Source organism: Atractosteus spatula, chromosome 15 (genome assembly GCF_055471065.1).
Source record: "Atractosteus spatula isolate fAtrSpa1 chromosome 15, fAtrSpa1.hap1, whole genome shotgun sequence".
Taxonomy (NCBI): Eukaryota; Metazoa; Chordata; class Actinopteri; order Semionotiformes; family Lepisosteidae; genus Atractosteus; species Atractosteus spatula.
Window position 1 is genome coordinate 16,207,464 of NC_142720.1, and position 144,179 is coordinate 16,351,642.

At 39.7% G+C, this 144,179-nt stretch overlaps 5 protein-coding genes across 5 annotated transcripts; 3 read left to right on the top strand and 2 right to left on the bottom strand.

The window, feature by feature from the left end:
• The first annotated feature begins 6,779 nt into the window (after positions 1 to 6,779).
• Positions 6,780 to 28,235, top strand: kcnk12 (potassium channel, subfamily K, member 12). The gene is made up of 2 exons (XM_088934266.1): positions 6,780 to 7,122; positions 27,340 to 28,235. The coding sequence occupies exons 1-2, from the start codon at positions 6,780 to 6,782 to the stop codon at positions 28,233 to 28,235; spliced, it is 1,239 nt and encodes a 412-aa protein (XP_088790392.1).
• A 10,870-nt stretch (positions 28,236 to 39,105) lies between these two features.
• msh2 (mutS homolog 2 (E. coli)) lies at positions 39,106 to 82,482 on the bottom strand. Its single transcript, XM_088933529.1, has 16 exons — positions 82,275 to 82,482; positions 81,369 to 81,523; positions 79,622 to 79,900; positions 79,099 to 79,245; positions 78,369 to 78,518; positions 77,363 to 77,496; positions 66,360 to 66,559; positions 56,735 to 56,844; positions 54,621 to 54,744; positions 53,818 to 53,968; positions 48,828 to 48,925; positions 45,723 to 45,968; positions 45,000 to 45,204; positions 43,152 to 43,399; positions 40,708 to 40,880; positions 39,106 to 39,759 (listed from the first exon to the last, which is right to left on the bottom strand). The coding sequence occupies exons 1-16, from the start codon at positions 82,480 to 82,482 to the stop codon at positions 39,589 to 39,591; spliced, it is 2,799 nt and encodes a 932-aa protein (XP_088789655.1). The 3' UTR covers positions 39,106 to 39,588.
• A 2,788-nt stretch (positions 82,483 to 85,270) lies between these two features.
• epcam (epithelial cell adhesion molecule) lies at positions 85,271 to 89,286 on the bottom strand. The gene is made up of 9 exons (XM_088933530.1): positions 89,200 to 89,286; positions 88,499 to 88,606; positions 87,589 to 87,850; positions 87,216 to 87,281; positions 87,073 to 87,136; positions 86,739 to 86,834; positions 86,357 to 86,554; positions 85,964 to 86,008; positions 85,271 to 85,750 (listed from the first exon to the last, which is right to left on the bottom strand). The coding sequence occupies exons 1-9, from the start codon at positions 89,255 to 89,257 to the stop codon at positions 85,712 to 85,714; spliced, it is 936 nt and encodes a 311-aa protein (XP_088789656.1). The 5' UTR covers positions 89,258 to 89,286; the 3' UTR covers positions 85,271 to 85,711.
• Positions 89,287 to 90,848: 1,562 nt separating this feature from the next.
• On the top strand, positions 90,849 to 119,965 carry LOC148820122 (uncharacterized). The gene is made up of 25 exons (XM_088934197.1): positions 90,849 to 90,899; positions 91,704 to 91,752; positions 93,006 to 93,017; positions 98,869 to 100,950; positions 101,605 to 101,727; positions 101,865 to 103,583; positions 104,601 to 104,734; positions 105,082 to 105,249; positions 105,699 to 105,878; positions 107,317 to 107,911; positions 108,459 to 108,569; positions 109,628 to 109,842; positions 110,104 to 110,179; positions 110,627 to 110,914; positions 112,518 to 112,748; positions 112,874 to 113,020; positions 113,156 to 113,334; positions 114,077 to 114,269; positions 114,496 to 114,615; positions 114,879 to 114,998; positions 115,267 to 115,292; positions 116,510 to 116,702; positions 117,990 to 118,115; positions 118,512 to 118,680; positions 119,842 to 119,965. Exons 1-25 carry the CDS (start codon positions 90,849 to 90,851, stop codon positions 119,963 to 119,965), a joined length of 7,431 nt encoding a protein of 2,476 aa, XP_088790323.1.
• A 15,380-nt stretch (positions 119,966 to 135,345) lies between these two features.
• On the top strand, positions 135,346 to 141,449 carry LOC148820123 (calmodulin-1). Its single transcript, XM_088933531.1, has 6 exons — positions 135,346 to 135,438; positions 136,919 to 136,949; positions 139,488 to 139,631; positions 139,714 to 139,820; positions 140,071 to 140,206; positions 140,811 to 141,449. The coding sequence occupies exons 1-6, from the start codon at positions 135,436 to 135,438 to the stop codon at positions 140,837 to 140,839; spliced, it is 450 nt and encodes a 149-aa protein (XP_088789657.1). The 5' UTR covers positions 135,346 to 135,435; the 3' UTR covers positions 140,840 to 141,449.
• Positions 141,450 to 144,179: the final 2,730 nt, after the last annotated feature.

Sequence of the window (144,179 nt, forward strand, 5' to 3'; positions counted from 1 at the left end):
CATCTCATTCTGCTTGAACTCTGATGATCCTATGGCACCAAAAAATATAATTTTAACAATGTGGACAATGAGTTGCAAAAATGATATTTATTGCCAGTGACAACATAAGTACGTCTTCTCCTGAGGTCTGTGTTGAGGCTGTTCTCCTCACTCGTTGTCACTTCTGTGAGCCTGCAGAATGAGCCGAGACGGAAGAGTTTGCTTGATTATAGCAGGCAGCGTACCTACCTGTTAGTAGATGCTTGAGTCAGTGCGAATTACGATAAATTGTGTCAGCAATGAAAGGCTAAATTGTGGGTCATATCCTGTTTGTCGAAACAAGCCTGAATGGGAAGTGAGAAAGGATAAATATATTGTGAAGGGCTAAAAGGGATTAGTCATATGGAAAAGGTGTTGCGATGAACATTTACTATTTGAAATTATTTGGGAATTTTTCTTGGCATGTTTAATTGATTTTTCAAACCTGACATGGATTTAAAATTGTAATTCATAGAATGGAATGCAGAGAGGTTTCCCAGTTATTAAAAAATCTGCATAAATACAGACAGGCTCATTTTGAAAAGTACTTATGAAAATTTCAGAAAGTGTCAAATGTCATCTAGACAGGCATAAAGATAGGTGAATTGCAAAACGAACTTCACAAAGGGTACAAGAGAAGGAATTCTACATGCATATGAAAATTAAATATTGTCACTGGACATTCTACTCACCCCCAGGGTTCATTTACAGTACAAAAGGCTCATATTAAGAGAAGGATCAGCTGTAATCTTACACTTGATGTACATCACTGTCCTCAACAGATCTAATGCAGCTTATTCAATCACATATATAATTAGTATACTGAGATGTACACACAGCAAATTCTAAAGTGTTGTTGCTTAATTGCAATGTAATTCCTGCAGTGTACCCTGTGCCCCAGCTTTGATAGCTGACAAGCCAATTATATCCTGTGAAATTAGGCATTGATGTTTTCAAAGAGCTGTGCTCTTACAGAGAAAGGCTCTTTAAAGGTTCTGTTGATTAATTAGGAAGCACTGTGGAGATAAGTTCGTCATTGGGCCCAGCAGTCTGGCTAATCATCAGGGGACATCCCACTATTGTGCACTGTTTTATCACATGCTACATAATTAGCTCATTGTCTTTTAAGGTCAGACCTCTGCCACATACAGATGTTGGCAGGCATGTTCACCAGAAGCAGCAATCATTGCTGTGTTAAGCCCATGGCTCGGCTATGGAGATACCTTTGTTCTTTGCTGGAACAAAGACCTGCTGTTTGTTTACAAGGCTGGGGATTAAATATTAAGTTTTTTTGTCTTCCCAGAAAGAGAAATCACTGGGTGAAATTATTAATGCTGTGAAAGAAGTTTATTCTCCATCTCTTCCTTGCTACTATCTCCACTTTCCATATACCGGAGGCAACAGGTTTTTAAATTATTGCATGTAACAGTACATAATATATTATCTGAAGGTAACTTGTAAAACAAATTCATAAATACGTAAATTGAATAAATTAGGAATATTGTGCAAAAAGGAGAAACTTGTAGAAGAACCATAAAGATAATAGATGAATGGGACATTTATCATTTCAGTGGGCTTATTAAATAAGAATATTTAATAAGGGAAGAAGAAAGCAAAAACAAAGCCTGAGACTGAGTCTGAATTCAATAGGAAAGTGATAGATGAAGCCAAACTCTGTGTGCCGAGGGAGTGCTGTCTCAGCAGCAGATGAGCACTTGGGGAGTGTGGCACTAAGGGCTTTGCTCTGTTCCTGCTGGATTACCTGCGACTGGGGCTCCTGGCTGGGAACAGAGCCAGGGCTCTCACATTAGTACTGGTGCAGTGTGTGTGTGGTACAGTCATGCAGCAGACAGTGAAAGTATTTTAGAACAAATACTGCATGCATGCTTCTAATTACAAGTCTGGATTAAACTAAGTGTATGTCTGGAAGAGTTTTGTTTTATTAATGAATTATTGATTGATCGGGTTATGGATGAATTGATTTCTGCACGTTTACTGCATCCAGGTATGCATGCAGCTTTGCTAACAGGTTGGCACATCCGTTCACATAGCGATTTCCTAGCAAGGCAGCTGTTAACATAGCAATCAAATTCACTATACTTTGGGGTTGTTGTAAGTTAAAGAGGGTAGGGCAGGGTGAATGGTACAGTACAAAAGCTGGGCTCATGCAGGTATGTCTGCAGAAAAGCACACTGCAGACACACCTGAGAAGTCTGTCCTGGAGGGGTCTCCTAGCTTTCTTGTGAGAAGTGGCTTGTCAGCAAAACTAGAAGATACAGTGATGGATGAAAGTTGTATCCAGGCTTATCAGAATCCAAGCTTCTTAGGTTTTTCTTATTCATCACTTGTTTTCAGCCATGTGGAAATGTTTTACAAGTAATGTCTCAAACACACTTGAACAGACGATAAAAAAACAGCTCCTCTCTTCTGACCAAGCTCATAAGTGTAAAGTTTGAGATTTGCAAAAAAGTTTATATTCTGTTGAGCACCACATACACTCCTTTTAATTAATAAAAATACTGAAATTGATATCACCTCTCAAAATTACTCAGTATCTACGACTAGTAGACCTATCCTTATTTGTAGACCATAACATTTGGTAACAAATACAAGTTTAATTTAAATTTAAATGCTTGATACTTATAAGTAATTCTTATTTCACAGATCTTCAAAAGGTTCATGACTTGTTATACAACTATATCACTGTTGTGTCAACTGTGACAACAACATTGATTTAGTGAATTTGATATGAGATAAAGACATAAGCAGAACAGGCTTAAAAAATGTGGTGGCTGTCGGTATATGTGATTGTGAGTACAAGGAACAGAATTATACTTTATTCATGTACAAAACAATCCCACACCCACAGTTTGGAATCTTAGATGCAACCCAACATGTAATGATACTACAAGGCACACATCTCTATTGTGTACTGAAGGAAGTTGGTATTTTCCATTATCTTGATTGTACTTTTCACACTGTTTCTGTGACATATCCTTGAAATTGGTGGTTTCTAACCCATCAATTCTAATTTTTTTAAATATTTTTACCATGCCAAAATCTTATCCCTTTTCATGACTGTAGATAAAACATAATTCAAAATTCCTTCATGATGTGAAATGTTCTTCATTTGATTACCAGCAGCGGTTACGAGTGATTCAGAAAATGAAGGACCATGAGCCTTTCACTATCATTAATTTTATACATGTGTACATAAAGTCATGAACAGCTCTTTTAACAGAAACAACACAATCAAAAAGACAGCCGATGCAAGGGACTAGGTATTCAATTTGATAAAGTTAATTAGGTTTGTTGAAAGGTATAGGAAAACAACTTATTTTTGGATGTCTCTGGAATTTATGAATTACTATGCAAAATTACACACAAAACTCACAAAAGAATAGTAGAGCAAAGAGACTCAAACTGTAAGAAAATCCAGTGTTATTATTCTCTTGATCATTGTAAAGGCCAGGTGTGTGAACACGAAGACATTCTCTTTTGGTTCTGCTATAAAGTCAGGAAAGGTTAAGGAATAGTGGAAAGGCAGCCTTTCTTCATTTCTTTATTACGGTTTTCTAGTGATGGAAATGTTTTCAAGACACAATAAAACCTGTTAGACTATTTGAAGCCCTCAGGTTTGCAGGAAAATTACTTGAACCATTTCAAATGAAGTCACCTCATCCTCTGAATATCCATATTCCATCGGAGTCTCACAATTCGCTTATCGATATATTCTATAAAGTTGCTTGGTTTTCACTTTTCTATCACACTTCTAAATCTACAAAATCAGCAAAATCTAGGAATGTCAATATATTTGGTGCCACGGTTACTTTGAACTTGTTTTGAACATTTAATGCTTTCACTGTTCTATGTTTTAAAAAGTGAAATATTTTACGGAGGTACAGTAGTAAGTTTGCGGTGAAGGCCTTGAAAATTATGATAGCTCCTGTGAGAAGTCTCAAAGACAAGGTTTTTCTTTTAGCAAATGAGGTTTCTCAGACATTAAAATGAAGCTTGGCAAACTTAAAATTGTCATGTGTGTTAAAGAACTTTCAGAACCATGTTTTAAACTGTTGCAATCAACGTCTTCTGAATATTTGCATAATAACTGGAAACACCTGTTTCTGAATGTGTAGGTGTGATTCAAACATAAGTACACACGTTACTGCCAGGTATCAACAGTTCGTTCATGACTCCTGTTGTCAAGAAAGTCTCATTTTTAATCAGATGAATGCAGAGAAATGTGGAGTGTAACAAATCATTAAAAACTGAGATTTTCCCTCCTTTCCTCTACCACCAGTGCCAGTTTGAGTCTTGGATAACTCTGGGTTGTGCTTAACGACTCACAGGCTGTGAGTTGTGTAGTAGACAGCACACATCCGTCTATCTACTGCAGTGTATTAGGAAGGCTGTTGTAAAGCTTACACTATACTGCAATCACCTGCTGGCGTGTCGAGACAGGTATTTTTCTGTTTGCACATAGAGCTCAAACTTTACTTTGTGAATGCACATTTGCAGTGCGCTTGTGCTTTGATAGATTTTCTTAGTACATCACATCCTAAAATTGGAAAGCGAATGTTTTTTGATGGCAGCCCTCACACTTTTAGGCAGTCCGTGAGTCTGTATTAATTAGGGCTGAAGCGTTCCTAAGGTCGTGAAAAGATTGTCATTAATTTGAAAGGGCGAATGCTGGATATTGATTTATTTGAAGAGGATTTTCTGTTATAGGTATCAGCGTTTTTATATCCTCCAGAATACCCTGGACAAAATCGCTTGTCAAGCTTGTTTTTAATCCCTTCATTCTTGACTTTGGATATATAACTGCATGAGAAAACATTTATAATTTGTTTATTATTAATGTATGCGTTAATAATGGGCATATACTGTATACTGTATATATATATATTTAGACGTTATAGAAAGGATTAATCTAATGCGGGTTTTTTCAAGTGCAAAATATTCTCAGTCTTACTGTTGGCATTACTGCTGTTACTCACTTTCTTACAGCCGTGCTTGAAAATTCTGTGAGCTGACTGTGCGTAAATCAGTCCGTACGATATTCTGCATCGCATCTCACTTGGCGCAGCTGGGAACGCTTGGTGGAAGAGCTCGCCGCTTTATTCGAAATTACTGCACTGCATTTTAAGTGAGGTTGGACTAGTGCTGACACGGGAAATTGCACTGAGCTGGGCCGAGAAGAGAAAGCTTCGAAATTAACCTTTTTGCGAGGTTACATTTCTTACTCATATACCGGACGCTCTCCTTAACTTGTGCACTTCCAAAATCCACAGATTTGTTTTTTTCCCCCATTAATTATCTAGGTTTTATTAGTTTTACAGAAAAATCGGTGTTAAATTAAAATATAGGTAAAAAAACTGAAAAGCAAAAAACGGCGCATGAGGCTGCATGGATGCACTGTCGCTAAAGGTGTGATATTACTAGACAGGGTAGATGTTTAATTCAAGTAAGTGTTCAGTTTGTTAAAATTTGGAAACGGCGTTGGAAGAACCTCTTGTTTCTAGGCGTTTTATGAAGCAAAACATAGAGTGATCAAATTAAATTGTTCAAAATACAGTTGGGAGTTAAATACTGAATGTCCTATTTGTTTATTCGTTGGTGAGAGTCAAGGTTTGGGATTTTTTCGATGTGTTCGAAGCATTAAGATAATTTGTGAACTTCAGCGATGGTTTAAATCCAGTTATCTAAGTAATAAGGACTCGTGTCCCCACCACCTCCCTCTTCTGTTTCCATTTTCCAGGGGAGCTGAAATGCTGTCAGCACAAACCTTAGAGAAATCGTCGGCTGAGCTAGATATTCAAGCCTTGATAGTGCAGTATTAAACTAGGAACTGTTTAAGAGTTGTAGACCTAGTAATAGCTGTAACATTGACACGTTATGGATAGGCAAGTTAAGAAGTGAATAATTAGAGAAAGGCGCCTGGAGCAGCGAAATGAAACATGATTTTCTTTCTTTATGCTCGACTGTGAATAATGATGGTGAGACAAGTTGAAACAAACCCGAGGAAAAGCGATATGGTGCAGCAACCAAAGGGATGATACAGTACATCCTCTTCAAAGGCAGATGAAGCTGAAATGCACATTGGATATTATGGGGAATGGACACTGTTACAGAAATAGCAACCAAAAAAGAGCGCAGCTGCGTAATAGTGGTATGGATCCAAACCGTAACGTTCGGTACAACGTCTAAGACAGGTTTCACTACTGTCTTAAACAGTCTCGTTCATTATGAAGGGAGTTAATCTATTAAATAATAGTAATATGTTGATAATTAAATATGCCAGGTAAGAGTGGAATAAGTGTTAATGAAGGATGACACTAGTTTATTTTTGTTCTGTGATTTAAAAGGCGGGGTGTGTGGCAAGTGTCACCGGGCATCGGTTTTCAGAACAGACTCAATTTGTTTGGTTAACACAACAAGAAACACTGTTAGAACTCGCGGTGGCCCGCTGCCCGTGGCATACGCTAGGCAGTTTGGTGTACCAATGCCCGCTTGGACGTCAAATCCACAAGTGTGGCGAGGACATCTTTGAGCCGTGGGAATAATCAAATAAATGCATGCAGGGATAAAACTTGCTACGACCTATGTGCCTGACAGAAAAAAAAAAATACAGTAAAACCGAATGGTCACAGAATACAAAGTGAGTTTGTAGTAGAGTCCCCCTTGAGCGTCAACTAAGCGAATGCCGCTTCCTCCAATGCGGAGCTGGTCGCTGTCCGTAGCGCTGGTGGTGCTGAATTTGGATGATGCCTAGCCAGCGAATGCAAGGCTGCCGCTCCCTGCTACACATCAATGAAGACAATGGTCGGTTTCTCCTACTAGCGCTCCTGATTTCCCTGTATTTGTTGTGTGGCGCCGCAGTTTTCTCTGCCATCGAAAGACCCTCTGAGCTGGAAGCCCAGAGCCTCTGGAACAGGACGTTTTTCAACTTCAGCGACACGTTCAACATCAGTCTACAGGATCTGAGCTCTTTTCTCCGGGATTATGAAGCAGCGATCGCCGCAGGGATCAGAGCGGATTCTTTAAGACCACGATGGGATTTCACCGGGGCATTCTACTTTGTTGGGACTGTGGTATCAACTATAGGTAAGAGATTCAGTTACGATGAATATTTTTCTTAAAACTGATGATACGTCGTCTGCCGATCTTACATTTTTATCGCTTATTTTAGAGGTCACCTTTGCTCTACCTTTCAAAACAATGAAACCCCCTAAATACTATATAAAATATATAAAAGGGTTACATCAATGTTCTGGATGGGAGTCATTTTTAACACACTTCCTGGCAAACTAAAACTAAACAACAAAGCTAATTGATTGAATATTAATTTAACAACAGTCTTAAATTCCTTTAGCGCTCTTTTCTTTAATGTGTGAATTCACAGCAATTTTTTTTTATACTGATACTGGTGCAAAGACGCTTAGATGTTGTGTTTTGACCCGAATTTTATTTTACTTCAAAGTACATTAGTTCAGGATGGTACTTAATCAGTGGTTAATTGCAATGAATTTTACATTGCCTATTGCGCCATTACCCTACAGACTGGATTCAAGTTTAAATATTTCTAAAGTTCTAAAACACTTCAATGCAGTCTTTATTATTGCTGTTGTCTAGAATAGAGTGTTTCTTAAAAATACCATGGGCACACAAATAATCCAATCAATATTCCACGAGACAGAGAAACCCACATGCATCTGCAATCATTGCTGAAAGCAGGTGATCTTTTGTTTAAGGCAGTATTATTAGAGTTGCCTTAATGGATTTTTTATTATGCTCTAGATTAGTTTTAAGTGAAACCTGGTTGCAGGGCAACACTTACATGTGGTACATATAATGTTCTTTACTTAACATTTCTTAAAATATTCAAATCAATCATTTAATTCATTTAAAAGAAAAATGGTTTAAACTTTGGTGAATACTAGCGAAGACAGTTCTTGCATATCTATTGTGTCAGTAGTTTCCTTGATCCACTTCATATCATCTCTGTTCTTTAATGATGCTAGTTTTCAACACATTTCACTGTACTATTGCAATATGAAAATTGCTTACGTTTATGTTATTAGAAATCGTATGTGTGCTGAGTAACTGAGATGCCTCGTGATGAAAAACAATAAATAAAACCAAAAATGAAATTTTTATACAGGTGTATTAGTTTAGAGATTTGTTAGTAATCAATTTATTGTGTGAGCATGAGTAAAATGCCCAATTCCAAATGACTTTAGACTTTATTACTTACAATCTTTCATTCCAGAATATCCTATTATTCTTTTAATAAACTCTTTATTTTCCAATATCTTCAATGACGTTGCTAATTAAAAACAACAACAAAAACACCCTTCAGTTAAATTTATGCATTATAAGTTCAGCTTTATTGACAGTGTGTGAGGAAATCTTCTACCTGAGCTAATTATTAATGGCATAGATAACATGTAATGTATCTTATTTATAGCAAACAGAGCTACCGGTTTACATAACCAGTTCAGGGAGAATTTACACTGATCAAGACCTGAAACCCAGTTTTCAAACAAAAATCTTTGAGAAAGCCAGTAACAGTTATGTAAGTTAAAAGAAAAGTGATTAAAGTGTCCTAAATTATAAAGTTTGTTTAAATAGAATGTATTGTATGTATCTGAATGGGAGTAAAGTATTTAATATGGCCCACATGTAGATATTTGCACACAAACACACTCTTAACTACAGATACTGTACTGTTAGTCACTGACTGGAGAAATTGTCATTTGTGTTTATTACTTCATTTGTAAATATCACGCATATTCTTACTGTATATCCAATTGAACATTGTTGCACCATTTCTCTAATTCTGATGGGAGAGAATATTGTAAGCTATTTGCATGATCAAGTGAGGCACTCACAGTGCTTGGTAGTCTAACTTTGTTCTAGTTAAGCACGTGTTCTTGCTATAAACAATATTTAGGACATATCCATTTCATCCTTAGAATAACTTTTATTCACAATATGCATGTGCATTTATTTCTCTCATTGTTTAATTTGCTTGTGTAATGGCGTGGATGAAAAGAGTAGAAAAAAAACAAAATCTCAGGATCTGAAAGAGAAGGGGAAATTGGATAGCAATCTGAACTTTTCTATGTGGAAATGTAAAGAGTGTGCTGCAGAATCCTGTAAATTATTCTGCTTCTCTAATTTATTGTATACACATACTGCATTAAGTGTAATTACTAGAGATAAACACAGCAAGACGTAATGAACAAATTTCATTGAACAACATTTCTGTGATGGGTTGAAAGTGAGATGCAGTGGCGCAGTGGTTAGCATTGCTATGTCGCAGCACTGTGGCCCTGGGTTCAATTCCAGACCTAAGCTGCTACCTGCATGGAGTTTTTGTATGTTCTTGTAGGTTTCTTCCGTGTTCTCTGGTCTCCTCCCACAGTCCAAAGTTACATCAAACCTGTAAACAAATACCAGTAGGTCAGTTGGCTTCTAGGAAAATTGGCCCTGGTGTCAGTGTCCATGTTTGTGTCCGTGACCTGTGATGGGCAGGTGTCCCATCCAGGGTGTATCCTGTCTTGTATCTGTCGCTTGCTGGGATCAGCTCAAAACAGTTGAAAATAGATAGACGGATGGAAAGTTGGATAAGAACGGAACAATAATAACAATTCCACTATCTTTCATAAAATCTATAGTTTCTTTTTCCTTAACCATCCTGGAATATATCTTTGTTACTAAACAATGGCTTTATCAGTGAAAGGAGTGTGCTCATTTTATTTTGTTAGTTGTGTACAGAAATATGAACCCGGTAGCTACATTGATCTTTTCCAGCACTTTTTGTTCTCTTCATACAGTATGTTACGTGGAGGCAGCAGATGCTGGCATAATGGCTCCTCATGACTTTACTTGGAATTTGAAAAGATGCACTTGGAGTATCAGTCTAATTTAGGGGATTTTATAATTGAATCCAGATTGTAGTTGTGTTGCTGCATCTGGGTAGCTGGCTAACCAATACAAACACAAAATTCAAACTCATTAATGACAATTTTCTCCTCAGTCTCAGCTGGAGTGAGTTGTGCCAATCAGCTTGTGCAGCATCCTAGTCCTGTCTTTAATTCTTGTGTTATGCAGTATATTAGTATCACCCACAGGGAATATTATGGTTTCTTGATCCAAGTAATAGATAATCTGGCATTCTGAAATTTGTTTCAGGCAAGTGGCAGATGGATTAAGGTTTTAATGCTGTGTCCTGCAGCTCCAGGAATATCACCTGCAATAGGTCACAAAAGAGCAATGTCTCTCTTGTGGGCAGCATTTTCTATGTGCACCCCATACTGATCTGTGGCTACACTGCATTCTAAACACTGCAGCTCCTTTTCTTGTGTGTGTACATGATCAATACAAGAAACCTGAAAAACAGACAGGCTGGTGTATCAGTTAGCAAAGGCAAGGCTGACAGCATGCCTTCCACGCACCCAAAAGGCTGCTTTTAGATCCCTGACCTTCAGTGCTTTGTTTAAAAAACACTCAGTATGCATGAGAAGCTGGGAAGAAAAGGTGCAGTACTAAAGCATGCATGCCAAATTCTAATGTGTATTCATAGCTGTGTTGGGATTTTGGGATGTTCAGAATTGAGTTCTGTTGCTCTGACCAGTGGTAACTTCACAGATGTCCGTTTCCTTTAATCTCCTGCACTCTGCCCAGAATTGATACAATACTCCAGAAAGAAGAAAAAGGGAGGCTTATTGTCCTCCTGTAACTGGCAAACTAAACCAAATTTAAAAAATATCCTTGGCTTTCCTTATGTGCCTGTTTTCTAAAGTCAGATTTTCTGTATTCCGTTTTTTACTTATCTTTTCAGTGTGTCTGTTGTTCGCTGTGTTTTTGTTGTAGCACAGCATGGTCCACATTTGAGTTCTGTGAGAGCGGTAGTTGCTCTGCTTATTAAAAAGCCCTGCTTTAGGTTACCCACGCATTGTCGTGACACTCTGGAGTAATCTCACTGCTAAGTGAGATGTTTTTTCTCTTCAATCCAGCTTGTGTTATGTTGCAAAAACCTTTGAGACAGAAAACCCTTTTTAAGACTTCCCCATCTTGCTATTTCTGTAATTCAGAATCACAGTTTTGATTGATAGGCATTTGAAAAATATCATCTAAATCTATTAAAAAGTCCTTAAAGAACTGATGTGCACTATATAAGAAGGTAATGCTCTATATCAAGCTTCTAGTACCGACTTCTCAGTAATGTTTGCTTGGACTTACTATGCTAAAGTCTGCAAAATGTGTAAACAAAGCAAATACTAGCTAGTAATTGACTTACTATGAGCAGAGTTGCATGGACATATGTGACATAAGTTCATATCGTAACACTGTACATAGATTTCATGGTTTAATCAGCTGAATTTATACCAGAATCTGCTTCCAGTATAATCAGAAATGTGTTAAACACTCACTCAAGAGGAATGTTTTCTTGCTTATTTAAAGAATGTATAACTTCAGTTTGAGGGATCTTTACACAGGAAGCAAAGTATTTGTGCTTTACTATACATTAAATCCAGTGGCCATGCACAGCCTGAGCTATTCAGTCTCCCAAAGTGAGGAGGTTAGGCAGTGTGAATAAAACACTTCTCCGCTCATTAAGGAGCCTCTCACACCTCCTCCAGTACCGGCCTCTTCAGACCCCACACTCTAGTGTGGCTGTGATAATCACAGCTGTGTGAAAACAGCTTTGTACATGCATTATGCAGTATTCTCCACAGACAATCCCTGATTGTTCTCTTCCTGATGTTTTCTGAAAATGGGAATTTCTATATATTAGCTTTCCTGGGCTTCCATAAAGCGCATCAAATACACTTTAATACCTCTAGGTGTGGTTTTCCCATTTGTCTTTTACTTGCCTTGCATATGCTGAAAGGCCTTCTAAAAGCAGGTTCTGACACGTACCAATTGTTACATTATGCATGTTTTGAATACAAAAGAAAATACAAATGCAGGTCATGCAAATTGTTCAGTCAAGAAAACGGCAAATTACTTCACTTATTATGTAGGTTCGTTTAAGTAAGTCTCAATTATAACAATGACAAACTAATTGAAAGTCTGACAAAGGGAACCACGCCAGAGACAGGTGTAAATTTTTATTTTTATTTATATATTTTTCTTCACCAACAAGGAACGGGTATAAGTGTAGCAACGTATACTGTGCATACACAACAAGTTTTTGTTTGTGGTTGAAAGTGAGAAGTATTTGTGGTTTTTGAAGAGGATATCTCTCCATATCCTCAACAAAGAAATCATTGATTGTCACAAAAACTTAATCCAAGAGCCTTTGTCATAGAGTGAAAAAAGAAAAACACTGTGTGTATTATAGTGAAAGGCATTTTACCCAAGAATTGAAAACCCGTATTCTCTCAGAACCTATATTCAATCTCAGCCATTAACCTCAACAGGCAGAAACTTGCTAGGCATTCCTTCTTTCTCGTTGTTCTTCTCCTACCTCTGTAGCGTCTTTCTTCTTGAGTGACTCTTGATGGTCTTCTGCCTTTGTGACCAGGGGGCATTCTGGGAAGGACAGTCCTCAAAGTTCAGGATCCTCAGATGACCATCGTCTGTGTCTCAAGAATATACAGTATACTGTACTTCATCGGTTGTTTTGTTTTCTGGTTGCTTACTTTTGAAACTTGTATGAATAACATAGCGTATGACTAAATGGAGAAGCCCAATTCAACAGATTTTAGAAATATTCATTTTTTGCTTAGTGTTAGAACAGTTGCAAGCAAGCATGGGCATTACCAAAGCAAAGACAGTATATTATCTTCCCACAAATTCTCTTTGTCCATATTTTATGGGTAATATTTACTCTGGCAATTTTTTAAAGGCACTCTCAGAGTTTTAGCAATGTGAAAATAATAGAGATAGCACTAAGCTTTGTTCTATGAGAAAAAACAACTTTAAAATATGTATAATTGGCAACTTATTTGCCAATAGGCAAAATAGTCATTTTCAGTGTGGTGCTTTAGAAGTACTGTAGGTCCTATTTTCAAAGAAGTTATTTTGGTAGATTCAGCACAATGAATAATTTCCTTACTGACAGGCTTGATGATTCTTTAGATGCTGCAAAATCAAGAATTGAGTTATTAATTAAAAGAGCAAATTTTAAAGATCAGGAGGAAATGCCAGCTTTACAAATGGCAGTCACTTTCGTTCACATCAAAGGCTGAAGACTTTTTTTTTCCTGTAGAATTTTATCTGCATTCACTGGAACTGTGAATATTAGCTGAGCAGTCCATGAGTGCCCATGTCTCCTACCTTTAAAAGAACCAGGAATAAAGCAGGAAATGCTATGATTAAATGATTAAATCCTTTTAAGATCACTTATAATGACAAATTTGTTCTGTGTAAATGTTATCCTAATACAGAATAGTGAAACATTTGCACCTATATACAATATAGATTTATATACTAATATAATTTGTATACTGTATATAATTTGTATACTGTATTTACTGTATATACAACATAATTATATTCACAGTAACATATCCATTAATGAAATGAAATGGAGCATTTGTTCTAGAAAATAATGTGCAAAAGATAACAGATAATAAGATAATGTAGCCATTTGTCTGACTTCCACCTGAACCGAATATAGCACATGTTATTAAGTGCATGTTCCTTTCATTTCTCTAGTTACATTCCACATCAAAAGTTTGGAAGCAAAAACTATTCTTATGGGGGTTGGGCAGAGCAAGAGGAAAGTATTGTTAATTTTCTCCGCAATATTTTGAATTACTAGTATTTTTTGTAAAAGCCATTGAAGAAGAAGTTATTTAATATGTTGTATGAGTGCTCAAAGTGCTAAAATATCACTATCACTATCACTATCACTCTGCATATACATTATTATATATGGAGTCCCTGTATGTTATGGCATAGAAAAGTCAAAACAGTTTATTTGCTTTACAATAAAGCCATTTATATTTATAATTATGAGATTAACATGACTGATAAGTGCAGTATATTTACATTTTATGTGTGGATAATTCCATGCATATATTTGATCATATTAGAACAAAAGCATAGTTTGTTTTCAACCCATTAATTTCACTTGCTTTTAAATATTGGAACACATTCACATAAAGTCAATTTTGGACTGTCAAAGTCAGTACTGTATTTGGTTACAGGTCCCTTTGAGGCAACATCTGCATGAAGTCTGTAATCTTCTGAGCTCCCCAAACTCTTTGTGTAATTAATTGAGATGCTCTGCTACATCTAGTTTAAGTTCTTACCTGTTTGGGGGCCTTCTGACTGGATTTTAATTTTGTGAGTCTAACTTTTTTCTCCTGATGAACTATTTGTTTGCATTGGCTGGGTTTTAGGTTATGGACATGTTGCATAGTGAAATGCCAACCAATTAGTATGGATATTTCCATTGATTTTCTTACTGCTTCATCCAGTAAGGGTCACAGGGAAGCCGGAGTCCATCCTGGCATCCAAGGCAGAGTACACCCTGGATGGAACGCCAGTCCATTTTGGGCCACACACAGACACAAACACACACTCACTCATACCAGGTCCAGTTTTCCCAGAAGCCAGTTCACCTACCAGCACGTCTTTGGACTGTGAGAGTAAACTGGAGAGACTGGAGGAAACACACACAAACATGGGGAGAACATACAAACTCCACGCAGATAGCACCTCAAGGAGTGAACCCAGGGCCCCAGTGCTGTGAGGCAGCAATGCTAACTACTGCACCACCAAATATTTTCTTCTATATAAACAAACAAAATGTTTGTGTAAATCTCAGAATTCATTCTGCTGCTGCCATCATTAGTTGCATTAACAATAAAGCTGAGTGAGTCAGTGGCCAACACAATGCAGTGCTTGTCTCTCATTTCCTCCTAAGATTCTCAAGCCATTGTCTATGTGCAGCCATGGATGAGTTGGCTTTATATGATTTGTCTATAAATCTTTTTTTTGTAAGTGCTTTCATCTCTAAACAATTACGATGATGCTACACCTTCACATACCTACAGACAGACCATAAATCTTGGGAGCAGAATATAGCTACATAACCTCAGATTTACACACCTAGAAGAGGGATGGTTTCTTCATCGAGGACAAATGATGTGCTCTGCCAAAACAGTAGCTCCCTAATTTGTTCTTCCCTTGCAAGATTAAATTAACACAAACATCCTACTTGACCATCAGGAATTTTTGAGCCATTTTCAACAGGTGTTCTCGGGGTCCAGAGTCAGCTGTGTTGGAGTGTTTAGAATGTAGGTTACAAAAGATAATTTGGTACAGTTTGTGTGCTTAGAGGGACATAGACTCTCCAACAATGAGAAATTGAATGAAAATTAATCATCCCTTGGAAATTTCTAAGGAGTCCAGCCATCTGGTTTCCACTTAGAATGGCGCTGTTATCTAGTACCTATATCCTACTGCAGCAGTGCAAAACCTCAAAACCCCTTTATCTGTCTATTTCTTCCATACTGGTGTCTGGGGTGGACAAAGTCCCTTTCTAAGATAAGGCTCTCAAATTAATATAGACATTTTTAAGACCTCCATCACAAAATGATATATTTCCGCCATTACAACATCATTCTCATTATTCTTGTGTACATTGAGGAATAGATCCAGTGGGAGAGCAATGGTTATTGCTTCTGTTTTTTCACATGCAGTAGTTGATATAAAATCTCTGTCTTGCTGCGAAGGTTATTTCAAAGACTGGGAATGGGTCCCTGCACCAGCAGTTTGTAATATAGATAGCTTTAATTTAATTGTCACTATTAGAATATTGCCAAGTGCTTTCATTTAAGCTGCTGGATCTAGCCCCATGTATTTTCCTTGCATACAAGATCATTATTAAAACTATCTGTGCTGTTCTAGAATCTTTAAAGGATTAGTTTCCATGGCACAACCACTTTTAATTAGCACTTTGGCAGATAACTTGGAGCCAAAATAAATTTTTACAGGCACAATTCTGCGTTTCTAAGTGTAGCCCTTCGCTCTCCCATGCTATGGTGCCACCGTGAATTATATTCCTTGCACGACAGGGCTATATGCAACATAAGCACATTTCAGCTTCACTGCAATAATGTGCTTGAATAATCTGGAGTTATTGTTTAAGCTGACAGAGCGCTTCTGGGAAACAATGCTAGTGTTTCCCTGTCAGATCAAATAGCTATGGAGTGACTGCATGTTACACATTAAATTCTAAATTGTCTGCTGTAGTCCAGTTCGGTCCTAAAAATTTCGAGCTGTACAGGGAAGCCCTTTCATACTTAATGCTTTAAGCCCCTGTGAGATTTTGCAGTTGGAACCTTTTTGTCCTCTATCACACACTGAGGGTTATGCTACCTCAGAAGAAAACAAAACTAGTTAGCTAGAATCCAGTTAGTTCCCTTTAACTTTCTATAAATGAGGTTACATTTTTTATGTTGATATCTTCCCGATTCTTACATAAACCTTTGTGAACAAGGAAAAAATGATGTAGACTTAAAGGAGGTCAGGTATTGTCATGGTTTGTAACTTAGTGAAGAAGGGACAAGCTGCTGAAAAGCAGAAAATTATGAGAAGAAAGCCACAAGCAATAAAGGAAGGTGTTCGTATTGAGCATTAGGTAAAAATGCACACATTACATAAAAATACATACATGTATGCAAGAATCCAGTATGTGTTCACATTCCAGTTGATTGTGATCTGAACACTTTTTATTATCTTCCTGCTAACCTTGGTATTGAATCAACTTGCTAAGCCCCAGGTGGACTTCAGTAAGGTATATGCCTACAGGGCTGAGACTCTTCTTCCATCCATCCATCCTGAGAAAGCTAATTGTTCCTGGTGAGGGTCACAGTGACCTGAAGCCAGTTCTGGAAGTGCAGAACAGAAGGCAGATCTACACGGAATGCCAGTCCATCACAGGGTGTATACACTCCCACAGGGACTGTTTAAAATGCATATGAGTGTAGCACAGGGAGAACATGTAGATTCTACATTGTTGGCACCCTGGTCTGAAATTGAATCCAGGACTGGCAGCAGAAACCAAAACATGTCCACACCACCCTCTTGTTCAATTAAAACAAATCTCAGTGATACTCGTATTTAGGAAAACTGAAGCAACCTTTAGAAGACGTGATATAAAATGTGCTCTTGATAAAACTGTGTCTTCCACCATTATATGCAATTGTTCTGAATATATTCTATTACTTTGTGTCAGAATTTAATTTCCATTTCTAAATCACATTTCACATTGAGGATCAGACACCTTTTTCACTTTCCCTCTTTTTAAGTTAATAAACAATTGCTGGCTTGACAATGGCTCCGTGTTGTTTTCCCACTTCTGCCCCACATCTATTCTAGTTAAACCACAAAGAAAATGCTTTGTTTGATCGGTTTCGAAATGCCTGCCTAGAGGTGTGGGATCTGCAATTAAACATATTTTGCTTGAAGGAAATGATAAATACTCAAATCATGAAATCTTCCATTGTGTGTGGTTCTGCTGCTTCAGACGGGTGTGTACATTTCAAAGCCTGTGTGTCCTGACATTAAACAGAGCCAGGCGCCAAACCCTCCCTCCTGTGGAACAAATTGCTGCCCTCTGGACAGGCTTAGTCTGCAGGCAGCACACTCAAAAAAATGACTGCTGTTTTCAACATTTTTCTCTTAATTCACATCACATCACTTCCAATAATCGCATATCCATTTCAGGATCATAGTGGCCCAGAGCCAATCCTGACAAGCACTGGTCACAGGGACACCAGCCCATTGCAGGGCAGGCGCACAGACACACACACTCTCACACCAGGGCCAACTTTACTGACTCCAACTAACCTGGCAGCATGTGTGTGGATTGTGGGAGGAAACCTCCACACGGATATGGGGAGAACATACAAACTCCATGCAGATAGTGCTCGAGTTCTAGAATTGAATCCAGGGACCCGGAGCTGCGAGGCAGCAATGCTAACCACTGTACAACTGTGCTGTCCTTTTTCTCTTAATTAGATCATATTTACATTGTTATATAAATGTCCCCGGGAACATTTCTTTGAGCTATCTTACCATGAATGATGCAGATCGACAAGAACGTTGAGAATTCAAAGTATCATAAAAACTGGTGTATTATGGTTTTGTTATAGTGAACTTTCTTTAGTGTAGTAATGTAATGTCTTTACTTTCTGTACTCATAAAGCCTTATGTTATTAAGTGTACATGTTAGAGAAAGATTGTGAAACTTTCACTAAATCACTAAATGTTTCCGTGAACCCAAGAACAGTACAAATCGAAGTACTTGCCAAGATAATAGATGATTAATAAAAGACAATGTTAAAGGAAGCCTAAGCAAGCTACATTAATATTTCATTTATACTTTTGCAATAGAAAACATCAATAGCATTGCTAGTGTATGTTACAGAAACATCTCCATCAGGATTTGAGACTTTTAGTGTAATTGATTCTGAGATTGTACATACTGTATGCTAGGGTTGCATGGAATATTGCACTCATATTTTCCCAATCGCACATAAGCAAGTGAGGAATATTATTCATATAGCTGCAAATCTAATACCAATTCATAGAAGACAAAACTTAACCCTAAAATTCTATCAAATCACTCACTTCCACTAACTGTAAAGATAGCTGATGTGGATTTTGACATACAGTAGAAGGTCTTGTTTAACTTATTTGAAATCTTTGAATAAATAAAAGGACACTTGATCACAATTTAATGTCAAGCCATATCATAGGATGTATTTAAATTTCAAGCATGCATTTGGTGAGGTACCTCATAAATTGATGTACATGGATCATAAATTGAATCATGAATGGGAAACAACATGTTGTCTTAGGTCCATAACGTGTAAGCAGCTGTAAGATGTAACCAGTGGTTTGAAGCAGTAGGTAGTCAACTAGTTACTACACAAAAAGACAGCTAAAATCAGACACTTGGCAAATGATAAGGCTGATAATTGCCAAGTTCTGCACAGGAGGTGGGAACATATACTACACATATTGCATGGATGATCCTGAGCTGCAGGAAACTTTGTATGAAATACAGTAGATCTCGGTGTTTATGCAGATTGCTCTGTATTGGCACCAAGACGATGTGTAGAAACAAGAAGAAAACAAACATTCCTTGGATATAGTGTATAAATCAAGTGAAGTTAAGCTCATGCTGTACAATAACTGATGCGTACATGGGTTTCCCAGCTAGGTGAGAAATGCCCAAACTCTAGGTTTCTTTAACAAATGGCAGAATGAAATTTAATATCCACTTAGCTACTAAACAACCAAAAGAGCAAAATGCTCTTCATCTGGTTTGCACCATTTTCTATGCTCTGATGAAGTCCCTGGTCAATGGTGTGGAGATTTCATAAGTAGTTTAATATTCTTTTGTCTTGTAAGGCATAAAACAGCAGACAAATGGTTACTGTAGTTAGGGATTCTTTTATTGCTTTTTAGTTTTTAGTTAAGGCTAGATTCTTAGCTCTCTTCTGTGAGCATTCTCATAATAAAGTCCATTTACTGTGACTTTGACCCCAGCATCTGAATGCAGTGTTCTGCGCAGTGGTATATGATAGAGAAGAGCTCTCACTAGGATAGGCACCCGTAGTGATGGATTTATACAGACTACAAAAACTACTGCCAAAATCAGCATGGTGGCTTTATCAAATGGCACTACACAGGCAGTCAAGCTGGTGTTTGGATGTCAGTTTATCTGTGGGAGCTGTAGCAGAGGTGTGGATGAAAAGCATGGATCAACACAACAACACAACATTGCTCTTTAATTTTTCTGAATCTCCCTGTTTCATTTATGTGAAACAGAAAAAGGTCTTCTATGCCCAATAAGCTGGTAATTCTGTATACAGAGAAAACTCCTACCATAGCACAATGGCCTTCCCATTATTATCCTTCATGGCACTATTTAATAAGGTTTATTTCTCTAGATACAGACTCATACAGGGTACTATAAATCATGTTTGAAAGGTACTAATTGCTGTTAGGTTTGATTTCTTTTGTGCAGTAAGGTAGTGGTAGCAGTAGCAGGGTTCATGTTCAATTAATTGCTTTTCTAACATAATGAAAGTGCATGAGAAACACACGAAGATCTGAGGGGAGCGTTACTCAGACTTTTCTAAAAGGCTTTGTGGTGTTTCTTCTGGGCAAACAATTCTGCCTTTGCTTTGGAGACAGAAGGAAGCCCCTCTGAAACCTACTGTGGCCAGAGCACCCACAGTGAACGTCTCTGTGGCCCCAACCCTCAGAGGGTATGGGCTGTAATGGAGATTCTTCACACTGTGAAGAACAAGGTGTCAGTAATCTGTGATTTGGAAATGAAAGCTTTCAAACTGGAGAACAGTCATGGCCAGGTCTATATTATCTACTATTCAATGTGTCAATATTACATAACATTTTGCTTCTATGTTGAGGAAACCATGTCTGGCTATAGACATTTCGTAACAGGACAAAGAGAGTTCAGGGGTTTATGGTGATGTCTCATCCCTGGGCTCTGAAGAGATGACATATAGTATTCCTAACATCAGAACAGTTCTTTTGGCATGGAGGGTTTGTCATTCAGTTGTTCTCTTGAATGTTACGTGGGCCACACAATACATAATCCAAATATGCCCACTGAGCAGGGATCATTTAATTAATACTTTTCACAGGTTTTGATATTTCAACTACAACTCACATTTTGTTACTTAATTGACTACTTCTGTTCTGTCAAACAAATGTGAAATTTCAAAAGGTGGATACTGTATTTTATGTGCCTTTTAAACAACACTCTGTAAAGGTGCATAAAGGTTCACTAAGGTTAATTTAAGTTGTACACTAAAGATTTGCCATTTGTTTGCAACTTGGAAGTCAAGTCTGAAATCTTTTAAAGGCAAGTATGAAGTCTTTTAAAAATGTATTGCATATTTTCCAAACATAGTGCAGCAGGCCCACAACCATGATATAGTATAGAGCAATAAGATCCCACAGTCCAGTTTTGCTTATTGACCAGTTATTCTGTGTAGTTATTAGTGTTTGCTGCTCTTTGATGTTTCATCGGGAAATGGTGTAGTTTAAGATAGGAGTGGCTGACAGTAATCCTTGATTTAAATGATTAGTAAGTGGTGTAAATGCTAAAGGCTGTTTTAGCAGAACAGTGGAACAAAGAGTAAAGAGAATTGCCCTTTACTCTAGCTGAATCCTTGATAACTCTCTGCTTAACTGTGGCTAAGATATAATCTCACAGCTGTGTTGTGTAGAACCCGCCTTATCTTCTTGTGAATTATTCAGAGCCTTCCATATCAAATCAATTGAAAATTAAAAAAATAAAGAAATCAGAATAGAAATAGAGGGAAGTGCTGTGTATTTCGTGAGAATAAATCAATGATTGAGCAGAAGCATTGATTCTTTATACTGCTGACAGACATCTTCATGAGTGAATTAAGTGCTGTCAGAAAACTGATAGGATTGAACACCACATATGATATATGGCTGGAATTTACTGACCAAAGCAACAGAAAAACAGAATGAATTAAAGACAAAACATAGCTGCTAGTGTTTCAGATTGCATTACATGACTGGTAGTTGTGCATGGATCTGCAAGAATATTTACTAGACATAAGAACAATTTGATGTCTTTTTTCAATATTTGTGTTTTTTTGTAAATGGACTAAATGAAAACAGGTACAGTAAATGATAATGTCACAAACATGATGTTAATTTTGAGAATGAAAAATTACATAGATATGTTGGGGATCTGATTTCATAATCGTGTATTGGTATTTTATGTTTTTCCTATCAAATACATTGAAGAAAATATTTCTGTAATTTCAAGTTCAGAAGGCAATATGATATGAATCGTTTACTTTTTTTAATGTTTAGTTTGACCACTTGGAGGTTAAAACATCTCATTTGACAGCTTCCTAAGTTGTACTTGCTTACATGGGCAATTGGGGTAAAAATGAGTCCTTGACAGGCATGTAGTGTGAGGGAGAGAAATGACAGGCACTCCAGTCCAAGCCTCAGTTAAAAGATAAAAGTGAATGTTATTAGCAAGATTTAACTGATAGTGTTTCAGCTTCAAAAAGTGACAATTACTGAAATCTCCTGGGAGACATTAAGAATGGAACAAATGAGTATTTGAAAACGATAGCTTTTGTTGTACTTTAATGCCTCTCAGCCTACATTCCTGTAGTTTTTAATTGGTTAATTTACTAATCAATAACAGCTGTTCCTTTTTAAAACTACCTTCATTCAAATCAAAACTGTCTGTCCATGTTTTTTCTTCCTGGTGATAAAACGGAACAATCCAGATGAAATGTTCCTTGGCAGTTATACACACCATGAAAAAAAAAAGCAGAGACTCCTGGGTGCAGACACCGCAGTTACTTCTCCTCCCAGCATGTTTATAGTCACTGGTCCAGCAGATGGTTCAGCCAACCTCGGGACCCGTAATTTGCTACAGACCTCCGTGTGGCCAAATCAATTCTTATGAAGCCATTTGGTGACCATTAATTTTCTCTTAATCAGAGAAAACTGCTCTGGCTTGTTTTCATCAAATTATCACAAATTGGCTCAATTTCTGTTTCTCTTGGCAATAAAAAAACAAACACTAAATGTTTTATAATTAGGATTTATTATCATCATTTCACATCAAGTATGTTGCCTTTTAAAACTGTTGCCTTCTTTTTAAATGGATAGAACAAAGAGTCTAAAATATTCACAGCAGTTTCTGTCAGGGTTGAGGAGAGCCCTGGATGACTTCAGCTACAGGTCAGAATGAGCCATCTGCTGCAGACAGACAGGTACAGCCAAACCTTACCTCTCACTGTGAGCATGAAGACATTTCCTTTTTTTGTCCTTCTGCATTTGTACAGCAAGTCATATGTGATATTTAAAAAATCATCTTAGGAAAGTTCAAGTTATAAAATGTGAATAGTTGGGCACAGTGATACACTTTGTTCAAAACTACCTGCAGCTGGTCTGTTTAAAAGCATCCTGACAGAAGAGATACATTTAAAAAAGGTACATTAAAAGTGGTACATTTTTGTATCGACTAGGCTGAAAGCTACCAATCCTGTGAAATTAATGAAAGTGAAATTGTCTTTGGTGGCCTGTTAACTCTAAAGTTACCATAAGTCAACTTTGGTCAAACAAAGCATACTTATCACTTTTTGAGATTTTGTGTATATTTTTAGTCCACCACTTTCTGATTGGACCTGAACTACCAATTAACTTAATTCTTCTATTCAAACATAAATATACATATTTAGAAGAAGAAACTAACATGGATGTAGTTATAATTTATTTCGTACTGTACATACAGTTATATATTCACATCTGTATCCTGAAACCAAAAAGGATGAAGGTGATATTTCTACTCCACACTTTTAATGAGATTGATGTTAAAGAAAGTGATTCTGTATAAAAGCACACTCTTTTTTTAATACAGATGCAAATCACTGGTGGATGAAGCAAATTACTGACCTTCTTTTTATGTATAACTATTTCATATAGAAGTTAAACAATAATAATTTAACAAATTTGTGAAGGATGTATTCAGTCCCACATTTTTTAAACTCAAAAAACATCTGATTTAGTTTTAATCTTAAATTTTACTAACTACTTATCCCTCTGTCTAACTCATCTTTTTATAATGTAGGAAAACCAAATCAGTTTAAACATAGAAACAATGAAAATAAAACAATGAAAAAAGTTGTTGATGGCAAAATAATTAGAGAGCAGGTTGAATGAGTATTGATGTGTAACAGTATTGATGTGTTAAACAAGTAGATCAAAGAAAAATGAATAGTTAAATCTATATTTTGGTGCTTCCCTCTACGAATGTTCTAAATGGCTTTTTGTGTTTGTTCTTTTACCAGCTTGAAGTGGTATATTATGTTAATTCCATAAAATCGTAAAAAGGATACATGTAAAGAAAATATATGAATTCTTAAGCCGTCTACTTACTCTGAATTTTCATTTTTGTACTTTTGTCTAGGTTTATGCCTAGTATGGAAAACATGGTTTTGGGGAGACTGACTAAGGCACTGACTAAGTGTTCGGATTTCTAATATCCCTGCTAAAAGCCACTCAATTATTATAACGTGGTAGACATGTACAGTATTCCACTTTAAGGCTTTTAGGTACACAGTCTACAATACCCTCTTAGTGATTAACAGCACAAGCAATGCAAAACAACATACACAATTAGAATTTAAAAGTAGCAATTAATCATAATGTGCAATACACAGGCATTTTTTTTCCTTCTTCAGTCATAGCATAGTCTTATGGCCACCTGATCACAAGTATTCAATACCATTACTTACTATTGAGTTTTCCTGTTTTATTTTAATCTCCAGTGTCAGTTTTGCAAAATGGTTTGTTCTGGGGTGCAGTTTTAATAATGTAGAAATATGAGAGTTATATTTGAGTAACACCCCTATAAAGAGACAGCAGCATAACTCTAAAAAGCTGTGGTTCTCAGCCCTCGTCCTGAGGGACTGCTGTGTCTGCTGGCTTTCCATTCCAACTGGTCCCTTAATCACCCGTGCAAATTGATGCATGTAATTGATCTGCTTGCTTGTTTAAACTTTTTTCTGCACCCATTTCATAGTGTGAAAAATACCTTGATTCCAGGAAGGGTCGGAATGACATTTACTCATCAGTCTCAAATGCTGGTCTCCAGTGTCCTCGCTGACGTACCTGTGCTTGATCCCAGAGGAGAATCAGAGTCAGTTAGATCTGCTGCTTCAGACATGGCCATCACTTCATAGTGATGTTAGTTAATCAGGAAGTCTGTGTCACAGATAGCAGTGAGGCTTCTTACTCCGATCTTCCTCCTGGACATGAAGACATGATGTAACATATTGGTGTAGAGTTATTTTCTTTCATGAGACTGTTTGCATCTTATTGGTAACCTGCCGACCGAAACAAGAATGGCGTGAAGCGCCTGTTTGGTACACCTTCACATCTTCTGTTGTATGACTTCTCTTCCCATGGCGGCCATTAATCCACTAATCAACTGTGAATATCTGCTCACTGGCGCACTTGGAGGAACACAAACTAAAACTACCTAGTAGTTTTTAAAATGATCTGTGGACCGAGTAGTAGGAGATGAATGTAGTAGTATAACAATAATATCATTAAAGTTTAAGATACAAAACTCAACTACTACTGAAACAATTCGATCTAACTCAGAAACCGCCCAGCGATCTACAGTATGATTAATCACTCTTAATATGTTCTTCTTTCCGTGAAGTACTGCACCTGCAAAATCATCAACAGGATTGTCTATGAAGTGATGGACACTGTGCATCCATCACTTACTTTTTCAGTTGTACTGATAATTCTACGGTTATTACGGATGTTGAAAGTGCATTTCATACCATGCCCTAAGAAGAATGATGAGGAACTGGATGATTTATTGTACTTCACAACCACCCAAACTTATCTGCCTTGACTGTGAAATGAAATTACTTTTTATCAGGAAATCAACTGTGTTCAATTAGGCATAAGCCTACCTCATGGTAATGGCAATACTAAGTCCTACCAGTGGAACAGTGCTATTACCATTGTAATTAACTTTTTTTTTATCATTACACATTGGCCTGTGAGATCCCTGGAGGGACTAAAAAACAAGTTCAGAGCTTTCTCTTCATTTAGGTAATCTTAGTCTTGCTTTGTCAAATAGCAGTTGTTACATTCTGAAGTTAAAACTGGGAAAACATATTATGAATTAAAAATACAGTACGGAAAGTAAAGTGAATTAATAATTATTTAATTTGCATTATACAAGATGCCAAGCTGTGTACAGAAAGGTTTTCCTGTTCACCTGACACATAGAAAACCTAACACACTGTCCTGGCAGCGCTGTATGTTACTGCACTAAATCAGCTCAACATTTATACCCAGCTTGCCTCTTTACCTGCAAACATCTGCCGATGAGTGGTTAGTAGCCTGATAATCTGCTAGTGGAAATTGATCTTGACAACAAGACTGGTAGGTGCTTTTATTTTCAGAGGTCTGTCTCCATTGCTTCTCACTGTTTATCCCAATGAATGGGTCAATATAGGGGATCATAGGAGCAGTGTATGACACTGGGCAAATGAAATCAATTCTGCTAAACAGTACTCATCGAGTCAAACTCCCTGCACAAAACAGGGCGATAAGGTACGGAAGGCTTTTGGTTTCTCAATTTGATCCAGTCTTGCAGCTTCTTTATTTTCTGTTGTCAGCTAGATGAACATTAAAATATAGGGAGATGAACTTAACAGCAGATAAGCAAAAATCTAACATATGCTACCTTTAGACTTTTCTTCTTCTGATTAAGCCTTTACTAAAATAATGTTCTGTGGAATGCAATGCCGAATTCTAAAGAAGCTGAACTTTTCTTCGGATGTTATGGGGGGTTATACGGTTTGGGCTGTGGTTTCTTGCCGATATATCATGTTGACCGGGTTCAGGCTGACAAAAAAAAGCCTGTTTCGTTCCATAAATATTCCAGCAGGACTCTACAGCAATAACTAGTGCCGCAGATCTGAAGAGATAAATTTATTACCATTCAGCAGCTAGGGCTTGTGGGAGAGAAATGAAGATGAAAAGCTCACACCCTGACATTAGTTCGCAAAGGCCAAGCTTATTACGAGAAGCAGGAGAGAAGCAATCAAATCAATGTTTAGTGTCTGGGATTCTGTGTACTTTGGCATCTTGCAGGGATTTATTTACTATCTTGTGGTCTAACCCCATAAATCCGTTTCACAAATGGGGAGATAGAAGCCCAGCTGTGGTGAATGTTTTCCCAAATATTATTTCTAGATCTGGAACAAAATTCCAAATATTTTGAAAGATCACTAGACAATATTTACTTTCATTTTGCTTATTGTGTGATGTTAACCTGTTCAGTTCAAGACAGGCGAATTTCCTTTGATGATGAAAAATTTCCTGTTAGGAAAAGATAATGGGAAGTCTTGTCCAGGTCTGTAATTTCTGAATTTGCATCTGTAATTCTTAGTCCTAAGATAAATGACTAATTTCTCTCAAATCTGTCACTAAAATCTAACATACAGTACTAATCATTCAATATCTTCTAAAAGTTCTTGTTTTTGTGCTTAAAGGGAAAGCAAATGCTTTCTAATTACACTAATGTTTATCTTCCTCTTTGCAGTTCTGTAGGGTTCATAGTTGTTTGGTTTACGGAAAACCATTGTCTCCGTTAGCAAAATCTCAATGTATTATTTTTCACCTCCTAAGATTTTAAGTTAAGCAAACATAAATTTCCCCAAAATAAAACCAACATGTGCATCTTAATCATGATAATTTTGTACCTTCTCTTCCCAAACTTAGGATTTGGGATGACCACACCAGCAACAGTAGCCGGCAAGGTATTCCTGATCTTCTATGGACTGCTGGGCTGTGCTGGAACCATCCTTTTCTTTAACCTCTTCCTGGAGAGGATTATCACCCTGCTGGCTGTCATCATGAAAGCCTTCCACGAGCGCCAGCTGAGGAGGAGCGGCCTCCTGCCACCCACCATTCGCCGAGGCTCCGCCTTCTCGGATTCGGGAAGCCTGGCGGGCTGGAAGCCTTCCGTTTACTACGTCATGATGATCCTGGGTTTGTCAGCCATCATACTGTCTTGCTGCGCCTCTGCAATGTACACTCCAGTGGAGGGCTGGAACTACATTGACTCGCTCTACTATTGCTTTGTCACCTTCAGCACCATCGGCTTTGGGGATCTAGTGAGCAGCCAGAACGCTGCGTACGAGAACCAGGGTTTGTACCGCTTCGGGAATTTCGTCTTCATACTTATGGGGGTGTGTTGCATCTACTCCCTTTTCAACGTCATCTCCATCGTCATCAAGCAGGTGCTGAACTGGATGCTAAAGAAAATGGACTGCCTGTGCTGCCACCGCTGTCACAAGACCAACGCCTTCCTGGGCCGCCGCAACGCCATCACGCCGGGCTCGCGGCTGCGCCGGGGACACCTCCCCTCGGAAACGGAGGGGACGTGCGACAGCGACACCGAGGGCCGCCGGCTGTCTGGGGAGATGATCTCCATGAGGGACCTCACAGCCTCCAACAAGGTCTCCCTGGCGATCATGCAGAAGCAGCTCTCGGAGACGGCCAATGGCTTCCCGCGGACCGTATGCGGCAGCTCGCGGCACAATGGCTTCTCCGGCGGAGTGGGCGCCCTGGCCATCATGAACAACCGGCTGGCGGAGACCAGCGACACCCGGTAGAGCCTACAGCCAGGGCAGCCCCTGCTCTCATTGCTTGCTGCTTAGGCCGTGTCCTCCGTTAATGTTATTATTTACTATTTCTGTTTTCAGGACATGAGCCAGGTTTGCTGTTGTTGTGATTTTTTTATATGTTCTATCAAACCCACTCAAGCACATATGAGTTTTTGTTCTCCTAAATGTATGCACATTTTACAAGAAGTGCTAGAGACCCATATCACGAGGACACACCACAACTCTCATCAGCTGGAAATAAAACTAGTCTTCAGATGGATATCTATACTGTTAGAGAGCACAGTATTCCAATGCTTTCGGTCATTTTAATGCTGTACTGGAACACACTGCCATAAAATGAATATCATAATAAAATCACTTGCCAATATTGCTGCTTTAAGCTGAATTCTAAAAAGTTCATAGGAAGCTTATGTGATATGAAGCTGAAATTGAAATTATTTTTCAGAGAGAGAGATTACAGTAATGTTATTGGATCATGTTTAATGGTCCCCACTTAAGATTTGACATTTAAAGGTACTTACTCAAACGTAGTGTAATGACAGTGTAAATTAATATGCAACAGGTATAATAGCATTTGTATTAAAGATGTATGTAATTAGAGACAGCATGGAGTACAGAATGTGTATGAGACTTACAATAAATAATAAATGTTAATTGCATTGTAGTTACACCTTTAGTAGTCAATTACAATTAGGCACATTTTTTTAGTAACATCTTTAACCGACTGCCAGTATCTATCACTGATATAATTTTTCATAATTTTATGATCCCTGAAAAGTAACTGCTGTCAGTCATTAGGATATTCACTACTGGCTGCACTGCAGCTTTTTGTTTTCACTTCCAATATTTCACACAATTATTTGTGCAGCTGTGTGATAAGACAATGTACACCCATTGTCTTTTATCATAGCTATACACAAAGTGTACAAAAATCCATTAAGCACCCAATTGCTCCAAGTCCTGTGTTGTGATGAGTCAGAGCCTATTAATAAAGATCCAGTACCTGTATGCCCTATTACACAAGTAAAAAGATATTTGTGTATTTAACACGGTACGACAAGACTTTTTTTTCACAGCCTTGTCACTTTCAGTCTTTGGGTTCAGTCTGACTTTAAATCCAAGAGAGAAAGGAGAGAACTCCACTGCTAAGTAGGGTGAGGATGTGGTCCACCAATAATTGATAGAAAACTAAGACTGCAAGGATTTCGAAATTACCATTAAACTGAAACAAATAAAAAATAAGTGCATCTGTTCTAAATTAATTGTTCCAAGTTGAATCTCATTGCTTAATACCAATCAGCTGTTCAGTATTCCTTCCACTGATTAGAGTAAGTGGCCTCATGATTAGTGAAAGAAATGACACATTAGGGTGATTCGTTATTAAGACAAGACAAACACAGATTATAATATCTGGAAAACTTTAAAAAATTGTACTCTTGGTCTTTGTAATAATGAATGATAGCAGATTAGGGACAACAGGAAAGTAATTTTGTTCTATTAGAACAGTAGAATTTCAGGCACTCATTACTGCAAAGAATATATTTGCTTGGTAACTGGTGTGGTGATTTTAAAAGCATTACTTTTTCCCCAAGTACTTTTTTAATATGAAATCTTTATCCTCAAATCAGACACCAGAGTCATGAAATATACAGAATTCAAAATGTTTTTCAGCACTTCAGTGTTCTGTCATGGATTTTTTCGACTTTAGTTTATTGCATGCATATGTGTACTTCACAGCAGAGATTCAGGAAATCTGGACTGTATTCATACATTATTCAAACATCAGTTGCTTGGATTTTCCTCAAATCAGTTATGCCTCGCTCTTCAAAAAATTAAATTAATAAAAAACAGCAGGCACCGCTTACAAACTCCTTACCTGCCCAGATTATGCATTATAGGAATATGTAAACCCCATGGTTTTCTTAAATATTTGTGATATTCTTTCTGAAGTTTCTTAAATACTTCCTTGACCACCCAGATGTAGAAATCACAGCTCCTTTTGAATACTTGTATGATCCTCTTGCAGCTCTTGTGCTATTGTCTAAAGTGCTGAAATCAGGCAGAGATTTAACTAAGTTCCTTCCACAGGAACCAAAACCATTTTACTCATTGAAATAATACATTTCATGTTTGTATCTGTGCTTCTTCTCAACAGACAAGAGATTATTAATCTGTTTACACAGTTGGCTTTTAAGTGACAATACAAATATAAAATTAACAAGGCTTAATTTAACTGGTAAAGAATTGCATAACATTACTCTTCCTGTCGTTCTATATAAAGTGACCAAAAAATAATAACTTAAAGGAACTTTAGTCAGCTAATGAGCATAGTGCAAACTTGTGTGTTTTTAAACCATTTTAAGACCATATACTGTACATGCTTTCAATGTTAGTTCTGATTAGAATTATAAAATGCTTCCCACTACATGCAGGAATGTGTCTGGTTCTGTATCAAACCTGCAATCAAAGAGCAGTTGTACTCTTTCTGTGTTAACAGGAAAGTACGTTTAATCAGGGTTAGAATAGCAGACGGACTGTAGGCAGGCCATTGATACAGAATTAGAAGAAATGGAAGCTAATCAGGGCTTTGTCACTAGTTTCTTCAGTACAGCAGACTTATGGATATTTTAAATTGAGAATGACTCAGTGTGAAGTACTCTTACACAGTACCTTTGTCAATTTTCTTTCTCACCCCATTTTAAATTAAAAGCTATACACTAGTCTGTAGTGGAGATCCTGGCTGTATACTGTATAGTACTAGTATTTTTAATACTGTACCATAGTCTAACACAGTGCTTCTCAGTCCTTATCCTACAGTATCCAACACTAGTTTCAATCCGGCCCTTAAACCATCAGTCCTTATTGGTGACTTGTTTTGTGTTCCATTATGGGTTTGTGGACTACCATGAATACCCCAGTTAAAATTATTTCCAGTTTCACCACACACAACTTTATGTAGTCTCCTCCTTAACTTGCTTATTAAGAATTTGCTCCCTTATTTCTCACTAAAAGGTCTTAATGGTAGATCAGCTGATGATGAACAGACAGGTGGGAATGACACGGTGTCAGACACTCCCATGACAAGTCAGTGTTTTTCCTTCTGCTTCAGTCTAATTTATTTATATTTCTGTGTTCACATTAGAATGGGGGCAGTCATGAAACTGACTAATTGGCACAGAGTTCATACCAACTACAAATCCTATTCAGCTTTTAAGAACTGAAAGCAAATTTTAAAAAGGCCACACATAGGAAACTTGAAATACATTTGCCTCTGATTATGAAGACTGCTGTAGAAAAGAAAAATGTAAGAGACAGATGTCATCCAGGACTGAGAACAATTATACTAGAATATTTTAGAAACCAAGGCCCATGTGAAGAAAGATAAGCCCAAGCAAATAAATCAGTTGCTGGCAGCAGTTAAAACCAGTGATTAAGAGTACGGTTGGAACAAAAAACTGCAGACAGAGGAGTTACCGGGACCAGAACTGAGAACCACGTAATTTATAAGAACAGATCTTTTTTTCTTGATTGGTTACTGTAAGTACTTTCAAATCCTGTGCAGACTCAGGTAGCTGGAACTTCAGGCTTGACATATTGTAGATTTGCAATAGCTTGCATGCAGCTATTGTAAAGCCATATGAGATGTACATGTATATATAACTGAAACACCATATAGGTATACATTTTTTAAAAGTTCTAAAAATAAATACAAGTGAACAGCCCTCAACAAAGGGAAAAGATACCACTTAGTGTACAACAAAAGCTTATTTTCCCAATTTCTTCAAACAATGGCACAGTTCAAAAATCCCTGTAGGCCTCATCTACTCTGAAGCACCCATATGAACAAAGAAGAATAAGAATCACGCATACTGAAGTGAACACTGCAGTTTAAAAAGTTAAAACTCTATGCTGCTTTTGAATGCAGAACTGGTGTGTCTATATATCTACCACCTTCTGATTTCTTACATAGCTGTTTCCTTCATACAAGGAATTTATTTCTTGTTCAATTCAAATACATAGCATATTTAAAACATAATGTGTTTATTACATCCACCTTGTATTAAAGCTTTTTTTTATAATTGAAACTAAGTTGTATTTCAGAATGTATGTGATTACAGAATTAATACAGTGCGTGTAAAATTCAGATGTGAATGACAAATGTGTTTTTTTTAGCCTAGTGCTGAATATGTTTTAAAGAACAAGTCCTCTGCAAGACTAGGACCACTGAGGACTCTGAGCAGTTTCCTGTTGGTCTTCTCTGGCTAATTAAAATTTGCGGCCTTAACACAGACATAATAAGCATGTTTCACAACATTAAGCACAAAATCCAGCAGACACAGACACATTGGTATTGCATCATGAAAGGTCTAGTGCAGAAGATTAGTTTTCTATCCTAGGTGTGCCGAATTTGACGGATAACTGTCCCTCTGTGTGGGGGGATGCTCAGCTAAATATGCCAGAGATCTGAACTCTCGAGTTCCTCTCTGTCCACTTGATGACAGGGAACTTGCTAATGAAGAGAAAATAGGACAAGTGACTGACCCCCCTCTTCACCTACACAGTCAGTACAGGGATGTACAGCTCCAAAACCATAGAGCGTGAGGGGGTTCTGGATTTATTTTTCCATGATAATTATTAATTAAATGGTTATAAATTAATTTATTACTAAATCAAATTGAAAAATCTTTTAAAAAGTAGCATTATTTTTACGTGCCTTTTTTTTCCAGCTTATGAGTTAAAGACTTAATACAATCTGGTCTGCACCTTTGACCTCAGCAGTATGAGTGGTGTTGAGAGCATTGCAGTCAAGCCACACTAAAACATCCTCTGCAGTAAGCCTTGTGTACAATACCATCAATATTTATAGGCAGCACTCATTTTCCATTACATGTGTTGTAATCTAAACTACTCGGCTACTGAAAGAGTGTACAGATTTTACCCCTATCATAGCTCAAGGAGAAGTCCCATTCGTGGGTCTTTTTCTTGCTTGTTGACATGGTAGACTGTCAGAGATCCCAACAGCATTAAATTAAAATGATTGCACATTGTTTAGATAACAAGGCTTTCAATATCTGAATGCATGTCTTAATGACAGTGATAAGAGGTTGAATTATGCATATTAAGAAACGATTTATGCACCCCTATGTGTGCAGTTTTTCTGCAGTCCTACAGCAACAGAGTATACCCTTAGATTAAGAAAAATCAAAGTAAAAACAGTATTTTGTCAAAAAGCTGATCAGTGCTTTGAGCTTGCGCAGTGTTGAAAAAATGGTTTGTATACTTCAAGTGCATGGCTTGTTCTTTAATTGCCTTACATTTTCCTTGCATATAAGATGATCAAATAAGTGAATTATTATAAGAAAATGTGTATAGCTTGTTTCTTCTGTAATTTATAATACTTTTGCATTTAGCAAAATGTATCTCCATTGATTGCAATGGATTTTATGGTCATGATAGAATACCCTTTTCTCCATATGTTACTACAGTAAGGAGGTCTGGGGAAAACTGTTTTGTTTCAGTATCAGTGCTTCTGAAAGGTGGTAACTGGTTTTTCTAATGCCATATACAGTAGATTCGTAATCTATTTTTTCATACATATACAGCAATATTAAAGGCAAACATTAGTTTTAAAAGGTTACTAAACATGGAAACATTTGTAGGCTTCATTGTTTGTTCCACAGAATTTTGTGAAACAATATTGTGGTTGTGGTTTCTAACAAGCTAACCATTGAATGAAGAGCCTCCCCAGATACACAGTCTTTGGAATTTTTTTTAGCACAACAATGGCAAAAATCTGTCCTTTTTGCTTTGAAACTACTGTTACTACTGGGAAATCAGATTATGAGTATTATCATAGCTTATTCACTGTTCTGTAAAACACCTCTTAGTCTTAGCCAAACGTGAAGCTAGCACTGCCTGGCACTGTGTCCAGACATGTCGATTTGTCTGGGGAACCAGTACTACCAACAGCTGGGGTACAGGGTCAGGGAAGAAGTCTGTTATTCTCAAATTTGAGGCAGCCCAACTGGAAGACTGCAATGAGTCACAATTAACTCGCACACAGTGACACATCAGGTATGTTTTGCAGTTGGTACACTGAATGTTTAATGAGTCCTGTACATCTGACTAGGTTGGAGTCTGTACTGTTTAACCCCAGAGAGACCTTATTCTACTGCTGTGGCTGGTCTGGCAAGCACAAGTGACCTGGGGCTAGTTTGTCAAAACCCACAAAGAGCTCTACAGTGCAGGCACTTAGACTCCTATACGCATTGTAAGCCATGGTCAGGGCTTGTCTAAGGCTCCAGATTCATTGGTTGGATTGCTACCATATGGTTTCTTATCCACTGGAAAATGTTGCTAATTATTTTACATTCACATTGTCACCTATCAGTACTCCAATGATGTTCTGTCTCTGTCACCTGCATCGTGTTTCATCATTGATTTAATGTATGGAAATGAATTACGGTTGCAAGTTGCACATTTATACCAATGATTGTACTTTTATATTTCTGTACAAAGTTCAAATAAATTTATTCTGCAGATGTTTTCCCCAGGCCTGGGTTTCTCTTTGGCTTAATTGTGATTTGCACTCATTAATAGTTCTATATACAACATTGTAGAACAAGTTGTGTTAGAAGTTAAGCTATATGCTTCATATTTCAGCAGACAGTCCTGAATGCCTATATTTTACAAGCCTATGATACGTAGAAACGTAAAAGAACACTAATATATCTCATCAATTGCATTAAGTTTTTATTGCTTTTCATAATCATGCTAAATTTCCAAATAGGCACTACCAGGAACTCAACAGATGCAATTCCATGGACTTTAACTCAAGTTCAACTTCTCAAGATACAAATCCACCAGTATATTCCAGTAATCCTTACCGGTGACTTTAATTGTTAGTGAACATACTTATCTTCTCTGTTTCCTGTCAGCTATGAGCAATCTGTTTATTCATAGTCAATCCTGATCTCGCCAGTTTCGCTGCCCCGTCCTGGGCTGTTTGAGAGAGGCGAGAGCCTGTCGGAGTTCATCTGTTACCTGTCACTCATTCTCCCTTACACACATCTGCCAGCATCATACTTATGCCTCACATTTCTCTCTGCAGTGGAAATGTTGCATTATCGCAGCGCAGATGACACTTTCCTAGACCTATCCTTTAATTAGAGTGCAGTTAGCAACCTATCTGATCATTTCTTTAAAGTCTATGTTTAGTAAGGGGCTAACTGTATTTCAAGATTGCTTTTTTTCTTGTTACCATAGATTTCTGTAGTTCATCCTTTTTTTCTGTTTCATTAGGCATTGGAAGCAATCTTGAGTTTATAACCTTTTCCCTCTCTAAATGTCATATTTCCTCTTGCTGTTTTTTTCCTCTCCTGTTTGGTCTGTGCATGGCTCAGGCAGTTAGACATGGTAACTGGGAGTACGGTGTTGAAACACTTGTCCAACACTGAATTTTAAATAGCAACTCCATGATCCTCTGAGAGGCATCTGAATTTGAGTAATTCCTCAGACACGCGTTTCAAAAACTGGACATTTCTTGACTTAAGGCTTCAGTTTGTCAAGAGTACAAACCAGAAAGCTATCTGTCTGGTTTGGTCTACTCATCAAAATCTAGATGTTAATAGCACAGATTTTTTTTTAATCAGACATCTGAGAAATGCAAAGCCTACTTCTCAACCTCACTGTCAAAACGGAAACATTGCTGTACGGTGTTGCGGTACATCACTACGGTTGTTAGTAGCAGATTAACACAGACCCCAACTGTCGCCCTGCTTTGGATAACGCACAATTTAAAATAACACTCCTTGAAGAACATGCTGATCTGTAAAGGCTGGAGAAGTGTATAAAAAGCCTGCACAGTAAAAGTCATGCATTACTGCATTGCCCATTTAGGGCTGTCAGTCACATGCCATATGATGATAAAACAGCCTATAATAGCATAAGATAGATGTCATCTTGACACCATTCCTTGCTCTGATATAGAATGTGTTTTTTTTTTAATTATTTTTTAGCATCTGACACCAAAGCCACAGTCTTCTTTTATTCATAAGCAGGAGCAGAAAGAAAAGCTGCAATCCATTTTTTTTGCTCACTTTGCAGCAAACCAATTTTGTTCCTTTTAGTGCCTTTGAATGAACTGCCCGAGCAAAGGCAGGCTTACACTTCACTGATCCTAATCCAAGCCTTTCCAAACCCATGCACTGCCCCCACTGAACAGGCAGTGGTGTGGCTGGTTGTTCTGAGCTATGAAGCCTTTAATCATTCTAGTTTATTCCTGCAGCTTCGTTCAAGGGCCCCTAACTGGTGAACAAAGAGTGCTGCTATGTGCAGCTGAGATCTCAAAATACCTGTCAATGTCCTGACAAATTGAAATCAGAATGATTTGGAACAGTCCAATTTTTTATTTATTGGAGAAAAAAAAAGGCAGGAAAACAGTTGGGAGTACTAAACTCTAAATTGAAAAGGCAATCAAAACAGAAAATGTTCTTTGAAATTCCGATGTCCCCCTGCCTTGTTCTTATAATTGTCAGGTTAGAAACCTTGTTAGTTCTCTTAGCGAAGACAGGCTGAAGGCCATCAATGTTTATAAACCACGCCATAAAGAAGGGCAGAATAAATGCTCTCTTGGTTGTATATCAGAACCACTTTGTTTCCTACTTACTTTATCTCCAATACATTCTGACCACATTAAAAAGTCCTTACCTTTGCAGGATATTGATGATTCTGGGTTCTGCTCTTGGAGGCCCTTTTCTTCAGCAGGAGTGTTGTAGCCGAGCTGCAGGAGGTGCTAGGCTGTGCTTTTGAGTATTTCATTCATTTTTCCAAGAGAGTTCCACACTCACTGAAGAGCCATTGAGCAATAACCCAGTGTTTTTCCTCTGCTTCACAGGTTGCTAAGGGGTGCAAAGCAAATTCCCCTATAGCAGTGAGCACTGATAAACAATCTTAAGGTTAAGCAAAAAGGTCATCAGACAACACGTCATCGTGTACACAGTGTTAACCCTGAAAATGAGGCTGTTTCATCAAAGTGGATCTGACGTGTTGGAAGCTAACCCTGCTGTGCTGCCTCTGTACTGCTCCTTGGCATCTAGCAGGAGGTCTGACTTACCTTGGCAATAACTGTGTAGACAAGCCAAGCAGCAGAGTGACCAGCTTGTCTCCCTACGGGCAGATTAGTTTTCTTGTTTGCCTAGCTATAAAGTGCTAAGCTTCTACATCAAGGTGAAATTAATGACTAATTATTAATTGAGATTAATTAGGAGCACCACCATCTTCAGCTGCAATACTCTGATCTTTTACGGCTGACCTCATCTGACAATCTTGTCCTGGAAAAAAGCTCAGTGGCTGCTCAGTCTCTGCAGTTAGTAATTGCACACTGAACAACTTTCTTATACGTCTTTAGATGTCTAATCTTGGTGGTATATCGTTTATTTTAAAATCAAGTTTTCATCATCTCTCTACATACCTCTAGGGAAAAGAAAAAAAAACTCTTACAGGAGGAACCAGAAACATTTCCCATCAGACTTCAGATAACTGGCAGTTTGATGCCATCAGCCTTGCTCTCCACAGACCTGGGAAGCAGAGTCATTACTGCAGTACCGTTGTCCTGCCAAAGTGCATTTCATATGATTGTACTGTAGTTCATCTAATAGGGAGCAGGCTGCAGGTGGCCAGCAAAGTCAGCTCTGATAAATGACAAAAACATCCTGGCACAAAAGAAGCCCAATAAATCCCACAAATCGTTTCAACACAGCCTTGTAAAAAAATGGAGATTACGCAGGAAGAAGCAAAGCTGAACACAAGTGATAATCACCCCATAATCACAGTAGATCCTACAACACTTCTCATGTGCAAGGAAGCCCACCACCCTTTATCATTTATATAAAGAGGGGAAAAGGACTGGAAAAGGCACTTTGAGCCTTTGCGCTAGTGACTGGTTCTGGAGGAACAGGGATATTTCAGGACTGGAGCCAGTTTTTTTATTGGTGGTGGGGGGGCGCTGGGGGAGGCTGCTTCTCTCATCCCCTGGTTCATTTGCCTTGTTCCAGGGGGAGGGAGAAGACACAAGTATCAGATATGAGTTTTCCTTAACTTTGAAATCTGAAACTGAGAGGACACTAGATCTAAACAGGGCAGGTTAGACCCCCAACACCAGCTCCCTGAGAGCACTGGGCCTGGGATATTTCATAATTACTCCGCCGAAATTCAACAGCAGGAATGCTATCGCAGACAACAGATCGGAGACTCCCTGCTATGGCAGCGGAACTGGATTCCACACCATTTAGAAAGTTCCTAATAAAGAGGTCTTAACCTTCTTACTACATCTCTCTTCTCCAATCAAATCAACCTTCTCCACACACTCATTTTTTAAAAAAACCCTTATTCTTAAGAAAGAACAGCTGTTTAATGTTATCTACAGAACTGCTGTCAGCCATTATCTCTGAACTGGCCTCTATAGTCACCAGCATTTATGTCAAATTGCCATAAAAGCACTGGCAAAAAGCTAGCCGATGTTTTTAAGGGTGTCAGTGATTTGTGAGGCATTTATGGACGAATCAGGGACCTCCGAAAAATATTCCACTTGCAGTGCAGAACAATGGTGTCTATCAAACAATGTGAAGAGTCTTTTTTTAAATCACAATGGGTGAAAAAAAATCTTTTAATTTTCTGCAAGATTTTGAACCTGACATCTAGGCTATAAAAGCTGCCCATAGATCATTCTCAACTCTAATTAACAACAGTCAAGACAGCATACAATATATTTTCACTCTCTCTTGTCTCAAGAGGGCATCAAGGGTTCAAATTCAGTTCAGCATTTTAGTTGTTCAAATCCAGGTCATGAGGCAAGTGACCAAATAAACTTGTATTAAAAAAATTATATGATTTCATTACATCATTCCAAAATGTAGTCCTCAGAAATGTGACTGGTACATTTATTGAAAATGAGAATTTTTTCCCCAAGGTGTCTGAATCTCAGTCCTAAACGTCAAGACCATCTTATTTATACATCAAATCAATAATAAGCAGACGTCTGAATCCATCAATATTAAAATATGGAGGAAAAAATCGTTTAAAGGATTAGGACAAAATTATTGAAACCAATGTAGACAGAGGTAGAGACGTTCCAGAAACTAGAGATCTTTATTTAATAAATTTGGTCATAAGTAATGTTCACTAGTCTTCTAAGACTGAAGATATGAAGACAAACTTGAACAAAATAATTAACCAGAGCAAACAAGCTGTTCTAAAACTGAACAGGAATTATAGAATACCGATCCCGTCCCTGCTCCAGAAGTGGCGGAAGTAAGAGATGCAGAAAAGTGCTTAAGTGCTCTCATGGCGCGTTTTTAGAACGGGCAACAATTTCATTCACAAAACCGTTGTTCTTTGTCAAAATTTCTGCTTTCATTTTCTTCAGCTCTTCTTTTATTTCTTCTTCGGACATATCTGAGACTGGCAGTGCCTTGACTTTGGAAAGAAAGTCCTCAATCAGCTTTTCACCCTCCTGGAACATAGAAGAAAATGCATAAAACTGAGGTATGCATTCCAAGCTCAAAGATACAGTATGTACATTTCCTGCTTAGCTACAGTACAGCAAAGCTGCTGGTCCGTTTCGGAAGAACCGCAGTGAAGAGAAGGTAAATTGCAATTGATGAACTTGACAAAAAAACCTCACTTGCTTTTTGGATTTAGCTGCTACAGGCCATTATGCTTTCAAAAACCAGGTTAATCAACCAATCAAGAGAACTGCTATGCTCTGCAAGAGAAAACATCTGCCTGAGTAGCCCAAGCTGGCCTGATGTCCAGCATTCAGGGGAAGCACTTCCCGATAGATCTCTACTGGTGAGAGGTACTGTATACAGAGCCATGGGCACAGAGAGCCCTGTACATTGTTATACTCATTACCAGCGAACTACATATCAAAGTCCTTCATAAATTTGTTTTGTGTATTTTGCTGAACAGCATGCTCCAAGAGCTGGAAGTCGATAACCAAACCATTTTTATTTTCATATAAATTGATTTTTTTTCTGAGAATTGCAAAATACAAAAGTGGTCACATTCCACTGCTTTAGCCAAAATGGATATTAGATATAATTCAATTTTATGGCCAAGCTTATATCAGAAATCTATACATTTAGACGATAATTGTACAAACACAGCAAATATATCAGTTAAAGTTCAGTACTTGACCAAAAATTTGTCAAGACTATAAAAAATCGGAACAGCAGATTTTTTTTTTACTGTAAAGAATCTTAACACTACATTCTTAAACAGTATTGAAGTACAGAGTGTTCATATAGATATAGTAGGAGGCAAAGGAGTCACCAAGCTTTATCAGCAAGATTTGTCTTCAACAGAGGAACTTTGCACAGTATATAGTTACTATATTACTTTACAGTATTAGCACACGACTGCACGTTACTGCATTACTCGGGCTCGGAGAGAACAGTACCTGTCGGTCCAGAAGGCTCCTCTTGGCAGCAGGGCCCTCCTCGCCCTCGTCTGATCTTTCCACATGCTGGAACTCCTCCAGCTCCAGCGCCTTTTCCTTGGCGCTCTCAATCACGTGCTTCGGGAAGCTGGCCAGCTCTGCCACGTGGATTCCGAAACTCTGATCGCAAACGCCTGGAGGAGAGAGAGCACACGCCGTCACCTGTACCGACTCGAGACGCAGCTCAGGGGATGAAACCGCTCCCTGCCCCCTGCCCTGGGAGTTTGAATCTCAGCCCCACAAAACCTTCCTTATCCTTATCATTTAACCACTTTTACATTCTGACCGCCGAGTCCCTTTAGACGCAAAATGAGTGCACTTTAAGGAGACCAAAGGAAGGCTCTGTTTATTCCACTTACAATGCAAGTCAATAATAAAATAAACTTCAAATGCTTCAAAGTTAATAAAGGGAATACAGGAATAGCATCTAGTCAATTTAAGCACATGGTTTTCGACTGAAATGTGCAATCTCTCCAGACTTCATTTTGCTAAATTAAAATTACAAATTGCAGATTGCTTGGTTAAAGCTCCGCTTTGCTGTCTGAATTCTCTTTTACTTCTGGGATGCGGTTTTGTGGTGAGGCAGGTGCTTTAAGAACGCTTTCAAATGCATTATTAAATATTTTTTACACTGCCAGTCAACTCAATTCTCTTGAGTGGACACAGAAAGCAGCTAAAATGGGCATATTTTGAATCTCTACATGGAAATTACACCATTAAATGATCAGAGACAGCCTCTCACAGTGTTGGTTTGAAGTATTTCATGGATATCTGTTTCTTGAAGAAGCATTCAAGTGTGGAAATGAATGCTGTAAAACAGCCTGTTGGGTTTCATGTGTATTTTTCATTTACTATATATGACACTGTTCACATAGCTTGTTTTCTCTTTTACAGTTACATTCTAATGCAGACTCCTGGATCCACAATTCACCCGGTAATGTCTGAAAACAAAAATCTCTGGTAAAAACGAAAAAAAAAAGTCTAACTAGATAAACATTATAATTGATGTAGACATGGCTGGCAAAAATAGTGAAAGACATTTCTCTTCAAAAACATCAAGACTTACTTAATAATTCCTGACAATGATCCCCACAGGGCTTGACTGAGGCACAAGGCTAATTGACAGCAGTGCTGCATGAAACTTGTTTCTCTTGTCATCATTGATTCTGTTTCCTATGAAAAAGTCTGATGCATTTATCTCACTGCTCTATCAGCACAACTAGACATTGGGAATATCAGTTCAGAAATACTTTAGTTCAACACACTTCTTAAATTCCAAAAGACAGTCCATCAGCAGTGGCTGATGATGGCAGAGAGAGAGAAGAGGCAGACGGTTGCATTCACGGGCAGACAGAAACACATTGGTGAGCTGAGCCTGCAATGCTATAAGCAGGCCTCTGGCACCAGCTTGAAAACACAAAGATAAGGTAGGTGCCCATCCAGCCTTGAGAGATCTGGAGCCAGAGGCTGCTCCACTCCCTTAGGCTCTGCAGGCAGCCCGTCTCCATTCATCTTTGGAGACGAAGCCATAAATTAAGCCACCTTCCTCCAGCACATGAAGGCTGCCTCTTGTGCCAATTCACAATGGAGAAGCACCCATCCAGTAAACTGTAAAAGGACTGATAACCAAGCAGTGCAATCTCACACGGACCTCTTTTCAGGAGATCCAACAGAAGCAACACTCGAAGGGAATATTTATTTGTTAAATCGCAAAGGCAGATCAGTAATAAATGCAAACTGAATTCAAAAACACATACACACCAAAATGAATGCATAGTATAAAATGAACTACTGTATACCTAACAGTATATTGCATAATATTGCACTGCATTAAGGAATGAGAGTGTCTGACTGCAGATATGTTTCTCAATTCAGAATGCAAATTAATTCTCAGAGAAGGGCTTTACTAAAGTATGAGTGAGGCTCTATAAGAATTGCTACTTTTAAATTGATATAATGTATATAATATACAGCTCAAATAATGCTATCAATTTCTTTGTGCTGGCCACATAATATAATTAATGATCTCTTGAAAGTCAGACTGTCTCAGTTTTACTCCTTCACTGACAAGCAGATGTGACTGCTCAGTACTAGTGGAATTCATTGGACTGTAGTCCCTTTTTTAGAAGAGGTTCATACAGGAGAATCTGGTTCAATGGCGAAGGACTGTTCATAAACTGGTGAAATGACCAAATGAATGAATTGCTAATAAAGAAACTGGGGCTGCGTTGCAGTCCAGCCAAAATGCCAAAGAGAGTTCACAAAATACAAAAATCGAAACACACAAATACGACTGAACATCTCTATGCCATAGAAAGATAAGAAAAAATAAAACAGACTGTTAAAAGAGGAATTGGACATGACAAGACGGGTAGCAGTGATGTGTGCACGTCTCCGACACCTGCCTTTCTTGACACGGTAGAGCATGGTGAGCGTGTTGTCTGTGGTCAGCGCCGTGACATGCAGGTTGCTGACAGTGGAGACCTGCTCAGCAAGAGCTGTCAATTCATGGAAGTGCGTGGCGAAGAAGCAGAAGGCCTTGATACGTGTGGCGATGTACTCCGAGATCGCCCAGGCCAGCCCAAAGCCATCGTACGTGGAAGTGCCTCGGCCCAGCTCGTCAATGATGATCAGGGAGTCCTCCGTTGCTGACCTGCACATATGCAGAGGACAACGGCGTGAGCCGCAGGAGAAAACAAGCACACTCCAAATTTTTAACTAAAAATCTTAGTGGTCTTGAGATTGTGAAAATTGCACCTAGTTACATATATATTTTGAAAAAAACATCCAACAGATTCAAAAATTGGACCTATACAAAAGAGTGGAAGCTAAGTGAACAAAGATCTTAAGATGCACAAAAGCCTCCAACAGGTTTTTCACTAGCAAAATGAAACCATATCATATTTCCATTAAGAACAGCTTCTTCAACCAAGTGGAATTTATGCTCATCTGAGGAGATGTGAAAAGAACATTTAATAGTCAACTCTACCCCAATTTAGAACGTCTCTTCCCACACAAACTCAGCTCATCAGTATAACCGACACTAGCGAATGAATACAGCACAGTGTGCACATGTTCTCAGAAATCCTCACTTCGCTCATTCCCACAGTCAGTGCACAAAGCCAATGAGAGCTGGAGCATCACAGGGAGAACAGATGCATTTTACAACAATTAGCTCTGCAAGCTCACAGATGCCTTTCAGGCAAATGCTTATATGATTGGGAATGCAACAGTATTGTAAATCGAGAATACCCAAGGCTATAAACTTTTTCATCATACATTTATTCATAGAAGCTGTCTAGCACCTATACAACTAGGTTTTAAGGACTGTTCTTCTCCATTTTCAAGTAGTAAATCTCAACAGGGCACATTGTTGCATATGGTTCTCAGTCTTGGCAGATTGATTTACATGTAAGATGCATGTATCTGCCATCCTAGGAGATACTAGAGAATTTAATTTTCCTAATTCTAGACTTGATAACACTTTAGCTATGATTTCTGCCATTTATAATATTGAATATATAATATTGAAATGCACCCTGGAAGATCACATTAGATATATGAAGTAAATGCTCTAAATGTGAATGCTTAAACTGAACACTGCAAGGGGTTCAACTTCTTTCACTCAGGAAAGTGTATATCATTTGTAATTAAAAATGCACTGTTTTGAAAGTGGCCGAATACTTTAGCAAGGCAAAACATGGTTTTATGTAACATTTATCAAACCCCCTTAAAATCAAAATACACTGAGCACACAGTGATCAGTGTATTTTACTTACCGAAATAATAGATTTTTAGTCTCAATTAGAGCAAACAAACATTATTGTTCTCCATATTTTTTCTGCTGTAAAGTTCTGAGGCAAATGAAACATGCCCTGTGCACCAACAAAACTAATTAACAGAAATCACTTTGTGCAGGAAATGAACTAGCTGTGTTCTTTAAAAGTACCACTGAGCCCTGAAACATCTTTCAGAACAACATCTTTGCAAGCGAGACTCAGTCTTGCTTTTACCTCTCATTTAGCTGTTCCCCTGTCTTTCCTGTGGTCATGGCAACCACTCTTATTTCAGTTGGCAGGTTTTTTTTGTTTGGTGAGTCTAATAAGAAACTTGACAGCAAACAATGATTTCTTCATTTAGCAGTTTAAAAAGAAATCCAACAGAAAGTTTCACATTTATATTCCATGAGGGCTAACAGTATCAATGCTCGGTTTTCTTCGCTAGCTTTAAAAGTAGCCATTGATGAGGCCTACCGGAGGATCGAAGCGGTCTCCAGCATCTCAGCCATGAATGTAGACACGCCCTTCAGCGTGCTGTCGCCAGCGCCCACGCGTGCCAGCACACAGTCCACAATGCTGATCTCCGCCGAGTCGCATGGCACAAAGCAGCCAATCTGAGCCATCAGTACGATTACGCCCACCTGCCTGATGTATGTGGACTTGCCTCCCATGTTGGGACCTGTGAGGCAAGACAACCCACAGTCAGTGCTTTCAGATGACACACACTGGGCAAGGATGTAAAAGCTACTATTGAACAGTGACCCTCGTCCGTTCTAACTGTTATATCAAATACAATGGTTGGTCGAACTTTTGTGGTGAAATATTTCACTTCTACAAGTATTGCTAGTGAATAACTAGTTAATAAATGGGAAAAAAAAAAACATAAGTGGGTCAAGCCAGGAAGCTAAAATTAAAACTTATAAGGGCCACTTAAAACTGCTCCAGATGAGATGCAGCATACCGTCCTAAAATAAGTTAATTGCCTCCTCCCGAAAAAAAAATGAAACTTGTTCTGATTAATGACCGGCTTTGCTAGGATTGCTTTGAATGGCACTTGAGTCTGTTAAGAGCGGTCCTTCCTTTGCTTTATGGAGCTCACTTTATTAACTCTGCATTTCTCAAGGTAATGCAGGAATGCAACAGACAACGTCAAGGGCTTCCCGTATAGACAGGCGCTGGCTAGCGGCAGAGCCTCACCTGTGATGATGTGGAAGGTTTCCTGGCCGCGGATAAAGCTGACGTCATTGGGAATAAAGACGATGTCGTCCTGAGCCTCGATGCAGGGGTGACGCGCCCCCTGCAGGCTCAGCTTCCCTGATCCCTTCTCCAGCATCACGGGGCGCACATAGGGCACGGGCGCTGCGTTCGACACCTGGGCAAAGCTCACCACCGCATCCAGCTGGGCAATAACGTCATTCAGGATCTGGATGGGCTCCACGTAACCTGAGGCAACAGCACAGACACGCAGCATGGTGAGGGACCGGGCACGGCTCCGATGCTGTTCATTTCAGACAGCAGCGAGAGGACAGGCATATTAATGACCACAGAGCCCTACAAAATTAGTAGAACATCAGCACCCCTCACCCCAAAATAGCAATAGCAGAAATGTCTGGCTTTCCCAAAACATTACCACTCCCATGACACAAATCTGGACCTACCGATCTGCACCAGACCCACGAAGCCAAGCTAACGGTTTCATCTTGAGCTCCATTCCATATTATATCTGGTGCTGTATTGAAAACAGTGCATATCTTTATGTCAGACCTGCCCACTTCAAAAAGGTAGGGGTTTATACCCAAGTCCTATGAGCCAAAAGGTATCTGGGTAAAGAGAAATTTCTTCAGTAGCCCTTTAAACCAGCATTCTTTCCTGGATAACCCATGGAGTCAGAAACCTCACATTTTCACTGGCAGATAACACACTGGAGCAACTGTGGAGATAAGTCATTTGAAATGTTTTCAAATAAGAACATCCTTACATAAATTCTCCAAGGCTTTACTGTTTATTAAGACAGGAAGATGCTTTGCAATTTAATACGAGAGGTTTGACAACATGCATGAGTATATTAAAAAAAACACAAGAATGTGACAAAGCACAGAGTGAAGGGTCAGTTTAAATTCAATCTTTAATTAAGAAAAGAATATGAGTAAATCAGGAAACTGTACCAAGAAAAATGAGATGTTGTCTAGAATTAGGATTTTTAGCCTAAAATAAATATTAACAAAGTCCTGGATAACCTACAGAGGTGTCAGAAACATTGCAAATAAGCCACAAAGCAGCATGACACTAGAAAATGAAACAACAACTTAGCTGAACTGGAATTAAAGGAAACAACAACTTAATTAATACTCATTCTATAACTCCCAAGTGAAAAAACTAAATGCAACCTGAAGATGAAACCTTATTAGTATGCAGGGTAAAGTCATTAGAAAGAAAGCCATTTTCTAATCTACGGAGAAATATTTTATTTCAAATTAACAAACATGAGCCATCAGCAAAATATTTAGTGGCCTTTTGAAAACCAGTTTTTAGATTCTTTATCAGAATGCATCAATTACTGTTCTGCTTAAAGCCTTTTGACATGGTACACAATTGTTGTAAGTTCAAGGCATTAAAATACAAGATCTGAGGAGAATACAGAAACATTCTGAAGTGTTCCAGAAAAGGACTTAGAATATTATTTTCTCTTGCTGAAACCTCAGCAGTAATCTGTCATTACCTACCAAACTGGGGCTGTATAAAGTCATTTTATCGTAGGAACTGCACACAGCCCTTAAATTGGGTCTGTTATGCAGCATACGGATAGAATTTAATTTGCTTTATTTACATAATTGCTTTAATGAAACTTCCTTGAGGAAGCTTGCCAACTGTGTGAGGGAAAATGATTCTCATGATGGACTTTTTAGACACAGGAATAAACATTTTGGGGAAAAAAAGAATGTGCTTCTTTATTAAACTTATTGCTGGAAAACAATTCCAGCATACACTGTCCTCAATACCACACAAAGTCTGAATTGTATTCTGATGCTATTACATTGCAATATCAAGAAACTACAGATAATTTGGTAGCAATGAAAGCAGTACAACTATTTTATAATTGTACTGCTTTGAGCACAGATACAGAGGAGCAGACATGTTTACAGTGAAAAACATGAGACAACCGAGGATTCTTGCCTACATTTTTGAAAATTGCTTTCTATACCCCTATGCAAGAATTGAAGATTTTTTAATCAGCTTGGCTCCCTGCTACGACCCTCATACTTGTGGAGGAGGCACATGCTGTCTTCCTGCAATGTACTCTCGTCAGAATCATTTTTCATGCTGTCAGTCCCACAATGCCTGTGCAGGAGATTTAGTATCAACGGGAAGAGCTATCTGCAATAACAAACAATCAGCCAACACATATTTACAATAGCCTCCCTTTCATACATAACCTTTCTGAAGCTCTTATGATGCGAGTCCCAGCAAAACCACCCTTTGCTTACAGGTGGATGTCAAGGCCAGGGGTCTGTCTCACACAGCAGGCAGCTGGAGCCCATGTTTCAATAGTGGTGCCTCGCTTGTTCTTCTTCACGTTGACTCACTATATAGTCCACTGTCTCACAGAGCGATTTCTAGCTTTCATGAACTAACATGCACTGCTAGCACAGAACATTTACTATTATTTCAGCACCTTTCCTTCCTATTAAGGTATTCTGCCTTCTGAACAGTAATGAGTTGTAACTATATAAATATTAATGATTATTACAATAATATAATAATAAATAAAAACATCTAATTCTGTTTTATTAATTCTTATTACTTTGTTATTTCTAAACATGTCAGAAAAATGCAAGACAAAAACAAGCCCAGGAATTAATTGCTGTTAAGATTGTCTCCATATATAACTAAGAATCTAGAACTAAAATTCCCTAAAACTATTTGCCATGAACTATTTGCCTCAGTCGCTGTTTCCCTCTGCTTGGTGCAGCACATACCTCTCGCAGGCTGATTACTGGACAGAGGAAGATTGCTTAATTTTCTGAAAACCGCCCCATAATTTACACTTACAAAGCAGCCTTATGTAAAGCCCTGAAACCTTAACTTTTTGTGCAAACTTCTTCGTACAAACCCTACAGCAGAGATTAGCTTCAGATTATACTAGTAAAGTTATTATACCATAGTCTTAGAAATCTTCTTCCATCTAAAAAAATCATTAACCTTTAGTCAATAAAAAACACCTTAGTGATAATTTCAAACATGGCTACCTGAGGGGTGCAGGAACAGGAACACTAGCACACGTGGCAAACATCCAGCCCTCACCTGTGGAGATGCTGATGATTTCCTTCACAATGGCATTCTGGGCCTCCTCGTACTCCTCCCTGCTCCTGGTATATTCCTCATTCAGAGAGCTGAGTTTGCTGTAATTACAGTGACAACGAAAACGTGAGCGTTAACACATCTCCACCATTGACTCCTTGTGCTGCTGGCTTCACCCCAGCTCTAGCTGTCTGCATTGGGACACTGAGTTTCAGACCCAGCATCTAAGAAACACATCTCAACCACTTATGCTCCTCCCAGGACCTAAGGATCTGGGGTCTGCCTTTTGCTTCCTCGCGTATTTAACATGTATGTTTTGATCTTATGCACCGCTTCTATACTTCAGCTCAGATTTATGACGTTGGGTAAATAAAAGTACTTAATCACTAACAAAGCACAATCAATCCTGATTCTTTGATGTACAAAATTGTGATTTCTGAAAATAGCACACTACCTTTGTAAATGCTTAGACTACAAGAAAATCCCATACAAACAGCCTGCCTATGTTAATAATAAGGTTGTCACTTGTTTTTGACTGATGTTTCACTTATTCTGTAGAGCAGCAGGGCAGGCACCTGGGAGGGAGGGAGAGCCGAGGGCAGGATGAACTTTTCCACAGTCAGTTTTATTTTAGACGTGTGGGGGTGGTAAACTTCATTAAAAGCTAATGGCCCATTTCAAATCTGATTTGATCATCTCGGGTCAGTACGCATCCTGTCCAGTTGCCTCCAGTGCCGACTTGCCTTGACTGCAGCTGTAACTCTCGCAGCAAGCGGTGCTTTCAGCATAAGCACTTGAGACTGAATGTTCACATGAGGGACACACAAACAGGACGCGATTGCACGTGTATGACAAGAGGTTGGAAAAACAACAGAGCAAGCCTTAACAAAAACCCATCCAGCGTGAAACGGCGTTCTATGGCCTTAAAAACAGGGGCCTGGTGTAAGGAAACTTAGCTTTGATCCCAGCTACAGTCCAACTAGCACATCACTCTTGATTCTGTTAGAAGGGCAATGTGCTGTACATAAAAAAAAAAATCAGCAAATTTGTAAGTCAAGGAAAATCTACTTACAAAGCCCATTCTTTCAGTCAGTTTACTGATACCCAATGCATCTGTGGAGGGCTCAGTAAGAACTGCTATGATAAACAAGACCTCTGTGCTTAGAATCCTGCCAGTGAGGTGACAGCTGACACTAAGGCTGATGCACACAGCACAGACAGCACCAGACCCACACTGCTGACTTCGACAGCAATCGCCCTCATAGTGGTTCTACACAGCAACATCTGAAGTAGCAGTACACTGGGAAGTGGCCTTTTCCTGCGTGAGATGGGAAGCCAAGATAAAAGAAAAATCTTACGAGCTGCAAAGCTTACAAGTGAGCAAACCTACATCAGCCTGGCTGGCTTACTGTGAAGAGCTGACAGACTGACGGGCAGTTTGTGTCAGCCAGGATGCATTAACCCTGCTGTTGTATTTTAACCCCACACGCTGCACCAGCTGTAATACAGCTTTCACTTCTGACAGAGCTCAAAGCTCTTATACCGCTTTCCAACTATTCCTAGGGTGAGCTTTTTTAAACTGAATATTTATTTTTGGTTTTCAAAGAGCCAGGAGCTGGACCACTCTCACCCCAGTCACACAGGCCCCTTGCAGGGAGAGATTACTTAGAGTGCCCAATGCTCTGTTCAGCAACACCTCAGAGGTACAGTGGATCACTGTAATGGAGATGTACTTTCTGTACTGATTTAAAAATATTTCAAAAACATGCATGATAGCACAGGCAGAGTTAAAAAAATACAATCAGGTCAGGCTTGAAAGCTGTAGCTATTAGCATCTCAAAAGCAAGATGAAAAAATACAAAAACCCTCTAGTTCTTCTGACTCCAGTCCATTAAATCAGGAAAGAAGAAACACTGCTGAGTATGAAGCAAACAACACCTCAATCTACCTCACAATATTCACACTTTAATAGCACAAAAAACATTCCTGACTGTGAAAGTACAGCTGACCAAGTCCCTGGCAGGCTGGTACCCAGTGTTGCCTTGGTTAGAGGCTACACTGGCAAGTACAAAGACACACTGCTCTCTTTACTGACAGGGACAGAAATACAAGACAGACAAAACACTTGACGCTGTTGTGTTAAAAATCCATCCAAGGGTTAAAAATGAAAAATGCTGTAGGTCAGAATTCCTACCAAAACTGATCAAACTCAAACGAGTAAACAAATAGTGTTTGTAAGATTATTTGGCTCTATCCTGAACTCATTTTAATTGTACATAACTGTATTTAAACATTACTATTACAAGACCAAGCATTGACTTAAAAGCAGCAAACAGTATTCAGTAGCTCTTCAGTTCACCTAGGACCACCTAGGAACCATTTGTGGAACAAACGCTGTGGGTTTTGTTTCTGCAATAACTAACAACTAAACAGGCAGGATACAAAGCATTTAAAATAATTCAAAAGGAAAAAAATACTGCTGCAAACTACTAAAGCATGCAGTCTCCAGACTAATTGATTTTTCAGATGCAGCCAATTAGGTTTACCAATAAGGCGGCCTTAATGACTGTTTTGCTCTGGAGAAACGGTAGGAAACTCAGGGCAGGTTTCCTCCTTTTGAAGGGAGGCAGAACATTAAAGGGCAGCAGGTTAAAAATAACCAAAGAGCCGCACAGCTTCTCCTGACACCAAGGCACAAGCTCTGACAAACAGGCAAACATTTTCTTTTTTTCTCCAGGTCCCCAGCTGCACAAAGGTTTTTTACGATTCTAAAATCTGAAACATGCACTTTTCATACAAATGTGCTGTTTTTCATGTTGCAATTTCCATCATTACTGCAATTATGATTGCACCAGTGCAATTACTGGTGCAGAATCAGGGAGCTCTGCAAGTGTATTGTAATACATGTGAGATACTATGATAATGCTTCTCCAGGCTATGGTTCTTAAATCATAATCACTAACAAACTCTCATTGTTCAACAGATTTCAGCTTTTATGGGCTGCAAGAGCTCCTAGAAGCCAGTGCCTGGTGATGGCTTTTTCAAGCTTGTAACCATATTTTCAGTGAACCTGCGGCAAGAGAAAGGAGTGTCAAGTTTTAAATGCTTTTCTGCTTCATCAGCACAACTCGTGCTGATCCCTGCAGCTCGTAAAAACCTAAAGGAGATCAAAGTGTTGTGCAGCATTTCTGCAGCCCTTCCCAGCTTCCTACTCTAAGCACAGGAAAGCTCCTCACACACTGTGGGGACACGCATCTTCCATAGAGATACACCAGGAACTAGTATCCATGATATGGGGAATTCTTTTATGTAAAATATTCTCAGACCCCCTCCAACACCTCAAACAACTTAGGTGGCAAGAAGAACGGCTGGCTGCTTTCCGTGGCCTGTAAACTGTCTTTAGACACAAAGGGAATACAACAGGAAGTAAAGTGGGCAGACTGGCATGGTGGCTTTATTACCTCAATGGGTACGAAGCCACACCACTACAGAGGCTTTCACTGGTTCTTTTGATAAACTGACCAGCAGTGCCCTGTCAGCGGGGGGAGGGGAACTCTGTCAGCTGTAGTTCTCTGCTTCCCTCAGCTCCTCCAGGCAGCTCCTCCCCTCAGTGTCATGCTTATTTATATCTCCCTGTTAATTTCACAGAATTTCTAGGCCCCTGGCTGATTTCTCATCATAAATGGGTCAAACTGCAGTGCAGAAGATCTAGGTAGCTGCCTGCTGATAAGTGAACGTTAGTGGTGCCACTGCTTTGAACACCTCTTTGCCAAAGTGACACTGCTGTACTTTTTGAGATGCACTTCAAAGGGAAGCAATTGTTCAGAAAAGATGAGCAAACCATATAAAACATGATAAATCTCTTGGAGTTAGTAAAAGAGAAGACCCCGTGTTATGAAGCAGGCGAACCAAAGAGGTAACAGTCATTTTGAGAATGGCTTGCTCAACACCGGGTTAAAATCTATGATTTAAAACTTCTGGGTACTGAAGACACTGAGTGATTACTTTCTTTCCGGATGCACTGATTTATACCTTTTTAATGACAGATATAGTAGGCCAATTAAGTGAGAGACCTAATGGGCAGGAAACCCCACGGGATCTTGAATGAGATTGAATCCAATGTAATTCCACAAAAAAAACTATAAATTAAAATTGAGTAATTAATTTTAAATAGATTGGCTTCTTCAATAATAACTATTTTGTTCCTGTTAAACCTACATTGATGTCTGGCAAGGCTCTACTGTGTGTCTGTTTATTGAGCTAACCCAAGAGTACTTACGCTCGCTCCACTCACATTCACATACTGAAAGCTGTGCACAATAAAAAAACACTTCCTGGCACGATGACACAATTGTTTTTATCCCACATTTTATCTATCCCTTGACAGACATAAAACAGAAAGGAAAAAAGACACGTAATGCAAAGGTTTGCGTATGGGAGGCTGATGGCATGCTAATGAGATGGTTTATGATATAACAACATATTAACTCAGCTGGATACATACACAAGCAAGGGATCAACGAAGAAATAACAATGCCTTTTTCAAATACCTCTCCTCTGTAGCCAAGGAGACTCAGAGGAAAGAGAGCTGTGACCCCCAAACTCTACTGCCACAAAACCACACAAGATCTGTAAAATCTCCTGGAAGGCAACACTGTTTCACTAGGCCATTGGCAGACAGTGAGAAAATATGGACCGATCTATGGTGTTTTTATGATGGATAAAATAGAGGAATAAAAATGTAACCTTTCTATGAAATCTTTTGAGATTCTGACACAGCAGTCTTTATTTCCCATGTCAGTAAGCCAAATTAAACAAAATGCATTTTGTTTTTTTTCTGTGACTGGAGATAGTTGTTCGGAGGAGCTTTTGACTCTAAACATAATTATACTTCAAAATGTTACTTATTTTCACCTCAAGTTATACATAAACATTTTATTATGTTAAATGAACATATTCACAAACCGTACCAGAAGGCTACAACTCTGCCCACCTGTTGGTGAAACGCACTCCATTCTTCTGCACGTCAAGGGTCGTGAACTTCCTGTTGTTCCGTAGGCTTTTCTCCTCCTTGCAGGTCACTCTGAAATAATAACCCAGTTGCGCATTTGACTCCAGCTTCACGGTCTTGCCCGCATCCAAACCTGAAACAAAGACACTTTCAGCCAAATTAGCAGATTCAGTCAAGCAGGGACCGAAAACTCCAAACTACTCCTAACTGTCTAGGTCTGACCCTGTTTAGTGAAGAATTTGCTCCAAGATTCAAAGACAGGAGCTTCTCAAAGGACAGAACTAGGTGGAACACCTGCCTGTTTAAGAAAATAAATTCACACAAGCAATTGTACTGTGCAGCAACATCCTTTTCACTAGAGCAGTGAATGGGAGAGCTATCAGCTGTCAGAGAGCATGTCCATTAGGAGCTCAGCAGGTGAGAGATGATGATATCTGGCAACTGCATAAGATCTATATCTGACATAGATCTGTGTAACTTAAAAGTATTTTAGCTTCACATGCAATCTTGAGTAACAGCTGCAGTGCAAGAGGAGAACATTTCCTCACTGGAGAAATGCAGTATACACAAGCTTTTTTATATGCATTTTAACAATCGCCTGTAAATAATGCCAATAGCAGGTGGATGGGTTAGTGGTACACATCCTTAATTAACACTGAGGCAAAGTACTTTCTCCAAAGTAAATTAATTAGGTGGGAAAATCAGCACTGATTCAGCTTGGCAGCAGGCTAAAATGAGAGTTACAGTACATCAGGTCGCTGACTGCACAGTAACAGAGGTCTCACCTAGCTCCCTGGCAGCACTGTTCAGAGCCGACTGCATGCTGCTCTCCAACTGGTCCATCTTCTCCCTCAGCTCACTCAGGTTGGGGTCAAAAGATGGCTTCACAAGGAACTCGTGGTGCTCCACCTGGTGAGAAGGACCGAAGTCAAACACAGACAAGCGCACAATCTATATTAGTAGCACAAGGCATCTCCATAACAGGGCTGTGCAGTGGCTCTGTGGCTAAGGGTCTGCGCCTGTGGCTGGCAGGTTGCCGGTTCGTATCCCACGCCCGGCAGAGGAATCCTACTCCGTTGGGCCCCTGAACAAGGCCCTTAACCCCAACTGCTCCAGGGGCGCCGTATAAACGGCTGACCCTGCGCTCTGACCCCGAGCTTCTCTTCCTGTCTGTGTGTCTCATGGAGAGCAAGCTGGGGTATGCGAAAAGACAAATTCCTAATACAAGAAATTGTATATGGCCAATAAAAGTGATCTTATCTTATATCTTATTCAAATGCAGCACTATAGGGGTTATATTTATAGTGGGTTTGGGTTTATAGGGGTTTTAGCCATACAGAGGCCCTGAAGTCTGTTACCTGTTCAGGGCTTCCAGCTATTAACCCTTAATTCTGCTGAAGTGAAGGCTGAGGACAGGATTTGGTTTCAGCGGGTGTTAAGGCTCACAAATAAAGAGATTCTAAAGGTATTTCTGAAGACTTCACGCACACATTAATAGAACTATCCCTGTGCAGACAGAAAAATAAACCCACCAAACCCCATACAGACACTCACTGATATGGAAGTGAGAGTCACAGAGGGCAGAAGGCAGCAACAGGACAGTCTAGCGACAGCTTTGAAAATGCAGCCTTTGATGGGCTAAGATGCAGGACCGCTGTGTAATTAACAGCTGATAGTATTAAGAAACCAGAACAGTAATAAGGTGTTATTGCTGATAAGGCCCTCCTCTGAAGCCAAAGATTGTGCCTCAGCAAGCAGAAAATGTCAGTCTGTCTCCTCCTAATCTAATGTGGCAGCAGGTTAAAAGAAAGGAAGATTAGCATGGTTAACAAGTAAAAAATGTCTTTCACATTTTACAGGGAATTAACAGCCCTTAAATGTCATCTGAGATTCTGCAGTGCAGTGATCTCTAATGACAGTTCTTCCTTGTCATCACCTTTTACAGTTCTATTCCCAAATGTGGTTTAACGATCCCAGCCCCTTTTAAGAGCCAAGAGCAAAAGCAGTGGTGGGACTTCTCAGATACATTTTTCTTAAAATAAGTAGTACAGAAATACAACCTTTGTTCCTGACACCATTGAAGAAGTAAACTAATCACTAAATTTGAAACAGATTTTCCCAAAGAGCCTTTTAGTGGGCTCAGTAAAGAAATCTAAATAATGTGGGATATATTTAATTTTATTCAAACTGGAATAAAATAAAATTAGGAAACAACATGTGCATGATTCCATTGTAATTGGGAACCTATTCAAGGCCAGGTTATGTACCAGGCAATACAAAGTCAGTTTATATCTATTAACTTCTTATGCAACAATATGATTTGTAGGTCCACAGGTATGTGGAACACTGCCCTCTTCTGTCAAGATTATTAAAAAAGATTTCCGTAAGTGCATCGGGCTACTTTATGTGTTCTTTCACTCCTTTACACTGCAGGTTATTCTGTTTCAGGTGTCTAGTTTTTAAACAGTGTTTTGCAGTGCAGTGTATACTGCAGGCTGAAAAAACACGGCCCATTGATGAGCTACAACACACTGTGCAGGCTTGAGAGGACACATCTCCATTGCTGCTCTCAGCTTTGAGCTTCTTATTCACTTTAAAGCCTGTGCAGAAAGTGTAATATGCCATAAACCATCATAACACGTTTCAAATGTAAGATGCATGAAAGCTGAAAATAAGCAACTGTATTTGATATAATTTAAAGCACCAGGCATAATGGACTTCCATAATAATACTGACACATTTTGTGACTTTAACTCCATTTGTCAGTTTCAGTGTTTCAGTGGAGCTACACGATGTTCATTAGTAAATTACTTTTGAGGTAAAAGGACATTTTAGGAAGCATTCTAAGAAAGTATTCTGACGCCTAGGAGAATGATTTCCTTCTACAGTACTGGTATACCTGGTTCATGTCCAATGTGGTTTCTATCATCTCCTGATACTTGGAGAAATCACTGGTAAGATCATTGAGAGAAGTGATGAAAACAGCATTTAGAAGTATCTGGTGCTTTCCTGCAAGACAAACAGGGTTAAAAAGTAAAAAGCAATTAGCAACAAAAACACTGAATGCTGTGAATTAAAAATGTAATTGAATATAAGGTATTTTAACAGAGAAAGAAATTGTGACCAGTAACAAACACTAAAGGTAGGCCTAAACCACAGATAAGAAGTCAAAGGGCCCAATATGAGCTTAGACCTTTTCTTGGATTTCTATATTTCTAATTCATCTCCCTTTTTACCCGCAACCCAGGTGATAAACATCCCAGCATACAAGGAAACAAACACTCTTACTATACAAAACGCTCTGACTCTTAAACAAAGACCACAGATAACTGCAATGTAAATTAAGCTGTGATGTTCGCAAGTTCATTGGCGTGCCAGAAGTAATAAAAAGAACAACGGTACACACATATTGAACATTATACATCTTCGGTTGCTCAATAGAATGTGAAGATTTTTTTCCTTCAGAATCAAATTGCATTTCGTTTTCATCTTCTAAAACTGAAACTGAAAATGTGCAATATGTGCCAATCAGGGCTGGTCAGATGTTCTTGTCAGCTGGTTTTATCTTGATTGCTCTTGGCCTGCCACTCCTGGATTTGTTTTCCTCTTGACAGCCTTATTAGCAGCTCACTTACTCTGTAGCCAGCTGTTCCCTTCTCTGCCCTTCAGCAGTTATTCCAAGTCATAGTTATTTAAAAATAACGTTTACAGAACATACACAGACAATGGGCAATTTGTAAAAACAACATTTAGCTTTTTACATTTTCAAGATCATCATCATATAAATGCAGACGCTCCCATAATACCTGACCCCCAGAAAAAAACAGCAATCCACTGACAAAATGTTTTAATGGGAAGTGTGGGAGTTGAGTGCATCACCATTTGCTGCTGTGATAACAGGTTTTACAGCCCTGATCAATACATACTCAGCTACTGCCATGAAATACTATTGAATCACCCAGGAATCTCACTCTAGATTGCAAATGCGAGCTGAAGATGTATTGCTGTACTTGGCCCACATTCAGGGAGGCTAAATACACACTATCACTGATACTTTGTAACCAGTACAGCTGAAAAATACATGCAGCGGTAGAATTAAGCTTTTTTTGCTATATTGCTTTTTTTAGTGAAGCAAAACAGTTTCGATTTCTGCTTCTTTAACAAAATACATTGTAGATTATTAGATTTAACTACCAGCAACCAAGGCGATAGATAAACCAGAAGGCCTCCTCTCAGTTCTAACCTTTCTGGTTCCTGATCAAACTGTAAGGCACTATGTGTCATATTGTCCATGTCAGGTCAAACAGTAATGAAAAAGATGTTTGCAGTAGCAGATCTGCATCTAGACTTCCACAGAGACCAGCGGACTGGACAATAACCATTAACAAGCCAAGGTTGCAGGCAAAGAGACTACCAGACAGACAGCAAGTGTGTAGAAAAAGCACTCAGTTTTAAACTGCACATCCTCAGGAATGACCTTCTCAGTCTGGCGGCCATTGTACCAGGGCCCTGTTCCACTCAGGTTCTCAACTCATGGTCTGTGATGTTATACACGGGGTCCACAAAAGAAATAGCACCAGCCACTTGATTAAGCCACTTAGCACACATACACACATACATGCACTGCTATATATTTGTAGAGGTAATGAATAAGAATGTCACAATTTAAGATGCGCACCTTAGAAATGTTTACTTACTACAGATTATTTCTTTATTAAATCAGTTTTTCTTGTATGATGCAGTATAGAAAAAACAGCAACATGTGGTGCTCAGCAAAATGTCCGGAAAAAACCAACCCTCGCACTCTGTGATATTCATTTCCCAAATGAGAAATTATTTGCAATCTGTAACAATTAGGTTGTAAACGCAAGCAAAGGAGAAAGTCAGGCTTTTTTGTCCAGAACTATTCTTCCCTAAGCCAGAAGAGCAGATGGACACTGCTTCCCCATTCTTTCTCTTAAATCTTTCTCAGTCCCTGAATTCAGCTGCTTAATGACCAGATCACACGTAGGAAAAAAGGATTTGAAACCGTTAAGTCCTGAAAGATATTATAACAACAAAGCAATCCCCACCAAGCTCCAAAGACTAAATATCTGATTTATTATCCTTATTCTTTCTGCCTCAATCAATACTTTTGCTGCTGGCCACAATTTATGACTTGTGTGGCTGAACAGAAAGCACAGGATTAGGGCAATGATAGCACGTACCTTGGGTGTCCTTCCAAAGGTCATGACCCTCCTCACTGTGGCATTCAGGCCCACAAAGCCAGCTATGGTCTTCACGTCTCCCAGATAATTAACTTAAAAATGGAGCTTGTCATAGTGACACAGAGGATTTAAAGATCGTCTTCAAGAGCAAAAAAAGAAAGTTAACTCTCCTTGCACTTGCTAACTGTGTGATTGGCCTTCACAATCATAAAACCCCAAATTACCTATAAATTGTCAAAACTTCAACATTGCTGGACCTAAACTTTTTTTAGACCCAAGTCTATAAAATAAACTAAGAAATACGTAAAAGGCTGCATACACCACAACCACCTTATCAAGATTGCTAAATAGGTTTATGACACATTTCCCCACATTTATATCTTTTGAGTATGAAATCCATTTCAATTGGTGATTTTACTATGACATTTTGCTCATTGCTTGCTCACATTCATGAAATAGACTGTGAGACTACGTGAAGGCTAGACGTTGACCACTCCACATCTGGCACCCCTGCACCCTAGTTGAGATAAATGTCCCGTATTAATGAAATTAAATGAGCTCCTTCCCTAGAGCAGAAGAGCACACAAAGAAGGTCTGCATCAGGGTTCCACTGCAAATGAGAACAACAACAAATTGGCGACACACATAAATCACCACATTATATCAGAGACAAGCCAGGAAAATCAACAAACATTTTGCCATTAATCCACATTCTCTCTCTAATCAAAGTGGACACAAGGAACCTCAGAGACAAATACTCTTCAAAGTCAGGTTCTCCTACGTAAGATTCTGACATTATAAAGTCTACTCTACATCAGAGTTGATAATAGTCTTGCCTGACTTTTGCAGTTTTTAATTATTCTCTGTTCTCCTTATTTTGAAGCAGCTGGTCACCTTCTCAGCTTTTTTTGTTTTTTTTTTTTTACAAGTGCTGGTACTCCTCGGTCACCCAAGACAAGTCTGAGCTCCTCTGAGGACCGGCAAATTGAAGGGTAGTTTTGTGTGATGATCACACGCACACTGAGCTACAGTTCAGCTCACAACACATTCCAGGAGGCTCCCATTGCGCTTGTAGCCTCTTTCTCATTCAAACTCCATGTTCTGACATTTACAGTATGACTCACCCTGAAAAACTGAGACAAAACTCTCTAACCTACACGAAGAAATTTGCACCAGCAGGATCACCTGGTGTACTTGATCAAATGACTAACATGTAATAAGGCGCCACAGAATGCACAGTTATCACCATACTTACAGGATACTGGTTTAATGGGATTAAAAACTCAAGTCCATCAGAATACTTTTGGAGTATTAAAGGAAAGGTTAAGAGAGGCATCGATTTGAGGTTAGAGGACAGGTTCCAGAGGCTGTAAACCAGCAATGACCACTTACTTTGCCCTTGAGAGATCCTGACTTCTGCATTTTTAATACACAAAGTAATACAACAGAAATTATTTGCAGCAGGCTGGAGTAATGACTGTAAAGCTGTGCCTTTCAAGAGGCACTTTAATATGGGCAATGCCTCGTGTCTTTATGAGCCATCTTTTATATGCTATAATCATAGCTATATAATGGTTTACTCTACAATATCAATCTAATAAAACAACCAAGCAGGTTCAAGTTTTAAGCTTAACGAGACTCATTCTCTTTTTGGTGTGCACTTTTCATAATCAACTTGATTTCCATTTGTCGTATCATATTTTATTCAGTAAATGACATAAAATTCCTAAAAAACTACACCCGTCTCCCACACCACTATTTTACCAGGATCAGATAGAGGAGCCAATAAGATATGCATACAAAAGCTTATGAATGAAATATGTTCATTATCTGTAATCCCCATTAGGTGGTCTTCTTGAAAAGAAACAAACCCCAGATACTTTAAATCTGGCTAGGGCTTATGTGGGCATAAAAACTGTGTGTGCATATGTTTTGACGGTTGTTACATCGGCTGTTTACATTCCCTTGCTTTTCAAACTCCTCTCTGACATTTTAAAACTGGAAGCAATGCTCACAAAAAACTAAGACAGCTGTTAAGTGCACATTTGTTGCTATACGCCGGTAAAACTAAAAGACTAAGTACACTCTAAACCTCAACAAAATTCAGGTCACTAAAACTACGCTAAGACTCCTGACCAAGGGACTCAATAAGCTGACTGACTAACAAACGCCAGACTGACACGGTGACTAATTTGCTCAAACACATGGAATGGGAGGCTGACAGCCTGGTGTTAATGGCAAACTTTACCCCTAATCTCAAGCCTTGAATTACACCCAGGGTCTAGAATAGAGCTTAAGGAAGGAAAGCACATAACCTTGTCCAGTGATGGCTAGCATTTTCAAACATTTCAAACTTATTGCTCTGGATTTGTGACAGAAGTGATTTCCTCTGGACATACACACACTTCTTGTGTGTCCATGACTAGAGCTTAATCCAGTTCACAGCTGCAGATCCACAGATACTGAATAAGGAAACAAGATTAACTGATCTGAACATAATGTTTTAAAAATATAAATCAGCTTTTATCTTTTATTTATTTTATTGCTGTTTAATGCCTTTTAAGTGCACAAAAGCAATGAATAGCATTAAAGTAACATGAGGGCTCTCCTTGAAGCCGAACAAATCACTTTTTAAATATGTATGTAAAAGAAAGGCAACATTAACATAAACGTGTCCTTTGAGTTGTGATGTTGAAGTCTCAGGGGCATTCTTTGATATTTTGTCTTTAACTGAATCTGAGGCAAGCCTTGAAATCAGTAAGGCCTGTACCTTAGAAATGACTGACAGGGAAACAATGACCTCATCAATCTTGGTTCACCTAACAATTTTTCAGCACTGCAGTGTACTCCACAAGAAGTGAACATGTTTCTTTATAATTTAGATAAAGTTGCGAGTGTTTTCCAAATACTTTGATCAAGAATGTTTCTGAACTCTAGCCCAAGATCACCCAGAATCTGGTGTAAAATGACACAAATGAGGAAGGTACACTCCAAACGTCAAAACTTATCTCTCTCCTTCAGTCATCAGCTATCACTTTTGGAAATACCAATATACCTGAGTAAGAGACTATGCACAAGATCCTGATAGATACTCTAACCATCACAGAAAAAAGATCTCAAGGATGTTGGCTGCTGTCTACTGCCAGAATTCCTCAAATTCAGTCCACAAATTTATGAGATTTCATTTGGTTAGTTGATCTAATTATTTACTTGAGTAAACTATTCACCTCTCTGGTCTACAGTTTGAAATGATTTTAACAGACCTGCATACCTTAATGGAATGTGGCTCATTCGTCTATGCATTGCATGTTGATGGACCAGAACTTAGGTGGAGATACCTTAAGCTCACAGATAACACCAAAAGATTCTTTGCACATACATAGCCCTGTCTGCAAACAAAATGCACAGGGTTTCTTATAAAAAGATCTTGCAGAAACTCAAAGCTGTGCACTGCACCAGCCTTCAGCTAGACAAATGCTTGTTAGAATAAATCTGCATTTTTATATAAAACATTCAAAAGCATTTGTATTTAAGGGATGCAGCAAAATCGAAAGCAAAGAGGGCAATAATCAAATACGCTCTTCTTTGCAGAAATAAACACTAACGAAGGCTGGTTCATGCAGTACACAATGAGAATAGGAAATGCTGTTTTGGGTTTCCTGGGTGTATAACTGCTTTGGTTGAAGCTTTGCTCTTTCTTGCTGTCTGGGATTACAAAGAAGTCCCTGTGTAATGATTTATGGAATTTGTAAGTACTCTTGACAGCTATACATAGCGGATCATATCATATAGGGATTGACATCATATTTATATGCAGTGCACAAACGCACATAATATGAATATTAAAATTCACAAGGGCGGCATGCTGGTGTAAAATAAATGTCGATCACTTTAATGATTTCAGTAAAATACAATATCAGGAAAGATCAGGTTGCCTGCAGCAGCTACACTTGTGACGATGCTTATTTGAACCTATACATGCACGGCAAACCCTTAACTAACAACTTCATTCACTTGCCATTCACTTGCTGAGCTCAGCATTTAGGTTGTTAATTGGTTACCAGTAAGGAGAGAGACCTATGCTGACAGAAAGGAGGAAAAACAATGATGAATAAGTTCAGAACATTGTCAGAGGGAGCTTGATTAATGAGACACATTCTCAGAGTCAAATCGATTCAAGAGTTATCTCACAAGTTTAGATCTACAGCTACATCTGGGTTCCTGCTTGGACACTGCTGTCACACTTTATGCTATTCACACATTATGCGGCACATCATAAAAACCACAAGGCAACACAATCTGCTAAACTTCTTAATTAAACCACCTGCTGCATTCTGTGCTGAGCTTAAACCAACTAATGATAAACTGACTTCCACACAGTACACCTGACAGAATTTTTCCAAAGGAATTGGTAATAGGAACCTAGAACATTCATATTGCTAAAGCTGAGCAATCATATTAAAGAACTATTCCAAATAAGCTTGAGGTCACAGTGATTTATCAACTGACGTGAAAAGCACTCAGGGTGGCACAGTTGTACAGTGGTTAGCATTGCTACCTTTCAGCACTGGGGTCCTGGGTTCAATTCCAGATTTGGGGGTGCTATCTGTGGGGTGTTTGTATGTTCTCTCTGCATTTGCATGAGCTTCCTCCAGGTGCTCCAGTTTCCTCCCACAGTCACACTGGGTAGGTCAATTGGGTAGTGGAAAAACCCTGGTGCGAGTGTGTGCCCTGCAATGTGGGTGCATACTGCCTTGCGCCCACTGCTTGTTGAGATGGGCTCCGGCTTCCCCATGACCCTGCACTGGAAACGCAGTTAGAAAAGTGATGAATGGATTAAATACCTTCACTTCCAGTGAATTATCATCTTCATTCCTAAGGAATTGCTGTAGAGTAATTACGTTTTATTTCCCACAGGGTGTGACTGAAAAAAGGGCTGCCCTACATCTATAAGATTATATTATGCTATATTGTACTTATATAAGCTAGGTTGCATAGCCAATAAGGAAAAGTAACTGATCCCTTATAAACACGTAGACTCTCTGAGTAACATTCCACAATATTAACACTAATGCAAAGCTCTACATTTAACCCTGAACATGCATAGCATTAACACTCCTGAAAAATGCTTTAATGTAGATGCATTACTTCTAATTTTAGACAGGAAGTTTACTACAATATTGTAATCCAAAGAAAACCTACCATTGCATATATCTTTATATCACAAGATTTCCCACTCCAAACCAAACAACAATAACTTGAAATAAAAAAATGAGAACTTTCTATGGCCTGAATTAAGAGTCTTCTTCGCAGAAAAGGTTTTTTGACAGCCTTCCTGTCATTTCATGCAACAGTCTTTCCGGACCTGCAGGACTGGACAGACTTTCATTATCCTGCACAGAAACTGAAACAACACGTCTGGATGAGCAAGAGGCAGCAAATGGACAGTTTTTATCATGATGCATTATTTCCACAATGAACAGTAGGATTGTCAGTCCGCTCATTGCTTATTTTTGCTTTCTGTGTGGAGGAACAGCATGTTCCAAAGAGACAAAACAGGTCCTAGAGCTATTCGCACCCTGTCTGCATTCCTCTCTCAGTCTCATTTTCATGGTACCTTTTGAGGGGAGGCAGTCCCAAAGCTCATCAGTATTTATTGGTTCAGAATGTGTAAATGTCAAAGGATATTGGCTTTTTGACTTTTAAATCACTGGAAAATCCAATAAGAAGTGCTACATGTGCATTCTCATCATAACTCTATGTGACACTTAAATAATGAATTCCATAAGACTCTCCCGCAGCCCAGAGCTTGCAATCCTATTTGCAGCCTGGCTCCGCACCCCTGCACTGACATCACTGACATCACTGAACCCTCTGCAGCAACACGCACTTTCATCTGATGTCATTTGCCATTTCAGACACTGCAGCAGCCCCGTGACTCTCGACCACAATACCCGCGAGTTCACCAAAAAGGAATCTGGCTAAGGTTTAGCACAGGAAAACAGACAACAAAAATGAAAAGGAAACCTACACTCACCGACAACTATGAGTTGTTTTTAATTCTATAAAAGAAGTCACTACAGAGATTGAATCAAATACCACATCCAACATCACCAGTGCATGTTGCATACCCTTCCCATTGACTAATGTATCCTCACATTCCCTAGCTATCCGGCAGACTAACTCCTACAGAATTTATTGCTTGTTTCTGGGCTTTGAGGAGGAGAATGAAGAGATGACACCCTGTAATCCTTCTTGCTCTTCTTTCATGATAGCTACAGGACATAATATGAAGCAGATGACCGGACATACTGAACAACAGTGCAAGGAGCTGCAGGGAGTCTTAAGCATATTACCCCTCTAGATAACAACACTCTCTCATGAATAGGAATATCATCTTGCAAGCTCAGCTCCTCTCAGTTTTAGACTAACCGTGCTCTTTGAAGCAAAGCATCGGCACTTTGTTGTGACATGAAAAAATGTACTTGTGCGTTTCCAAATTTAAAAAATGATTTAAAGCGTAAAGAAAACTTAACAGGATACGAAGCCTTCTGGTTTGCTGCTATGATGCTCTGTGCACATTGCCACTGTAGACTACAGCACTCCTACAATGGCTCTGTAAGAGTAGAAGCAGTCATGTGCATAAAAAACTTTTAAATGCATTTAACTTTTTTAAAAAGAAGCCTTACGAAGTTGTCTTTGTTTAGTAAAAGCACCAGAACAATTTTTGATGAATCTGAACCCATGTTGAAACTAATTAGAAACACAGACAGCCCCAAGCTGCAAGCACCTGTGAGTCGTGCTCCTGAAGTGGTAACGAATAAAGATTAGGAGAGGGGTATGCCAGATGATTCAGTGAAGTAAATAGGTCATGAATGTGAGGAACAAAACAAACGCACTGAACAATTTGAATTTAATCAAGCCAACGCCCTATGGCTAATAACGGACAAAACTATTCTCGGCTGCACGACACGTAGAATGGTATGCTGCCTGCGTCAAGAGAAAACGTCAGGCATGAAACTGGCTAAAGAGTGGGTAACGTGCACTTTGACCTCCTCTGCTCCAGATGTGAAAGGCCAGAGAAGAGCACTGATGAAAAGGCTCGTGCAACATGTTGGAACCAGGGCTCCCTTGGCCATATCTGATATTGTGGAGAAAGCTAAAGGGGACACTTAGTGCAGATCACTGTGCAGCTCAACAAATATCCACCAAAGCCAGCTTCCTGCACAGCTAACAAAGAGGCTAAATGTCACAAACCCACTCATGGTTTTGAAGGGAAAACAGAAGATGGCTGACCCCAGGTGCTCCAGGCCTTACCGCTGTATCTCTGCAGTGCGAGCACCAGGTTGGGCAGCTGGCTCACAGCCTGGTACACACGGTAGCAGTCCTGCAGGGTGGCGGTCTGGCGCTGGAATTTCTTGGCCAGGCGGTTGAGGTCTGGGAAGCGGCGGAGCAGGTCCTCCTGACAGCTCTGTCGCAGCTCCACATCCTGAAAGAAAGACTCCACCAGGTCCAGCCTGCAGGGTAGAGAGCACACACACACACACAATGAGGGCACCATCATTTCAGACCCTGACCGTACAGGAGTGAGCACTCCCCTCCACCCCAAAGCACAGTGCAACCGTCTACATCACCCACATTTACTAATGGAAATATTAGGCTCCAACAGCAGGACTGCACAAGGCCAAGCTGACAGGTGCTGCTGTGATTGGTTCTGTTCTACTTTGCACTTCATGATTGCTTCTTTAATATATTATCTCTTCATGAAGGTTTCATATTTTTATGTGCCAGGGATATGTATAATTTACATTAATAAGCTAGATTTAATACCAATATAATTAATGACACAATAATTTGACGTCTTTATCCAAGACTACAGGGAAGGGCAGTAAGAATACTCAAGTGTCAGTGAAGTGAGCGCATCTCACACCAACAGGGTTAAAAACTCAAAAGATCCATCTTTGAAACCAGACTGTTATTCCTGTCATGTCCACCAAACAGGCAATAGATATGACAAAAATAAAGTGACAAACAAGATAAGGCAGCTAACTCTGTGGCTGAGATCACTATTAGAGATAAATGCAGACAAACAACTGTGAAGATGATGAACCTAACCATGTTTCTGAGTGAGGATAAGCAGAGACTCAGGTAGATATCTGCTTCTCCTGCTGACATCCCGCGGTACACTGCAAAAGTTACTTCCTGTTCAGGTCTGGAGCACAACAGACTTCAGGCATTTGGTTGTACACATTACCCCTATCACAAATTTGTAAGGACAAGAGCTACTATTCTATAATATTATAACTATCCATGACGTTATAAAATATACTTTTAAATTATCATCTTTTAGCTTGGAAATATTTATCAGACCTGTGCTGTTTGAAAAGAAACTGGAATATTCCAACTGAGAAGCTATACTAAACCACTTTGATTTGGAAGGGGAAAAAAAAATCTAGATTTTTCACACCATGCAAAATTCAACTGAAAATTCAAATATTCAAAGTTTCACAGAAGTGTGAGGACTAAAAAAAAAAATCAACAATTCCTGCAGCTGGCAATAGTAACAGAAGGATGGTTTCACCATGGCAATCCACCAGAGGGCCCACTTGCTCCCAGCCTTTTAGACAGCCACTGCAGAAGCATCCACTAGTAAGAGGGAAAAGTAAATATACGAAACGCTGTTAAACAGGATTTTAAATCCTATTTCTAAAATTGTGTACAACTGCCTATAAACTTACCTAAACCCATGAACTTCATTGCTCTGCAAGAAAAAAAAACTTTTGGACTTGATTTTAACATAAAAGCGACCTGCTCGTATTCCAGTTTTTAAAGCACGGGCTGTCTTCCTAGGGAATGAAATGAGAGCCATAGAGAGGCTGGACAAAGAATTTACTATGACAGAAAACCTGACCTGAAAATACTTTATTCACATGGAGAGCAGAGGAAGGAGGAACATGCTTACTGCTCTGTGCTCACAAAGATGAGCTCATCAACCTTTCTGGAATGGATCATCTTCAAGTCCCTGTTTCGAAGAGTCCACTGAGACTGATTCCCCGAGTGCTGGCCTTAGGGGCAATCTGCTAGGACGCTGCTCCACAGAGTGGAGAGCGGTAAAGAGCAGCGAGAGAGCAGGAAACTGAAAGCTCTGTTGCAGCCACGGCTGACAGACATGTATCACTCGAGCGATTCTGGAAAAATCCAGAACAATTATGCAGCCATACTGCAGTGTGGATACATGTAAATCCACACATAAGAACACAAAACAGATCTGGTAACAGTTTACCAATAAGCAATTGTTCATGATTAATTCATCAGAATGGGAGGAGTCATATGAATAGACCATGAGATCACTGTGACTTAAAGTGTACACTAAAGCCATTTGAAATTATCATCATATGTAATAACATTAAAAATACAAATACTGGAAAGTGTCACTGAAGAAGGGTTACAAATGAAAGATCCCGCATGGTTTGGTTGATCCAAAAATGCCATTTTCAAGGAGATATTTCATTGTTTTAGGCACCTCCCAGAAACAATTCTCTGAGGTACACCCGAACCCAGGATTAAGGATACCGCCATTAACCAGGTAGACATCCACACTCATTCAGTATAAATTCACCCTGATTTACTTCACTTTATAGAAAATTGAATGGTTCAAATAGCAGGGTGACATTGCACACAGGTTATGTTACTCATTTCCTCCTCTGACTCCTATATTGAGGTTATCTGTCTAAATCAGGGTCTGTTAACAAGGAAAGAACATAGCTTTGTCATTCTCTGGGGATGTGAGCTGTTCCCAATACTGGCAATCAGAGGCCGGATGTGGAAATCAGTGCATTGTAATGGGGAGATAGGGCCTCTGGGGCCAGCAATCAGAGTTAGTGGGTGGTTTTTGAATGTGTGACTTATCCACATCGCAGGACTACAGGGGGCAGAGCACCCTGTTAATAATAACACTCCTTAAATACCTGACAGTTCCAGTGTTCCACGTTTGCAAGGTTGTAATGTATAGAACAGCCACAAGGTGGCCTGCTAACCAACTAGTGACCTTGGTCAACACCCATGCTGTGTAGCTAGTGTGAAGCAGGAGAGTGCCAGGGAATGAGGTGCACATCGGATTGTGGTTCCCAGTCTAGAACCACCCATGTCAGGTACAGTACCTCTCTGTAAACCCAGGCCATCGTGGGATAACAGGGCATTCTCCCTCACTGTACTGTGTCTTGAAAACACTGCTTTGAGGAATAAGATCCTTAATGCAGCCATTGTTCACTCAGACACAATGAAGTTTAACTGTCTCAGATTCCAGTGGGAGGAGAAAGCACAGGTGACTGAGACAGCGATACATTTAAAGACGGTGATTCTGCATAGCACTTAAGAAGGAAGCTGGACAACATTCACCCCACTCATTCCTACACTCGTGCATCAGTCCATAACCCCTGAAATACTGTATGTTACTGTATACTTAGTATACTTAGATTGTGTCTAATTTCACACAAGCCTTAAGTCCAAAGAGAAATAACTGGAACCAAACCGGTTGTATTCAGTGATATTAATTTCTGCTTGAAAATGCTAGGTTGCAGCATTGGGATGTATTGTATAAAGTTACTTTTCCCCACTTAGAAGGATAAGCATTCTTTTTTTTTTCTTGGTTTCTTTTAACATTTTTTTTTATTCAATTAACCTCTCATTGCAACAACACAACACACAAGGTAGGTTTCTTTTTACCACACCAAAATGGCAATTCAGGGTGCTGACCAGACAGGTGCTGGGGTATTCCACTTCTTTAGACAATGGCACAGACAACAGACAGGATGAGCACATTGCTGTCATTGCATAAACTACTGTCATCCCTTCAGTACTCAACCAGCTAACCCACAAATCTGCTAACACCTAACCCAATAAAAACAACTCAGTTTTCAAAACCAGGGCTGCATTTATTAACCAAGTCACATGACAAATTAGTGAATAACAAACTGGTTATACCACTTCCTTGGCACCTGTTGCCATGGGGGTGTTACTGTTTAACATGTTACAACACACACATCTACTAGAAAATATCAGGCTTGCAAAGTATGTCACTTCACACGATCCACATACTTCCAAGGAAACACTAGGAACTAAAATTTGAAGATAATTTTTTTTTTGGCTTCTTGCTAAGAGAGGTACTATATATTGTGCAAGAAAAATACAAGTACTCTGTATGTCACACCACTAGGTGGCGTTTTTAGACACATTTTAGAGTGCTATTCTAGGTGTGTATTTTTCAACTTCCCCTCCCTTCCACTCTTATTTAAAAAATGTGAAAACTGTAGATGAACAGAAAATGTTGGTTTGACCTAAAACAGTCCAAACTTCAGTTTGTTCCAAGGGAAAGAACTATAATGTACACTAAGGTATACGTAATGTATACTAATATAATGTATAACTATATATATATGTACACAAGGCTATGCAATTCCTAAAGAAGGACTGAAGACACTAACCTTCAGTCCTAAACTATGTGGAATTAACAAATAATAAAACTCATTTTTATCTCTTCTTTAAAAAACTTTTCCCTCTTCAAATTTTTAAAATCTGCCATAGATCCATACTGACAAAATAGAGATAAACATTTTTTGAACAGACTGGATCAAGGTTGTCAACTTGTGCTTGACATTCTGCATTTCTAATATGCGTTTTCTTTTTTCATTGGCTTCACATTGATAGTTTGCATCAAGCTGGAACACCACTGAGTCTTTATACAACATGTAAACATAAGAAAGGAATGGCCATGCACGATATATTATCCAAGCTCTTTTACAAAAGTGCTGTAGACTGGTTTTAGACCAATAGTGACAGTACAGAAGTGTGGCATTTAAAGTTATTTATAAGAGCCTGTGAACATTTATAATCATTCTGGCTAACCTGTACCTCTCACCCCACATTGCTTGCTGACCTTGACTGGACAACAGAAGATCTCAACAAGAGAGCATTATACTGTCGTGTGGCATTTACCTAAAGAACCTGAAATTCTCATTCATGACAAAAGATCCGTCTTACTTTGAATCACATCTTTAGCAGGTGACCTCTTCATATCCTGGCTGTTTTGGTTGATACCGCATCGCAACCTGACTCATCCCTGTTCTGAACCTGGATATGTTTGTGGATGGGAAATGTGTTTTCATTAATACGCACACAAAGAGAATTTCACACCCCGGGGGAGTTTCAGGAAGGCAGATGTAACCAACATGGAACCAAAGATAACAGTCATCCGCTTTAGTGGAGTGAATAAGCAACAGACAACTGCAGAAAACATAAGCGCCAAAAGTGTTAACAGAAAACACTGAAATGGTAGTCATATGCCAATCTGGATTTTAGCATTCTGCAGGAGACCGTGGAACTCAGTTTCAGGGGTACTAGATCCCTTGTTTTAAATTCATGGGAGGTCACACACAGACCCCTGGCCCACGTTCACAATCAGCATTGTTGGAGTCCAAGAGTCAGGGCGTTATGGATATTTGCCATAGTAAAATAAAAAAATGTCTAGCTCACCCACCCAGGAAGACAGATTTATACGTATAGCTACATTCTGGAAGCATAAGCGCAACAACCTATATCACAATTCAGTTTTCACCACTGCAGCATGACTGCCAGGTCTTTTTACACTTTACAACAAGACTAGGATTAGCTCTATATTTCTCACAACTTAAACACTTAAAATATTAGCACTACAGGAGTAATAGCAGTAAGACGGCTTAGCAAGAAAAAACATCTTTGGAAATGAAAACGAGCTACATTGCTAAAAAAACTGGCTAATCATATGAATCCTGTGAGTACATCTGCTACAAGACCTACTTCATGAGCAAATATTCTTAAAGAAAGTTTGTTCTTGGTTCAATCTTCACAAGTTTGACTTATGACTAATTAATCATGAATTTATGAGCGAAAAACATTACAGCTCATCACATTTGTACTAATTTTGGTCTGTGGGTGTAAGGTAAACTGACAGGTTTGACCAAAAATTATGTCTAACAGCATGCCAAGGAATTATTATTTTTAGAACACCTCAATTAATTCAGACTACAGACCTCTCTTAATCCACTGCCTCACTATGTATTTTTCACAACCCTGTTCCTATTATTCCTATGACGGTAAAATGTTTCTAATTCCAATTCAGTTATGAGAAACCTATCTCTTGAAAGAATTTAAGACAAATGAAAAAAAAACCCTTCTGTTGTGCTGAAAGGAAAAAATGGAGTAGTTGGTAACCAGACTGAACCGCACCTGAATGTACTACTGCCACAAATTTACATCATTCCCTGCATTCCTGTCAGAGATGGCTTATTTCAACAGGATAGGAATCATTTGCTTTCCAGACCACATGAGGCATTTTCTCTAAACAATCCATGAGGTCTGCCTGTGTGTCACTTAATCACACTGACTCAATGGAAGATGTTCTGGTGTGGTAGAAGACACCACATTCTTATACCTTGGTGTTTCTAAATTTCTAAATAACTGCAAATGCAAGAAGAATATACCACGCCACACACGTGCCATGACCTAATTAACAGAGAGCGTAAAAGCTGACTGAAAGTCTAACTGCAGGTCTTCTGGAAAGGACATTAATCATCAATGAAATTCATACACAGGAATGCAAACTCATAGCTGAGACAAAATGCTGCTTACCAGAGGCCTGTAGAAATTCAACTAGAGCTACAGGCCTGGCTAGCCCTGCAATGTGCCATACAGATGACCTCACAGTGGAAAAGGCCTCTCATACAAGCCCAGTCACTGCACTGTTAAAATGGCTGCTCCTGAGGGGAGGGAAAGCTGACTCACAGCGACTTCTGATCCTTCTCACCTGAGCTAACATGGAACATGGAAGACAATGAACAGTCATTCAACACTGCCAAGTCATCTCAACTGCAAGGTTACATTCCCCTCCATTTTTTGCCGATTTGAAATTGTTTTCGTTCTTTCATTGCAAACGTTGAGTGAGAAGAAAAGCATCTTCCGACAATCTGAAACTTATTCAATCACAAGGAAGACCAACATTTTCACGAAACGTGCCAGATAGCTGTGCCCTTTGGTGCTGTAGCTACTGCAGCAGAATTTTCATATAAATAGACGCTTTGCTTTTACTTTTCTGTGCAACACATTGAATGAAATACCACACAGACACAGGGGATAGACATGAACCTGCAAAAATGGACTGTGAAGCTGTCTGTCTGAAGACACAATCCGGCTATCCAGTTCAGTTATTTTGACCTGAGTGGCACTTAAACAGTGACTCAAAATAAAGCAAAAGGCAGGAAATGTAAACTAAATTACATTCCCTTAACAGAATTTTCTGTGTTTGAATAGCTGCAGCCTTTCTCTTGCCAGCATCAACTGACAAATGAGAGTACAAATGACCTCACTTTCATTGAAATGTGACAATGGTGAAACGGCACTAAAATTAGGAAGTACCACAAAAAACTGTAGTTTTCTTAGTTGTGTAAACAAGGATAATTTAAACTTTTATTCTATTACTTGTAGAGGTATAAAGAAAGAAAAGAAAGCAAGTGGAGGTGTATTTACTGGATAATGACATTTTTCCCTTGCTTTTATCTATTCATACAGAGAAGGTACTCCACTAAGACTCTGAAATCCTCATTCCAATGGCTTGTATATTTTGAAGAAAAATACAGACAAAGCCACCACACGTTTTGGATTATTACGTCATATAAAGAAATTTCCAAGTGCTTTAAAAACAAGTTTATCCACACCCCAAAAAATCAATCACTGGAAGGGAACAATGTGAATAAAAACCAAACACACGAAGCAGAAATATTTTGATACTGCCATCTTATTTCCCTAATGTTCACTGCTACAGGCACCCAAACAGAACAAAAACAAAACAAGTTTTTTAGTGCATACTCTCTCCCTCACAGATACTGCCAGCTCAGGTTTCATCTCTATTCAAAAAAACTAGTCGCTAGTGGAACAGAAACTGACACACCCTCATTCCGCGGGGAGTCTCGGGAGGTATCAACAACTTGTCATGACTGGTTACAGCAGGAACTGTTGTCATGGAGCACTTTAAAACCCCAGGGTTCATCTCTTCTTTGAGAGAAAACCATCACAGCCCACAGGGAACTTCCTTTCTCTTCGCTTACGAGAACTCAGGATCCCCAGTCTGCCCCTGCACAGACGAAGACACCGGCCACTGGATCACCAACATTCAACATTTTTCTACTCACCCCTCCCCCATCTCTCAATCTTCTCTCCCTGTGTCGGGATTCTCCCCTGGGAGTGAGAACCAGCACTTTACCAGTAAATAATCAAACACACTGGGTGAAAAGGTTTCGAAGGCACTTTAGAGGACATGCAGATCTCAGACTAACAATTCCAAGACCCGTAGAAAACAATACTAAATATTTTGTGGCTGTCTTAAATATCAGCATCTCTTTATGTCCAAATTGTGAAATCTCACAGAAAAATAAATAATAAGTAAAGGTTTAATTCCAGTCTGAGAAGCCAGTTTTGTCTGTTGAACTCTCTCAACATACCAGGAGGAAGCTCACCAGCCAAAAAGCTGTGTATTTTCTTTCTATGCTTCAGTTTGCAGTTAACCTTTTCTTGTTTCTTTGTAGGCAACACAGTCTGACACGGCTTCCTACTCAAACATGATTCTACTTCATAGTAAAAAAAATAGTTTTTTTTACCATGCATTGGCTCTGCAGATTAGAGCAGAAAATAGAAAAACTTTTCTTTCGAGTCTAAAATTTACTTTGGCTTTGCCAAAGGTATTTGGTATTTTTCTTGTTTTCTTCAAACAGCTTTAAAGTATTTGTCCTATGACAGTAAATCAATTCTGGATTGTTCATGTTCTTTTCTTGAAAAATGAAAGTGTCACATTTAAACCAGCTGTTTCTTGCATTTTCATAAACACCTGGAAACTTAGTTCCTCGGACAATTTTCTTTATGAGCCAATTAATAAACATTAATAAAACAACATTACCACAACTTCCCCCAAATTCCCCCCATTCCTCCACCCCCTATACACCCCTGTTATTCCAAGCTGCTATGAAATACGATAGCTCTATAGGAGTACTTTCCCAAGCCAGAGGAGGAAGCTCCAGCATGTTCAATCCTGGGAGCATACCAACTCTACAAAGCTGAAACATACACAAGCACTAACATGTTCATTATTGTAGAGCTTCAGAGATTACAGGTACTTTGTAGTTTTCCAGAGCCTGAAACTCTCTCTACCGTTCATAATGAGAAATGCCACAAAAACACAAAATTATAAGGTGTTTCTCCACTAGAAAAACACCTTACAACTTTACAGCAGCAAAACAAATCATTGCTAGCATAACTAATTTAAAGATAGAGCAGAACACAAAAGTGTGGAAAGGAAGAGGATTTGTGGATTCTTTTCAAGTAATTTGAAACAGCCACATTCTTTATAGATAAGAGTAGCTATGTGTAGAGATCACAGCATGGCATAAAATACGACACTCACCACCATCTGCTTTCTTGCCAAAACTCAAGACTCATGCTGCATGTCTAGATCTTTAAGGCATTTAAAACAAAGTTTCAGGTTGTGAAATTGGGTAAATGGTCTAGAAAATTCTGCTCTGCACCTCCAAACCTTTCAGATCTCCACACAGCAGTAACACTACATCCAGTGGGCCCAGAATGGAAATCTTGATCAACACAGCTCTAGCACAAAAAAAATCATTTACAGACGGAATTATGCCTCTTGGAAGAAGCAGATTTACGAGCTACAGTATATTATTTTCCAGTAATAACCTCCAAAAAGTACAGCCTCCTGAACGATACTTTATGGCACTTTGTGTATAGATGCATTAGGTGAGGTCTTGAAACAATAATACCACTTTAGTGATAACCTCTGTTGTAACTACATTGGGGACAGTTGGAAGATGCACTGGGCATGTAATCCAGGATTAAACTGGCAGTTGTGCTTATGGAAATTGCACTGCAGTGCAGCAAATAATTGGGCAGTCCAATCCAGTTGCATTTTCACCTAAGTCAGTTCTGACTTAATATTCAGACAAGTCAATTCAACACTGTGCAAAGGGATTCCTTTAAATCAGCCTTACAGCTTTGTCTCTTCTCAGGGAGATGGCTACCCATGAAACATTCTACAAGATAGTGGCAGAATGAATGCAAGGGACTGCATGACACACAGCATTACTGTAATTACAAAAGGACACAAGTGGACATTTCAAGGAAGTGCACTATGGGCTGAGAACAGGAAACAAAAAAACATGAATATGATAAAAAAAATACAAATCACACTGCTGAAGTGGATTTACTGGGATTCTTTGAAAAATTCTTGATCAAAATGTTTTAATGAGCAAGATGGTTGGAATGACTTTCACTAATCAGCAGCCTGTGTTAAAATCGAAATCAACTCCCTTTGGGAACAGACAAGCATGTCACTGTACAGGGCACAGATCTGCAACACCTTCCTCAGTTGTATTCTAAACTCCTTATTAATGGCACAAAAATGAGCCAACACTACCAACAGTTTTCATTCACATTCCATTAAGCGTATCCCTTCATCAACTTTCAGCTCATGGAAATGAGGTAAAATTTCTCACCCCAGAAAACAGGATTTAACTGAAAGCCTTTTTTGTATTTCACAGAAACAACACAAAAAACAAGAAAAAATAAATTGGTTTGTAAGAGCAACAAATTGCTTACAAGCCCTCATGGAGGCTGCTCCAGATCGGAGACTGGCAGCTGGGAAGGTCTCTCAGCGCCCTGTTCTGACCAGGGAAGCCATTTCCTCTTGCCGTTACTCAATAACAGTGCACTGAGCCAGCGTGAGGGAGAAGCTGGCAGTGCAATGGCTCAGCGCAGGCCTGCTGAGTGGGCGTTCTTCCCAGTGCCCTGGGGGCCTGAGAACCATCACAAAAGGCAGAACTAAACCCGATTAACAAATACCCACTTATCAGAGCTAGACGCCTGGGGAAGCCAACAGTGTGTTTGCAACAGTACTGTAAAAAATTCCATGCATTCTATTTTATGTAGAACAAATAAAGACCTCTTCCAACTTGAATGATTTATATTATGTGGTGCTTTCGAAACTTTGGACTGATAGGAAAATATACACTTGCACATACAAAGGAACTGTTTGCCTTATACTCATTGCCTTTTATGTCTTTTCTTGCGTTTGTTACTTTTGGTCTACAAACATCGGCCTTTTATTTAGGCTTTAGGCTTGTTTTATTTACAAACTGGGGAGTCAGGCAGCTGTACTGAAGATGAAGTGGCAGTTAATGTGGTCTTTGTGAACAAAAGCATTATTGTGCAGGCGATACACTCACCTCTCCTCTATCTTGTTCTTGTCCATGAGGGGCTGTTTGATCCACTGGTTGACAAGCCTCTGCCCCTGGGGAGTCTTGCACTTGTTCAGCAAGCCAGCAAGGGAGTGGGACCCGCTGGTGTCATCTGGAGAGGCCTGCAGTCACACTGCTTTATTAAATGGCTGTCTGGATGCAGTCGCAGAGAAACAGAGGAGCTGGGGCAGCTCAGTGCTGAGGAGCGGGAGGTGTCAGGAACCAGCACAGCAGAAGTGGACAGGACTTCAGACCCCCATGTGCTCTCAAATCACATTTTCAACCTTCGCAGTCTTGTCACTGTCTGCTGCTCTGCAACTTGATTTCTAAGAGCAGCAGGGTGATGCTTTTTGAAAAGGTAGAACCTAAAGAACATTTCCTATTCTGTCCAACCTCAAAACACAAGTTCCGTTATGGACTAATACCCGTTAATTAAGTACAGGGGCAAAATAAAGTTATGTTCCTCAATAGAAAGAATCAAAGAGAGCCTCCAGACTTAAAATTCCCGCGAGAAAAAGGTATTTCTACAACGTGTCAGACTGAAATTGTCTACCTCGCTAAGGCAGAAAAGACCCTCTCTTTTTTAAACCTTTCCAGTCATTATTGCAGATTTATTAGTATAAACCCATCTTACAACACACTCTGCACTGCTCTTCCAAGAAGTTTGCTTCATTGGCTGAAATAGAGTGATGTTGTTGTTATAAGGTATACGAGAATATTTTCATATTCAAATACACAACAAAACTCCCATTGCCATCTCTCTTACAATGAACATTGATTCAGTCAAACCCCTCAGGTTACATTCAGACACAGCCCTTGAAAAGTCCTAGTTTATAGTCTGAACAACACTGGTTTCAGTTTCAAAGTTTTTAATGTTCCCGGATAAATGAAATCTTTACAAACACGATCTAAGCCAAGTGTAGAATGAGGAGAGAAACAGGGGTTCCCCCTCACCCTGAAGAAAGGGTGCAGTACGTGACATCTTGACTCTTACCTGAAAAAGGTTAAGGGCTCGCACTGCCGCGTTGTCCAGTCTCATATACTGACTCAAGTCTAAGGTTGTCATTTCAAAGGAGTTGAAGTTGGACTCATCAGACAGGAGCTCCAGGTATTTAATGACAGCTGCCACTGATGACATGGCGATCTGAAGAACAACAGCACATGACAGTCTTAGTGAAGGAACATCATCAGTCCAACACCAACATAGGTCTATAGGAAGACAACTCAAACAAAGCACTTTAGTGCAGAACATAACAGAACAGAAGTAAAGAAAACATTTCAAGCATAACATGCAAGTCATGTTATCCTACGCAGGACGAAGTATCTTTTTTTAATACTGTAGGCACCTAGGATTTTTTAGGATAATTTACATGATTTGTGAACTGTTACCCTCTATATGTTAACTTGTGTTAACATATTCCACCCTCTTCTTATTCAAACACTATACAAGACGAGTTCCTTGAATGGTAAATCAGTAACAGGATTGTGGTACTTGCAAACATACACTAAAATGTACTCTACTTAATTTCTTAAGGGGCTAGAAGAGAAATAAGTTACAGTGTTTAAAATGGGTGCAGTGTCCTGTGTTGATTTGCTTGCAGTGGGGATGGGGAGCACAGAGTTTTTAAAATGGGTGCAGTGTCCTGTGCTGATTTGCTTGCAGTGGGGATGGGGAGCACAGAGTTTGCAAGCTGCTGGGAGCCTCTTATTTGCGACTCCCTTACCTGCTTCTCCATCTCAGGCAGCGCGGCGCTGGACGCCTGCTCGCCCTTCTTGGTCCGGAGGAGGCGGTTCAGATCCTGGACAATGTCCTTGGTGCTGAACTCAGCTCTCTTCCTGTCCGACACCAGCATCCCCCCTTGCTGCACCACCTGAAACACACAGCCAATGAAACCTCTGCCACGCTCAAACACACCCACATGCAAAACAGCCACGCAGCCACATGCACATAACGCAGCCTGACCGGACGTCACACCTGCCTGCGCCGAACCACACTGAAACACAAGACCGGCATGCAAAACGTCAACAACAGGAAAGTACAGCAAATAAGAAAAGGGGAAAGGGAGACAATCTGACTCACTCGAGCGAAAACGAGAAGAGAGGACAGGCTGGAAGTCCTGTCGATTTTTATTTGAACTTTACAGTTGTGAAAACTTGAGAATGTCCAAAATCTGAGCTGAATAGTTTTAGGTGCACACAAGAGAAACTTGTAAGCAACGCAACTGTTTGCCGGTTTCAGAAACGTACCTGTCTGAGCCTGGCCATGTCCCCCTGAGTCTCCCCACTGGGCAGCACACACTCCTTCGGCCCGATCTGCACCAGCAGGGCCTCCAGGTTGGAGAACTGGTCGTTGTCAGGGAATTCGAGGACTCCCAGCCTCCGCAGCGTGGAGTCCACATATCCCACGCCCACCGTGCGCTGCCCGTCCCCTGAGCCCAGCCGAATGCCCACCACCCCTGCAGCCCCTTCGGGGGAGCTACTGCCGAACAGGATCTCCTCAAACTGCGTCAGGTTCCCTGGAGATGCCTGGGGCAGGACAGAAGAACAGGAGATGAGAGGTTTGATTCGTGTTCTAAAGCAGATTATAAGGGGAATAAAAATCAAAATTAATGTGTTTGTTGTAAATATAAAAAAAACACTTTCACATAAGAAACTTAATAAGTCATATTGTGCAATAAGTACACCCACTGGAAACTTTCTAAACATTGCATGCCACCATACTAAGGATCAGGTATTTGAGACCGTATTTGAAAACTCTTCTAAAAAGGTAATATAGCTTTTTACACATTCACCAGTTGTATTTATACAAAACCCTGATGTTCCTGATGTCCCCTCCTATACACAAAAAGCATTTTGGGATGAAAAGCTATATAACCTCTAGGAATTAATAGTAACACTCCACATACTAGACTTCTCCTTGCAATAGTGCTGTTTTCATCAAATGAAAAAAAATTGCTGCAGACACACACATTTCCTGTGTTTCAGCAGATTGCTTACCTTATGCACATGCAAATCAGTCCTGCTGTGAATGCAAAGGACTGAGCAAGCCTTCTGGCTTCACCCTGACCATAATACATCCGAGTCATGCAACTTTCCAATTTTTTTTTTGCTTTAGGTTTAATGTGATTGACAACAAGTAGTGTAAGTATACACAGGATACTGAAATCAACTTACTGACCTCATTTACTGATACCATTTGAGATGGAAACAATCTGAATTTTAAACAATTTGAGAACTGGCTTTCTTGTTTAAAAACTTTTACAATAAAGGACGGCTGAAATGCCTTGACATTTGGGTTTAATACTAAGAAAACAAGACTATGGCATGATATAAAAAAAAACCAAATGCATACGTAGGTGAATTACTACAAAGGACAAAGAGAACTGCTTTTCAGAACAGCAGCTGTGCTCTATTCACAGACAGCCACTCGCACTCTCCCAATCCCTTCCCAATTAGACGTAATGGCGCAATACTTCTAACTGCATCACTACACTGGCAACACCAGGCAGGTAAAACACTACTGAAGCATCTTAAACAGCTACTGTGGCTTCAGGTTATACAATGTATCCTAAAAGCTAGTTAGATAAATTACTAATCCCCCCTGTTGACTGGAAAGTGTTTTTTGCAGATGCAAATATGAAATAAATGACAGGGTATGGAACACTATTGTATCCTATTGAGCTCCCCAACAGCATTCTGTGCAATTACCATCCATTATAATAACTCATCTGAGCAGCACCTACATCTTCCACCCAGCAAGGGAAATGTGGCTGGCAGAGAATGAGGCCACTGCACATTTTGTAAAAGTGATGGTAAAATGCTGTGCTTGCTTTGCACTTAAAGCCTTTTCTTAAAATAAAAAAGCTATGCAGCAATCAGTATTTTTATATTATGCCCAAACTCTCAGATCAGGAGCCAGTGTTCCTGGACTTTGGGCTGCAGTCAGACCTCTCCTCTGCCCCCACTCTTCCTAGTTCCCCAGGCCCAAGCTTACCTTGCATGCCAGCTGCCAGTCATGGTCCTTGCCACTCTTGCTGCTGGCCTTGTTCCTGTACACTTCCACTCTGTACTGCCTCACCAACAGAAGGTCCCTCATGAACGACTCAAAGTTCATCTTACTGAGAACAACGCTCTCCAGTTTCCGGCTTCCTGAAATAAAAATTGAGCTCTCCGTGAATCATGACACTTCAGGATACTGACTAAAATAAATAAGAAAAAAAAACAGAGAGAAAGTGAAGTCTTGGGTCATTTTTGTCCCCATGTCCTGGTTGCACGTCTTGTTTTCCCCGTCACTGAGATGCTGTGTGAACAGGCAAGGACAAGGACACACTTCCACACTTAGCCAAGCCTGGGCGGCTTGATAGGATGGCTAAATATTATCCAAACAGAACTACAAGACAGGACCTTTAAAGTCTGAAACATTGCAGCTGCCGATCAAAACAAAAATTTGTGTTTGTGAATTGAATTAATGAGTACATCTCTGGAGTCTACTGAAAAGTGCACATAATTCAGTATTGGTGTATGTGTTGGGTTGATTTTTGCCTTAATGCAAATGTGAAAATCCACAGTATTTCACCATATTGATATATCCTACAGATTAGTATTGTGCACATTTGTCGCAACATAAAAAATATACAGTAAAAAGACAACACACAGCAGAAATGTAGAATGGACTGACTTAGAATTGCAGTTTTCTCTCGATAGTTCCTAGTCTAAACGACTGCGATATAGTACTGCTTCGATGCCAACAACATTCCGAAAAATACCAAAAGGCTCACACCACAGAACCTGCAATTGTTCATACAATGACTACACAAGCATAACAATCATCATCCCGGTGGAATCAAATTGATGCAAATAATGATAAGATCTACATCACTCACAGCCCACAGCCTCCTACCTGAGCCAAGATTTTTAATAACCCCATTTGTTTTGAAGACTTCTTTTGCTGCAAAAAGCGCATCTTTCCCATGCACAGTATAATATTCGTTGCGATCAAAGACTCGCACAGTAGTGTCTGGCTTTTCTGGCATGGAATAATAAAAATGGACAAATCCATTTTCTGCTGCACTATCCATAGACAGATTCTGTTTAGGTTGCACCGCCATGCTGGAATCTCCCGCCAGATGCAGCAGACGGGGTCAAAGGGTAAGGGGCTGTTACCAGGGAAACGGCGAAAAGAACGTAAGGTGTTACGTCATTACGTTCTCGGCGTAAAAGCCGTAAACCGAGCGGTTAGAATTACGATAGTTGGGTGATTTGGTATGTGCTATAAGCTCATACGGAAAGATTTTAATTGCGAAAAAAACAATCTAAGGCGTATTTCATTATTGACTTTTCAAGCATGTAATCTAAAAGTCAGGGTACTGTAATGAGAAGTAAAAAATGAGTGACCGAAGTTTAACAGGTACATAAAACTGACAAAAGTATTTTTTTGCTTGTATATATAGTAAAAATAATGAGGTTTAAGATAGATGTTTCCACTAACAGATAATTAAATTAAAAGCAGTTAACACTAAATTTATTTAGGTATTTTTGCGCTTTTAAGAAACCCTGGCGAAAAGCTACACATTTTGTATTTACATGTATCTACTGTGGTGGCGTAGTGGTTAGCATTTCTGAGTTTGTATTGTCTCCCCATGTTCACATGTTTTTTCTCTCGCAGTCCATGGTGCGAGCGTGTGTCTCTGTGTGTGCCTCGCTACAGCAGTCCTGTCCATAGAATTCCCTACCTTGCACCTATTGCTTGCCGAGATAGACCCCAGATACCCCACTACCCTAAATTGGGAGAAAGTGGTTATGAAATGGATTAATAAAATGATTCAAAACAATTTTAACACGTTTTTTTTTAATAAAGTTATGGAATTTGAACGTTGATAATATTTTCATGGGTGTCACAGAGGCACAGTGGGACCCTGGTTTCAATTCCATACCTGAGATGCTATCTGTACGGAGTCTGTATGTTCTTCTTCTGTTTGTGTGGGTTTCCACCAGGTGCTCCGGTTTCCTCTCATGGTCCAAAAACAGTGGTAGGTTAATGGGCTTCTGGGGAAATTGGCCCTGGTATGACTGTGTGTGTGTTTGTGTGTACCCTGTGCTGGGCCCTGTGCCCATTGCTTGCTAGGATAGGCTCCAGCTCTCCTGTGACCCTGATAAGTTATAAAATGGATGGATAAAATGTTTCTGGTGTCACTATGATTCATTGATCACTCAAGACTGTGATACATTTAAGTGACTGTTGCGTAAGTACTGTAGTGCTCTCGGGTTCACGCGGGTATGCACCCCCACCGCTGTGGACTCGAACCCAGGCCTCCGGTGTCACTCAACAGGGACCCAGCCAGTTGAGCTAAAGGGAAATCTCCCGTCAGCCCGACAGCTGCGGTCCCTGCTGTTCGCAGGGAAGGGTGGTGACGTCACCATGCTGGTAAGCCGGCTCGAACAACCTGTGATGTTGATTGATGCGTTACAGTACTAAATCATCTCAGTATGAGACTAGATTGGGTACAGGTGATTTAACTTGTCAAATGACAAGTCTGGTGAAAAGTAATAAAGAAATAAATATGCCATACTTATGAACATGCCACCTTTGTGCTATAGGCATGTTGAAGGCAGAGCTTAATCAATTCAGATGGACATGTCCACAGTGGGCCCAAGTTCTCTTTCGTAATAAATCAAGGTTTTGTGTAGACCATCCTGATGGACATCAGTGATTGTGGCAGAACAATATGCTAATTGTATACTTTTGTTTTAATATGATCCAATTCATACATGGAATTGCCCCAGAATAAAATATTAAACTTTTCCATGTCAGTGTAAAGCTACAGTAATCAGCTCTGTAGTAGTATTAATTGCAACATGGGCATTTACTGTGGAGTGAGCAGTTTCTAACTCCCTGCAGCTTAATTGCGTTCAATGAATATGCAGAAATTAAATTTCACGTTTGTGGTGGAAGTTGCCACTTCTTTCCATGCAAGTGGAACATAGAATATTCTGTGGGGCAGGGAATTTCCTGCTGCACACAATTTAAACAGATGGAAGAAAATATTTCACTGTTGAATAGAATGGTTTAAAAATGTAAATTTGGGTTAGTTTTTTAAACTGAACTACTGCATAAAGAGAAGTTAAACTGAAGTTCATCTGGAACTTAGTTGCTAGATTATGGATCTTTGCATCTGGAATAAAACATTGGATATTTCCTATAATTCCAGCAGTGTCACCATCACATATGAGAATACTGGTGCAGTTTTTACCATGACTTTCATAAATGATCTAAATTAATGTAAAAATCCAGTAATGGTCTCCTAATAATCCCCATCTGTGAACTGACAACTGATGTGTGGGGAGTGTACTGGTACACTATGGCTGCCGTGACATCATCCAAGTGGGTGCTACACATTGGCAGTAGAGTCCCCATTACCTCTCAAGTAGTGAAAGCAGAGCGTCCAGAACAAGGATGCATGTAGTCTAAGGATTGTTAGTCAGAAACGTATACCGTACATAGCAGGGGAGATAACACTTGTAGACCTTGCTTTTCAGTTCTTTTTGTAACTTTCCATCAAGAGAACCAAAACTCCTTTGAACCTCTGAAGTGGTGTACACATTTGTGAAGGGAAGAATCTGCAAACCTGGTTTAATCCTAGATTTGACTAAACTATTTTGCATCCATCAGGTACCCACCTTAAAATACTTAACACACAAGTTCACCATTGAGTTAGTCAAAAGACCAGATCCACAAGAAACCCAATAGAAATCTGACTGCATTGCACAAACATTTCATATTCCACAGCATTCATTAAGAGAATGCACATGTATTTCCCTTTTTCAGACATGGAGAAAAATAAAATAAAAGCACTGCTTGTTCCCAAACAGGGAACACTGAATCAAAATGCAAGTCACATTTTTATAACCTTTTATTGTTTTTTTAAAAAGTTTAAATCACACTTCATAAGACCCGATGGATTAATGCCTACACCTTTCCCCCCCCCCAACTGTACAATAACATCCCTTTAAAAAATTCAAGCCTAAACCTAATTGTTAACAGCAATTACAAATAGGGAATTTATATTACAAAAGTCTGTGAAGGCAGCCATTCACTTATTTAAAAACAAAATCCACTCTAAGGACAAATGTCACAACTTACAAGTCTAAAGCATATAAATAGTTTTTTAAAGTAACAGTACACCCAAAATGCATAGTACATAGTCTTGTTCCAATAAGTCCTCAAATAAAAAATTAAAAGGAATGTCCTTAGTGAGAATGTGTACAGAAGTGGATTTTCGGTATATGGTCATGTTTATACTCTTCTTTCTCCAGAGGCAAAGGACCAACTTATCAAGATCACGAGAGGGACTTCTGCATCTCATCCAATTCCCTGACCTGCAAAAGAATTACAAAAATTATACAGGAGCAGAAAGAAATTTAGAAGCCTCCCTTTCATTAATTCAAAACCAACCTGCATTTAAGTCAACACTTGTTCCCCCCTAATTTAAATCTCCATGTTAACTTGTAAACCAGAAGGCAATCTAGTCATTGGTGGATATAATAACCTGTTATGCACCATAACAAAGGAAAACACAGAAGACAGCTCACCTGAGTTTTCTGGTAGTTGGCACGCTCTCTCCTCCTGGCAAGGTACTATTAAGGAGTAGAAACAAATAAGCCCTCAATTAAATTCAGCAACCTTGGGAGACAAGTTTAAGGTTTGAGAGGTAGCACAGGAATCCCCCCCCCCAGAAAAACAATGAAATCCTCACAACACAATTAGGAATTGTTTGATTTATGGTTTTTACCCAAATGGATCCTATTCCTTCAAAAAGGAAAGTTTAGCATTTACTACAAAAGTAGGATTCGATTTGTATGGCTCCAACTACAGGTCAGGGCTACGCTTGCATGAAATCTGGGTGCACTTGCAAGACTTCACATCTCTAGGTAGATTTCCTTCATATACACTGCAATTATTGGAAGCTGCTCCAGGTTGCTTACCAGCACAACCAGCCCAGCAATTACTGCCAGAATGACCACTACAATGACAGCAATGACACCCCCGGTCAGCCTCTTCATTGTGAAGGTGGGAGGTTCACTATCAACATAGTAGATCAGGATGTTGGAAAAGTCCAGGCCCTGGTTTCCAACACTCGGTGTGAATTTGGATTCACTAGTGAACAGAGGCAGGATCTTGATCTGGAACCCCAGAAAAAAAAAAAACAGTTTAAGCCAGAGTGTCACCATATAATTGCCTTAGTAAATTGAGTAACCCACCCTTCCCCCACCAAACCACCATTCTTCCAGCAGACATTCACTGTAATGGTTTTTCTGGGCTCAGACAGGAGAAATAAGTGCCACACTGACATGTGACTTGACTTACATCTTTCTCCATGTAGTAAGCCACAGTAGCAAGGTCCTCCTTTCCATTTTTTTCCTTCTGCATGTCTACAACAATCGTTTTGCTGTCTTTGTCATACTACAAGAGCAAAAGACTTCAGGTCAGTTCAATAAAACATGCAGTTCCAAGCAGAGCACAGGTCAACCGCCCAAAGGAATATTAACTTGCCCCCTTTTTATTAATATCCAACACAAAATGAGGGGTAAGGTTCTGGAGTTTCAAAGAACATGGAAATATGATCAGTTCTATGAAAGGTACACGATATTTATTTTATTAAAGCAATCCTCCTTGCTCGATTTTTTATAAAGCCACTTACTTGAACATCCTTCACAAATTTCTTGTCCAGGTTATAACGCTTCTGAATGGCATCTGCGATGGCACTGTAGGATAGAATCACACATTAAAAACCCGGAGACAGCCTGGTTACAAACAAGGAAGTAAAAAGAAATATGCACCTACCTTTTCAGGATGTTGGCATCAAGATTAGCTTGCACATCTTTATGTTTGAGTTCAGCCCGTATCCAACTGGGGAAAAAAAGGTAGTTTTTTTAGAAAAGTTACATTAAGGTCGTTTCCAAGAATCAAATGGTAGCCCATTTTAGAATACGGTACATAAACTATACAGATTAATTTGCTTAGAACCAAAATAATTTCTACAGATCAGATAGCATTATCCAAAAAGGGTCACCCATGTTTCAGCAAGAAGGTAGTGTAAAATGTTACACAACTTTGATCGGAATGCAAAAAGTTTATACACCCGTTTTGAAGTGTTCCTCATCTCCCCCCCCCCCAACCTTAAAACTAAATTAAAAAAAATCACAGCCATACTTACTAAGTATCAACCAGCTTCGCGCACTTGAGGTTTTTATCTCCTTTGTCGGTTCTGCGCACACCTGCACTGTTGACACACCAGCATGTGTCAGTGTTGTTGCACTGCTTGGCTTTGAAGATGCCGGTGTTCTCACACTCAGGGTCATAGATTCCGTCATTATCCACAAAGGCGTGCTCAGTGGGCTTTCCGGAGATTGAGCGAGTGGACAACCCTTTCTTTGCCCGGTACGTCTCCGCCTTCATCAAAAAGCACTTGGGGATCACTGCAGGAACAGGAAGATTGAACGCTAAGAACACGGATGTCTCCCTGCAGCCTTCCACACCTATAACTTGCCTTATATGGGTTCACTGAAATGGTACCATAGAACTTGTGTGAAATAATGGCCACCCACTCTGAGCAAAGACTTACCACAGGATCCAGCAATTCTGTGAGCTCAGCATTTTCAAACTAGTCTAGCACGGATGTAAAGTGTTTATTTTACAGCCTACAGCAACTCTGCTCATGATCCACACCGTTCCGAATTTGATTAAAAGACTTCATTTGAATCACATGATTCAGGGCCACACAGATTCGTATAAAAAGTTCTAGAACAACCAGGGCCCATGTTACATTCTATTACAATTCAGTGTTTGTATTTCTGATGCTGAACTAGTTCTATTCAAGAAGGAGGGATTTTTTTATAGCACTACTAAACATGCTTGTGGAAACATTTTGTAACACGCATATTCTAACAAACCTAAACCCAGAAACTGATGCCCTGTGCTGTGTTCACAATACAGTTAAGAGGATCTGCTATTATTATCATTTTATATCATTATCTGTTGCCCCCAGAAGAATTAATATTTAATTTGTCCCTTAGCACAATAAGCCTGGAGATAAAGGCCAGGCAAGCAAAGGAGGGGTTACTTACAGACAGAACAGTTCACACTCTGCTTGACATTCTCTCCGACGAGCAAGGTGCAAGGACAGCCAGCGTCATCGCACAAAGCCCATTTCATTGTCGCACATGGCGGGCAATCTACAGGGGGAAAAAAAAAAAGAAGGAAGCTGTAAAAGACACGTTTAGAACATCCCTTCTGATTTTCAGTAGCTCCTCTGTAATACCTTGACTCCGAAAAATGTTACCGAGAAAGTAAATAAAATACTATAGAGCTCCTGTCTGTAGGGCAAGAGGACCCCTCTAAGCTTTCTAACACGTAAAGCTATTATTCCAGTGCAGTGACTGGGCGTTGGCTTGTTAAACGCTCAGGTAAGAAACATCCGGGAACTCTAGCTCTTCAGCAGTCCAGGGACCCACTGGGAAAATTGCAGATTCTTCCGTGAAAACAACCGGTTTTGGCCTGAGATTTTAACTCCTTGCATCTGGCTTAAACCCTTCCTACACCCTCGAGTCCATAGTGCGACTACGAACCTTTTAACCGAGAGTCGAAGTTTTAGGGTGAATTCCTTACATGCGATTAAAAAAAAAAAGTTGGCTCGAGTTAACTACACAATTACGACTAGTTGGACGTTTAAAGAGCTAAAGGTTTGAAAGCAATAAATCAACATCATACACCAACATCTTCACAAAACACCTTCTCAGATAAAATGTAAAAAAAAAAATTAACTCACCTTGCGCTAAGGCTGCTGCTATAAAAGACAGAACAAGCAATACCACCGATGAATGCATGTTCGTGAACCAACAAAAAAAAAGAAGATGCCCAAAGTTAAACCACTAGATTTCCAGAATCTGCTCTTCAAATGCCCTCCACGAAGAGCTCAAGTCAAAATGAAAGACTCTCCGTCGCACAGCCTCTCCTTTCTTTTTGCAGGTGCGGTCTTCCTGTCCAACCGGTTTGGGAAATAAAGATCGACCAGTCACCCACCGCCGCAAAGCGGAAGGCGGGCGAGTTTCAAATTACACCTGAAACCTGTATCGTAAATTCGCGCGAAGAAAATAAGATCCCAAAGGCTCAACACAAAAGCCAAGAAAAATCGTATTTTGTTAACAGTATGTATATTCTGTTAAGCAACAGAGGAGGCAAGCTTCTTACTCCACCACTCAGCACGTCTCCAACTCTTCCCCAAACTTACTGTGCTAACTTATATACTACCTGCTCTTTGACGTCAATCACTTCCTGGCTGAAACTAAAGGTGCGGCTTAAGGTATCATTACCTCATTTCTCACCTGTCCCTACCCCCTACGACCATATTCGTATCTTCCTCAAAAGGAACAAAAGGAAGAAAACGAAATTGTCAAAGCGTAAGATGGCTTAGAAAAAAATCAGTCACAGAAACTATTGGTCACGAACATATTTTGGAGACGTAGACTGAGGTTTCATGTTTTAGTTTCGCTTATTTGGTTTGGCTTTAATGAAAATGGGCAAACTTTATTGTTTTTTGAGGGATTTTACATAAAACACTGAATTGTGTAACCTTTTAGAAATATCGCTGCACTTTGATTAACAATATCAGACTACGAAGTATACGTTTCCAGTGTACAGCGTTGCATGTAATAGAAAAAAAAGTTTAAATATGTTTCTGCTCATGGAATTAATATTACTTTTCTTAATTTACCAAAGTAGACATTTTCAGTATATCTAGTATTTAACCATTAATTAATGGTAGAATGTCCATTAATGGTTAAAATGGTTGATATTAATACAAACCTACCGGTATCTAACAATGTTAAGATCATAAACAACTGCTCTCCGCTCCTATTCATATTTAATGTAAAGAATATTGTTTGAATCCTGAACTGCTTTGTACTCACAATGCAAACATTTAACAACATCTCAGACATTCCAGTTTATTCACTCCCCTGGAACAAAGCACTCGATGTTTTTAAAGGACTAATAATCAAGGTGTTCTGTCGTAGGTTGTGTTTTATTGATTTTTCAGTAACAGTTCTGGGTTTATAAAATTCCACCTAAAATTATTTATAACCTGTCTCTTATTAATAAAGATTTAATACAGCATCAGTAACCTAGTTCTAACTGGTTTCTTCCATTGATTAATTACATTTATAGACAAACATCATGGGTGGTGCGGTGGCTCTCTGGCTAAGGATCTGCGCCTGTGGCTGGCAGGTTGCCGGTTCGTATTTTGCTGCTGGCAGAGGAATCCTACTCTGTTGGGCCCCTGAGTAAGGCCCTTAACCCCATCTGCTCCAGGGGTGCTATATAAATGGCTGACCCTGTGCTCCGACCCCAAGCTTCTCTCTCTGTCTGTGTGTCTCATGGAGAGCCATTCCACCTTGCAATCCTAATTAAACAAGAGAGATGAGGTACATATGTGGCTGCCAGAGTACCTGGATCACATTCCTCTTTCTGGTGTGATTTTGTGATGAAAGAAGTAATTAGGACATATGGTAAAAGCAGTTATTATAACAGTCCTAGTTATACTTTATATCTAGTAACATTGTGTTTGTTGAAGTGTTTGTGTGTGAAATTACTGCTTTGGTTTCTTTTGGATATCACTAGATGAAAGATGGGAAAACAAAAGTCTTGCATAATTCGAACACGCAGAAAACTAATTAGAGAAACTCCAGTTCCCAACCTGAGCCCCCTTTCTTTCATGTTACAGCAGTGAGAGGAACAGAGCAACTGTCTTGCAGTGCTGAAGATGTGAGGCTTAACACTAGGGCAAATACAACCTCTTCTAGGAGATACGCAACAGGAATCATACAAAATAAAAAAACAAAACATTTTGCTGCAGTTTTTTAAATCTGTTTGTATTAGTGGAACCAAACAGAGCAAAGCTGCTTTGGGTCTAGACGTCTAGAGGATAAGAATAAAGTGAGAAATGGAAACAGAAATACGTTTCTGACAATATTTCTGACGGATGTGAGCATTGTTTACCAATATTCTGTATGTAGAGCTCTGTGCACTCTGGAGGTTTCACGGGGTAAAAGGCAGTAAAAGTAAAGGGCTGAGTGCGTTTGCCCCGGACACATCTGGCCAGTTTGCCTCAGCACTTTTCAAGCAACAGCAAGCTGGAAAGAGCTCTCTGAATGCTGTCAACCAAGATTAATTAAACTCTGGTGACAGGAACTAGGAGTGGCTGTAGTTTGTACCTCACCATAACCAAAAAAGTTATTTCTTAAGTTAAAATGTAATTGACATTGTACCTTATAGATTATTAATGTATTGTTATATCACTGTGTTAATGTATTATTAATGTATAATGTAATTGCTTACTATATATGCTATCGCGGAGGTTTGATAAACTCTGAGCTGTGAAGTGATCCATTTTGCCTAGAGAGGCTGTGCTGTAGATGCTCATTGAGCGGATATTAAACTCATTTAAATACTCATACTCTGTTAAACTCATAAAGCTTACTTGCATGCTTATTTATTTGTAGTTAATGGACATGTGGTTCAAGCTGTTCTTGGCAGATGAGAACTAGGACATGTAGAAAGTTGATATATGGTATAATGTACTGTAGTTCAGGTGGGGAGTTGCGTCAGCATGCGTAGGCTGTAAAGAAACAAGTAATAGGTTTATTCCATGGTGAAAAGAGAAGAAAGAAAACACAACGTTTCGGCCGTGGAGCCTTCTTCAGGTGTGAGGAAGGCTCTTTTCAGCATGGAATAAACCTATTACTTGTTCCTTTGCATAATATACTGTAGCTAACAAATAGCAATGAGTGTGACTGCCTCTTGGGTCCTGTTTGTATGTTTCTCCTGAGTTTGCTTGGCCATTTCAATCATTGTCTGATGCTTCAATTTTCTCCTAGCCTATAAAAACATGTTGGCTTGGTTGATTGGAGTCTCTCACTGTATGTGTGTCCACACTCTACAGGGGTCTCATCCTTCATACTGTGCTCCAACCTTCCAGTTCGTTGTGACCATCTTCACCATGATTAACAGGGTGTGTGATAATAGATTGGATGGAGGATTATTCTATATTAAAATGTAAAAGGTGAGTAAATTACACAATGTTTAAGCTATCAAGCCTCCTTCAGGTGTGTGAAGGAGAGAGGGAAAAAGCAAGAATGATATGAGATATGAGGCAAAAAAGGTACTTCTGTTCTCTCCCTCTACCACTGGCAGGAGAATTACTTACCTGAGCTGCACAGCTCCCTCAAGTACACATCTCTGCCTTCACATGCCAAAACAATGAAGAATGTAGAAATAATCCAGACCAACAAGTAGAACAGTGAAAAGTATTTTTGTTCCCATATTATGAGAAATATAAGTCATATAAAAGTCATAAAAGTCATATATTTTAAAATGGCCGCTTGTTTACGTGTATGTGATTTGCTCCTCCAAAACCAGATTTTCAACATAAGATCATAAGATGGGGTAATTAATGAGAGGACAGCATTCAGCCCATCCTTCTAGTCTGGTATTTAAGTAGGTAAGCGAAACTGAAATTTCATCCAGCCATATTTTGAAAGAGCCCAGAGTATGGGTTAGGAAGCTTGTTACTGGCACCCACAGCTGTTTGTGTGAAGAAGTATTTCTTATTCTCTGTCCTAACTGAATTCCCTTTTAGTTTGCAATTGTCACAAAAGTCCGTGTTTCATTAACGATATACTGTAGTGAAATAGTTCCCTGTGTTGACCCTATCTAAAGCGCCTTTGGATTTGAACCTGTCCATATATGACAACCCCTGAAACCAGGAATTGATCTTGGAGCTATAATATTCCTTTTATGGTATAGTAGCCACAGAACTTAACACAATAGACTCAATGAGGTGCTTTACTAGTGCTTTGTAAGGCCCTACCATTCAGTCCCTGGATTTAAATTCCGTGCATCTTGCTATTTCCAACATTCTGCTTTTGTATTGCTTCCTAACATTGCATTGACAAGGAAGGAGAACAATCACCCACATGAAATACAGAGCATATGCTGTTACTGTGTGCTTCGCTATGCTCTTAAATTGAATTTTTCATGTTTCTACCAACGATAAGCGTTTGTGTAATTCTTCTGTTGCCATTTCTGTTTGCCACTCCCCCTGAGATTGCATCATCTGCAAATTTAGTTTCCTAACTATACCAGAACCTAGATCATTTTCAAAGTCGGTTCTTCTGAATAATGTGTGTATCTTGCTCTGTCAAATACTGTATAGGCAAATTGCTGTAAAGAACAGTTAAAGTGCATTTCATAATATTTGTTTCTCCGAACATAAATTCCATTCTCGTCAGAGAAGTATTGTTATCACGCTTTATCTACTTACAGATCATGTTCTGAGTTCTGCCATTTGCAGGGTTCCTCATTAACAGGGAAAGAGAGGAACCAGTTAATTTGTTTGAGGAAGACTGAAGAATTACGTATCAGCTAAAGATAAAAGAAAAAATACAAAACACAAAACAACCAGCTGTAGCTTAGGTAGGGTAGTATACGTTTTCTCAGGAGGGTGCAGACCGCAGAAGATGATTATAATGTAGACCTGGGGAATCTCACCATAATGTTTGATTATGTAATTTCGGTGACGCGCTCATGGGAAACACGACTATTTTCACATACAAAGGATTTTAATCACATGGGTGTTAACAGTTAATACCTGCTGTGGTTTCTGGTACAATACAAGTCTTCAAGACAGGATCTTGAGGGCGCCCAGGCTACCTGTGAATCTTTTCCAATGCAGCAGAAATTGGCTATAGAAAACAGTAGTTACATACTGCTTAGACAGCATGGCTGCCTGCTAAAGCAGTGTCTGACTAAGACACACATGCACTGGAGTATTCGAAAGTGTTCTAGATGTTGCACCCACACTGTTTGAGTGAGTCTGAAACAAAATAAAGTCCTCCAATACTGTTACAATATAACAAATGTAGGTTAAGATGCCTCTATGTCCATAACTGCAAACAATTAGTGAAAATCAATGAAAACCATACACCTCTAAAGAAAACAACTTAAATCTAAAATGTTTGTATTCTTTGCTGAAGAATTGAATTTCAAGGTGTGCTGTAAGTTTCCCCTTGCGCAACGTAGGCTTTGTGGCAACTTGTGGAAAATGAATAATATATTTCCCAACCATGTGTGTGTGTTAAGTTCCCATAACAACTGCGAATAGCTGTTAGAAGTAATTAAAAATCGTCTTTGATTACAATTTTTTTCACAAATCTTGTTTTTCTACGCATTCCACAGATTTTCCACAAACAATTTTATTTGACAATAATGTAGAATGATATAAAGGGAGTGCTCTTTTCTATTATTGCAGTTAAGATTCTAAAATTTAAGTTACGAATGTTATTATCAACAGTGGTGAGAGTTATCGCCGTCGCGCTGCGGGTCTGAACTGGGAGAAGATGGTACATCCACTGTGTACCGGGGAAAGCCGCACGCCCCTGTCTTGATTCACACCGCCCCCGTGCGGTAGGATGAGTAATTACTTGTCTCATCTGAGTACTGAACACTTGGACGGTGAGTGTTCAGTCACTATACAGGGCTGTGTGAGATCCTTCAATCCCAGTATGATTACAACAGCGTGCATTTATGTTTTCAGCTCTTTTTTTTATCCAATATATGCACATATTTAGGGAGCTGATAACTCTTTCAGTGTTAAATTGTTTCTTCAACAAATAAAAAGTTAAAATAAAAATCCAGTTTCTTTGAATAGAATCTTTATACAGATTAAAAAACAGAATAAGTGTCTTTAAATAACCTTGTTATCTAATATTTCCCAGTGACAAGAAAGAAAAGTTACTTTGTCCAGCAGGCATAGTCCAATCCAATCTCTGCCTCTGAAACTGGGAAAAGAATCAGGGTGTTCCCCTTTTGTGAGACAATGGTTTAACATATCACTTTTCTAAACCAGTGTCTGTGATTCCCAGGAATCGTAGCAGTATTGTATACGTAATGGTACAGTTACAGAACAAGACATTAAACTGTATATAAAAGTGTAGAATATAGGAATAGTTTTAATCATTTCTGTTCTAAGGCGGAATGAGTCCCTCTTAGTCTCAGACTTAAAGATGAGGTACGTATACTTTATTTTAAACTGTTTTAATTTTAATAGCTAGTAGAGTTCCGAAGTGGAAAGGAGATATCTGTCGGTTTTGAAAAATACAATCTGAATTCATTTAGGAGAATAACATTTTAATAATTGATAATAACTGGATTCCTACTATTGTTTTACAATACAGAAACAAGGAGAAAGGGAAAATATTTGATTCGTGTTAAATATAGGGAATGTAACACTAAAATGTAAGGAGATATTGTATTTTATAAAGTTCAAGAAATGTATGGGATTTATAGCTTAAAATGCCGTACATATTTATTTTTCTTTTACGTAAGAAAGTTCAATAGGTTTTTTTCTATGAAATACATGCACTGTACATTAACTATATTGGTAAAAAATCATTTGTTCTTGTTTACAAATAGGAAAGATAAGACCTCTTTGTGTTCACTTATTTCTCAAGGTGGCATATATTAGTAAAAACAAGTGGCAAAAATAAGTAAAACTCACATTCAAATACTTACTGTTGTGTTTATAGCAAAAACAATTCTGCAAACACAGCTGAAAAAGATATTATAATTGCCAAGAGAGAGATAGAGAAGACTATTGCACTGGAGGCTTAAATTATTGTGTACATTTTCATAGTGTTTAAAGAATTTAAACATTTTTTTAAATAAACATCTTTAAATGTTTAAACCTGTTTAAACATTTAAAGAACTGAAAAAAGTTAAGTAAATAGTTTGTGACATCATAAGGGTTTTATACCTGAAAATGAAAAAAAAATAAATGTTCTCAGTGAACATTTTGGGCAGTGTTTTTTACAGATGAATATATCAATAACATGCCCACATTAAAGAAATACTTCCATCAGGAATGAGTGATTTAGGATAAATGACACTGGGGTAATACTGAAAGTGAGACAGTTTAAACTTATAGGTTCATTCTTAATAAAACAAGTAATGTTGTTAAAAAAATCTTTTTTAGATCAAAGTATTTCATAAACCTTGGATTGATGGCAAACAATCAGTCATTTGTCCAACACTGTAAGTTTATCTAGGTATCGGAATATATGGCAGAAAAGTAGAAAAATTATAATCAAAGTGTTAACATTTTTGTGCCTTTTCTCTTGATTTTATAGTGGAGTTTAGAATGGTGGATACCTTATTATCCACAGCTGTGCAAATTTGTCCTTGGTTTCTCCCATAAAGTACATCAAACATTAAACACACACAAAACAAAACCAAAAAAATCACTTAACTTACATAAAATCACATCCAGATGCGTAAAGACATAACAATGGTACATAACATAATAAATAAGTAAATAAACTAGAAGAAGGGCAAAACATTAATACCATCATTAAGCAGTTTGATTGCACAGGGAGCACAAAACGTCTTATAAACACTTTTACTCGACTTTGGTTCCCTGAACTGTCTCCCTGATGACAGGGTGAAATCAACAGATAAAATACAAGTACAGTATATCAGTAATAACTGAAATGCTGATAGTTGTAAGCATGAATAAATACTGAAACAGATAATATGGGAATAGAACTAAACTTTTTTTTTAAACGATCTCAAGTAATAAAACTGGGATGTTTCTTTGAAAATATCCTTTCGCAGTTACCCTGAAAAACCTGGCTCTTTGCCTCCTGGATGTGAATGGAAAGTAACTGATACTGTTGCTCGGGGGCTGTAGCAGTATCTGAATGTGATCCAGTATGTAATACTCTTTTCAAAAGATACCTCCAGTTTGTTTTTAGAACAGGGATATGTTCAGTGGTATACAATGGTGAAGTAAGCCTTGGGGCTGTCCTAACATTTAAAAAGAAACTTTAAACCTTTTAAGAGTAACCTTAAAATGTAACCAGAATCATGGGCAATATTTAGATAATAGAATATGACCAAGTTACATTTTCAAGATTCCTTACAGTATTCCTTTATTTATTTAACAATGTGGTGTTCTAAGCACGATACCCAAGGAAGAATGAAAAGCTTCAATACTTATTTCCGTTTAATAACTGTGAGTCTGTTTATGTTTAGGGTGCTTACAATGTTAATTGATCTATTCAGACAATTTCCATTATAAGCACTTGGATTAACAACAGAGCACCCTAGTCCTGTTTCTAGAGTGAGAGTGCACAGTTCAATCCCAGGCTCAAGTCTCATAGACACCACTGATGCTAGTGCCTTCTGTCGAGTCCTCTCTGCACACGATGTGTTTCCCAAGGTCCTAATTGTACCAAATTGAACTGCTTCAATTTTCACTTTACAGTTTCACAATATAGTGGTTTGAATGAGTCGGTTAACATTGTAAGCACCCCATACAGTACGTATATACTGTTTTTCTCCATCCATGTACTGTATCAGTTCATCTGTGCTTGTATAGATCTGTTTATCTATACCCACATGATGGAAACAGTGATTAAAAAAGAGATTAAGTAGACTGATAAGTGTCAGGCCTGGATGGCAAAGAGTGAGAGAGGTGACAGAACACTTTGTGGAAAATTGATAGATTAGCCAACATTAAAGTACTGAGGTGTGGCTTTCACCAGTAACGAGCCACAGGAAGCGTGGCACTGAGCTGGAAGGGGTCATCTGTTAAATCTTCAACAAGCTGGGGTTTCAGGAGTTTTATCGATGTGGACCTCATTTACTTTTTTTTCCTATAGCAGCTTCAGTACCCCATTTTTTCAGGAACATGTTTAATTTTGTCACTGTGCCCTATATGGCTTGTTGTATACAACACATTCCATCTTCTCTCAGCCCTGACTGGTAATGAACCAACCTAGGCAGTCAGAAACCCCCATCAAAACATTTGTGTCTGAAGATGTTATGTTCTATGTTGGAATAGGTTACAAAGTCATATCTTCTATTACATGTTTTGCTATTCTAGAAACAGGATTTGTGTATAAATATAAGAGATTAAGTAAAAGTTAATTGAAGTAATTGCAGAAAGGAAACAAATACAGTGCACTTGATGAAGTGTCTTACATGTGCTATTTTGTCAACTTCAGAACAGATTGATACTATATTCAACCTGCATGTCAAAGCATGTGCTCTGTGTCCCCTGACCCTTCCCTGTCTTTCAGAATCCTGCTGTGCGTGACCTCACTGGTGGTGACACTTTGCTCCTCGTTAGCTGGTGAGTGACTGCAGGAAAGAGTGAATCCCCTTCTAATTTCCGTTGCAACCCAGATGAATTATGGGGTTTTCAGTCTGAAGTATCCCAGAATATATTTCTTTTAACCCTTTACTTCACCTGGGTATGAACTCTGTATTGTATTGAGTAGAATCTAGCATCATTTTGCCGTTTTCTGCCGTACTCTTATCACAATATGCTCAAGGCAGGTACAGACATAACTGTGATTGTATGTTTACTTTTTTTTTGCAGCTGAACTGAGCGACTGTCTCAATGTCGGCCAGAAATGCCACAGCGATGCGCAGTGCATGAACACGATGGCAGGGGGCGTGGTGTGTGTGTGCAAGATAGGGTACAATGGGAATGGAATCCAGTGTGCTGACGTGGATGAGTGTGCCATGGGCTTGCATTCATGCCACAGCAAGGCCACCTGTGTCAACACACCAGGTAGCTACAGATGTCTGTGCCAGTCGGGGTACACTGGGAATGGGGTCGAGTGTGAGGATGTCAATGAGTGTCAGGTTGACAATGGCGGGTGTGACACTAATGCCATCTGCACCAACACGGCAGGGAGCAGGAGCTGCCTGTGTATGACTGGCTTCACTGGAAACGGATTCACGTGCACTGATGTGAACGAGTGCACGAGACGGGGGATTTGCCATTGGAATGCCACCTGTACTAACAACCCCGGCTCTTACACCTGCACGTGCAACAGTGGATATAAGGGCAATGGGAACTACTTATGCTTAGACATTGACGAATGTTCTGAGACCCCAGGAGTGTGCTCTTCCTCATTTGGGTACAAAGGATGTAAGAACCTCCCTGGTACTTACCAGTGTATGTGCGACAGGGGCTATGAGAACAATGGCAAGACATGCTCAGACATCAATGAGTGTGCCAGCAGTTTCTGCAGCCCTTTTGCCATCTGTATCAACACACCAGGCTCTTACAGCTGCACATGTAGCTCTGGCTTCACCGGAAATGGCTTAACCTGTGTGGATGTCAATGAGTGTGCCATTCCCAGTAGCTGTGATCCCAACGCCAACTGCATCAATGTCCTGGGTGGCTACAATTGCTCTTGCAGAACTGGCTATGAAGGTGGAGGAAAGTTGTGCACTGATATTGATGAATGCTCCACTCCTAACATCTGTCCAGCCAGTGCCACTTGTGTGAACACAGGAGGATCCTTTAGATGTGACTGTAGCTCAGGGTTTGCCTTCAATGGCACTGTGTGCAAAGACATAGATGAATGTGCGCTAAACCTCTGCAGCCAGCATGCCACGTGTGAAAATGTTCCAGGTTCCTTTTCATGTAAATGCAGAGCTGGCTATAACGGCAATGGTACTGTATGCGTGGACATTGACGAGTGTTCACAAAGCAGCACACTGTGCCACACGGATGCTCTTTGTGCCAACCAGCCTGGTTCCTACAGCTGCAGTTGCAAAGTGGGCTACTCTGGTGACGGGGTCACACGATGTCAAGATATAGACGAGTGCAAAGTTCAGAATGGTGGTTGCCTCTACAATGCCACTTGCATAAACAGTAAGGGCTCTTTCTTTTGTCAGTGTAGCCGTGGATTTCAGCTTATCAATGGAACCATTTGCCAAGACATCGATGAATGTCAGATAAGCCCAGGGCCTTGCCAGTCTAATGAACAATGTGTTAACTCGCAGGGTTCTTACCAGTGCCTCTGTGAAAAGGGTTTCTCTAAGTCAAGTGGTGGAATTGTTTGCACTGACATTGATGAATGCCTTAGTAACCCATGCCATACCAATGCCACTTGCCTCAACACTTTCGGTTCGTTTGTCTGCACTTGCAAAGCTGGGTTCACAGGGAATGGATCCCTGTGTGATGATGTCAATGAATGCTCCCCAGTGGGTGTCTGTCACACCAGTGCCTCATGTACTAATTTCCCTGGGGGTTTCTTCTGCCAGTGTTTGGAGGGCTTTGATGGAGATGGCTATTCCTGTGAGGATCAGAATGAATGCACCATGTCAAATAGCACTTGCCCCCTTGGTACTGTTTGCATCAATTCTCCAGGGTCCCATGTTTGTTCCTGCTTAAATGGCACCATTGCATATAATGACACTTGTGCACCTCCCATACTGAAGTGCAATCCCATATGCGATCCTAAGGGATTGTGCCATTTGGCTGCAAACAAATACCAGTGTGTATGTGATGTTGGGTTTGAAGGGGATGGATTGAGCTGTGCTGATATTGATGAATGTGAGGAACATGTTTGTCCAGAAAATGAGACAGAATGTGTCAACACACCCGGATCTTTCACCTGCATCTGCAAAACAGGATACAGACAAAATGGAACATCATGCATTGGTAAGTAAAAACACGTCTAGAGCATTTCCAGGTCTTACAAAATACAAAGGCTGTGATGTGCTAAAAAAGACATATTAGTCTTGAAGTCTGAGGAGGATTTCTTTCAGTGTCTTACATTGAGTTTAATTTTTTCAGGTTAAATAATAGAAAAGGTAACCAGAGTCTTGAAAAATTCTATTAAACTGCATTTTTAACATCTTCAGAGCATTTAAATAAAAAAAAAGATTTATGATGCCAGCTGTCTTATATAATTTTTTATACTTGTCATAAAAACAGACCACCTTCATGGAAATATCTCTGGTTAATTAGGAGAGAAGTGGTTAAGACTTTAGTCATGTAACTGGAAGGTAGTGGTTTCAAATCCTCAGTGCGACACTACTATTGTATCCTAGAGTAAAGTCTTGCACTCAGATTGTTATACAGTATATAAGTGCATATATAAGATATATAAGTGCATATAACTGCATATTCCTTGGAATAAGTGCTTTCTGGTATAAAAAAAAGATTGGTATAATCAGACACTTAAACTAAACTGAATCAAAGCTAATTGACAAGCCTCAGTTTTAATTTACTTGACACCACAATGTGTAGTTTGGGTTTCTGTTTCCATTCACGCTTCTGTTCATGTTTTACCCTTGAACAATCATACCCCAGACGTGGAGGAGTGTGTGGATGGCAGGCAGGAGTGCAGCGAGTTCGCACAGTGCGTCAACACCCTGGGGAGTTACTTCTGCAAGTGCCTGAGTGGCTTCACTGGAGAGGGAAAGAACTGCTCTGGTAAGGCTCAGCCCCTCCCCGATTAAACCTCGGTTGTTTTTCTGTGTTTTCATTTATGGATAGATTACTTTGAGATGTAAACTCGAACCTTTCTGGACATATTCCCTGACACTTTACATTTTGGTGATGAATTATAGACGTTGATGAATGCCAAACCCAAAATGGAGGATGCTTCCCTTCCGCCAACTGCACTAACATACCTGGAGCCTTCCGCTGCACCTGTCCCACAGGCATGGTGGGCTCAGGATTTGAGTGTCACGATCTGGATGAATGTGCACACGGCTCGTCTCACAGCTGCAGCAAGGATGCCCTCTGCCTCAACTCGGAAGGGTCCTACAGCTGCCAGTGTCTGACGGGCTTCCAGGGCAACGGCTTCAGCTGTGCCGATGTGGACGAATGTGACTCGCCGTCTGCCTGTGAAAGCAATAAAGAGTGCAGAAACACACTGGGTTCTTACCTGTGCTCCTGCACGGAGGGTTTCTTCTACAGTGAAGGCACGTGCGTGAACATCGATGACTGCCAGAATGGCAGCTCGGTCTGCCATCAGCACGCCGACTGTGTGGATCTGCTGGGTTCCTTCTACTGCCGCTGCCAGCCAGGGTTCACGGGCAATGGCACCCACTGCAGTGACCTGGACGAATGTGCCTCAGGCCTGGCGCGGTGTCCCCACAGGGCCAGTTGTCAAAACAGCATGGGGTCATTCCACTGCGGTTGCTGGGACGGCTTTCAGGCCAACGCTACGCACTGCAACGATATCGACGAGTGTCTTGACAATGCAACATGCCCTCCCGACAGCTCGTGTGTCAACTCGGAAGGGGGCTACTTTTGTCAGTGCCAGGCAGGCTTCACAGGCAACGGGTCCCTGTGTGAAGATATAAATGAGTGCTCTGCGCCTGGACATAGCCTGCTGTGTGGTAACGGGTCGTGCATCAACACCCCCGGATCCTATGAATGCTTGTGCAACGACGGGTTCCAAGTCAATGAAACTGACTGCATTGATATTGACGAATGCTCTCTGAATTCTACAGACTGCGGCATCTACTCCAGCTGCTTCAACGGAGTAGGTTCTTATGAGTGCCTGTGTAATAGTGGCTTGATTCTCCACGAGACGAGCTGCATCGATGTTGATGAGTGCAACGAAACAGCGAATGCATGTCCCGAGGAAGCGCTCTGTTGGAACACTGCGGGTTCCTTCCTCTGCCAGTGCAGCAGTGGCTACGAAGGGGAGGGACAAGTCTGCAGGGACATTAACGAATGCCTGAACAGCAACCCCTGCTCCAGAGGCCAGATCTGCATCAACACGCCTGGCTCTTTCGAGTGCTCTTGTCCAGATGGATTTAAAAACAATGGAAGCTCTTGCACTGATGTGGATGAATGCCTGAATAAGACGGACGTCTGCCATCCATCTGCCAAGTGCATCAACCAGCCTGGATCATACCGCTGTGAGTGCCTCACAGGTCACTCTGGGGATGGGGTACAGTGCGATGATGTGGATGAGTGCTCTATTCTGCAGTCGCCTTGCCACAAGCAGGCCCAGTGCGTCAACACCCCAGGCTCCTACATGTGTGTGTGCGCTGCTGGGTTCTTTGCAAGTGGCACTATCTGTTCAGACGTTGACGAATGCGAGATGGACAGGGGACCGTGCCATGCCCATGCCACTTGTGTTAACACAGTGGGGAGCTTCTCCTGCCAGTGTAATCCAGGCTGGACAAGGAATGGGAGCACCTGCTTTGACATCAATGAGTGTGATTCTGCGCTCTCCTGCCCAGCCCACAGTAGTTGCGAGAACTTACCAGGCTCCTATAGCTGCACCTGTTCGGCCTACAGCACCTTCTGTGATCACATGGCAGTGAAGGGTGTGTTGCTTTTTTTGTCGTCTCGTACTGAATTAAACCATGCATGTGAATATATATTTGTAAATATCCTTAGATATACATCCTAAACTACTGTTTCATTGTTGCATTAACAGCAGTAATAATAACTGTACATTTGTATAACTCTGCAGGATTTATGGCTAACATGTTTAAAGATTTCTGCAAACATGCTGCAACACGCCCTTAGGAATAGTTTTTTCATCTGTGGAGGATTAATTACATAATTAGAGGTATCCATATTTATACTAGGCCCAAAACCTTGCAGGATTTTTTAAGCCTGTATGATAACACAGTGAAAGTTTTTAAAGGATCTGCTTCAAACTATGGTGCCCATCTCACAGTTTTAATAAAGTTAATTTCATCTGCGACTTAATCTGTCTTCCTCTTAAACAAATTACCTGAAAATGTTTGCCATTGATTTAAAGAAGCCATTAGAGGTTGGAGAACTGTGACATTTTCTGCACCTAATACAATTTCAAAATAATGCCTATAAGACACACTATCTTTGCTCTATTTGAATATATTACTCCAGTACCCAAACATATTCTTGTAAATACTCAGTAAAATGAACTTGTTTACTCAAAATCTATATGCAATATTTGAGCTAAAAATGTTTATATTCAATATTTTACAGACAGTGCTAGTCTCTTTTCAAATAAGACTTATCAAATCCTGGACGTTTGGGCCTGGTATAAATATACAGTAGATACCTACAATTATGCACAGGAATCCTCCACAGAGGAAAAAAAAAATATTCTTAATGGTATCCTGTCTGCAGGAATCTTTAAGGATTTTAGTCATACATCCAGCAGGATTTCTACTTTGGTTAAACAGAATGATTTTCTGGAATTGTGCGTAGATTTGTTTGTAGAATGAATAGTAAGAAGAGTATAAAGTATGAAGAGGGAAAGTTTTCATTTCAGTTAAAGGTGCCAAAGATATATTGCGCACGTGAAGGCTGTGTGTACAGTATGTGACTGGTAACTGTCTCCTGGGCAGAGAGTGTGCTTTACCCTTATGGAGAGACTGTGGGGGACAGGACAGTGCAGGCAGCAGGAGCAGATGTCACCTCCCCCTATATTGTTCCACCAATGGGTTTCCCTTTCCTGGGATCACTGTGGGACAGGTTGTATGTAAGTAGCAAATGGCCATTATTGTCAATGTTCCAGAACTTTTTCCAAATCTTCCTTTCATTGTCTGTCAGGCCAAAATGATATACAGTATACATTATATATAAAGGTAAAATACATAGAAGGGATTATTTAGATTTATTTTTGTGCAAAGTGTATAAAATGTATTGTTTCCACGATAACATGATGAAACATAAATTGCGTGTTTTTTCTTCAGAATAAATACTTTGTTCCGCCATAAAACATACATATCTGTGCAGCTGTGACCTGACAAAAACATGCCTTCAGTGTTCACAGCTGCTGATAGAGGAAAGAAAAAGAATCAAGGTCTTCCGTCTGTCTTGTGCTAGTTTTCAGACAATGGCTTGATTCAGTTCCAGTCTGTGGATACCAATGAGAAGTACCTTTTTCCCAGCCCGTACCAGGATGGATTCAGTGGCAATGAAACCATTCCCATGTTGGCTGTGTTCTGGAATGATGCCGATCTCACCCTAGGAGGAGGCAAACTGTTTTATCAGGTAGGCCAGTGCTAGTGGACTAGTAATGCAAGTTCCTAGTTTAAGTTTTCAAAAGATTTGCTATCAGTGGTGCTGTGGTTATCATTGCTGCTTTGCAGTGCTGGGGTCCTGGATTCAATCCCAGAGCTGTGGTGCTATCTGTGTGGAGTTTGTGTGTTCTCCATGTGTTCATGTGGGTTTCCGCCATATGCACCGGTCTCCACACACGGTCTAAAAACATACTAGTAAGTAAATTAGCTTCTAGGAAAATTGACCGTGGCGTGAGTGAGTGCTTGTCTGTGTCTGTGTGCCCTATAATGAACTGGTGTCCCATCCAGGGTTAACCCCACCAGCTCCCCAGTGACCCTGAATTGGAAAAGCAATTAGAAAATAGATGGAGAGAAGATGATATACATTTTTTTCTGTTCTAAATGACAGAACGCTCCGACTTTTTCCTTTTGTGTCACTAGGAATACAGCCAGTCAAGCACCTTGGATGTTTATTCCCAGACGGTGTTGAATCGAACTGCAGCGGATGTGAGCAGATATTTACAGCATAAGGGGGATTCAACATTCACACCAACATGGATCCTGAAAATCACATGGGATCATGTGCTGCCTGTGTCCTATCAGAAAGTCAACTTGTCTGAGGTACAGTAGTATGAGTAGCTCTTGTAAAGAAACCTTTTAAACCTCCCTAGAGTTCACACTTCAACTAAAGGTACACTGAGTAGTTAAAGGCTCCGATGGGCTGCTTTTGAAAATTACCACGTTCTTCAAATCCAGCTCATGATTCAGGGGTATGTCAAATCTGCTACAAAATGCTAATATCATCTGTATGTCGTATAGCACAATTCCCAGATCCGTACCACTAGAGATTTTTAAGGTATATACACTATCAGCTCAAACAACAGCTTGCTAAACAATATGCAAAGTGTGTAGAAATAAGGTTTTTTTTTAGACATTCGAGTCTAAAAATATACAAAGTCCATGCAGATAGCACCCCTTGGTCCAGAATTGAACCCAGGGCCCTCAGAAAGGATTATGTGGATGATCCTTTTGAATCTGTCACTTGACCATGCAGGATTACCCCTTCCAATAGCTCCAGCTTCAGTTTGATCTACTTTTTAAAAGCAGAGGAAGCTCTTTAGATTGAACAGCTCATTTCAGGATCTGGGTTGTAACCTAATGAGATCAGCAAGACAATGATGACTATTGTATTCAATATTGTATATCACTGAAACATAGAAAGGTAGCAACATGACAGGTTTGTGCTGTTCAGAGCTACAAACATTATGGTTTGATGTCAGCATGTGTTCACATGATGTTCTGTTAACAGAACACTGCAAATTCATATAACAGTATAACTCCGTGTGTAACTATGAGCTCATAAAAGACCCAAAGCCATCTAGTAGATGCTGCCATCTACTGTCCTTTTTGATTCCTGACAGCAGTTGGCTAGTTTCCATTATGTTACATCCATTTAGGAAAATGGAATGATGTAATGCATCAGTTAATTCTTTGATTTCTCTAATTCTGTGTAACTGTTCTTGTTGTAAACAAGATTAAAGTAACCAGAATTAGATGATCTACTTCTGGAAGTGTTTTTATGTAACATTTAATTCCACCCCAATGTGACCCTTGAAAGGAAGAGATATAAGAACTCTTCCTCTCCACTGTCTCCCAGTTCATTAAAACAGAAATTCACTTTGCTCCCTGGATATACTTAACAGAGGAAATATAATTTGTATAGAGTATGCAGCCAGTTATGCTGACAAACTGACAGAGACATTAGACAAATCCTCTTTCATCTCATTTGAAAAGTGTCAAGTTGCAGTCATGAATTCTGTTTTTCTTTTTAAAGAAGCAAATGCATCCTTGCCAAGAAGCTAACCTAGATATTGGATATCTCTGGTACAAGACATTTGTGAAAGACAAGGAAAGAAACCAAATAACTGTGTAGAGGGCATTCACCATCTTACTGTTTGTGTACCACACATCCTCTCAATAACTATGCTTAAATGAAAATATGAAAGAGGAATTACTAGAAAGTATAATGTTTTAACCTGTGCTTTTGTGGTTTTCCCAGACCAACACATTCCAGTGTATCCTGACCATGGATGGCTATCAGTCCTTTGCACTCCTGAAGTTTGGGGACATGAACTGGGGTCCCGGGCAGAGGCTGTTTCACAGAGCACTCAGAGGATACACTGACGGGAAGGATGTTTACTACAATGAGCCTCATTCCCAGCAGAACAATACCTATGGGCCAGGGGGCAGCCACAGACCCCACCAGGCACTAGGGAACACGGGGCAGTTGGGCCAGTGGGTGTATGAGCTGAGCAGACCTGCTGTAGAAAAGGAGACAGAGCCCCACAGGAAGTGCCAGCTTTGGGCCCAAAGAGAACCACCCCCTTCATCCTGGACTGAAGGCATTCCTGCTTGTCCCTGTCACAAGGCCCAGGCTACAGAGGACCAGAGTTTCATCCTGGAAACTCTGCCTTCAAAGCAAGCGCCTATTGTGCAGCAGCTACGTGGTCTGCGTGCCTCTGGGCTCGTCTACCAGTCTCTTCTGGCCAACCGCCATGGCGCTGGACAGAAGTGTGTGTATGACACCGAGGGCTATCTGGTGGCAGGATACAGTGAGCGCTACTTCACAGTCTCCAGTGTGCAGGATTACATTGGTAAAAAGGCTCTTTTTGTCTTCAGTTCAAGTGCTTTAAAATATATGCATATTTTTTGGAAGCCCTATAAATCACCTACACCCTGTCTGTCCTAATTGCCCTATTCAAACCACCCACAATCCCACTTGAGGGTAACAGTTTGGGAGATTGAAGTCTGTTGAGCTTTCTCTCCTTGCATAAGGTGAAATGATCCTCTGATCAGGCAACAGACTCAACAATGAGCTGTGAACATGAACTCCACCCAGTCTTCCCAGTTGCCTTCTGATGATGTCAGCTAAACCAATAGGAGCCTTCCACCCTATTGGTACAAAGTACAGATACAGATATACAGTATGTATTTCCACTAATTCACTGCAGTCAAGTGCCCAATCAGCAGTATTCACAGTTTACAGATCACTATGCAATCCCGCATTCTTAAGATACTTATCATGAGCATTCTTTCTACTGGGTCACTTTGAAACCTCACATCAAGAAGGCTGATGAATGCTCAGATCTGTGACGTGTCTGTTCAAGTTTGTGAATTCACCAATCTTTGTCTCACTTGCAGAGAAGGACCTTCTGCCATTCCAGTGGTGCTGTGTGCAGTCCCCTCTCTGCCAGCTGTACTACAGCAAGAGGCCAGCAGACCGCTGTGAACAGTATGCACATGGGGCCATTGGTGAGAGCTGGTGCGCAGCTAGGACACAGGCACCCTTTTGTGTGTTCAACAAAGTGTCCTTTTGATAAATTCATCACTGCCAGTATCTGGTTATTAAAGCGCTGTTATTAACCCTTCCTTGAGGGTTCCTGTTTTTAGCTGTCAAATGAAGTGGGGCTTGCAAGAGAGGCATTTTGGAAAGCTTTGGCTCAAGCTGCATTATTTCAGTGTCAGACCAGATTAATCACACCCTTTTGAAAGTAGTCTGAAGGTTTCTACAGAAATGCTCCCATTCTCTACAAAAGCATATACTGTACGTTTCATTAGGGTATACAAATAATTGCTTTAATTCTGGCTCTGTAAAGAAACTCATGCAGGATATGTAATTCATGGCTATATTTATGTGTTATGAACTTAAAACCTAACCATTTATGACTGATTAAGAATGCTACATGAAACAGGGCCTCTGGGCAAATACTTAAGATCTGTTGAGATCCTGTACTTGATAGGAATGTTACTGCACTGCCATTACCATCATGGAAATTTCTTCATGTTATCTGATGTTCTTATCTGTGCAAACTACACAGGAATGCAGCGTAAAGGTATTTTTTTTAAAAATCAAACAAGTTTCAACAAAACTATTTTAAGATTAAGGAAAAGGTCAGCTTAGTTTAAAATTGATGCCTGAATTATTACAAAATCTAAACCAGCAGATGTCAGTATAGACACAGATATACACCTCCTTTCCCTGTGAAAGTGTGAGCCCTCAACTAAACATCAAGCAAACATCAGGGCCACAGCCAGAAATATCTGGAGTTTCTATTTTTCTCCAACATTAAGTACATTTTTAAAGTAGAAAATATTTTGCAAAGCAATGGAAATAGACAACTTCCCGAGTGCATGAAAGGCAGCATGCATGAGATTTCTGAAGTTAAAGCTTTATGATTTTCATTCCTGAGTAGGGGCTTAATGTATTGCAAAGTACAATCAGGTGATCAGCTCATAGAGTGTCATACACAGTGTTTTTGTTTCATGACTCTAAAACACTGTTGGTAATAAATAGCTTCTGCTCTTCTCAGGGCTGGTGTATGGAAGTCTGCACTTCAAGACCTTTGATGGGACAGAGTACTCCTTCAAAGGGCTAGGGGAATTTGTCCTCACCAGACTGTCCTCCAGCAACGGCGCCAACACGTTCACCCTGCAGGCACAGACAGACCTGGTCACAACTGTAGGACAGACTTCTAGAGTCACCGCTGTGGTGCGGCTGGCAGCCTTCTACCAGGGGATCGGCAAAGTGAGTGACCCCTTTTTCCAGAAACGCTTTGGTGTTTAAGAGATCACAAAACAGAGACAAAGACCTTGAACTGGGATTGACTTTGACATTCTAGTTCTATTCAGCAGGACGCTTCTTTAAGTCAGCGACAATGACTTGATCGATGAATGAGATACAACCACTTACACGCTCAGAACAAAAGCAATTCCTTTATATCTTAATTCCTGCTGCAACGCTACATTGCTAACAGGTATGCTGTATACGTCTTTCTTTTGTTAACAGGTGGAGTGGCAACGCACTGATGCGGGAGACGGGCTTGCTGTGCTGGTGGATGATAGACAAGTTGATGTATCAGCTGGTAAGACTGAAAAACAAGTCAGCAAACTGCAGCTCAACAGATTTTTTAAAGAGTTTATCATTCTGATAATGTTTTATCACCTCGGGCAGCTCGACATAAACCTTCCTGCCACAGCAGGAGCTTGAAATTTATATGTTTAGCACTTGATTTTCTCAAGCCTGTGCCCAGAACCTGAGCAGGGTAGGAGAGACGACCTGCCTTGACAGAAACAGGGCTGTAGTTCTCATTACAAGGATTTGCCAAGAAAGAGAATTTGGGATGTGAAGCAGAAGAATGAACAGAGAAAGTTTGCAATTACATTTTTATATTTAAAGCACTTTGTGGTCCCTTTGGATGGAAAGCACTTCATATACAGTATACAATAAATTTGATATAGTTAATAAAGATACTGGAACTTCATAAAAGTGTTTCTAGCGTATATATATTGACTGGCCTGTTGCTTTGCAGGAGGAAAGTTCTTCAGCCAGCAGGGCTTTGCGGTGCGGTGTGCGACTGTGAAGCAGTGTGCTGTGGTCTACCCAGAAGGGCTGTGGGTCACAGTGTCCCGGGGCAGGACAGGGTACCTGAGTGTTGTGGTGGACGTGCCCCAGTCCTTCTACAGCCGCACCGTGGGGCTGCTGGGGCTGTGGAGCAGCAAACGCACTGATGATTTCCTGATGTCCAATGGACAGCGGCTGGCATTTTACCATGGCAACCCTCCGTCTGAGGATGAGTTATACACCTTCGGCCTCTCCTGTGAGCACTCCTGCGTCTCGGCATTCGCAACAAACCGCTGCAAGTCAGAGAAAGAGGGCTGTGGACAGAGCCTCATATTTGTGGTCTCATACCAGGGTTTTTAAAGGTTCTAGAAAGTGCGGAACAAATAGTTATTATCTTATGTGCCATTTCTCTTTTCTGCCTTCACTACTTGACGGTCTTGTTTTCTCATGATGTCTAAGCACTCATTTCAATACTAAACCCATTTACTGTATATCCAGAGATAATTCCTTTTTTTTTCACTGTGATTATTTCCCCCGGGCATACATGGTACAGGAGCTACCACTCAGCTCCAGGCCACCAAAATAATGTCAATCTAGCCATTAATGAGCAGCTCCAGGAGAGTCAGGTAAATGAGGTTAGAGCTCCCATCTACATCTGGATAGAAAACCTACAGAGTTTGGTTTAGCAACCAAACTAACAGGACTAAGGACTAACAGGACACAGACTTAAAAAATGTCTAAATTACCTGCAGCAGCAGATTTTTTTGAAAGTACAGTATATTTGATTAGACTAATTAAATACGTTATACTTTTTGCTAAAAGATTTGAAGATTTAAAGGAATGAAAAAAAGTTTTATATGTGGAGCTCAGTATTGGCTGCTTTTGCTTGTATAACATTTATTTCCATCCAGAAAATAGATTTAGCAGGCTTGGTGACAAAAGTTGTGTTCTTCTGCTAGAGATTAGAGAACACAGTACATATTAAAATAGAGTTCTGCAAAGTAAAAGGGCATGAGAGCTGAAAATGTAGGTGGAAAGTGTAATATAAGTAGGGCTTCTGGTTTATGGTGTTTATTTTTGGTAACCTGACACCCCTTTAAACTTATTTTGAGCCTCACATGTACTGCTGAGTATTTTGTCCTGCAACTGGAATGCAGCACCCAAACCTGTTTGATTTATAGTTCGTACCTTCAATAACCTAATTTAGACTCCAATTTATTTTGTGTTTTATAATTGCGTATTGATCTTTCAACATTTGCAGAACATGACATCTGCTGCATAAACCCTACTGCTGCATAAAATAGACATACCACGGTATATAGTCTGGAAATACAAATTCAGCATATAAAATTATGATTTGAAGAAAGCATCCAAAAGCAGACTGTACTTGCTACTTTTCTATTAACCGGGATGCATCACTTAAATACCAGTAATTATGGTTTAAAAGGGAGATTTATGTTGTTGGGGAAAGGCCAACAATATATGCCCTAAGTTCTAAATATATAATATTTTGTATTATATGTCTAAAATGACATTTAAGGTCAAAACAAGCTGGCACTTCAGTTCTTGTGGTGTATTATTTAGCAGAACAGATTAATACTGTCTCTCAGGTCAAACAATAGCTGGTAGTGTCCATGAAGTGGATTGAGGCTCTGATATTCTACAACTAAACACAACATGATGTCACTCATTCCTGCACCACCCAAGTGTAGTGTGAAACTATAGAAAACCTTCTGCAGTATCAGAGTTATGTTTTCTCCATAGCTTTTGCAAAAACTGATTGTGGAGGTAATGCCAGAAAGAGTTTAATGGTTTCGGACTGGGATGAAGTTTCTGTGATGTGTGTGTGTGTCTGACAGGGGCTGTTCCAATACCAGAAAGTCTCCTGCAATCAGCTCCACCCCAGGCATTCTACCCAGTCTCCACAGAAGAGCTGCTATCGGTCAGTCCCCAGCACCTGGGGGACCTGAGGGAACGTTGTCTAGGCAACACACAGTGTGTCCATGACATCCTGGCCACCAACAACACCAGCTTGGGCCTGGAGACTGCACAGTACAAGGAGAGATATGAACAGCTGGCAATCATTTTTGGTGAGTCCTGTCCAAGGTAACAACTCATCTTCCACCGGCAAAAGAAACAGAACCAATCTTTACCTTTCTCATTTTGCACAGCATTACATTGCTCTGTTTGTCTGCCTGTGATACGTGTTCTTCAGGAAACATGCCTCCCATACTGACTGACCCCACAGTGATCCAGTGCAAAGTGAACGTCACAGTCAAGGTTCCCTTCACAGCTCGGGATTCAAACAACGACTCTGTGAGCTTCTCCCTGCTCCCTCCCCGTCCTCCTGGAGCTACTATTAGTAAGAACCACCACCCTTTCTGTTTCAGTTCATAAGAAGGATAACAGTATTTTAAAACAATCATAAAGGTGCTGTGTTTCTCAATTATTAGAATCTCCCGGTGAATGATAAGCTTCCTGTTTGTTATTCCCCTAGCTGCTGGTGTGCTCACCTGGACTCCTTTCAGCATTAAGCCAGTGGTTCTTACTGTGAAGGCCAATGACCAGCTGTCTGGCTCCATTCTCAGCCCTGTCATTCAGATGTGTAGCTGTTTTAATGGAGGGACATGCCAGTACAAGAGCATTGTAGAAAGTCATCTTGGAGGGAAATTCCAGGTAAATTCCTGGTAGAGAGACTACCAAACACGTGATCTTCACTTAAGGTCTCCAATGTCCTGATGCAGATTTGGAGAGCTCTTTTCTATAAACCATGGCAGTTGTTACATCAGTGTTCGCCTGTAGTGGTCACAGGCGGTCTTCTTATTTGGTTATATAAAGAATTTCAGCTGGAGAAAGCACATGCTTTCCAACTAGTCTGCTTAACAGCTACACTCACATTTTTGTCGTCGACCCACTAAAGTCCCAACCCCAAAATAAAATAAGCTTTCCAGAACCACTTTTGCTTTTATCTTCAGTCTGCTCACGGAGAGGAATGCCAAGAAGTAAATAAATCAGAAGAAAACAGGAGGAGAGGAGAGTTTTAAGATGTAATTTGCAAAGAATGCTCTCTGGATGTGTCCAGGGGCATGCCAGAGAATAAAGAGAAATGTCTTGTTAAAGAAAACTAAAGATAAATACACACATCTCGTATTAACAAACTGTTAAAATGTCTGGCTTGAATACATAGTGAAGAGGGTATGTGGTCTGTCTTTAGAAACAAACAATATGGCACTGTTCCACGGCAACGTGGCCTTTATTGTTTACATATATAGACAAGAATCTTTTCCTGTGTGTGGATATCACTTTCCTTGTGAATTAGTACTTGTGGCCTTGCAGACATCAATGACTAGGTCAGAGTCAGCACCGTAACATACTGTACAGTGGTTCAGCCATCTCTTTTGGTAATGTGTTGCCCCAGGTGGTGGGGTGCTTGTGTCCTAAGGGCTATGCTGGGAGGTTCTGCTCTGACACCACTAACGCCTGCAAGGGCCAACCATGTTTCCCTGGGGTGTCCTGCACCAACCGTCCTTCACCAGATCTCTTCTCCTGTGGCCAGTGCCCGCCACGAACCGTGCACCAAGACAAGGAGGGCTATAAGTGTTTTGAGAACGGTAAGGAGAAATCCTTCTCACATAAGCACTAAGGGTGCCTTAAAAAAGCAACTAAAGGACGTTTAGGCTGGGCTTCAATGTTCCACTGCCTGAGCAGAATTCAGGAGAAGTCACGATGTTTTTTTTCCCCCAGGGTCTTAGAAAATATGCCTAGTCTATAAAATGTCTTTATAGCTCATAATCTCATACCCTCAGTTACAAGTCCACCTGTCGTATTTCCTCCTAGACTTCTGCCTCCCCCCTTTCCCTTTCCCCTGCCACAGAATGGCAGAGTGCTACAGCACTGGGCACAACTACACCTGCCGCTGCAAGCCTGGCTTCACTGGAGACGGATTCAATTGCACAGGTTGGTCAAACCAGGACTGTCCGACCAACAGCGTAGAACAGTTCACAAAAGCCCAATCGAAACTAACAGAGCCTGGTCTTCCTATCAGGCGATTGACTTGATTCTCAGGCATATATGATGTGTCAATGACAAGCTATAGATAAGCTGCGGAAAGGTAAACCATTATTTAATGATAACTCTTACCCTGCAGTTGGTCCTTAGGTGGTTATTGGGATTTGCAAATGCTGCCATTCCTACCTTACAGTTGTGCTCTCCCCCTGCAGACATCAATGAATGCTTGGTCCCTTCAGCCTGCCCCAGTGCCAAGTTTGAGTGTGTCAACACCATTGGCTCTGTGAAGTGCTACTGCAGGTATCAGGACACTCAAGACTCAGACAGCTGTGGTACGTGAGTGAGCTCATACGTTATTTTTTGTAGCTCCTAACTTATATTATCATACTCATATTTATCAAGACAATCACACATTAAAGTAAGGTACTCAAAAATCACATAGAAGGTGCCACTAGCATGGAAGTAGCTCACAGACTAAGTCTTATTCTTAAAGAAAAAGAAACTATAAAATGCCTACACCGAATTTTGAAAGTTATCCTGCTTGTGAAAACATAATTCAAATGCATTCATATAAAAACTTCCTCTCTCTCCATCTTGCAGGTGATTCAGCGAATCCACCAGGTAAAGTTAGTAAAATGGTTTATTTAACAGAAATTCCCTCAAGAAAACATTCTCGAGCAAAGCGAAGCAGTTCATATTAGATTTTTGCAAAATAAACCATGGCGTAACCTTAATTAATTTATCAGATAACTTACTATTCTGCAGTCCCATGGGTTTACAGTGCTATTAAATATAAAGTAAAAAGATTTTTGCAGAGTAAACTAAGGCCTACCTTAGTCTCAATGATTTATTATTGCGTAGTATACTAATATAGGTAGTCTTAACAGAATGGATTAATTTACTTTTTTAATAGAATAGATGATTCTGTTGTCCCCATTGAGGAAAGTCTGTCACTAGATATCTAGAAATGCTGTTTTATTCTGTTATGTCTTTCCATCCCAGTTAAACAGTCATTCCTTTCTTGCCAGGATGGAATATTTTCATCTGCTCTCTCAAATGGAATACGCTTCTGAGTTCACCCAACCACCGTGTTGATGAAGTAAGGGCTGCAGATTGTGCTGGTGGTGAGACTGAATGAAGGGTTGCTCCTACTACAGTACATTTACCCACCTACAGACAGTAAGAATAATTAAGGACACACAGGATAATCCCAGATGACAAGTGGGGAATAAAAGTCAGTTTTCTCTTTCCTGTTACCTTTTGGCTTGACAAAGAGAAAATCCAGAGCCTACCACCATGTCAGGGGATAAATAGGCAGCTGAAGATGTCTTGGTTTTAAAGCTTCACTTTGTAGCAGTGGTAATAAGTATTAAACCAGGTTCTCAACTTTTGATTTTCTTCTTTTATACCCTCCCGGTTTGTAATTGCCCTCTCTTGATTTAGTCTGATTTAATGATATAACCTCTGCCCATGCACATGTGCAACACACCTGCTTGTCACAACCATTTGTCATTTCTTATGCTTCAGGCACCACAGTGCCTTGCTGAAGAGCTGGCTCTTACTATATGCTCTACAAGGCACCTAGGAACTTGAAGAGTTGTGTTACAACTCAAGATTATCCACATCTAATCAAGCTTACTCAATCCTGGTAACTCTTGGCAATTTGTGTATCATTGCTAGGGAAATCCTGGTGACAGTCAGTTTATGAAATAGCCCGGTCTGGAACTGGCGAAATCTCGACCATACAGCTCATTCCGTGTTCTGAGCAAGAGCTGTTACTGGTTGAGTAACTTGGTTTTTCCCAGAGACTGGTATCAGTTCTGCTGCTCTTTCCCTCTTGCAGCTCAGCAGTATTCTGTCCACGGGCTTCCAGAACAAGTTCTACAATGCCAGCTGGAAGAGACAGTCAGCCAGCAGCTCCACAGATGAGTACCGGATCAATGTATCCACTGACACACCTCACTGGTATGTGAGAGACTACCTCACACGGGTCAGCCAATTCTATAACATCCACTCTGGAACCATTTCAGTTGGAGGTACTGGACTGTTCTGATCTTTTAAATTGTATCAACCACTTACTATTAAAACATATTGTTAAATGCACTTCTGTCACTATTATTATATTAATCAAGATAACCTTTTTGTCTAAGCATTCTCTAGCTGACAGTGTCATCATAGTTATTTTATTAATAATAGGTATAATGAAATTCTGTAGTGAAGCCAGCTTTATTCTTCTGTAGTATACAGACACAGGCCATTATCTATAGAAACTTCATAAACTGTTAAGACATTAGTCATGATGGCCAACACTATTTACCATCCATTGTTAACGGAAAGAAACTAAAATAAAAATCAACAAAAGAGTTAAAACATAGAAACTGAATTGTGCATCTTGCAGGACCTGTTCACCAGTATTTACACATTCTGTGATTCACAATAAAATGCAAATGTTTGTTCGCAGCAGCAGATAGCTTAGTCAGTGTTTGCATGTGCCTCTTCAGTGATGATGTCTCATGCAAATGTAGGGGATTCAATGTTTTTCAAAATATCAAACGAATTACACATATTACCATGGTCAAAGATGAGTCAAGGCAAAACACACTAAGCCATAGCACAGATGGTTAGCTAAGGTACCATAGTTCAAGGTTGGAAACAACAGCATCAATTTACAAAGGTCTGTTTTTCTAATATGCATGTTGGTGCAAGAGCGTTTTGGTTTATTGTGCTTTTTAAATACAGTATTATGTTTGTTGTTGTGCTATTTCTGTCACAGGTTGTTCTTCATGCTCTCTACTCTAGCCAAATATAGCCTCTCAACAGGCTACTGAGAGGGGAACAAGAGGAAGTGAGATAGGGAAGTACTGGTGTTACGAAAGTAAAGAAATAATGCCTACAGAGCTTGGTGCAATGTTAAATCATTTTTGCCAAGTGCATTCCAGGAACTACCTTTAAAAATTCTTAAGCAAAAGCAGTTTCACTAGACTAGAGACTCAGCCTTATTAAACAAGAGACCCAGCTGCACATACTGCATATAATAAGAAATGGAATAGTAGGAGGAAGCACAGGGGCATGGTGGTTAACACTGCTGCCTCACAGCTTCTAGTATAGTTCAGGACTGGGACTTCTTCTGCATGTGCAGAAGCAGGGGCTCCAGTTGCTTATTAGAAACTCATTTTGCTGAAATGAGTAGATAACATGATAAACAACAACCTGTGTAGAAAGTGCAGTATAGGTTAAGCAACAAATAAGGAACAGCATAAGTACAAGTAAGGTACAAATGAGGATTCCTCTGAAAACTGCATTTTCCTGTGTTTTGGGTCCAGACCTGGATGAATGTCAGTCTGGGGAGGCAGTGTGTGCTGAACCTGCATTGTGCAGAAACACTTATGGTGGCTACAGGTGTATCTGTAATGGGACAGCAGATATTGAGTCAAAATCCTGCACGTTAGGTAAGAGTGGGTCAAAGCCCTTAAGTCACATAGTCCTGCAAAGCACAGCGGCTAAGTTGAGTGTGGATGAAGCATAAGCATTTTTTAAAAGAGTACTTTTAAACAGACAACAATGAAATACAGCTGCACACTCTATTGTTACTGAGAAGCTGTAATTATTTAGTAAAATAAAATTAAACATGGCAAGAGATGCTACATAGAAGGGGGAAAGTATTTTACATTTACTTATTTAGTTCCATATAAGTATTGGAGCATTGGAGCATATTGGAGTATTGGAGCATTTTCTTGTATTCTGGCTGTACTCCCTATGGGTTTAGTACAGTTTGACAATATTAGCCAGTGATCGTCTGCTATCATACTGTAATCTAATCACAGAAATGAATTTGTTGTTTTCAGAGCGTGGATCAGATAATAAAACTGTAGTTGTGGAGGTGGCCACCCTCAAGAACAATGACTCACTGATCTTGGGGCTGGTACTGGGCATCGGGATTCCACTGTTACTACTGCTTCTTCTTACTGTGCTGGCCTGCTTATTTTGCACAAGAAAGAAAGCTGCTGGGGGAGGGTAAGTGTTTCACCATATATCGAAATACTGGAATAGTTCAGCTTACGATATCCCATAACAGTGACTTCTGCCTGCTATTAAAACCACACTAACTCTGAATATTGTTTTCTTGAAAGAGCCATATGAAGCTTGTTTCACTGCTCAGGATACGATTATACTCTGTTTGTGACCCCTAATAAGTTTTGTGTTGACAAGCAGAATTAAATCCCCATGTAGAAGTTTCTGCTTCCTAGAATTGTGATACACGTCTGGCTAACTAATATTAATATATCCCATAACGATTTATAATAGCCAGTTTGCTCTCTGCAGTCAGGGATGCAAAGGCAAAGGCACTGGGTCCCTTGACTCACAAACAAGGATGTTACAGGTTCACAAAAGGGTCAGACCCCAATGTTGTAATGTAAGCATTCTTTCCGGACCCTATGCAGACGACACAATCCGGGTAAGTGAGGAAAACAGGGGGCGTGTCCATGGTGCGCTGGTGTTCGGGGGAGGTGTGGCCGAGGCCAACAATCCAGAGCTTAGTCCAAAAGGGGAATCCAAGATGGAGCAAGTCCAAAGCCAGGTGATCTATCCAAGACAGACGAGATAAAACAAGAACCGGGTCGGGACCGGCACGGGAATGGGAACTGAAACTAAAACCCTGACGGGACCAGGCGCTACCAGGTCCCGGACTCGCCTGGTATGGGAACCAATGCAGAGCCCAGAAGAGAGTGAGCACCTGGCTTTTAAAGGACGAGGGGCAGGAACCGGAGGCAGGTGCAGAGAATGAGTACTAAACAAGGAAGGGCTGCAGTGTCCTTAAGAGGAGGGGTTTACAATCGGGACAAATGTGAAGAGCTTAGTAGAGTTTTTCTCCTTTTGGATCACCTACAGTACATTCACCACAGATTCTTTCCACCAGAGGTAACCTCCCTGCAAGACATGAGAGTTCAGACACACACAAGGTAGAATACCCATCCATTCTGCGGACATCCTCAGTGGGATTTCATCTTTTTTGTATGAAAGATAATGTCACACTGCTCAGACGTACCGTAAGCTGTTTCAGAATAGGCCTGTTCCTATCAGCAATAGCGGGTAGATGGATGGAGAAGGAACAGAGCAGTAACTTTTCCCTTATTTGCTTGTGACTTAATCCTCTCTGATGTGGCTTTTCCACAGGATTCCTCCAGTGACAACGGACTACATCCCAGAGCATGTGAACCCTCCTCCTTTTAACTACTTGGACCCAGCTCTGCAGTACAAAGTGCACTACACTCCCAGAATCCTAGACATACAGTACTGATCCTCATTAACTGAAGAACATAATTACCTCTAAAGCAATTTAATTTAAAAATACAATCAGATTATGCAGTAATGGTTTAAATGCATTGGCTCATGAAGAACAGCATTGGTGTGATATTTTGTAGAGCTATTGTTTTTTACATGGAATGGACAGTAAAACAGGTACATGTTATAAACACTTCTTTAAATGTTTTCTGTTTCTCCAAATTTGTCGTGTCAATAAAATGACCTGCAGCCCAGTGCTGGGCATCAGAATCCCACTTCTCCTGGAGCCACTCCTCACCTCACTGGCCCAAGCCATTTCACTCCTCATTGGTTTCAAAGGGAATGATTCCTGGTCTTGAGTGATTGTCATATACTGACAGGCTAAAGGAACTAAGACTCTTTGGAATATGAGCATCCAGTTCTGAAGAAGTCTGTCTTCAGGTTTTCATTTCATCCCAGTCTACAGACAGTGTCTCTGTGCTCTACAGACACTGGTGCTTTAAGGATGTCAAGACACAGTGGCCCTCCAGGAAACACATCTGAGAAGTCTAGGCTAGAATAAAGAACAATGAGAGGAAAATGGCTTTAATTATATAAAATTGTAAAGGGCACTGATAATAGCCAGAATGACGTTTTCTTACAGAACATAAGACTGGAAGAATGGTTGTATCAACTGATGTTCCAATCTTGATCTGCTAGTGCCCAAGCTCCTGGCATTTAATATAAACTCTGGCTGGTCTTGAGCAAGTGGAATTACTTAAGACTCGGCAGTACAACAAAGACCTAGAATTGAAATTGCTACCATATTTTGGATGGAGAATAGGAAATCCTTCTTGACACAGTGAACTGAGGGTATCTGGAATGGATGTCCTAGAAAGATAGCCGAGGTCCTAACTGGGGTCCTTCGGGAAACAGATAGATTAGTTTGAATTTACGAAGCTCCTGACTATCAAACTTGAAAGATGGGCTGAGTGACCTCCTTTATTTGGCAACTTTTCTTATGTTTCCATTGTAAATTGACAGAGGGGGTGGTTGAGGTGGAGAAGCAGCACAGCTCTTAGAATCTCCTGCTCCTGTGTTCTTTGATCCCATCTGACTCAGACACTATGATTCACTTGATAATCAGAATGCCAGTGGATTTGCATATGGTGAGCCACTTCAGGTTTAAATGAAGGCACATTATTATGCTTCTTTGGAGGTCAGATTGATATTTATTTAATCCAATATTCCCCAGAGACAATAAAAATTCTAATTTAAGTAAGGTGTATTTCATGCACTAGACCATAAATCTGAGAGGTCAAGAGCTTATCATTTGTCTGTTGTTTGCTGTTACAGAAAGGGCAGTTTACAGTATGTTTCCTCCTGAGCACTGCTTGATTGCAAAGCAATACAGGAAATATGAGGAAATAGAACACCAGCACTGAGACAACGTTGAATGTGCTTGCAGTTCTGTAAAGGCTTAACTCCAAATCCATTGTGTGGTCATGTGAAGGCTTTCCTTTTAAATATTCTCTTATAAACTGGAAAGATAAATCATACGCCAACAAAAACTAACTGAAATGCAATACTGTATGTTGCCACTAGATAGCATGAGCCGGCCATAAAGCAGGAAAACCAGTGAAAACATCAATAACACTGTGCTCTTCGGGCATGGCACTCATCTGGGGCTTTATTAAAGATACTTTCTTTACATAACATGTACAATAGCTTTATGCTCCAGGGCTGGGAGCTCTGTAAATTAAGGAGCTATGATTGATTGGATAAAGTATTATCAGTGAGCGATATATCAGATCTCAGCAGATTGTGTGCTGCCCAGAGCAGATGAGATCTCTGCAATTGCGTGACCTTGCAGGTGTGCAATTCCACAATGTCGCTCCCAGATTCAGAGCGGCTCAAGGACAGGCCAAAGCCTTCGCGTGCATCCACCTCTCTCTTGCTTTGACAAGCCAGCAGCTCTGAAAAATATTGCAAAACCCCCGATTTTTTTACTTTAACAGGTAACTTGTATTAACACGATCAAGAAGAACTGATTAAATGTTCCGTCGCGCTTTGCCATTGGGCGGTGATCCTTGCAAGAGACAGATTGCAGTCCATATACTGTATACTTCTCACATTCATATGCCGGGTAGATAAGAGGAGGGCTTAAAGCCTAAGCACATTTGAACATGTAGACATTTTCAACAGATGTGTCAGGCGATTTGTAACTTGATCTAGCAGACAAAATGACTGTCTCATCACAAATGAAAAAAAAATAAAGTGTCACATGCCAGATGTCGCTTTCCATTATAAAATCGAGTCGTGTGAAAGAGAATGTCAGAACCGCAGTGCAACAAGTTGTCCGTGCATCCTTTTCAGGAGCGCTGAATCCCCACGTACTCTGGTAACTGACCCTCCACGGGTAGAGCTCATCCTCTGGAGACCGTGAAGAAGCTACAACCTACAGGCGCGGTTTCCCGGGTCAGACGCAATCAGGAACTATGCTTTTCACCCTTTTTTATCTGGCTTTATTTAAACAGGTTAGGGCCCACGGAGACATCAATTCCCTTTCACAGATGATACCTGTAGGCGGACAGCAAGCAGCCTCACATCTCGAAACAGCTGAGGAATGACATGAAACAACACAACGAAGCAAAATCTCATTCCTCCTTAACAAGACTAGCTCAGGGGTAGAATTACCTTGATCGTTCTCTTCCTCTGATGAGTGTGAATTATATTCAGAATAGGGTTCATGGCTACCTGCGGGTATTACGCAGCAGGTAGCAGATACAGCCGAGTGATATTACAGTATTCTTGCGATTTATTTTAAGTAACTATTTGGCACTTTATATTAACGTCCTTCGGACCACGTGTAAGTGAAGGTTTTTGCTGCGTGCTACGCAAGGATTAATGCCGTATTTTTGCATTGAGCTGAGGTATTTGAATCACTATTTCACAAATAAATCCCTCATACCACTGTAACACCAATGCACAAGCCCTTGGTTTTATTTACAGCACTGGAAGGAAAAAATAGGTTTTCCTCAAAACGAGTTATACTTCAAGTGTAAACAGTAGCAACATAGCCTCTATCCTGAAAAGGAAATGTACGGTATTACAGAACCCTTTCAAATTTCTAGCTCACGTATTATTAAAAACTTGACATGACCCAAATTAAGTTTATCATTAGTTCTATTATTAAAAAATATATTTTAAATTTAAATCAACATAATGCTGTCTTAAATAAGGATTTGAACTTCATATAGATTAGTAAATAACCCTCTTTTTTCACTGCAGACTGTATTCTTGCCTCAAAGAAGGAAGTGCAAGCTTATTGCTGTAGGCTAAAGATGTTTTCTTCAATGCAATAACTTACGCATTGCTTCTGTTTAGTTAATACAGTAGGGTGCAAGCTTAAAATGAATGTCATTACACAGAGGATTGTGCGACTCAGGGAAATTGACGTTTAAAAGCTCCTCTGTCAGCTTTCCTTGGTCTTTTATTAAGCACAAGGTCTTGGCCATGTCATTCTGGCCCGTTGCCCAGTATAGTGCAGACCACACTGCACTGTGCCCACTCTGCCATCTTTCAGAACCGTGCTTTAAAAATGTCACCCACCACAGCCGTGGAGTACACGGTTTAAAATGAGCAACACCTGGTTAGAAACTATGGCACTGACCAGAATGAATTGTCAGCAGTAAGCTGTATGTAACTAGTAAAATATTAAGAGCAGAAGTCTATTTTTAAGATAAAGAGAACACTAATACTAACTAAAACTGTTAATACTAACAATGTTATTAAATAATAACCAAGCAAAACATGTCTACACTAGGGAAAATGTAAGCATTAGAAAGCCTTTGCACTTTCACAGCAGAAAGATATAACTAAGCAGCTTGAATTGCTGAATTTATATTTTACTGCGTGCCTTAAATAGATAAGGAACACCTGGTCACTATCACTGCATAATCTAAACAAACCCACAGTTGCATTTTATTTCATTAGAACAACTTGCAGCTCCATCGGATTTCCCTGTCCTGTTTCCTATAAATCACAGATCTTATTAAAGCTCTAAATGCTAGATGTGAACTTTGATGTTTTAAAACAATAAAACAATAAAGATCATGGGGACTGTGTAGGCTACTTTTAAAGCTGCAGCAGTTAAGGTTGTAGCCTCCTAATACATCATTGACGTTTCTTAAATTTCAGTTGCACTATGCCCAACATTGTGAAACTGCAAAAATGCAGTTGAGCAACTTCTGGGAAAGTCACAATTTCACATCCATTGTGTGAAAATATCGACATTCTTAATTTAATCTGACATACGATGTACAATAAAAATAACAAGTAGCATTTTTTCCATGACAAAGTTTTCAATTGATTAACATTTTTAAAATCCACATAGAAGAATAAATAAATATCTGATTCCCTATGGACAACATGGTGTCAAAGTGGTTATCATTGCTGCCTTGCAGCCCTGGGGCCCTGGGACCCTGTCCTTGATTCTGGATGTGGGGTGCTATCGGTGCAGGGTTTTTATGTGCGCCCCATGTTCCTGTGGTTTTTTTGCCGGATGCTCCGCTTTCCTCCCTGTAGTTCAAAGACATACTGGTAGGATTAAATGGCTTTTGGGGCAATTGGTCCTGGTATGAGTGTGTTCATCTGTCTCTGTGTGCCTCGTGATGGACTGGCATCCCAGCCCAATTCTTCATATATAAGCACATCCATCAACTGAGAAAAAGGTGCATTAACAATGACAACCCTATGGTACTCTCTGATTTTCTAAACCAGTACATTTACTAACGCTGCTATGAGTAAAGTGCTTTGTTCACAGGCAGAACAGCAGCTTCCCATTCGGGATTTGATCTCCTGGCCTGGAGTCCACTACCCTAATTACCACAGCTCCACGATGTTGCCCTTCATTCACATTCCTGAGCTGAGATTTTATACTAAAAGAACTAACCCATTTTTTAAAATAAATATTACACTGATTTCCCTCATGTCAATGACATAAACCTCCCTGCTCATGCTTACAGTATGTCAGATCAAATTACAAGACAGGCTTTCATTATCTAAGGCTGCGGTTCCCGACCCGGGTTCTGGTGACCACACACCTGCTGGTTTTCATTCCAGCCCACCTTCATTAGGTCACTAAAGCCTGACTTGATCGAAGAAGTTGCTTTTCAGTTTCAAATTTGCATTTTGTTTCTAGTCACAAGTTTGGGATTTTATTTCACTTACTAGATACAAACGTTCAAATTTTCATATGTTCAGGAGCTGGGAGCAAACAGTTCAAAATATATTTTTTTTTATTCAGAAGTCAATGAAGGGTTTGATTGTATAACTGAGGGCTTGGCTGGAACACAAGCCAACATGTGTGTGGGTCACCAAGACCAGAATAGGGAACCACTTATCTCAGGCTAAAGAAAACCTCATTTGGCTGCATGGGGCTGCATTCAGTTCCTAACAACTAAATAATCAGGTTGACACTATTCTAGGACACTGCCTTTCTAAAGCGAGAAGGAGAGTCTCAGGGCCTCCTCCTGCCATTTCTTGTCCTCCTTGGCTGGAATACTTTGATTGCTGGTGATGAAATACTAAACCTAATCTTTAATTTGCAGGTTTCTTGTTTGTAACTTGTTAACAAAAATAATGCAGCACGGTTACACTTTGCAGTAAAGGTCTGGCAAGTCGTGACTTGAAAATGTGGCCTGAAAGAAATTGCTCTGTAGCACAAATTAGGACTTAATAATAGTAGAAAGAGCCCTCCGACATCTGCCCTCAGACTGGAAACAAAACTAGTTCGCCGACAAGCCTTTTCAGAGGTTGATACAGTCACCTGGGTATAGACTGTTCTGACAACATCAGTCAAACCACAAGGAAGGTGGAAGGAGAACGTGCACACACACCCATCACACACAGGCCTTTTTATTGTTGTACAGAGCAGAAATACTGCAGCAGTTACAATCCAGTTAGAAAAGACTGGATTGTACTCAGCCTCACGCTTTCAGTCATATTTTCTATTTACTGGAGCAAAGAAAGAAAACACTAAAATCCTCATTTCTGAGAGTAAAACATCGAAAGGCAAGTGCCAAAGTTTGACCTCAGTGAATTAAATAAGTTGTACACTATTATTCCAACACAGCAGAGAATCCATTAGCTCTGTCTTCCTGCTGATCTTTACTTGGGGAGAAATAAAGATCAGCTTTAAATGGCACCAGCACCACAGGTTACAATTAAATAACTTACATAAGCTGTTCTGGAGGTTAACATTTAGATGTTTTGTCAGCCAAAAAAGTAGAAAATTTACAGGAAATACATCTTTCAAATATACAAATATTTCCTGTATTTGCATTTTACAGGAATGAAGTTGCATTACTTAAGTAAAAAGTATATACTGCAAAATGCAGAGTTCTCAAAAGAGGAAGAAGGAAGGCGAGGGATAACTGGAAGTCAAAATTGTTCTCTAGAATTTAAACAAATTGTTACTGCAGTGGATAAGTCCCCCTTGGCTGCTCTCAGATAAATAGAAATGGGAAGGATGTTGAATATAAGAATAAATATACTCCACGTGCCAACTGTGAGCCACTTTAATAAACTGCTGCAAAACTGGGCTGTGGGTATATTCCATCAGCTGCTGCTTGTCTGACATCCACTGCACCAGCGACCTCAATTCTTAAATCTAGCAGAAATGTTAAATATTAAACAATTTTAATCTTTCACAGTTTTTTTGTATGAGAGACATGGCAATATATCATATAAATTATAAATGATCATCTTTGTAATCCATGGAGCTTCTATATATCATCATGAACTTATTAGCAACATCAATTTTCATTTTATTGTGATGCAAGAGGTCATTATCATTTTTCTGAAAGGTGCAACACATACAGTACGTCTTAGAACTGTCATACAACATCTCTTAATTGGTATTATGTGATGTAAAGCACATGGCTATGCAATTGACTTAATTTTTGTAAAGAGCCAGCTGTAGGAGGTTCTAGGTCAGTAGCCTGATTAATTTGAACTATTTATTCATTTTGATGGAGTTCACAAAAGCACAGACCCGAGATATTGACAAGAGCAGTATATATTTATAAATAACTAGAACTGCCAAATATTCTTTAAAATATATACTTTTAAAAATATAAACTTTAAAATATTTTTCAGCCCTTCATTGAAAATAATCCCAAATTTATATGAAACCCGTAAGAATTAATGTCGAGCTCAATATACATAGATGTGACTTATTTGTCTTTTTGGCTCTACTAGGAGCAGGATTGTTTGATAAACAGCACTCTCAAGAGAAGGTGACTGTCCAAGAAAACTGCAAATCCCTGTATTTATTTTGTCCTGTGGTATGCAGACTAGTTTGAATGATTCTCTTTTAACATTTGCATGAACTATTACAAAAAAGCCCTGGCCTTCTTCCATTTCCATGCCTGTGCTAACCTGTTTTGCACAAACACAATTCATCTTATGTTAAATGTATTGCCATTTAAGCAGAATATATGGAGTCAATATTGACTGATCATTGGCGCTGTGGCAGCTTCATAATATTAGCTGACATTGTAGTAAGCATGCATTACTTTACGACTGATAATTCCTCAGATCAAGAGCAAGTCTTTTCCAGTACTTCCTCTGCGTTTACTGCCTGAAGATGTGATAAGACTGTGGAACAGACAGCAGTAACGTTCCATAGCAGTATGACAGAACAGCCTGAGAAGACAACTTCCAATAGCTGCAAACTTCCTTTGGACAGCTGGTACAGTATCTCTGATGAGGGCCTCATTTCTTGTCAGATTGTAAAGCAGAAGTCAGTTCAAGTGTTTATGGCAGGGACCTGTCTGATTCATCAGGGTGATCATAGACACGGTGTTTTACTGTAAATATGAGTCCTCACCTCTACTCTGCCAGTTCACATGAAACAGTTTTCAATGCATTCACAACAGTGTTCCATTCCTCTCATATCAATTGAACAACCAGGCTAGTGTATAAAATATCTCCCTTTTTGCTTCACATGCACTGTAAAAATGAGTACAATTCAACATGTACCATTAGATATAACATGAATTTAGTTTATTTCTGCACTAAGTTTGATATCTGTGTGCTTTGGCAAACAAGTGTCAGCTGTTGGCTTTGTTTATTCAATCAGCTCAATGCAAGAACAAAACCTAAGACTGCAGCATGTAAGGATGTGCACAGATCACTCAATCAAAGGCAGCACTTCAATAGAAAGCTCAGCAAGTAGAGATGAAGAATAACTCTTCTTTAATTAATCGCTCAATACATAGTGGATTATCCTTTGGTCATTGAAGAAAGGAATGACTCTTCCTGTTTGTCAAGTTTCTCTCAATGTCTATGAGAAGTGAAAGGTCGTTACTTCCAGTAAAAGTCCCTATTTTATCTAACTTGTTGCGTGGCCTTAGTTGATAAATAATGAACCTTTCAAAATCTGAATTCCTTGAAACTATCAGGCCAGTCAAGCCAACCACTGGATTCTCCAGCATTTAGAAACCAGCTGGGACCAGGGAGTTTCCCATAAATCTGGAAAATGATGCAAGTAATACGTAATGAATTAGCCACATGCTCTGTAATAGCAACAGTAGATCTGCCTAAATTCTGTATTTCAATTGCTTCTGAAAAATACTATACACTATATATCGTTTCAAAAGGCATGGCTCCAGACTGGAATTTTCTTTCTGAGAATCATATAAGCATTTTATTCAATTCTTAACTTTGGTACTTATCTAGTTCCATTCCAACATCATTCTATTTTTGAAAGAATCAAAGCTAATTATCTGGGTTAACTTAATTTGCTATAAAATTGGCATATAATTCCAGCTAATAAGCAAGCTAGATATGATTCACATTATTAATGTCAACACATACACTGCTGAGGCATCTTGGTCAATCAGGACTTATAATATTAGGGGTGTATTTATGAACGATTTACTGAAAGTCTCCGAAAGTACTGTTATATCAGTTTTGACTGCTATTAATGCAGCTTGGTTTGGGTGAGCAGAAACAAACTTGTCATTTATCAGTCTTCTATTCATATTGATTAGACTCACAACAAATCAAGGTAAATTATCAGCAGCACACATGAAGTGTTGCAGTCGCTAATCCATTGCAATCAAATCTAATTGACTCATTGGGAGATGAGTCTTATCATTAATGTCACTTGTTCCTGTCTGCACATCCATAAAGCTAAAAGGCTACATTTCTGTACAACAAAACTCAGCTCTATAAAGTAAAAGATTCCAATGGAATTGTGCTTCTGCATAAAGACAGAAAGTGATTTAGTGAAAAGAGTTGAACAATGCAAAAACAATGCGATGAAAGTCTTAAACAATTAAGACTGTCATACAGTAGTGTAGTTACCATTTTAGCATTATTTGCATTGCCTTGTATAATTGACAATATACACCACTTTTATGAGCTGTCGGCTGTGAGGGGTACAGACACCTCTCCAATACTGAGCAATACTGCAATACAGCAATACTGTTCACATGTTTCACTGACAATGCTGGTTATCTTAATTTTTGCACCTAAAATAACTGATGAATCCACTTTTTAAGCCGATTTACAACACCATTATACGTCATACACCATGAAGAGTGCTTAGATCTCGCATAATTAGAAAACAAAACTCTTTTTAGACCATCTGAATGACTAACTGCATGCTGCACCTTTGATTCAGGAATTGATTTTGATTTTACACTATATCATCCATGTGATGTCATGCATACCACCACGTCCATATCATGCATACTCTTCCCAAGATTTCCCTGCTCTCTAAATTAAATCTTTTTGATGGGAGCATGTGTTACATGGCAGAAAGTTGACTACATGCTAACGTCTGTGAAAACCAAAAGCAGGTGATAGAAAAGCAGCCCCTGAATCCCTTTGTGACTCCAGATGGTCAGAAACGTGCGGTAATTTCCTAAGACACCACATGTTGACCAAAGTGAAACACAATCCCTTCTATTAAGGAATTGTACTCTGAGGTGCAGTACAAAGCCATGAACACATCAAAAATAAATGAAGCTCCAGTTACATACAACCCAAGCAATACCCTCACTCAACTGGTAATCATGATACGAGAGATTATTGAACAGTTCCTTGTGTTTTCATAATACTCACTATAACTATGAAAGACTCATCTAATATCTCTTATTCCCGATGTGATGTGTATTAGTAAGTAGGCTAAATTAACAAGAATCACTCTTCAGAATCTCTTAGCAGGAGTATTGAAAAGAGTATAAAACTATGGTGCTTGAATGAGGCAGACACAGATTCATCACCACTCCCTTCCCTCCTCCCCAATCTCTGGACTTTGCTTTTTACTAGTGCTATGACACTAAAATGGAATATAGACTCAGATAAAGTCTAATTCTGAGGCATCTGCATTAACAGCTCACATGCTACTAATGCCAATACAGCCACAGAACTATACAGAGGCCAGGACTTCTGATATGGGTCATTTTCAGCTTGTTTTCCACCTGTCTGTTAATCTCCCGTGCTTGCTCAGTCACAGCAGCCCTCTTAAATGTGTCTCATGCCTGGCTGGAGGACTCCACTATCAGAAGAGGCCTATTAGCAATGCACAGGGAAACATTTTGTAACACTCTGAAGGATCAGATAAGACATTATCCTGGGAAAATGATTAATTTATACAGGCTTGTAAAGTGGAGTCAGAAAAGGTGTTAAGCTGTGAACAGATCTATGGTGTGATGGAAGGGTGAGTCAGACTGGAACTGTCAGTAAAAGAGCTGCCAGTTCTTCAGCATGGCCCCTGTACACTGCAGACAAGGTGAAGGACATGCAGAAGCTAACTACCAGCCTGACCAGACCTATCACCATTGTTACAAGTCTGACAACTGCAGAGAATAGCTCACATACAATAATCAAGGCCTGGTAATTTTTCCCCAAAATATATAAGTTTTTTTTTTCATCTAGGCACTTTTCCTTCTCCCCCTTTACCCACCTTGTGCATTAAAAATAAGTTTTCCTTGAAGAAGGAATAGATTTAGATTAAATGCAGTTGAAACAAGGAAACAAAGTGATTATTTGCTCTTCCCATTAACTCTACCTTAGCCCACTGTGCTTTCATGCTGTCCACAACTCAAGTACATTTATGTAACTTATTATGTGCATAAGAACCCATGCCACAAATATTTAATTTGTGTGGAGGCGATGGTAGAAAACAAAAACAATGATCCAGACTGGAGTCCCATGATGATATGTAATCTAAATTAATACATGATTCATTCTGGACGAGATTCAAGAATATATAAAAGGAGGTAGTTGTCCCTGCACCTAGAAATGAGCTTGTCCCTTCCAACATGACTTTGATTGGGTTGAAGAGCAGAAGGACAGTACTGCCTGCCAGGTATTACCTGACAATGAAGATGAATATTTGCCAAAACATTTGCTTTCCAGACCCCTATTCAACTAAACCACTGAAAAGATAAAAGACACCTGTCTTTGTTTACTTTACAAATAATAGGGTCTTTGTGTATTGAGGTTGTGAAAGGCAACATCCTCTCCAGCTTTTTTTTTCATCCTTTTTTCACATCCTAAAACATATTAGGTTGTTTTGCACTCCAGCACGCCTGGTTTCAATGATTTGCAATGGGCCTTCTGGTTTGTTTTAGCATTGCTGTAGCTCCATTAAACAATGCAGTTTAATTTCATCAGAAATCAGCTTTGTCAAAGCAGCAGCTGCAGTAGCAGAGCTCCTGTCCTCCCTCTGCTCAGCGGGTGGAGAGGGCCTGTGCTTTCCACAAGCCACCCAGCCCAAGCAGCAGGGACGCAAGGTGAAACGTGATAAGAGCTGGGTCTGTGAAGGAGGGCTGGGGTGATAAGAAAACTGGACAAAGAGCATTCAAGTGACATTACTAAATGCAAACTATGTCGTCTGGCAAGCTACAGCAGTGGGGGTTGGGATGCTTTGCCAAAGTGTGCTAAGTCAACCGTAAAACCTCAGCCTTGACAGACCTGAGAAACGCAAAGCAATCAGACACTCCATGTCCTGTCCATTTTGCACAGGCTTACATGTTTTCCACGAAAAAAGATGTAGTGCTCAGGCTGCAGTGCAGCGTTTATTCAGAGGCATGATCTCACTGCTGAGCAGCACAGGGGGCCTTGATCTGCTCTGTTTCAGACCTGGGCTGTTTCACCCCTCCTTAAGCAGCCTGGTGGTCCTGGAGTCCCCCAGGAGCACCATATCCATACAGGGCCGCAGCTCAGAGCTCCTGAGCAATCCACCAGCTTCAGACTCTTATTAGCCTGGATTACAGGCTTTCACCATGGGTTTTTGTATGTAACTACCGTGGAAGCCTCTCAAAACCTCTCCCTTTCACCACTCCCAAGACATAAGGGCCCCAGGCTCTTCTTGCGCAGGTACTTTTCTGCTGGGTGTGTGCCGAACCATCCCATTCAAACACTAGCTCCTCAACATGTTCTGAATCTGGCTCAAAACAAGGCGGTCCGTGGGCAGGGTTATTGATTTTCTTCATTACATTTGCGCATTAACATCGTGTTTCAGCACTGTTTGAGAAAGACAAACGATCTGGGATGCAGGGAGTTGAAACAGAGTAAAATCACAACCTTGGGGCCCTGAAGGAGCTTTTAGTTTCTCTGTAGGCAGAAGATGTATTCAGGCAAAGATGGAATATTCTATTGGCAAGTTGAGGACAGATTGGATATTTATAGGAACTAATCTGACCAAACATATTTAAATAAGTGAATAAATACTGAAGACAACTTATAATAAATCACTAGCTTCACATGAAATGAAAGGGGAAAAAAAAGAAATGCTTCTGCTTGAATTTACTTTCTGTTTTTAAGCGCAGCCAGTTATGATTCACCGTTTCCTCTAGTTACAGATTTGTGTACTGATGGGACTCCACCTAAACCAGGCTTTTCTATTCTTGGGGATGTGCTAGGAGATGATGGCTTTTATAAAAATGCCAGCCTGATCTCCTTGAGAAGCATGTTTCAACACACGTAAAATGATTAAGGCACTGTGACACAAACTGCACGTAGATGCTATTACACTTCAGTCCCAAATCCTTAACACACCAATACCCAGTCATTGTTCCCGCTGCCCATTTCCTTTCTGAGCCACTCGCAACAGGTGGCAGGTAGAAAATAAAAGGAGCACTGAAGCATAACAGAAACCTGCCCGGCTATCAAATATACACCATCAGCACAAATTAATCTTGGGATTCCAACTCAGATGATTTCCATTTCACTGTTCTTCAGTGCAGATCTTAAATTAATTTCTGTTGTATTTCTCTACCTGTCCACATGTGTGGTATATGTCAGACCCAAGAGAACAGAATAGAAATATGAAGAAAAGACATGATGGCTTGACCAAAGGTAATTGTAATTTTCAGAATTAAGTAGATTCCTGTTGTACCATCCAACAGGACACCTGGAGGAGTTCCTAAAAGTAGTACATAAAATGGGATGGAGCTCACCAGTATACAGAACTGACACTTCTTAATTAAAAAAAAAATTGTATACTGGTATAACGTCACATTCTGCTCCTTCCCTGCATAATGATGATAAGCAGGATTTGGCATGACACTTGCACTTTTCACTTTCAAATGGATTTCAAGACCTGTACAAATCTTGAAGAATTCCTAACCGCATTAACTCGCGCAGTGGACAACTATGTGGGTTCTGATGATGTATGTCTATACTAAATAATAAGCCTATCCTTTTGTTGCTTGCTATTTATTGTCTGAAGCTATCAGAGCTGAACCTTCACCCGGGTCATGTGACCTTTGTTCTTAAAGTAGAGAAGAATTTGAATTGCAGGACACAATCTCCACATCTGACATGGCCAATATATGAGCCAGCCATTGTAACTGTGATGTCTTTTGCTCTTTCAGAAGAATGGGGTGTGTGGTATGGTACATGTGATGCAGTAACTGCTAACATGATTGTGCAGGTCACAGCCTATGTCCAGGAATAAAGAGAAAAGGGAAAACTGTTTCAATTCATCTCACACTATACCACAGGAGGACAGGAAATTTGGACTGGAAAATACTTTGTTTCTCATTAGTCACATATCTTTAAGAGTGTGGTTTCTAATTTTGTATATTCATACTCCATGAAAATACAGCTTACAAAACCGATATGAATAGTGTAACCTACAAATGTAGTACTGTCGTGTTGAGTCCCTGCTACAGTAACTACTTTTTCATGAATGTTTTAAAGTGTGTTTTAAATATTGAAAAAAGATAATGAATTGGGAAATATTTTGTTACTCAATGAAAACTTGTACAATCATTCTATCTAAATGTCAAACTGTGTCAACTAGAGAAGGACGTATTTGCCTTTTTGTGTGATGCAAAACAAACCAATCCAGCCACAAAAACATGTTTTCACCACAAACACTACAGCACTGACAGGTCCCTGCAGTAACCACAGGTGTGCCACAGCAGGTGTGCTGTTTGGTGTGTTGGTGTCGCCCTTACTGTGGAGGAAGGGAGGCGATGGGAGATGGGAGTCTCGTGAGGAGGGCAGCACACCCCACTGAGTGTTTATTCCAAAAACAAGCACAGAATGCTCTTAAGGATCCTCCCAATGTAACAATTTTCCAATTACGAGAAATGAGGTACAGGCATACACCTTGAGTGTAGATGTCTGTCTTAAATTAACTGTCTTGAAATATAGATAAAAATGTTTTTTTTAAAGGGTGCGACACATGACAGTATTTTGTTGTGCTCTGAGTGATCGCATCTGGTCTTCATAAGCTGTGTGTGAACCTACAGGAGGCCTACATTATTGTCGCACAAATGGGCTAGATTCAGTTTTATTAACATACATCGAACACAAAAAAAAAACCCTCCAGGAATACACTGTAAATTGCATTTGCAGAAACATGCGCCTTTGTTAAAGTCACAATCATTCTGAGGAATGAATGAGCACTATATGGGCACACCAATGGATTAATGAATGGGCACTATCGCTCTCACTCCACCATGCTTCCACAACGCCATAATCGCTCTTTGTATTCTTCGCACTGCCTCCGGGCCGTTCATGTGCAGTCTGGCGCTAGAGTGCATGTCCAAGGGAGTGACGCATTGCAGGTACAAACGCACCAATCAGAAACGGCCTTTCCCTTCCTACTCCATCCTATACGGCACTAGAACGCATAACAAGCCCGCAGCACATAGCCCTCCGCACTATCAGTTAGTCCCTGGGCTACTATCCTGCTTTTACCGCAGTTATTATTCATAGACGAAATATAGGAATATTCATTTGTTGATGTTAAACAGTAAAGTATTTAAAACTACAGTTACAGTTACAGCTGCTTTTGTTCTTCAATACGTTTAGTGATTTGGGTAGAGGGAAGCTGGCGGAATGATACAAGCAGGGGGAGGTGTTTATGAACAACCGTTAAAGGCGCGTCAGGGTCAGTCTGCTTTCATCTGCTGGAGTGCGAACTTGGGAGTGTAGCTGTAGTAGCAGTCGAAAGCGATTTAGACTATCAAAATGGTGAGTATGCTCAACGTTTACTGTAGTAGGGTGTAGGAAGGCGCGCCTCAATTAAGGAATTTAAGCATTTACAGTAAAAGCGGCTTGATGGGATTAAATTCTTCTCTGATTTTTTTTCCGGGGATGGGCAGCGCGCTCAGTCCCGCCGCTTTGCGCCGGTATTGCGACTCGCAAAATGTGGAGCCTAGTCAAAGATGAGTTGCGTAATTTCACGGGCACTGGAGAGGGTTTTAAGATCTCTGTAATTTTGACTTAAGTGTTTTTGCCGGAGAAATGCGGAACGAATGCAGGTAGCGTACTGCAATAAAACGTTTTTTTTTTCCCTTCTTCTGGAGATTGACGAGTGGCCTTTGCGCTTACTTCATAGGTTAGATTTCGGTTGTGCTGCAGTGTGTATCAGATCTGGAATGGATTGAAACTTGGTATTTTATTGCCTTCGGACAGTGACACTGTTTTATGAAAAATATTACTCGCATGTCTGTGATGACTTTCTTTTGGTCATTAACCCCCGAGCTATTCCTGTTTGCGCAACCCTGAGCCACCTATATTGCTGCAAAAGGTACTCGTTGTAGGAAAAATGTTGTTTTATTACGAAAACGTGGCTGGCTAGCTCCCGTTAGCCTTGACGTTTGAGTTCGCAGTCCTTTTTTTTTAAAACGTTGGGTAAGCTTGTACGCTACAAACCGGAAAAGACTTCCTCAACCACACCTAGTTCTGCTGTTAATGAGATGTTAAGTTATGATGCAATGCTCGACTTGTTTCCTTTCACGTTGCGAAGCTTTAATTCAAGCCGACGGGAGCTGGTTAAAACGTGGCGTTGATCGTGCAGCGAGCGTGGCTCAGTCAGGGGTCTGTCGCGCTGGGAATCGATGTTGATGCGTCATTTTCATTTCCATGACACGTACTTGATTATAATCGCACTGGGGCTTTTGTTTTACGGCGATTTCTTTTTTTTTTTTTCCCCCGTTTGCAAGATGAGCAGTTGTAGTCTGCATGCCCTGCTGTGTGTGTCTTTGACTTTCTGTAGTCTTGATTGGCGCTCTCAAAGCAAGTCTTTCAAGTATGCATCCTAGCATGTCGACCGAAGGGTTTCTGTCTCGGGAGATCCTGTTCTATTGCACCTTCGCAGATAATGACGGGGAAGCGGCTTTGTCCGCAGACGGGCTCAGGTGCGTTTTTCTTTAACATTGCGGCCGCCGCTCAAGAGGGGTAGGGGGAGCACCGGGAAAACGTGGTTTATCCGGGGTGATTGGTGTGTGAAAGGCAGGCGATAAGAGCACGTCTAGGTGGGAGACAGAGCCTGCTCTGTTGAAAGGGTTATCAGTCAATATTTCTAGTTTGACACCCTTTCAAGAATTTTATCTCTAAAATGAGACTATGTATAAACCCTTGGGTTACATTTATTGGTATGTTTAATATTGAATATGCGACTTGTGAATGTGGGAATACTATTATAACCAGTTCTTTTTTTTTTGTACAGGCTGATCAACTGACAGAAGAGCAGATTGCTGGTAAGCCCTTTTTTGCATGTGGTGTGTGGCCTGGTTTCTAGACGCTCTAACCGATTCATAGTCTTCCCTTGCAGCTTGGGTTAGTTATTCTTTGCCTTTTAAGGCAGACCCTGGGTCATGTTACGCATCAAGTCCTTTAGAGAGACTCTGTGTATGCGGTTTATACACAGACTTGAGTACCAGGAGAATACTTTCTGCCAAACTAGCAGGAATTTTAAAAATGAATCGTAGCCTTTTTTTTTGGTAAAGAGGTATTGTAGACACATTACAAACTTATCTAGATGTAATTAGTAAATGTCTCTTAATCATTCACTAAAATGTTATCCCTCCTTCCCCTCATAATTAAGGTGGCTTTATAATCATAACTGGGTTTCTAAAGTACTTGTGTGTAGGTGGTGTGAAGTTAATGTTCAGGTTGATGAGTAAGCACATGGTATGACACTTCAGCTACAGCAGGATAGAGATTGGATAAAAGCTTTTACAAAAATACACTTAAGTGTATTCCAAATTCAGCTTTATGCAGGACACTGAAGGTGGTGTGCTTTATGTAGCACATGGCATCTTTCACCTGTCCATTCAAAGTGCACATGAATCGATTTCTTGCCAGGCCTGTTGTCTTCCAGAACCTTTAGTCACATGTACTACAGCACTGGGGTTTACCTATGTAATGTTCATGCAGATTGCATAAACATCTGCATTAAAACTATTTTAGTCACAGCTCTGTATCTCTTCCAAGGTTTAGGCTTTAGCTCTTTAAAGCTTCAGGAAATTGTTTTGCATTTGTTTCTGGTTCTATGTTCCTGAATAGCACAACCTTTACCTTCTTCAGAAGGTATTTCATTTTGCATCAAAATGTTGCACATAAAATTGGTATTGGTACACGATGAGAGTATTGTATTTGTGCTGTGTCCTTTAGATGCAGTTACAAGTACAGTCAGTGTAACATTCATCCTGTTACTGAAACATGAAGGTTTGCTATAGGTGATACTAGATTTTTTTGTACAGACACCAAGGCCATCTGGCCCAACTAAGGTTATAGTCTTAATCCTGAAAATCTTATTGTTTTACTATTCTCCAAAGTTGTTTGTGTAGAGCCATGGACAGTTTAGGACAACTTTTAACAGACATCCAAGATGACCAAAAGTGAGAAAAAGACTTCCTTAAGTTCCAGTGTCAGATGTCATGTATTAGCTCTTTGGTTTTGAAGTGAAATACTTCATGTATTGTGGTTGCTTGAATATCTGTCATTGAAAGATCCATCCTTTGAATTATTGGCAACTTTAATTTCTTTACTCTGAAACTTAGCTTGTACAACATGAAAATGTAGCAGTTTAATTAATAAACCTGTCATTAGTCAGCCTGGGAACTTCTTATCTAATGACCTAAATGCACTTAAGTTTAATTGTAGATTATCTAAAGCAGTGGTATACTGACTCTTAACCTGGACTGGTGCTGTTTTTTTTTGCATAACCATTAATAAACAAATTTAGTGAGTGAATTAAATCTAAATATCCAAGTTGCCTTGGATTACTTGTGTAAATTATCAATACCTTTCAGTTTCCAATCTTTAGGAAATGCTTTAGGGTGGCCAATAATGCTTAATGGATTGGAGCTCAGCAGTAAAAAGTGGTCCAACCTGTAGTATAATGTTGGACCTATTTAGTTTCCATTGGTAAATACCTTCAAAAGAAAAAGTTTCATGGAGTCTTGCACGTTAATGGCTGGAGAAATAGTGTGGAAAGAACATCACTATACTGTTAGTGCATGTATAGAATAGTGTTGAAAGTAAGGTCAGGCTGTTTTCCTATGCTGCTGACTGCATTAGCTCAGTACAGTGTTACAGTGATAGTAATGATTGTTGTAAGCCTGAAATGGTTCAGGATAGGTCATCAACCAGATAAGTTGGTTCACAGTTGCACGTCAGTGTGAAACTCCAAACCACAGTCATGTTTATTGTAATTTCACTACTGGGAAGTGAAAATATAGAGAGACCAATGGCCTGTGGTGGGGGAAAAGCACTAGAAACTGTTCACGCTGTGGACTGTTCTTCCTGATGGAGGTCAAATCTTGTGCTGCATTTGATAAAAGGCATTGTAGCTGTAACCTGTGCTACAGGTGTTGCTGGGCGGAGATTGCCGAATATTTGTTTTACTGACAAACCTAGTTCAGTTCACCATGCTGGGATGTCTCAGGCTAGCCCTGCAGCAAACATGGTTTACATTGTACAGGATTCAGAAAGTGCCTTTCAGGCTCTGTCAATACATTTATAGTTTATTATAGTGTTGTAATAAGTCTCCTTGTGCCTCATGAAAGAAAGGAAAAAAGTGGTTCCTAGTAGATCTGGAAATGTAGTTTCTCACTTAAACACAGTGCAAAGATTTACTTTCAGCCATGTAGAAAGCCCTTTATGCTTGAAAGTGGAACCATTAGAATCAAAATGTATTAATTTGTGTAGGCAGTTGGGTATATAGCAGGTGGCTCTTTTATAGTCTTGGCAGTTTTAAAAACATTTCCACTTTTGTAATCTTTCCCTCTTAGAATTCAAAGAGGCATTTTCACTATTTGATAAGGATGGAGATGGAACTATCACAACAAAAGAGCTGGGAACAGTCATGAGGTCACTGGGTCAGAACCCTACAGAAGCAGAGTTACAGGATATGATCAATGAAGTTGATGCTGATGGTGAGTTTTTCTTCTTTTTATTACAAGTTTTATTTGCTTATTCTTGAGCTGAAATGTTTCATTTCTGTTCTTGTTGCTGCAGGTAATGGAACAATAGACTTCCCTGAGTTTCTCACTATGATGGCAAGGAAAATGAAAGACACAGACAGTGAAGAGGAAATCAGAGAAGCATTCCGTGTTTTTGACAAGGTACTTGTCTTCTAGCAATAAGGTGGCACCCCAAGCTTATCAGCAATATCAAACTGGGGACTTGGAGTAAGTTCAAGCTTAGTTAATTAAAAATGTGCTTGTTCTAAAGCATTAGAATGATGAACTATCTGTGTTCATTTTTTGGGACTTTCTTTGCAAGAGTTTAGACCCCACACCCACACAGCACATAATTGGAAAGTTCTGAAATCAGATTATTGGAACAGTCAACTTTGTGATATCTGCGTTCCAGGATGGTAATGGGTATATCAGTGCTGCTGAGTTGCGCCATGTGATGACAAACCTGGGGGAGAAGCTAACAGATGAAGAAGTTGATGAAATGATCAGGGAAGCAGATATTGATGGAGACGGTCAAGTCAACTACGAAGGTAGGTGTATATCCTCCATGCACCCTTTGTGCTGCTTTTGAGGTAAAATAAGGAGACTTTGAGAGACTTAAACCTGACTTGATTTGTTCAAATGGTCAGTGGAGATCATGATTTTAGTAAAGGAATGTTACAATTCATTTCCATCTTTTATGAAAGCTTGTTCCTTCATTAACTTTGAGGGCAAAATAGTAGCAATTGGTTTACAGGTAATTGGCGTTTTTCTGTTTTGATATTAACTGGTTATTTAAAAGGACTGTTGTATTCCTTTCTGTATTGGGGGAAAAATCAAGCATTTATGGAATTTAGGTGAAGATCACTCCAAAATATAGAAATGCTCTACCTTTAGGCTTATTGTAGTGCTTGTACAGTCAAGCACTGGTTTAAAGTACCAGAGATGACAATTTAAAGTGAATAACTAGGATGAGAGAAAGCAAACGGTCAGTCAATTTTCAGTGTCTGCAAGCAAGGTTTAAAGAAATTAGTAAGAGGGTAAAAATCTCGATGGACGAATTGTCAGCTGATCTTATAGAGCAGTTGTATTAAAATTGCTGTAAAAGCATAATGTGTAGAATGTCTTGACCCTGTATTTTTTATCTTTTTGCAGAGTTTGTACAAATGATGACAGCGAAGTGAAGGCCTTGTACAGAATTTTTTTTCTTGTATAAAATTTGCCTTTTCTTTGTTTGTAATTTATCTGTAAAATGTTTATTCCCCCTGCTGTCCAAAGGAACTGCATGTAAACTATTTAGGATTCAAGTCCTCATGTCCCTTTTTATTTTGCTGTCATCGTATTTTGAGTCAAGATGCGGTCAAGTTAACAGGTGTTGCATGTGACTTGAAATGGAGTGCATCTGAATCTGCACAATGAACTACCACAGCTTGAAGCAAGACATCATCTTGGTCCACCTGTTGAAGTTGGATGTCACTTGGCAACAATGTTGGCATGTAAACATTTTAATGTGGAGTAGTTACTCTGCATGGACTATGGACAAAGTATATATGAATTTTTCTCAGCATTGCACTATTGCAAAACGGGTGTATCATCCAGGTACTCGTACACTAACTCTTTTTGTATTTGCTGTTCTGTACCAGAGAACTCTTGTTCTATTCTTACTATGCTTTTTAAAGTTTTAGTCACTTGTTTTTTTTCTTTTTTTTAACTGCTTATGGCACAAACATGCCTCAAAGAATCCATTCCAAGTTGTATATTTTTGTTTTCCAATAAAATTTACAATTTACCCAACTTTAAGTGTGTTTATTTAGGTACTTTTGTTTTAATGACCTTCAATAAAAGTCTCAAGTAACCTCAACCTTGGTTCTAGTTTTTGGAGTGATCAGCTTCATCCTTGGCAACGTTGATTTGTAGTGGGCAACAGATAAGATGGAAGTCATTCTCAGTTCTGATCCATTGTAGGCATTGTCCTTTTTTTCTGCCTGTGATATCTGTATACATAAAATGGCAGCAGCAACCTCCCCAACTTTCTTCAGCAATTTCAATTCTTGTGAGCTGCTGGTAATTAAGAACATCTTACAATTGCAGATCTCTGTAACCATATTAATGTGTAGTAAGTAAGTGCAGAGACAATGCTGAACATTAGTTCTGCCAAAAATAAATCCTTGTTGCTGAATTCACTAACCAGAAGTAAGAGGAAAGTACTAATTTGGGCCTTTTAAGGGTTAGGCCTGGGATTACTTCCAGCATTTGCAAAGCCTATTCTTTAATGGTACATGGATCGGTTTTGAAACTTCACACTTGCATGTATGCTTTTTAACCTTACAGCATTCAGCTGTTTGTCCTCAACATCCATAGCCCTAGTCCTACCCCTGCTGGTGCATTTCTAAAAATTCAAGAAAATGAGGTCACTGAACAAAATCATTTTTACAACAGTAACTGTCCATTAGGTTGAAAGGTTTAAAGTCCAAAGAGCATAGCAATTACAACAAATGTTCATAGGTACTTGTTTGAATTTTGTATATTGCAGCAGTGAGGGTTTTTTTTCAGGCTATTGGAAGCATTTCTGTCCCTGTAACACTGGTCTTTTATGAGGAAGTAATAGCATTTTTTCATTTGTGCATTACTTTATAAGATATGGAAAGGAGAATGTAATATCAATACTCCTTACTAAAAAGCAATAACAATTCTCAGTAGAAGTTTCAGTTTATTCATACCCTGTAAATGTTGAAAGAAAACATATTTAGGTTTCTTAACATTTAGTCATCTGGTAGGTAGCTTTACAAAGTCCTGGTTTCTAGAGGCTTTTAGAAGTCATTTTAGTTGACAAGGAGCTTTACTGTAAAGTCTCGAGACTTTTTCCCAAAGATCAGGTGACTGCAATTCTAGGAACAACTATATAAAAAAAATTACAACCCCATGTCAAATTTGGAAGCCATCATCAAGACGATTAAGGCTAAAGGCACTAGGAAGAGCTGGTGACTGTATGCCCCAGAAAATCTGTCAGCAGTACAGTAAAACATGCATGAATGCAGAATAGCTCTGTGCAACGCCTCTACTAAGATTTGCAGGTTGTTTTTAATTGGCACCGTATTATTATTCCTCTTGTATGAGAAGCAAATTCTGTTGTTTCTATGAAAGGTTTACAGAAAATCCTACCATTGTTCCTTATAGGCAGAATAGGGGATTCTACAAGTGCGTGAAAAAAGTAGGGGCTACACCCAGCGAGACCGTAAAGGAATTCTTATCCTGAATGTGTTCTTTATGTAACTGTAGAAAAAGGTAATGAAGAACTTGTAATATTTAATTCCTTACTGTTGTATAGAGCTTTTCTGGACATACCACAAAGCGCTTTACAGGTAATGGGGACTCCCCTCCACCACCACTAATATGTAGCCCCACCTGGATGATGCAACAGCAGCCAGTACACTCACCCCACATCAGCTCTCAGTGGGGAGGAGAACAGTCATAATGCCAATTCATAGTTGGGGATTACTAGGAGGCCATGGTTTTTAAAGGCCATTGGGAAATTTGTTCAGGACACTAGTGGAGAACAGAATTTGAAAGCATGTAGCCATCCTCCTCACAAATTAGTTGGGGTGACCATATTTTGGTTTTCAAAAAAGGGGGGGAATAATCAAAACTCAACACATGACTCTAAAGAAATGGCTCTTTAAATTACTTTTTTGATTTAGAAAAAAGTAATAAACGAGTTATTAAACTTCTTAGTAAACTTTTAAAAAGGTGCAGGGTTGCTATTTCTCTTCCATAATGGCAAACAATGGGGGGGGGGAAACACAAGTCTTAACATCTGAGGAAAAAATGAAGACATCATAACTTAGGAGAAGTCCTCATTGGTTGCAAAAATGAGGAAGTTTAACGAAATATTTTGAAATATAATGAAACCAGCTAAACATGGTTATTTCTTATGGCCATAAAAACCCTTTTAAAGCTACGCTGCGTTTAAGTTCAAAACATCTACCGGCAATGCATGGAAGGAACGAAAATATGTACTGTAGGCCTGTTTGTTTACACAGTCTGAGTAACGAGGAAAACAAAATCCCGGACAATTTTTGGAATTTTATAAATCCCGGTCGGACCGGTATTTTAGGTCTCAAAAAGAGGACATGTCCGGGAAAAAACAGGACGTCTGGTCACCTATCTGGAGCGCACACATTTTCACCACAGATTTTACTGAGCTACTGTATACTCCCCCTACTTTTTATTATAAGTAACTTGCTACACTTTCGCAACATTTTCCTCCGGTAAATGGTTATGACCAATTATACCTTTAAACTTCAAAGTTTACACCAACAACTTACAAGAAGTAATTCATAATGACGGAGTACGACCTTTCAGGTTTTTTTCTATTTAAAGTTATACCCCGCCACGTTTATTCATATCTAGGTAATTCAAGGCACATAATTGATCTATTTCTCTAGTAAAGGAAACAGTTTTTCCAAGAGCTGCACTGTTACTAATAGAACAACATGTTTCTATGCAGGAGAGCGCCTTGCTAGG

Excerpts from the sequence above, each read along its gene's own strand:
- kcnk12 (XM_088934266.1), top strand. The coding sequence starts at position 6,780 with ATGATGCCTAGCCAGCGAATGCAAGGCTGCCGCTCCCTGCTACACATC. Across the intron at positions 7,123-27,339 it reads GACTGTGGTATCAACTATAG|GATTTGGGATGACCACACCA; the intron begins GTAAGAGATTCA and ends TCCCAAACTTAG.
- msh2 (XM_088933529.1), bottom strand. The coding sequence starts at position 82,482 with ATGGCGGTGCAACCTAAACAGAATCTGTCTATGGATAGTGCAGCAGAA. Across the intron at positions 79,901-81,368 it reads ACTGGCAGCTGGCATGCAAG|GCATCTCCAGGGAACCTGAC; the intron begins GTAAGCTTGGGC and ends GTCCTGCCCCAG. Across the intron at positions 40,881-43,151 it reads GCTCTACCGTGTCAAGAAAG|GCGTTTGCGATCAGAGTTTC; the intron begins GCAGGTGTCGGA and ends TCTCTCCTCCAG.
- epcam (XM_088933530.1), bottom strand. The coding sequence starts at position 89,257 with ATGCATTCATCGGTGGTATTGCTTGTTCTGTCTTTTATAGCAGCAGCC. Across the intron at positions 87,137-87,215 it reads GATGCCAACATCCTGAAAAG|TGCCATCGCAGATGCCATTC; the intron begins GTAGGTGCATAT and ends TCTATCCTACAG. Across the intron at positions 86,009-86,356 it reads TTGCTGGGCTGGTTGTGCTG|TACCTTGCCAGGAGGAGAGA; the intron begins GTAAGCAACCTG and ends ACTCCTTAATAG.
- LOC148820122 (XM_088934197.1), top strand. The coding sequence starts at position 90,849 with ATGAGGTACATATGTGGCTGCCAGAGTACCTGGATCACATTCCTCTTT. Across the intron at positions 113,021-113,155 it reads TCCTCCTGGAGCTACTATTA|CTGCTGGTGTGCTCACCTGG; the intron begins GTAAGAACCACC and ends TTATTCCCCTAG. Across the intron at positions 118,681-119,841 it reads AAGAAAGCTGCTGGGGGAGG|GATTCCTCCAGTGACAACGG; the intron begins GTAAGTGTTTCA and ends GCTTTTCCACAG.
- LOC148820123 (XM_088933531.1), top strand. Across the intron at positions 139,632-139,713 it reads CAATGAAGTTGATGCTGATG|GTAATGGAACAATAGACTTC; the intron begins GTGAGTTTTTCT and ends TTGTTGCTGCAG. Across the intron at positions 139,821-140,070 it reads CATTCCGTGTTTTTGACAAG|GATGGTAATGGGTATATCAG; the intron begins GTACTTGTCTTC and ends TCTGCGTTCCAG.